We start from the raw sequence: 144,179 nt of genomic DNA, 5'->3' as shown, positions 1-144,179 counted from the left end.
GACAAAGAAGCAAAAAACATACAATGGAGAATAGACAGCCTCTTCAATAAATGGTGCTGGCAGAATGGAAAGCCATGTGCAAAAGAATGAAACTGGACTGCTATCTGTCACCATGTACCAAAATTAATTCAAAATGGATCAAACTTAAGCATAAGACCTGACACAATAAACTGCATAGAAGGAAACATAGGTACTAAACTTATGGACCTTGGGTTCAAAGAGTATTTAATGAGTTTGACTCCAAAGGCAAGGAAAGTAAAAGCTAAAATAAATGAATGGGACTATATCAAACTTAAAAGCTTCTGCACAGCAAAAGAAACCATCGACAAAATAAAGAGGCAACCAACGGAATGGGAGGAGATTTTTGCAAACAGTGCTTCCAATAAGGGGCTAATATCCAAAATATACAAGGAACTCATGCAACTCAAAAACAAAAAAAACAAACAACCCAATTGAAAAATGGGCAGACGACCTGAAGAGACATTTCTCCAAAGAGGACATACAAATGGCAAATAGACATATGATAAAATGCTCAACATCACTAATCATCAGAGAAATGCAAACAAAACCACAATGAAATATCACCTCACCCCAGTTAGCATGGCTATCATCAACAAGACAAATATTAACAAGTGTTGGAGAGGCTGTGGAGAAAAAGGAACCCTCATACACTGTTGGTGGGAATGCAGACTGGTGCAGCCGTTATGGAAGGCAGTGTGGAGGTTCCTCAAAAAATTACGAATAGAATTACCGTTTGATCCAGCATTCCCTCTCCTGGGTATCTACCAAAAAATCTGAAAACTTTTATCCATTAAGACACGTGTGCTCCAATGTTCATTGCAGCTTTAATTACTGTGGCCAGACATGGAAACAACCAAAATGTCCTTCAATAGATGAATGGATAAAGAAGTCATGGTATATATGCACAATGGAATATTATTTGGTGGTAAGAAAAGATGAAATAGGACCATTTGTGACAACATGGATGGATCTTTAGATTATAATGCTAAGCAAAATAAGTTAGACAGGAAAAGCAGAGAACCATACAATTTCACTGATATGTGGTATATAAACCAAAAACAAGACAAGACAAACAAACGAGAAACAAAAACTGATAGACACAGACAATAGTTTAGTGGTTACCAGAGGGTAAGGGGAGAGGTGGGTGGTAGATGAGGGTAAAGGGGATCAAATATATGGTGATGGAAGGAGAACTGACTCTGGGTGGTGAATACATAATGTTATTTATAGATTATGTAATACAGAATTGTACACCTGAAATCTGTGTAACTTTACTAACAGTTGTCACCTGAATAAACTTTAATTAAAATTAAAAAAAGAAATTGGATATTTAAACACCTCTGAGTTACTATAAGAATTTTTTCATCCTTGCACATTTAAATATTAAAAGTTCAATTTCCTTATTTTCTGGTAATTTGAGGAATATTCAGTTTACATAAGTGCTTGTTTTTATCTTTATAAGCCAATCAGAACAGAGGTGCTTTAATTTCAGAGACTTTATAATCCAGTTTTTCTACCAGGGTTATGAAATTCAGTTGAACTACCACCAAACAGGAGAGAATTTCCATGTTGTTACGCAAGGATTATTTTGTCTTGCTGTTGGTTATCTACAATTTATCCCATAGAGTCAGAAACTGGTCATCCAGAGCGGTGTCCCCTAGATAATGTATAGTTATCTATCAAAGCACAAATATTTCCCTGCATGACCCACATAATTCTGGTGCCAAATACAGAATATGTTCATATCATGATACAACCTCAGTGCCTGAACTTCCATATCACAAGGCCAAGGAAGTCTATACAGTGGATGGTATAGGTCCTTTTTGAAGCCATTTCTATATCAGGAAGACAGCAATAACTTAGTTATACACAGAAGTGACTTTATACCACTCATCAACTTTTATCCCACTAAACCGAAACTAAATGTAACCCAAACTCAACTTCCTCTTACTTGAATCTTCAGAATTTCAACACTACCCCAACACTGTCTAACACCACTTAACATGACAGGAAGTGTCATAAAGTAAAAGTCAGAATGAAATGAGACAGAAGTCTGTGATGGTCAAATGAATGTATGTGTCAGCTTGACTGGCCACAAGGTGCCAAACATTTGGTCAAACATTATTCTGGGTATGTCTGTGAGAGTGTTTCTGGATGAGATTAACACTTAGAATCCACAGATTGAATACAGCAGCTTGCACTCCCTAATGTGGGTGGGCTACATCCAATCCATTGAAGTCCTGAATAAAAAAGGCTGGGTAAGAGGGAACTTTGTCTGCCTGATCCTTGAGCTGGGACATCAGCCTTTTCCTGACTTCAGAGTGGAAGTTACACGATCAGTTCTCTTGTTTCTCAGGCCTTTGGACTCCTACTGAAACTATACCACCAGCTCTCCTGGGTCTCCACCTGCCAACTTCTCAGCCTCCATAATCACATGAACCAATTCCTTAAAATAAATAAATAAACAAACAAACTTTCTCCGTAGAACCCTGACTAATACAAGGTCTTAACCAATTATAGTTAAAATATCTTACACTTTCAAATTTTACAAAAATATATAACCATATGAGTATATTATTAGGGCCCATCTTAGGGCCTTGGAAATTGTCCATGCACACGAGGGCCTCTAGAACTTAAGATTCTTTTGTTGTTGTTGTTGTTAACTTTTTTATAAGTTTCAGGTGTACAAAACAATGTAATAGTTAAACATTTATCATTTATATCCCTCGCACAGTGATAAGCCCCTCACCCCATCTACTATCCCTCTGACATCGCATGCAGCCTAGAACTTAAGATTCTTTAGCTTCACAGTAAGTCTACCTCTACTTATATTCATCCTTCAAAACTCTAATCTTCAAAAAAGACTTCCCTGACTCCCTGACATCCCTTTCCTCCTTCCAGATAAAAATGATTATTCGCTTCCTGTGCTACTTCTACATCATGTACATCTTGGTTATTGCGTTAGTTATCCTAGTTTACCACACTAGATTGTACACTTCTTAAGGGAAGGTACTGGGTCTTGTTTCTCTCTATATCCTCAGTGCCTAACAAAGTAAGGCCTCAATAAACATAGAGGAAGGAAGGAAGGAAGGAAGGAAGGAAGGAAGGAAGGAAGGAAGGAAGGAAGGAAGGAAGGAAGGAAGGAAGGAAAGAAGGAAGGAAAGAAGGGAGAACGGAAGGAGGGAGGGAGACAAGGAGGGAGGATGGAAGGAAGGGAGTGAAAGAGGGAGGGAGGGAGAGAAGGAGGGAGAAAGGAAAGGAAGGAATAAATGAATAACAAACATGGTTGATTTCACTGTCCAACCAGAGCTTTCCAGCTGCAATGCCCACAGCACTACATCCCACCCAACCTCAGTACTCCTATAGTCCATTTATTTTCTTTCCCCTTCCACTGCTCCCCAAAATCATCACCTAAATACACTCTTCTGTTCTGTTCCAGTTATCTATTGCTGCGTAACAAACTATCCCAGGCGTAGTCGTGTGGAACAGCAACAATCATTTGTTTTTATCTCTCCCAATCTGGGGTTTGGCTGAGCTTAGCCTGGTGTTTTCTTGCTCAGGGCCTCTCATGTAGTCAGGTGATACCTGGAGATAAAGGCATCTCAAAGGCCTCCTCGCTCATGGGTCTGCTTCTGGGCTGCAAATAACTGGGGCCTGGAACAGCTGGGGCTCCTCAAACATATCTCTCTTTCTCCACATGGTCTCTCCAGCATGGTGGCTTCAAGGTAGCAGGGCTTCTTACATGATGGCTCAGAGATCCAAAGGTGCATGTCCTCAGAGAGAGAGAGAGAGAGAGAGAGAGAGAGAGAGAGAGAGCGCTACACAGAAGCTGTACTGAATTTTATGACTTAGACTGGGAAGCAAGTCACTACAGCCAGCCTATATTCAAGGCGAAGGCAGTTAGACTCAACCTCTTGATGGGAGGAGGGTTAATGAGTTTGTGGACATGTTTGCTAACCACCACCCTATCATCTTACCCAGTCTCATGGGGACCTTGCTCCCTGATAGATGGTAGCAGGCCAATCAAATCATTTGACTCCTAACAGCAGCATCTTAGCTGACAACCTTCTCTCCCTGTGACCATTCAGCCAAACAGATGTACAACAGTCTTCACAACGCTTTTAAGGAATGAGATGTTGGCACTTTTTGAGATTTTGCAGTTTAGCACAGCACAGGGAGACTCATACTCTCCACATCACCTCAAATCAGAGCCACTCCAGGCACACACAACTTGGGCTCAGGTATCATCCAGATAAAACTCTTACTTTTTTATTGTTTGTCATATAAATGCACATTAATTTGCTTAAGCTAAGAAGAAGTAATAAATTCTACTAGCACATATCATTAATATATATTCCAATAACAGTTGGTTTAAAGTGACAAGAAAACAGAGTAAGACTTAAATGGCCTCTAAGATTACTTCATTTGATGTCAATTCAGTTCAGTTTTTTGTTCCTTCTGAGGACATCTGCTCGGTCCTCAACCTAGTCCTAACAGGGCAGTGACCCAAGCCTGTGTCCAGCATGCTCTGTCCTTCAGCACTACAAGCACTTCAAGATATTATTTAACTTAACCCTCCTAAAAGCCTGACGAGGAAGATAATCCCCTGCAATGTAGAGATGAGGAAAATAAAGTTCAGAAAGGTTAGATAATCTCCAGGTTCCCCAGCCATTACTAATTGAGCTAAAGAGGAACTCACTTCTGTCTGACTCTGTATTAGTTTCCTGGGACTGCTGTAATGAATGACCACAAATTCGGTGACTTAAAACAACAGAAGGGTATTGTCTCACAGTTCTGGAGGCCAAAATTTGAAATGAAGTTGTCAAGTTGTCGGCAGGGCCACGCTCCCTCTGGAGGCTCTGGGTGGACTCCTTCCTTATTTTTTCCAGCATCTGGTGGCTGTAAGTGTTCCTTCACTTGTAGGCACTGCACTATAATCTCTCTCCATGTGTCTTTCTCCTCCCCTCTGTGTCTGTCTTCTTCTCTTCTGTCTCTTATAAGGACACTTGTCACTGGACTTAGGGCCTACCTGTGGAATCCGGGATAATCTCCCCATCTTGAGATCCTTAACTTAATTACATCTGCAAAGACCTTTTTTCCAAATAAGGTCAAACCACAGGTTCTGGAAGTTAGGACATGGACATGCCATTCAGCCCACTACAGACTTTATTCCACCCACTGTCCACACTGCCAACCCGTGGCCAGGCAGGGTGAAGTCAAAGGGGATGTTAAACTTTTTGCATGGTTGTTAAGATCACTGGGGCCAATGTTGGACAGACTAGGTGTCAGGCCTCACTCTACCTCCTACTAGAAGCTGAGTGACACTGGGCAATCTTATTAACCTCCCTGAGCCTTGGTTTTCTTCTTTGTAAAATGGGGATAATAAGTGCTAACCTCACCATGTTGCTGAGAGGGTTAAATGAGCAGATGCTGTGCTGGGCTCTTCCTTCCAAATTTGTCCAAAATTCAGCCACTTCTCACCACCTTCCCAACCACCACTATGGTATAAGCTAGTATTAGCTCTCATCTAGGGTTTTGCCACAGCCTCCTCATTGGCCTCCCTGCTTCCCCCATCCCTTCCCTAAGTTTACTCCCCACCCAAAAGCCAGAATGATCTTTTAAAAATGGAAGTCAGATCACAGTTTTCCTCTGCTCAGATCCCTGCAATACCTTCCATCTTTCTCAGAGTCAAAGACAAAGTCCTCTCCGTGGTCCGTATCAATCTAGCCCTCTGCTACTTTTCTAATCTTGTCTCCTACAACCTCCCGCTTGCTCACTCTACTCTAGAAACACCAGCCTTCTTTATGCTCCTGGTCTCTACCAAGCCTGCTCATGCTTCAGGGCCTTTGCACTTACTGTTCCTCTTGATTGTCACATGGCTTACTCTGGCTCACTGTTTCACTCTATCTAGATCTCTGCTCAAATGTCACCTTATCAGAAAGAATATCCACCTATGTAAAGAGAGCACCCTGTTGTGAGTTTAGTTGTGTCTTCCCAAAAGATTTATTGATGTCCTAACCCTCAAAATCTGTATGACCTTACTTGGAAATTGGGTCTTGCAGGTGTAATCAAGTTAAGATGAGGTCTTATGCCATCAGTGTGGGCTCTCATCCAATATAGCTGGTGTCCATATAAAAAGAGAAGAGCCATGGAAACACACAAGAGAGAATGTCATGAGACAATAGAGACAGAGATTGGAGGGATGTGTTTACAAGCCAAAGAACACTAAGGATTGCTGGCAACACCAGAATCTAAGAGAAAGGCCTGAAACAGATTTTCCTCTAGAGTCTTCAGAGGGAGCATGGCCCTGCCAATACTTTGATTTCAGACTTCTGGCTTCCAAAACTGTGAGAGAATAAATTATTGTTTTAAGCCACCCAGTTTATGGTAACATTATCGCAGCCCTAGGAAACTAATATGCACCCTCATCCCAGTCACTGCATTTCTTTTTTTTAACAGCTTGGTTGTCAGCTTTATTCTGTCATATGAAGTTACATATGAACTTAATGTTAGTGTAAAGAACCAAACTCTAACATAGCTGTGTCACTTTGACATTAGTTAGTTAGTGTGATATCACTTTCAAAAGAGAAGGTTCTTTCAAAAAACAAACAAACATATATATATATATATATATATATATATATATATATATATATATATATATATGTGTGTATGTATTCTTTACCTGCTCTATTTTTATTTGTATCTCTTAACATATTATAGCTACGTTTGTTTATTGTCTATCTCTCCAAAAGTAGTATATGCTCCAGGAGAGCAGGTACTTTGTTTTATTTACTGCTGTGATTACAACAGTGTCTGGTACATAGTAAGTGCTCAATAAAGACTTGTATGTAAACATATTACTGAATAATGTCAGTAGAGCACTAAGTGTGGGTTTGGCACACAGTAAGTTCTCAGTAAATGATACTGATTATTGTTGTTGCTTTCATCATTCCCACTAAGCCCCTTTACCTCAGATAAATATTCTTCTTTCCATATAACTCCCTAATCTACCAGCCTTCAGTCTTTTGATTCTCTCTACTTCCTCAAGATGGCAGGATTCACTCAGAGAATACCAAGGAAGGATTCCAATTTTCTTTACATTATATCCTCCAATTCCTAGTCCATAGAACCCTAAAATTCAATAAATACAAGTCCCAAAAGTAACCATAATATTCTTTCTGTCACTGTCCACCTTTTAACCAAAACTTTTTAAAAAGGAGCATCTTTCTCTGCTTTTGGCATCACATATAATCAATCAGCTTAGATCAGTTTCTCCTAGAAGCAGACCCTGAGATGAGGATTTGTGTGCTAATGAATAATTAAGGAAGTACTCCCCGAAGAAGCCAATAAGGGAGTGTAGGAAACCATGCAAAGGTATACACTCTCATGTGAAGTCAGACTCAGCCTGAACCCCAGAAGGAGCTCTGGAGTGTCAACTGCACCTCAGAGTTAGTTCCTCCTGGAGACAACAGAGCTGGGTTTTGTTTTCCCACACCGGTCTGTCATTGGCTGCCTGGCAGTGGACTTGGGGTGGGAATTGAAATCCCAGGCCCTTCCAATTAATGGTGTGCTGGAGCCAGTTTGTACTGGCTCCTGAGAGGTAATTATTCCAACTTAGAATTCAATACTGTCAGGTTGGTTGTTTGAAATGAGCCATAGTGGCAGCATTTACACCATGGAAAATAGTAAATGATACAAAGCAGGACTTTGGTTTGGGGTTTTTGTTTGTTTTTATGGAGCCAGTTACTAAACATTTACCAACGCTGTACAAATGAGGTGATTCTTGTGCCCAGGGACAATCCTCTGAATCTTACAGGTGGGTCGTGCGGGGCGGCCTGCAGGGTCTCTGGTCCTGCTCCCCACATAAAAACACAGGATATGGTGAGGCCAAAAAGGAATACCCACGGAGCCATAGATATGGGAGTCATGCCACTATATTCTCGCTGGCGGCATCCACAGCTCTGCAATCCGCTCTTGCTAGCTCAGCCACCTTCTTCTTGCTAGCACCCATTTTTTCTCCTAGCATAGCCACGGCAGTTATATTAGTGGCCAATGGCTCACTGGTTACAGCTGACGGCCAACTAGCCACAGCTGATGGCCATCCAATCACAGTTGATGGCCATTTACTACCTGAGCCAGCACCTTTCTATGTGAGGCCGAGAGCGTGGAAACTGCTCTTTGGGGCTGTGTCTCCACAGGTGCCAGTCATTAGCAGCAAAGCCTACAGATGCTAAGTGATGGGCACACAGCATTCATGAAAAGAATGGAGGGGATCTAGGTGGGTTTAATGTTCTATAGTATTCACTACACAAGCACAAATCTACTCTGCCTCAATATCAGCCTGTCCTGAGTTATTTCTTCCCCAAGAGAACAACCAGCCAAACACCTAAGGCTGGATATCAAGCCAGGGAGCACCTGCGTTACTGAGTCTCCAGGCTGAACTTGGAGGTTAAGGGGACTAGATCAACTCTGTCCCAAGCCCTATCTGCTCCCCTGGATGCATGTATTCCAGGGTTTGGTGACAGTGAGAAAGAAAAGGGTACGTTGCCCTCTGCTTGGCCCCATTCATAACTCAATGTCTAATGGGAGCCTTACAATGACAGTACCTTTCCCATTGACAAAAAGGACAAACAGAAATCAAGGTGTTTTTCTTCCCTGGAGAAGAGAACAAAGAACAATATATAACCATTATAGCCATTGACTTACTGGCTGGTGACTAGCTCCATTTCCATGGAAACAGAGAGCAGAACAGAAAAAAGAAAGGCGTTTTAGAATAATAGAGGGTTTTGTGTTGTGTTTTGCTTTTTAAAAATAAAGCCAGCAAGGTGCCTCCATTCTCTCAGCCTTGACCTCTGCACTGTTCTCTGGAGAAGCCAGTCGACAGTGGAACAAAATGGCAAGAGGGCATCTGCCCACCCACCAAGCCTCCCCACCAGCCAAGGCGGCCTGAGTTAGCAGGAGACCACACAGTGTCAGCCCTGAAGAGAGAAAGATGTTCTGGAAAAAAACAAAAACAGTTACCACCAAGGAGGACAAAGCCTTATGCAAAGAGCTAGATGCTTTTTATATGTCCTTTCAACTGAAAAAAAAAATTATGTATGTGCCTTAGAGAAAAATCAACATCCCTCATTGAAACATCGTATTGAAAGCTTCACATATTGAGGTGTTACAATTGCACCCATTCTATGCCAATCCCTTTCCTGGGCACTTTAGGGGAGATTCTGGCAGAGCAGACTGGCTATCTGGTGCTGGGTTCTGTTTTACATCTTGGCCTCAGTCCAGAGTCCAACTGCATCTGTGGGCACTGTGCCTCCCTGTCATCTAGTTGGGCACATGAAGCTCCCTCCTGAGCAACCCAAGAGGCAGCCAAGCAGTGGCCTCTCTAGTCACACACCTGATCCACTTCATGCAAATTTCATTGAAAGGAACCATTTTAAGAGAAGCAAAGAGCCCTACAGCCCACACACAACTGCATGGAGAGAAAAAGTAGAAATGAGAGGGGAAAAGCAAATCACCATGATACTCAATGAATGTGGCGTTCTCAGATTTTCAGAAAGTCCACTTTGCCTTGGTAACCATGACTCAGAGTTGCCATGGTGATGAGTGCAGGTGTTAAGGAAACGAAATTTCATAGGCAGAACCCCCCCCCCCAAAAAAAAAAAAGAGTTCTATAGGGCTCCTAAGTTTTATTGTGTGGCAGCGTTCTTCCAGAAACAGTCCCTGGGATGAGGACTCAGGCAGACGTGATTTATGCAGAAGGGCCTCTGGGAGAAACTAGTAAGGGAGCAGGAAAGGAGCCAAGCCAGACTGCATGAGTTTGGGTGATGCCCCAGCCTCAGATGATTTTGCAGGGGTCTCTGAGGCAAAAACTGCTCTTCAGAGTTTGATAGGTCTGGAGTCAAGCTAGCTGGGCTTTTGTACTTCTGTAGCTATCAGATATTGACTAAGGGTCACCCCAGTGAAATAAATCTTCAGGCACTTCTGGCTCCAGTAGCCCAAGGTGGGGGCCTCTGTAGAAGGTCGCAGATGCAGGTCATTAGTAGCAAAGCCCACAGAGATGGGGGAGAAGCACATCATACCAGGAAATGGAGTCTGAGGTCTTCAAGAGGACCATGAACAACATCCCACTACAGGAAGGAAGTGGGGTTTTCCAAAGAAATCCAAGCTACTTGCTAAACAACATGAAAATGGCAGGAGTAGAGGGTGTCAGAGGAGACTAAGATGAGGCAAGTGAGGCACTCACCTTGGGCAAAAATTTAAGGGAGCACCAAAAATCCCAGCAATTAAGGTAAATAATATCTTAATGCAATATTTTTATACCCCCAAACATCTGTCCAAAGTCTGTACTACCCCAAGGATAATTACTAGTTTGACTTTTTAAATTATTTTTTAATTAAAGTTTATTGGGGTGACAATGGTTAGTAAAATTATATAAGTTTCAAGTGTACAATTCTGTAATACATCATCTATATATCACATTGTGTGTTCACCACCCAGAGTCAGTTATCCTTCCATCACCATATATTTGATCCCCTTTACCCTCTTCTATTCAACTTATTAAAACTAAAAAAACAGTTCACCCATTTATCCTACCTTCACCTCCACCTGTGGTAATTACCCATCAGTTCTTTGAATCTATGAGGTTTTTTATTTTGTTGTTGTATTTATATTCCACATATAAGAGACATCATACTTTTTATTTTATTTTATTAAATTTATTGGGGTGACAATTGTTAGTAAAATTACATAGATTTCAGGTGTACAATTCTGTATTACATCATCTATAAATCCCATTGTGTGTTCATCACCCAGAGTCAGTAGAGACATCATACTTATTTCACTTAGCATAATGCCCTCAAGGTCCATCCATGTTGTCACAAATGGCAAGATTTCATTCTTTTTATGGCTGAGTAATATTCCATTGTAAATATGTACCGCAATTTCTTTATCCATTCATCCATCAATAAACACTTAGGTTGTTTGCATATCATGGCTATTGTAAATAATGTTGTTATGAGTGTGGGGGTGCATATTTCTTTCCAGTTAGTATTTTCATTTTCTTCAGATAAATACCCAGAAGTAGAATTGCTAGATCATATGGTGGTTCTATTTTTAATTTTTTGAGGAACCTCCATACTGTTTCCATAGTGGCTGCACCAATTTACAATCCCACCAACAGGGCACAAGGGTTCCTTTTTCTCCTCATACTCACTAACACTTGTTTCTTGTCTTTTTGATAATAGCCATTTTAACAGGTGTGAGGTGATATCTCACTGTAGTTTTTATTTGCATTTCCCTGATGATTAGTGATGTTGAGCATCTTTTCATGTACCCGTTGGTCATCTGTATGTCTCTTTTAGAAAAATGTCAAAAATCAAAATTAGTGCAAAAAAAAACAACCATGATGAAGAAAATAGCAATACTATCTTACATGAGGACAAGATCTGACTCTGCCTCATTTGCTTCACTCTAATCCTGGTCCTGGTTCTTTATTTACAACAACAGGTGGCTGGCCTCTGGGCTCTAGTTTGCCAATTTGATTTTTTAAAATATTGCATTTAAATACTACATATCTTGATTGCTAAGTGTTTTGACACCCCCTTAAATTTTGCACCCACATGAGTGCCAACCTGCCTCACCCTAGTCTTAGGTGAGTAACAACTTCCTGAGAAGTGAGCACATGCAAAGATTCCTGTCCCATGACAACTACCCCCCTTCAGCATACACACACAAATGCACCCTTAAATTCCTCCCCTTTCTCACTCTCCAATCCAGATTCTTAATCCCTAGGGGTTAAGAATTTTTTTTAATGTTTTCCATTCATCAAATAAGGCTCCAAATGCAGTTTCTGTGCATTTTAAAATCCTACAGGGCGGGGGAAATGAAATGCTGGTCAAAGGATACACATTTCTAGGTATAAGAGGAATAAGTTCCAGGGCTGTAATGTACAGCACAGTGATTAAAGTTAACAATACTGTACTGTATACATGAAAGTTGCTAAGAGAGTAGATCTTAAATGTTCTCACCACATACAAAATTTATAATTTTGTGAGGTGAAGGATGTGTTAACTAACCTTATTGTGGTTACTACTTAGCAATATATACATGTATCAAATCATCACATTATACACATTAAAATTACACAAATATATCAGTAAAGCTGGGAAAAAAAGTCCTCTAGCCCCTGGGAAGACCCATCTGCTGCACTGAACATTCTTTACTGGAGGGGCTTAATCCTCGATTAAGATGACCAACTCATCCTTGTTTGCCCCAGGACTTTCCAGGATTTTACACTGAAAGTCCCACATCCCAGAAAACTACTCAGTCTCAGGCGACCAGGATGGTTGGTCAACCTACTTAGCATGCTGCTTCTCTGCAAGAGGACTGTACCTTTTCTTCAGATTCTGGACTCCAGGAAAGGATCCCTGGTCCCGTCACTATTCCTGTATAATAAACCTTCCCAAACATGGTGATGTAAACAAGCATTTTATTCTGCTCATGGAGTCTATGGGTCAGGAATTTTGACAAAAGACAACAGAGATATCTTGTTTCTGCTCCCCAATTTCTGAAGCCTCCACTGGGAAGAGTCAAAGGCTGGAGGAGACTTGGTTATTGGCTGGAAGCTTAGCTGAGATGTCATCCAGAACTCTTCTCCGTGGTTCTCCATGTGGTCTCCGCATGGGCTAGTTTGAGTCTCCTCAGAGCATGATGGCTGGTTCCAAGAATGAGCATGCCAAGAGACTAAAGGAAGTGCAGAGCAGTTTTATAATCATGCCTTGGAAGTCATGCAGTATCATTTTCTTCACATTCTATTGGTTGAAGCAGTCAAAAATGTCCACCAGGTTCAAGGGGAAGGAACAGGGTATAGAAGAGGGCATGGGGTGAAAGATATTGTTTCAGCCATCTTTGGAAAATAGAGTCTGCCACAGTCACTGAATAATGAATAATGGGGTGTCTCCAGAGAAAGTGAGAAGGAATGTGGAGAGCCTTCTGTTCTCAGTGTGGCCTCCAGCCTCCCTGGGGCTCCTGGGTAGCTGTCTTATGGTATTGTGAAGGGACACATGGATAGAAGTTCTGAGCAGGAGGAAGGGCCTGAAGTCCTGAGTGTCCTTAGGCTGGTCCTCAGAATCCGAACAACGACTGGGAGGTGGGTACGGGGAGCAAAGTGTTGTTCTACAGTGATGATTCACAACCCCCAGAAGCTCTGATCCCTCCCTAACCCACCCCCAGATTAACACTTCTGTTTCAAACTGAATTGTATACCCCAAATTCCTATGTTAAAGCTCTATTATATTATTTGGAGGTGGGAACTTTGAGAGGTATTTAGGTTTAGATGAGGTGATGAGGGTAGAATTAGAGCCTTTATAAGAAGAATAAGAGACATGAAAATGTTCTCTCTCCACATGCATACACCAAAGAAAGACAATGTTAGGACAAAGTGAGAAGATGCTCTCTTTGAGCCAGGAAAAGGGCCTTCACCAGAATTCAACCATGCTGGCACCCTGATCTCAGACTTTCAGCCTCCGGAACTGTGAGAAAATAAATTTCTGTTGTTTAAGCCACCCAGACTATGGTATTTTGTTATGGCAGGCCAAGCTGATTAAAATAACTTCTTCCACAGAGCTCTTGCTCAAGGGACTAAAGTTAAAACATTTGTGAGTCTTCTCACAAAGTGCCTGCAGCAGTGTACACATGAGGAGTTGATGCCCTCCCTCTGACCTTCAATTCAGCATGACCACCAAGCCCTGGGAAGGACCCCAGAGCCACCAGCTACTGGCCACAGAAGCTGCAGGCCTGGTTTTCCAGGTTTCTGGGTGGAGAGATCCCTCCTAGGATGCTTTCTGCCTTGGAGAGGACAGAAGCTAGGGGTCCTCTCTCCCTGAGAGTGCTCTCTCTGGCCTTCTGTGCCAAGGTGTAGGCTGCTGTGCCAGAGTACTAAATGTTTCTAAGAGGTAGATCACATGTCATTGAATCCATGTAATTTACAGAAAGAAGGAAAAGCAATCAGAGGACTTATTGGAATTGGAAGACATATTTTTAAACTTCATTGACAGTAAAAGCATCAAAATCCCATTGTGTGGGTGTTTGCATGGCCAAATTAAGATCCTTGAAGGCAATTTTAGAGATGTGAAGTTCTGCTTCTTTAAAAACTTAAATACTCAGGGGACAACACTCATCCTGTGTAACTTTAATTCTTCTGTTAAAGCTTTAAAAAAATAAAGGCTGCATTTTTGCTCCATATTTCAAATCTGAGTAGTGAGAAAAACCCATAATATGGTACAATAGCCAACTAAAAGAAAAAGTACAAGACAGATAAACAGGCTTTATTAATAATTCTGGCTAGTCAGAAAAAGTTAAAAGAGTTCCAGTGTGGTTTGCCAGTACATCTACCAATTTTCAGACAAAATTTGTATTTTTATGTTTTTACCTATACTGAAAAATATATGGTTGTATGTATGTATGTATGCATTTTGTTGTTATTATCAAACTATCTGTTTAGGCACCCCAAAAATGAGCTGTTTGATCTTCTGTATATTTGATTCAGACTTCTTTAAAATGACTCAGTTTTCACAAAAAAATAAATGAACACCCAATCCTACAATTCATTGAAATCTAATTTAAAATTTATACCAGTAGCTATTGATTACTGTTTCCTATTAAGGGGGTTCAAGTGAATGAATAGTATAGTGTGTAGATTAGAAATAGGACTACGAATTTTTTCTGCTCCCAGCATCCATGCCCCTGAAAGGTACATTACAGATCCTTGCATCCAGAGATTGAGTCTATTTTTCCACCTGTTAAATCTGGGTTGGTCACATGACTTGCATTGGGCAATGGGACATTAGCATATGTGACACACGGAGAGATTTCAAAAACATTTGTGCGTTGGAGCTTGCTATATCTTCTCTTTTTTTTTGCCTTTAAGACTCTTTTATTTTCTTTTTTATTAAAGTATAGTTGACATACAATATTATATTAATTTCAGGTGCACAACAATAGTGATTTGACATTTATTTATCTATGAAGTGATCACCACGATAAGTCTAGTACCCATCTGTCATTATGTGAAGTTATTACAATATTATTGACTGTATTCTCCATGTTGTACTTTAACCCCTGATGTTCATTGCAGCATTATAGGTAGGGAAGCAAAATGGGTGTCCACCAATAGATGAATGATGAATGGGTGTGTGTGTGTGTGTGTGTGTGTGTGTGTGTGTACAATTAAGTCTGACAATTAAGACCGTGAACTCATCCTAGAAAAAGTGCTACATTCATTGCTGAATATCACTATGGTCACCTTCGAAGTATTTCCCTTGGGAAGCTATGCACCGATGCCAGCGCCTAATCCATCCTTCAAAGCAATTTTGGAACTCTTTTTCTAGGATGGCCATCAGAGTTGTCATCATATTACCATTTTTTGTTAGCAAAAAATTCAGGTCATTTTCGTCTAACTTTTTAATGCAGCCTTTTCAGCACTTCCAAATAGTAAACTTGGTTAACTGTCCAGTTAGTACAAATTCACACTGAATAATCCCTCCGATATCAAAAAAGGTTAGCAACACATTGCAAAAAATTAGCAAACTTAATTGTCAGACCGTCGTATATGCAATGGAATTAATACTCAGTCATAAGAAAAGATTAACTACTGCCATTTGTGACAACATGGATGGCTCTTGAGATTATCATGCTAAGCGAAATAGACAGAAAAAGTCAAGAACCATATGATTTTACTCATATGTAGACTACAAAAATTAAAGCAACAAACAAACAAGACAAATAAACAAACAAAAACTCATAGACACAGAGAACAGTTAGTGGTTACCAGAGGGAATGGAGGGAAGTAGGGAGGTAGAAAAGGGCAACAGGGGTCAAATATACGTCGGACGAAGGAGAATTGACTTTGGGTAGTGAACAACCAATGCAATACATATGAGTAGATGATATATTATAGAATTGTACACTTGACACCTATATGATTTTACTAACAAATGTCACCCCAATCAATTTACTCCAAATAAGAAAAACAGAAACGTCATCAAAATGGCGGTGTGAGGTGAGCCCCTGTAAATCTCCCCTGGAATTTACAACAAATGGAACTATAACTCCACAACGGACACCCTGCACAGCAGACAGGCAAGACGAAGAGGCCTTCTACTGAATTCACCTAAACATGGGTGAATCACGCAAGTGGGGGAAGAGGGAAGGGAGAAGCATGGAGACGGAGCCCCGCAAGCAAACGATGCAGACCTACCTCAGTGCTCCTAGCTCGCTGCATCCGGGAACTACCGCAGCGGGAGAGGGAAGAACTCAGACTGCTAGGGCTCCGCTTATGGCCCACAGGGCTGAGGGAACAGCATATAACCCAACGCTCATGGCAGAGACCTTGGAGAAATGACTCAGGGAAGAAGGCTGAAAACAGTGTTTTAAGCCCTCACGGCCACAGATAACGGAAGCCTTAGGCACTGAGACTAGCCACGCCCTCCCTACCCTCCCAGAGCTCGCCCCGCCCCCACATGCCCAGTGCTAGATGCAGAACAGTGGCAGTGTCAAATCAAAAGAACAGAACATTTGCTGTTTTGAGAACTGTGGATCGCAGACACAGATTCACAGCCTAACTAGTTCCGGTAAAGAGGAGGGAGCTGTGGAAGCAGGACTGGCTGTGGTGGTGGTCACTGCCATTGCTCTGGGCCACCTCTCACAACTCACCCCACCCCTGGCCCCTCCTATCTGGGCGGATCCCTGCAGGAGTAAACAGAACTGCTGAAACATACAGGCTCTAAATCTGGTGCAGGAAGAGCTTTGGAACTTCAAAAGCTCTCCTCATACCCACACAGACACAACGTCCTGTGATCTAGGTGAACTATTAACAGAGGAGAAGCCTGTCTCCCAGGGAATCCCCCCATTGTGTGAGAAGCTGGAATAGTGCAGAAAACACATAGCACTACCGTGTGAGAGAGAAAAAAAAGGCTGCAGTCAGAGAGAAAATAAAACATTCTACCAACAAGCACTGGAAAACAAAAGAAAGATATCTTCCTATCAACCTGTTGCAGAAGCCACTGCTGTAGATGTCTAGAAAGAGAAATAATAAATTGGTAATTGCCATGAATAACCAAGGCAACAAGAAAGCTCAGAAACAAAGTGAAAAGTCTCCAGAACACCTGAAATCTATGTAATTTTACTAACAATTGTCACCCCAATAAATTTAATAATAATAAAAAAAAGATATGGAAATATGTGACTTAAATGGCAGAGAATTCACGATTGAAGTTCTGAAAAAATCTCAACGAGATTCAAGAAAACACAGAAAGGCAGTTTAATGAACTCAGAAACACAATCAAAGAACAACATGAGCATTTCACGAAAGAGATTGAAACTTTAAAAAAGAACCAACACAATTTCTGAAGATTAAGAACTCAATCGAAGAAATTAAGAATGAAATAGCCAGCTTAGGTAGTAGAATTGACCAGATGGAGGAAAGAATCAGTGACATCGAAGATAGGAAACTGGAAATTACACGGATGGAAGAAGAAAGAGACTTGAGACTTAAAAGAAATGACAGATCTCTACAACAACTTTCTGACTCCATCAGAAAGAGCAATATAAGAATAATGGACATACCAGAAGTAGAAGAAAGAGAGAAGGGAACAGAGAATATATTCAAACAAATTGTCGATGAGAACTTCCCAAACTTGCGTACAGAACTGGATCCTCGAATCCAAGAAGCAAACAGAACATCTAATTACCTCAATCCAAACAGGCCTTCTCCAAGGCACATTGTATTGAAGCTGTCTAACATCAACGACAAAGAAAGAATTCTCAAGGCAGCTAGGGAAAAGAAGACGTAACCTACAAAGGAAAGCCCATTAGAATGTCATCAGATTTTTCAGCAGAAACTCTACAAGCCAGGACGAAGTGGAACCAAATATTCAAACTATTGGAAGAGAGAAATTATGAGCCAAGAATAATATATCCAACAAAGATATCCTTTAGATATGAAGGAGGAATAAAGACCTTTCGAGACTTACAGAAGATGAGGTAATTTTCTAATACACGACCTGCACAATAAGAAAAACTAAAGGAGGCTATTCGACCACCAACAAAATGGACAATTTGTGGCAACCAAAACATATAAAGGGGGAGAGTAAAGGCCTGAACCGGAATATGGGAATGGAGAAAGTAAGTGTGCTGAAGAAAATGGAATACTCTAAATATTAAAATTTCTTTTATTAAATTAAGGTTAACCACTCAAAAAAAATCCAGAACTGAAATATATAGTGTAATAAAAGAAGAAACAGAGGGAAACATCATAGAATACCACCACAAAGAAATAATAGACAACAAAAAGGCAAAGAAACAATGGAGACACAGCCTTACCAGAAAACTAAGGATAGAATGACAGGAAATCCTCACCTATCAATAATCACCCTAAATGTAAATGAACTCAACTCACAGTAAAAAGGCACAGAGTAGCAGATTGCATCAAAAAACTAAACCCAACCATATGCTGTCTCCAAGAGACATATCTCAGCTACAAGGAAAGCATAGACTCAAAGTGAAAGGGTGCAAATTGACACTCCAAGCAAATGGTACCCAGAGAAAATCAGGTGTAGCCATAATGATATCAGATGAAACAGACTTCAGGTTGAAAAAGACAACAAGAGAGAAAGATGGACATTTCATAATGGTAAAGGGGACCATAGAGCTTGAAGACATAACAGTCATCAATATTTATGCCCCCAATCAGGGAGCACCGAAATATACCAAGCAACTGCTAACAGAACTTAAGGGAGAAATTGACCAAAACACAATTATACTAAGGGACTTAAATACGTCATTGACAGCTATGGATAGATCATCCAAACAGAAAATAAATAACGAAATAGCAGCCCTAAATGACACATTAGATGAAATGGACATAATTGACATATATAGAGGAGCACTTCATCCTAAAACATCAGACTATACATTCTTTTCTAGTTTACATGGAACATTCTCAAGGATAGATCATATATTGGGGCATAAAATCAGCCTCAGCAAATTTAAGATGATTGAAATCATACACAGCATATTCTCTGATCATAAGACTTTGAAATTGGATATCAACTGCAAAAATAAAGCAGGAAAAAACGCAAATACATGGACATTAAACAACATACTTTTAAGAACGACTGGGTTAAAGAAGAAATTAGAGGAGAGATCAAAAGATACATAGAAATAAATGACAATGAAAATACATCCTACCAAAATTTTTGGGATGCAGCGAAAGCAGTTTTAAGAGGGAAATTTATATCATTACAGGCCTATCTCAAGAAACGAGAAATATCCCAAATAAATAACCTCATGTTGGACCTTAAAGAACTAGAAAAAGAAGAACAAGTGAAACCCAAACTCAGCAGAAGAAAGGAAATCAGAAAAATCAGAGCAGAACTAAATGAAATAGAGAACAAAAAGACAATAGAAAGAATTAATGTGACAAAGAGCTGGTTCCTTGAAAAGATTAACAAAATTGACAAACCCTTGGCTAGACTCAGTAAGATAAAAAGAGAGAAGACTCTAACAAAATCAGAAATGAAAAAGGGGACGTTATCACGGACACCAAAGAAATACAAAGGATCATCCAAGAATACTATGAAGGACTATATGCCTCCAAATTCAATAACCTAGAAGAAATGGAAAAGTTTATAGAAACATATAGCCTTCCAAGGCTGAACCATGAAGAACTGGAAAATCTAAACAGACCAATCACCAGTAACGAAATTGAATCAGTCATCCAAAACCTTCCCAAAAGCAAAAGTCCGGGACCAGATGGCTTCACCAGTGAAATCTACCAAATCTTCAAAGAGGATCTAATACCAATCCTGCTCAAACTCTTCCAAAAAATTGAAGAAGAGACAGTACTCCCTAACTCATTTTATGAGGCCAACATTACCCTGATACCAAAACCTCGTAAGGACAACACAAAAAAAGAAAACTACAGACCAATATCTCTGATGAATACAGATGCAAAAATCCTAAACAAAATTCTAGCAAATTGAATACAACAATGCATTAAAAAGATTATTCATCACTACCAAGTGGAGTTCATCTCCGGGGCAAAAGGATGGTTCAACATCCGCAAATCCATCAATGTGATACATCACATAAACAAAATAAAGGACAAAAATCAGATGATTATATCAATTGATGCAGAAAAAGCATTTGACAAGATACAACATCCATTTATGATTAAAACACTTAATAAAATAGGTATAGACGGAAAATACCTTAACATAATAAAGGCCATATATAACAAACCCTCAGCTAATGTCATAACTAACGGTGAAAAACTGAAGCCCTTTGCTCTACGTACAGGAACATGACGGGGCTGTCCCCTATCACCTCTACTTTTCAGCATAGTGTTGGAAGTCCTTACCAGAGTAATCAGGCAAGAGAAAGCAATAAAAGGCATCCAAATTGGGAATGAAGAAGTTAAATTATCACTATTTGCAGATGACATGATGCTATATATATAGAAAACCCTAAAGACTCCACCAAAAAGCTATTAGAAACAATCAACGAATACAGTAAAGTTCCTGGCTACAAAATCAACATACAAAAATCCATTGCTTTTTTATATAGTAACAATGAAATCTCAGAAAAAGAAATACAGAAAACAATTCCTTTGGCAATTGCAGCAAAAAGAATAAAATACCTAGGAATAAACTTAACCAAGGATGTGAAAGATCTATATGCTGAAAACTATAAGACATTTTTGAAAGAAATTGAAGAAGACACAAAGAAATGGAAAGACATTCCGTGCTCATGGATTGGAAGAATCAACATAGTTAAAATGGCCATATTACCCAAAGCAATATACAGATTTAATGCAATGCCCATCAAAATCCCAATGGCATATTTTAAAGAAAAAGAACAAAAAATCATCAGATTTGTTTGGAACCGCAAAAGACCCCGAATAGCCAAAGCAATCTTAAGAAAAAAGAACAATAATGGAGGTATCACACTCCCTGACTTTGGCTTGTACTACAGGGCTACAATAATCAAAACAGCATGGTATTGGCAGAAAAACAGACACATAGACCAATGGAATAGAATTGAGAACCCAGAAATAAAACCACATAAATATGGACAGATAATTTTTGACAAAGAAGCTAAAAACATACAATGGAGGAAAGACAGCCTCTTCAATAAATGGTGCTGGGAGAATTGGATAACCACATGCAAAAGAATGAAACTGGACTGCTGTCTGTCACCATGTACCAAAATTAATTCAAAGTGGATCAAAGACTTAAGCATAACACCTGACACAATAAACTGCATAGAAGAAAACATAGGTACTAAACTTATGGACCTTGGGTTCAAAGAGCATTTTATCAATTTGACTCCAAAGGCAATGGAAGTAAAAGCTAAAATAAACGAATGGGACTATATGAAACTTAAAAGCTTCTGCACAGCAAAACAAACCATTGACAAAATAAAGAGGCCACCAACTGAATGGGAGAAGATTTTTGCAAACAGTGCCTCCGATAAGGGGCTAGTATCCAGAATATACAAGGAACTCATGCAATTCAACAACAGAAAAAACAAACAACCCAATTGAAAAATGGGCAGAGGACCTGGAGAGACATCTCTCCAAAGAGGACATACAAATGGCAAATAGACATATGAAGAAATGCTCAACATCACTAATCATCAGAGAAATGCAAATCAAAACCACAATGAGATATCACCTCACCCCAGTCAGAATGGCTATCATCAACAAGACAAATAGTAACAAGTGTTGGAGAGGCTGTGGAGAAAAAGGAACCCTCATACATGTTGGTGGGAATACATACTGCTGCAGCCGTTATGGAAGGCAGTGTGGAGGTTCCTCAAAAAATTACGAATAGAATTACCATATGACCCAGCAATCCCTATCCTGGGTATCTACCCAAAACATCTGAAAACATTTAGAGATAAAGGCACGTGTGCTCCAATGTTCATTGCAGCTTTGTTTACGGTGGCCAAGACATGGAAACAACCAAAATGTCCTTCAATAGATGAATGGATAAAGAAATCTTGGTATATATACACAATGGAATACTATTCGACAGTAGGAAAAGATGATATAGGAACATTTGTGACAACATGGATGGATCTTGAGAGTGTAATGCTGAGGGAAATAAGTCAGACAGAAAAAGCAGAGAACCATGTGATTTCACTGATATGTGGTATATAAACCAAAAACAACAAAAGAACAAGAGAAATAAATGAGAAACAAAAAATCATAGACACAGACAATAGTTTAGTGGTTACCAGAGGGTAAGGGGGTTGGTGGGTGGGAGATGAGGATAAATGGGATCAAATGTATGGTGATGGAAGTAGAACTGACTCTGGGTGATGAACACACAATGAGATTTATAGATGATGTAATACAGAATTGTACACCTGAAATCTATGTAATTTTACTAACAATTGTCACCCCAATAAATTTTATAAAAAAGAGAGAGAGAGAAATCAAATATATGGTGATGGAAAGAGAACTGACTCTGGGTTGTGAATACACAATGTTATATATAGATGATGTATTACAGAATTGTACACCTGAAACCCGTGTAACTTTAGTAAGAATTGTCACCCCAATAAACTTTAATTGAAAAAAAAAAAGAAAAGAAAGGCAGTTAGTTACTCACAAAGGAGCTCCCATAAGACTATTTCCTGATTTCTCAACAGCAGTTTTACAGGCCAGAAGAGATTGGCACAAAATATTCAAAGTGATGAAAAGCAAGGACCAACAACCAGAATTATTCTACCCAGAAAATCTATCATTTAAGAATCAAAGGAAAGTTAAAGAGCCTCCCAGAAAAGAAAAAACTGAAGAAGTTCATCACCACTGAACAACATTACAAGAAATGTTACAGGGAATTTTTTTAGAAGGAGAAGAAAACAAGATGAAAATATGAATAATAAAATGGCAGTAACTACATATCTATGAACAATTACTTTCAATGTAAATGGATTAAATGCTCCAATCAAAAGACACAGCGTGGCTGAATGGATAAAGAAACAGAACCCTTACATATGCTGTCTACAAGAGACTTCCTTCAAATCAAAATACACACACAGACTGAGAATAAAGGGATGGAAAAAGATATTTGATGAAAATGGAAATGAAAAAAAAAAAGAAAATTTAGGGTAACAATACTTATACCAGACAAAATAGACTTTACAACAAAGGCTATAACTAGAAATAAAGAAGTACCCAGTAATCCCACTTCTAGGTGTTTATTTGAAAAAATCCAAAACACTAATTTGAAGGGACATGTACCTCCACATGTTCATTGCACCATTGTTACAATGGCCAAGTTATTGAGACAACCTGAGTGTCTGTCAGTTGATGAATGGATGAAGAAGAGATGGTACATATATACAATGGAATATTACTGAGCCATAAAAAAGAATGAAATCTTGCTATCTGCAGTGACATGGATGGACCTAGAAGGTATTGTGCTGAGTGGAATAGGTCACACAGAGAAAGATGCCATGTGATCTCACTTATATGGGGACTCTGGAAAACAAAATAAACAAACAAACAAAACAGAAACAAAGTAATAGTTACAGAGAACATTCTGATTGTTGCCAGATGAGAGGGTGGTTCAAGGGTATGGGTGAAAAAATTGAAGGGATTAAGAAGTACAAATTAGTAGTTTCAAAATAGTCATGGGGATATAAAGTATAACATGAGGAATATAGTCAATAATATTGTAATTACTATGTATGGTGTCAGATGCGTACTAGATTTTTTTTAAATTTTATTTTATTAAATTTATTGGGGTGACAATTGTTAGTAAAATTACATAGATTTCAGGTGTACAATTCTGTATTACATCATCTATAAATCCCATTGTGTGTTCATCACCCAGAGTCAGTTCTCCTTCCATCACCGTATTATTGGGGTGATCACTCCTGAAACTAATATAATATTGTATGTTAACTGTAATTGAAAAATAAAAAAATTATCAAAAAATATAAACCGACATGATAGCAAAAAAAAGAATAAAACTGTAATTATGGCATTTCAGGCACCAGAGAGGGTCAGAGATGTTTTATAGATGGTGTTTAAGTGACTTCTGGCATAGCACAAATCATAGCTTTTCTGAAAGATGAATTATGTTCTTGGATCTTAGAGTATAAAATCATAGCCCTCACAAGTATAAGCATCAGTTAAGCAAACAGCCCTTTACTGAGGGCCCTATACTGGTTCATTGGTATATAAATTTCAAAAATGATCCATTCTTGCTTTCCAAGAGCTGACAGTCCAATTAGAAGCCAAACTTATAAACAGGACAGCTGTATAAGTTGCAGGACCCAGTTCAAAATGAAAACAACAAAAGAACAAGACAAATGAGAAACAGAAACTCATAGACACAGACAATAGTTTAGTGGTTGCCAGAGGGTAAGGGGGGTGGGGGGTGGGGGGTGGGAGATGAGGGTAAGGGGGATCGAATATATGGTGATGGAAGGAGAACTGATTCTGGGTGATGAACACACAATGGGATTTATAGATGATGTCATACAGAATTGTACACCTGAAATCTATGTAACTTTGCTAACAATTGTCACCCCAATAAATTTAATAAAATAAAATTTAAAAAAAAAAAGAAAACACGAGGCCCTCATTCATGGATCATTAAAAATTTTGAAAGGGTGACACCAAAGCCTTAAACCAAACATGGGCCCTTCTAAGGACAAGGACTTGAAAAGGCACATGAGCATGTGCTTATAAGCATAATTATAATGAAATATGGTAAGTTCCTATAGAGATATGTACAGAATACTGTGCCAGCAGAGGAGGGAATAGCTTAGTCTGAGTAATGGGGGATGCTTCCTTGAGGAAGGACAGACAGTTGGGTGAGCTGGGGTGATATAGGTAAGGGAGGCTAAGGGTAAAGCAGCTCCCCTGCTGCCAGCTTCTCCACTCTGACCTGATCACAGCTTTCAACTTAGCTCTCTGTTTTTACTCCTTCTTGTGATTTCTGTACACTGTATTCACGCTCTTCTTTCTTTGTCAATTTCAGACATGGACCTCAGAAAACAAGAGATGAGGATTTGGCTCACTTGAGAATGCCCTCATCTCCATCCTCTTCCCATTATAATTAAATCTTCAGGTTTAGTGCTTCTGTCAGTTACTTGGGTGACTTTGTAAACAATATGCTTACACTTTGTTTTCTTGCTTATACATCTCCTGACTCCTCACCGAGTCAGTTAGTACCTTGAACCTCTCTGTTTACTTCCCAAATTCTCTAGTGTTCTCCAATGGAACTTTCTGCATTAGTGGAAATATTCCATATCTGTGCTGTCCAATATGGTATCCCCTGGACACAAGTGATATTGAGCACTTGAATTGTGACTAGTGTGACTGAAGAACTGATTTTTTTAATTTCATGTCATTTTAATTAACTAACATTTAAATTTCAGTAGTTAATTAATGGCTTCCATATTATACAGGCCAGCATACTTTAACTTTTGTAATGTCAAGGTTTATTTATGGTCTTTTATAATTTTACATATTTTCTCCATACCTTGATTCTCAACGTTGAAAATCAGTTGTGAGTATTGCACTGTTATGACTATATAATTATTACTTACAGCCAACTAATATAGGGTAACTGCATTTCAGCTCTTTTACTGTTTTAAATTTTTTGGTGTTTTCTAATTACTTTACAACTTTTTCATTGCCTTTATTGCCCTCTTAAGTTCCTCCATATTTTCAAGGACAGTACCACACTCTGTGGCCCCATTTCTACCACCACCCAAGAAACCTTGCTTTTGGAGCCTTCTCCTCTCATGCTCCAGTCTGATGTTTTGCTGTCTAGGCCAGCTGCCTAATGGCATCCCTTCACTATACTCTTGGGCTGGGTCTTCTCTTTCCTGAATTCTAACTTTTCTATCATTTGGTTTACTCCCTATTTTGCTAGGGTACATCATCAAGTAACTTCCTAAGAAAGGGTGTGTAGGTCATCCTTCTGAGTCAGTTCTTCTGTGTCTGAAAATAGCGTGTTCTACTTTTATACTTAATTGATAGCTTAGTTCAAGATCAGCAAGCTACTGCCCATGGGTCAAATCTGGTTGCTGTCTGTTTTTTTGTACAGCTAGTAAGTTAAAAAAAAAAAGTTTTTACATTTTTAAATGGATGAAAAAAATCAAAATAAGAATATTTTGTGACACATGAAAATTATACACAATTTGAATTCCAGTGACCATAAATAAAATTTTATTGGAAAAAAACAGAAGTGTGCTGCTGCATATTATAATGTCCTAGAGAACACATGGTAGGGGCGGGGGATGAATCCAAAGTCAAGATCAAACCCCTGGCAGGGCCTCTAAAAGGGATGGAAATTCACACAGTGCAGGTGCAGCATTGAAGAAGCTTTTCTTTCAGAAGGACAGACCTGAGAACAGAGAAAGATGGCCAGGAACTGGAATGTGTCCCTGAGAGTACAAGGCCAGGAATTGGGGTTTCTCTTTATTTGAAGGGTGTATTAGTTTGCTCGGGCTTCCCTGACAAATCACCGCAAACTAGATGGCTTAAACAACAGAAATTTATTTTTTCACTTTTCTGAAAGCTCCAAGTCCTACACCAAGGTGTGAGCTGGGCTGGGCTATTCCTTCTGAGGACTCTCTCCTTGACTTATAGATGACTGCTTTCTCCCTGTGCTGTCACGTGGTCATCCCTCTGTTCCTGTCTGTGTCCTAATCTCAGTCATATTGAATTAGAGCCACCATAATGATCTCACTTAACTTAATTCCATCTTTAAAGCCTTATCTCTAAATGCAATCACACTGTGAGGTATTGGGGTTTAGGACTTGAACATATGGATTTGGGGGAACCCAGTTTAGCCCATAACAAAGGACTTAAGATATTTTCCTTTGGATCACAGTGACAGATACATGAAATATTTCAGTTCTTATTTTTCCTCTTTATGCCTGGGCCTTCAGAAAAGTCTGATCAACATTGTTTGATAGTGTTGAGAATAAAAAAAGTGAGGTCTTCCCTATGTTTAACCCTTTGCTAACACCACGAGGCAGAGAAAGTAGCATATTATAAAACAGACTGTGTTCAGGAACTCCTGCTGAAGACCAGTGCTGGAAGAACTGAAAGCCATGGGTAGAGGTAAGACCCCCAGAGCAGCAGCACTGTGTGAAGAACTCAGCCATGTGACCCGAGACCACTCTCCATTATGTGCCAGATCAAGGAGACCAGACAAGAAGAGGGTCAAGTGATCCAGATTCATTTATTTTTTTCTCAAAAATATTTATTGAACACCTATCATGTGTAAGTACTGAGGAAAAAACACAGATAAGGTTCCTACCCCACATTGTGGTGAAAAGATGATGATGAAATCAATATAATTGTAGGTAGTGAATGAATAGTGTAGAAAAAAACAAACTTAAGTGAGGGACTAGAGAGAGAAGAATGGGTGCTATTTAAAACAGAGGGATGATGGGACACCTCTCTGAGGAGGTGACTTTGAGAAAGAGCTGAATGAAGTGGGAGAGGGAGCTACATTCGGATCACAGGAAAGCATCCTAGAACTGGGGGAGAGAGAGAGAGAGAGACAGAGTAAGATTTCCAAAAGATCTGATTTCATTTTCAGATTACATATATTGGGTTTTATGTCAGATACAGAGATATGCCCCTCATATTCCCTTTCAAGAAAGAACATACTGTCCAGTTTTGAAAAATGTCGTTAACTGACAGCCTCCACCTGTTAGCTTAATCAGGGTTCACCTTGGCTTTCAAAACTGAAGTAATACCTTTCTCAGTGTATAACAATCATTGGCTGTGGTCAATTACTGAGTAAGGATGTGGTAGCTGAGTGCTCAGTCTTGTGGGGCAGCCCCCAGCAACTTACTGAGCAAATAGGTGGTAAAAGACCTAGCCATCTTCACCAATGCAGGACTCCTGGAGTGGGCAATCTTTGCCCTGGAACTCTCCACCGTGTTGGGAGAGGTCTTATCACAATCTGATGGCTCCCCCTGCCCAGTCTTGCTTCCTCCTTTCCCTTGCACAGGTATTACTCGCCAGTGAAACTTCTGTACTCCTAACTCTGTCTCAACATCTGCTTCCCAGGGACTGCAAACTGTGACAGTTTTAAGGAAGAAAACATTTCCCTAAATTCAAAATAATCTACTGGAGCAAAATATTGAATGAAATTTGCATCCAAAATCATAGGGCAATACATACCCCCACTGAAAGTGAGTTGTGAGATTTCAAGATGGGTTCCAAAAACCAATCTGATGATTCACCTTCATTGTGGACATAAGATTTGGATTATTGGAGATTAAGAAAGGAAGGATTTTAGACAGAATTTTTCTACAGATAACTGTGTTCTTAGTATGCCACTCAAAAAATAAGTTGGGGTGTCTGTTATTCACCTCAAGCCTATGACAGGGTTTCAAAAGCACCAATTGGAGTGTTTAAAATGTGTTCCCTGGAATTTCAGGGAGAAACAATAGCCCAGTGTCCAATTCATGCCAGAAACCTCTCACAGGAGGAAGGTTTGGTAGCTGGGAAGAGTTTACAGTGTTGGAAGTAGCCCACACTTCCATAATTTGTGGATACAGAGGATGGCATCGAAGAAACAGTTGATCTGGAACCATTTAAATCTTGCCCAAGAGGACCCCCAGAAGGAGCAATCAAACCTCCATAGGGAGAATCTGAGTTGACTGAATTGATGAGTGGAGGGAAACAAAGAGACTGAAGAAAATGTGTTACCCACTTACAGAAAGTACCATTAAATGTCTTCATGGGGGCTCTAAAAATCCTCCCCCACAAAGAAGGAGTTAGCTTTTAAAAGCCACCAGCCATGTTCGGAAGATCTCAGTTAAAAGCTACAGTGATTTAGAGAGGGGTCAGCCAGGAGGGATTTTTACTTGCTTTTCTCATTTGCTGCCATCCTCACACCCCACTCTAGGTGGTATGCTTTTTATTAGGATCTCACTAACATAGGACATTTGCATTTAATTCACTTATTGATAAAACAAAACAACACATTTTCAAAGGACTATTGGAGGTTTCTTATTACTCATTCTGTCTCATAAACACCTGGAAGGCAGTTAGAGGAGTTAAAGGGACAGAAAATAGAGACCATCTCCAGATACCATTGACATCACTGCTTTCCATCCTCCCAAACTAAGGTCTCATCGGTCAAGTCGGTAAGGTTCTGGACAATTGTATCTCTGAAGAATTATTACTCCTTCCTTAATGAAACCTATCTGCATTTTCATCCCAATTGGGAGTTTAAGGAAATGTGAGAAGCATCTTATTTTTTCCTAAAGACACGTATTTCCCTCTCTTTGACCACAACTGCTTTGGGAAATACTTTAAAAGCCTATTCATTCCTGGCTCTGAAAGCAGCATCCTTTTCAAACAAGCACTTGGTTCTCCCTCTCCATCCCTCACTGATTTAATGAGCTAAGGATGTTTGAACTTGGGCTTGTTACCAATGGGATCTGATGGCTTACATCAAGAACCAGCAGCTGCCACCTTATGAAATGACACATCTCCCTTTCCTTATGTTGTAGAACCTTTTTGTCAAGTTTATGGCCCATGACTAATGGACGTGTCACGGGATGCAAAGTTATGCCCAATTATACTATTGGCCAAATCTACAGGTGATTATAAGTTATATTGGGAGCATGTATTTGGAATCATTAGCCAGGGGACTCTCACATTGTTTATCTATCGGATAGTTCAGGCCCATGAGGAGCTGATTTGGGAAGCCCAATTTACTCCAACTCTTTCTCTTCCAACAAAGAGTCAAGGCACGGAACCAAGCTTTGCTCCTCCACAGCAAAAAAAGCTGCCTCTTTTGACTGTGTCACAAGAAAGGAAAGGAAATGGCAGTTTGGAAATGCTTTGGGAATGAGAAGACTTCTAAAGAAAAGCACCAAGGGCCCATTGGAGTCTGACAGTCTGCTGCTAAGGATCATATTCCAACCATCCTTGGCAATTTTGCAGGGAATTTGCCTGTTGGCGCTCATCTCTTTGCCAAGCAAAGGGCCATACAAAGAGAAGACATTAATTGAGTGATCTAATGCAGACCACGAAGCCTTTCCAAGGGAAGACAGGAAACAAAATTAAGAAGAAGGCAGAAGATTGTTCCCAGTCCGAGGCTCTCATCAGCCATTGACTTTTGTTTCACTGGTTAGAATATAACCTCTGTGGCTCATCTGATTTCACACTTCTCCTGGTGCAGGTCATCTGGTTTTGATCACAAGACAACCAGAGTAAGCAACTATAGCTGGTTGACACAAACCTTCAACCACTCCTGGAAAACTAAGCAAAAATATACTCTATAGCAGCATCAATAATGCCATGTCCCACTGGGAAAGAAAACACAGCCCAGGTCCCAATTCCCTATCCAGAGCTTTCCCTATCACAAGATGGATCGGGCAATCCAAGATGTTCACTGGAAGACTGGTTAGGTAAAGATCATATTAGCATTTCCAGGGGTCGGGGGAGGTGTAAGAAACACCTGTCTATGAAAGTTTCTGCTAGAAAGTGTTCTTTGCTCAAAAAATTTTAGGAAACACTGCATGCTAATTCCTTCTCTTGTAATTTCGTAGAACATTTTGACATTTCAAGAGCTCTAAAAAGCCCTGCAGCCAAACACATCAGCAACAAAAACTACACTTATACAACCATAGAAGCTTTTATTCTTGTAAAATCTATGATCATTCTTGCAGATTTGTTTTTCCACAAAACTCACTTCAAGAAACACTGAAACACATTCACATGTATCTTCCCACTCATCAGCACCATTCATTCTCAATGCTGAGTCAATCCATAGGACAAAATTCTCAGAAGAGCAAGATGGTCCTGGGCCCATTCATCTGAGCAGCCACAGGGCAGAACAATGACAGTCCTCCCCTTGGGAGAAGCAGTCTGGTGTCAGGCTGTGCTCACTAAACTATGCCCAGAGCCCTGGGTTCAAGTCTAGATCAGGAACTTCAGAAGAAGCTCAAAGCGCTAAAAAGTATATCCCCTACCCCATATATACTATAATTCAAAATAAACCCAACTCAAATTGTAAAATAAATATAAGGAAGCTTAACAGAATTCTGAATGATTCCATAATGACAACTTCAAAACTTGAAATATCAAATTCTTGCCCCAAAATTGATATTCTTGCTTTGATAGTGCTTTAAACATATGTTTAGTCTGTGTTACATTACTAGTCCCACCAGCATTCCCATCCCAGATCTGCCATTCATAGACTCCAAGATCACCAATTTACCTCTTTTGGCCTCAGTTAAAATGGTATAGAAGGTGAAACTAGTCCAGATAATTGCTGATTACTCCCAGCTCTATAGTTCTGTGATTACTCTTGCTGTATTAACTAGTCTTGGTCTTCAGCCTGACATTGGGGGATGAAAACCTTTCCTGCAGCAATTCCTTAGTTGCCTACTGTAGTACATACTGTTGCCTTCTCATCTTAGTGGACACTGTGGATGCCCAGCCCACCTGCTCTTCGTACTTCCTTCATTCCCATACTTGCCACCAAATTTATGGCTTCCAACTTCAAACACTGTAGTGCTTTCCTAAGGCCTTCCTCTGACCATCAGAGATCACTCAGTCTATGTGAGGCAGGCTGGAACTACCATGGAGCTAATACAGTAGTTCCCCCTTACCCTCGGGGGATACCTTCCAAGACCCTTTGAGGATGTCTGAAACTGTGAATAGCACTGATCTTATATATACTGTGTTTCTTTTTCTTCTTATACATATATACCTTTCCACCTAAAGGAAGCACTTTACAGAAGTCTTTGGCATACCTGAATTGCCAGCATAGCTTCTCTTCAACTTTGGGGCCATTATGAAGTAAAATACAGGTTACTCAAACACAAGCTCTGTGATACCATGACAGTCGATCTGATAACTGAGATAGTTATTAAGTGACTAATGGATGGGGAGCATATACAGCACGAACACACTGGGCAAAGGGATAATCCACAACCCCAGGTGAGATGAAGTAAGACAGTGCAGGTTGCCATCACACTACTCTGAATGGCACACGATTTAAAATTTGTGAATTGTTCATTTCTAGAATTTTCCATTTAATATTTTTGGACTGCAGTTGACTGCAGGTAACTAAAACCATGGAAAGCAAAACTGTGGATAAGGAGGGACTACTGTATTCCCCCAGAGCAGCCTTCAACCAATGGCTGACAAGATTTGAGCTGTAAATACCCCAGCTTCTTACCCCTCCATTGGATTAACTCTGAGGTGTGTGCTCTCCACTCTCTCCCAGAACTCCCCAGCAGATTTGAACCCCAGTTGTCCATAGTGTTAGCTGGCTTGATAATGCACTCTTTATTGGCTCCTTTCATTTCCCTATCTCAGTTGGCCTCTCCCCTACCACTATTTCCTGGGATCACTTCCCAAACAATCTACTTGCACTCAAATTCTTGTTTCAGAGTTTGTTTTCAGGGAACCCAAACCAAGACACTAGCCAGTATTCATTTCCCCACTTTCTTCCTCCCTAACCACACTTTGTTTTGTTTTAGCTTTCCACCCTACAAGAAAATGTATTCCGATATCCAACTCTAGGGATAGAGCCAAGCCAACCACAGGAATTTCAGTCCCCTTCCCCATGATGGGGTAGGATATGATCCAATTCCAGCCAATGAGATCTGAAGGGAGAATTCTGGAAAACAGTTCCTTGCTCCCTCCCCCCCAAAAAAAAACATCCTTTATTCGGCCACTGGAAGTTGACATGTCAAAATACTATGCCCAGAATTGCATCCACCAACTTATAACCAGGGCTGCCAACCTGGAGGAAAAACCGATTCACTTAATATGCAAAGTAGAGAGATGGCAAGATCTTGACTCCTTGATGATGTATATGAACAGCTGGATCCCACTGAATCTCTGGACTTCTTATATGAGATAATAGATTTTGTAATACTTAGACCAATTTTAGTATGGATATTCTGTTACTTCCAGTTAAAGATATCCTATCTGATATACCTTCTCAAAACTTTCAGGAACCAAACCAAGGTATTTTGAAACCACAGGAGAAATTAAATCATGTGTAGTTTTTAGTACATGTCTCAATAATGACTATTCAATAAATAATGGCACATACTATACATCCATGTAAAATCCTACTTTAAGAAAAAATGTTTAGTGGCACAGGAAATTATTTCAGTGTAATTTTAAGTGAAAAAGCAAATATGGTATAAATGCACTGAAAAAAATTAAAGTTATTATCCAAAATTGTTAACATTTATTTTAATTTTTTTATCTTCCAAGTTTTCTATGAAGATGCATTGCTTTATTACTTGTTTAAAAAATGGTATTTGAAAAAATAACCTAAGCCCCTTCAAGTGTTTCTTCTCTTTCCTCCCTCTCAGGTTAAAGACCAAGTGTCTAGCATCAAAGGACACACCTAGGGGCAGAAAGTGGCCAGGATTCTGCAGCAACCTAAGTTTCAAAAGGCCAGCTTCAAGAACTATTTGGGGCAGATTGTCAAAGAAGCCATAAAAGATAACCGTTTCTCTTGCTACTCAACGGTTATGGGCAATGTGAGAAGACTACCAACAGCATGATGGGCATATCTAGGTTTGCCTTCGTGCTTAAACCACTCAGCATTGGGAGTGCTATAGGTACAAACTGGTCTCATCATTTCAAGAAAGTGGCAGAGTTTGAGGAATATCTATTTTTTTTAATTAAAGTTTTTTTTGGGGATAATTGTTAGTAAAGTTACATAGATTTCAGGTGTACAGTTCTGTATTACGTCATCTATATATCACATTTTGTATTCACCACCCAGAGTCAGTTCTCTTTCCATCACCATATATTTGATCCCTTTTACCCTCATCTACCACTCCCTACTCCTTACCCTCTGGTGACCACTAAACTATTGTCTGTGTCTATGAGTTTTTGTTTCTCATTTGTTTGTCTTGTTTGTTGTTTTCAGTTTTATATACCAAATTATAGTGAAATCATATGGTTCTCGACTTTTTCTGTCTGACTTATTTCTATCAGCATAATGATCTCAAGATGCATCCATGTTGTAGCAAATGGTACTAGTTCATCTTTTCTTACCACAGAGTAGTATTCCATTATGTATATATACCACAACTTCTTTATCCAATCATCTATCAAAGAACACTTTGGTAGTTTCCATGTCTTGGCCCCGTAAATAAAGCTGCAATGAACATTAAAGCACATATATCTTACAGATAAATGTTTCCAGAATTTTGGGGTAGCTAACCAGGAGAAGAATTGCAGTAATTCTATTCATAATTTTTTGATAAACCTTCACACTGCCTTCCATAGCGACTGCACCAATCTGCATTCCCACCAACAGTGTATGAGGGTTCCTTTTTCTCCACAGCCTCTCCAACACTTGTTACTATTTGTCTTGCTGATGATAGCTATTCTAACTGGTGTGAGGTCATACCTCATTGTGGTTTTTATTTGCATTTCTCTGATAATTAGTGATGTTGAGCATTTTTTCATATGTCTATTGGCCATTTGTATGTCCTCTTTGGAGAAATGTCTCTTCAGGTCCTCTGCCCATTTTTCAATAGGGTTGTTTGTTTTTTCTGTTGTTGAGTTGCATGAGTTCCTTGTATATTTTGGATATTAGCCCCTTATCGGAGGCACTGTTTGCAAAGATCTTCTCCCATTCAGTTGGTTGCGTCTTTATTTTGTCAATGGTTTCTTTTGCTGTGCAGAAGCATTTTAGTTTGATACAGTCCCATTCATTTATTTTAGCTTTTACTTCCCTTGCCTTTCGGATCAAATTCATAAAACTCTCTTTGAACTGAAGGTCCATAAGTTTAGCACCTATGGTTTCTTCTATGCAATTTATAGTTTTGGATCTTATATTTAGGTCTTCGATCCATTTTGAGTTAATTTTGGTACACGGTGACAGACAGTAGTCTAGTTTCATTCTTTTGTACATGGCTTTCCAATTTTCCCAGCACCATTTATTGAAGAGGCTGTCTTTCTCCATTGTATGTTTTTTGCTTCTTTGTCAAAAATTATCTGTCCATATTTATGTGGTTTTATTTCTGGGTTCTCAATTCTATTCCACTGGCCTATGTGTCTGTTTTTCTGCCAGTACCATGCTGTTTTGATTATTGTTGCCCGTAATGCAAGCTGAAGTCAAGGAGTGTGATACCTTCAGCATTGTTCTTTTTTCATAGGATTGCTTTGGCTATTTGGGGTCTTTTGTTGTTCCATACTAATCTGATGATTTTTTGTTCTATTTCTTTAAAACATGCCATTGGGATTTTGATGGGGATTGCATTAAATCTGTATATTGCTTTGGGTAATATGACCATTTTAACTATGCTGATTCTTCCAATACATGAACATGGAATGCCTTTCCATTTCTTTGTGTCTTCTTAAATTTCCTTTAAAAATGTCTTATAGTTTTCAGTGTATAGGCTTTTCATATCCTTGGCTAAGTTCATTCGTAGGTATTTTATTCGTTTTGTTGCAGTTACAAGAATTGTTTTTTTATTTCTTTTACTGAGATTTCATAGTTAGTGTATAGGAATGCAATGGACTTTTGCACATTGATTTTTGTAGCTGGCAAATTTACTGTATTTGTTTATTGTTTCTGATAACTTTTTGGTGGAGTCTTTAGGGTTTTCTATATATAGCCTCATGTCATCTCCAAAAAGTGACAATTTAACATCTTCATTCCTAATGTGGATGCTTTTTATTTCTTTCTCTTCCCTGATTGCTCTGGCTAAGACTTCCAATACTATACTAAAAACTTGAAGTGACAGGGGACGTCCCTGTCGTGTTCCTGAACATAGAGCAAAGGGCCTCAGTTTTTCACGGTTAATTATGACATAGCTGAGGGTTTGTCATATATGGCCTTTATTATGTTCAGGTATTTTCCTTCTGTACCCATTTTATTAAGTGTTTTAATCATAAATGGATGCTGTGTCTTGTCAAATGCTTTTTCTGCATCTATTGATATAATCACGTGATTTTCGTCCTTTATTTTGTTTATGTGGTGTATCACATTGATATATTTGCATATGTTGAACCATCCTTGTGCCCCTAGGATGAACCCCACTTGGTCGTGATGTATAATCTTTTTAATGCATTGTTGCATTTGATTTGCTAGAATTTTTTTAGGATTTTTTCATTTTAGCTCTTTGTTGCATTAATTTTTTTCTATTGTCTTTTTTTTTCTCTATTTCCTTTAGTTCTACTCTGATTTTTATTATGTCCTTCTTTCTGCTGACTTTGGGTTTCATTTGTTCTTCTTTTTCCAGTTCTTTAAAGTGTAACGTGAGGTTATTTATCTGCGATTTTTCTTCTTTCTTGAGATAAACCTGTAATGATATAAATTTCCCTCTTAAAACTGCTTTTGCTGGTTCCCAAACATTTTGGTAGGATGTATTTTCATTCTCATTTGTTTATATATGTCTTTGATCCCTCCTCTTACTTATTCTTTGACCCAGTTCTTCATTAAAAGTATGTCATTTATTTCCATATATTTGAGGTTTTCTCTATTTCCTTTAGTTCTACTCTGATTTTTATTATGTCCTTCTTTCTGCTGACTTTGGGTTTCATTTGTTCTTCTTTTTCCAGTTCTTTAAAGTGTAACGTGAGGTTATTTATCTGCGATTTTTCTTCTTTCTTGAGATAAACCTGTAATGATATAAATTTCCCTCTTAAAACTGCTTTTGCTGGTTCCCAAACATTTTGGTAGGATGTATTTTCATTCTCATTTGTTTATATATGTCTTTGATCCCTCCTCTTACTTATTCTTTGACCCAGTTCTTCATTAAAAGTATGTCATTTATTTCCATATATTTGAGGTTTTCCTTCTTTCTTTTTGCAGTTGATATCCAATTTTAAAGCCTTATGATCAGAGAATATGCTTGGTATGATTTCAATCTTCTTAAATTCGTTGAGGCTAGATTTATGTCCCAATATATGGTCTATCCTTGAGAATGTTCCATGTACACTAGAAAAAAATGTGTAGTCTCATATTCTAAGATGAAGTGCTCTATAAATGTCAATTATGTCCATTTCATCTAATGTGTCATTTAGGGCTGCTATTTCGTTATTTATTTTCTGTTTGGATGATCTATCCATAGCTGTCAATGACGTATTTAAGTCCCTTAGTATAATTGTGTTTTGGTCAATTTCTCCCTTAAGTTCTGTTAGCAGTTGCTTGGTATATTTCGGTGCTCCCTGATTGGGGGCATAAATATTGATGACTGTTATGTCTTTTTGTTGTACAGTCCCCTTCACCATTATGAAATGTCCATCTTTGTCTCTTGGTACCTTTTTTATCCTGAGGTTCTGTTTCATCTTATATCAGTATAGCTATACCTGCTTTTCTCTGAATACCATTTGCTTGGAGTGTCATTTTCCACCCTTTCACTTTGAGTTTATATTTGTCCTTGTAGCTGAGATGTGTCTCTTGGAGGCAGCATATGGTTGGGTTTTGTTTTTTGATCCAATCTGCTACTCTGTGCTCCTTCGCAGCCTTGAGGATTCTTTCTTTGTAATTGATTTTTGACAGCTTCAGTACAATGTGCCTTGGAGAAGGCTTGTTGGGATTGCGGTAATTAGGTGTTCTATTTGCTTCTTGGATTCGAGGACCCAGTTCTTTCCACTAGTTTGGGAAGTTCTCATCGTCTATTTGTTTGAATATATTCTCTGTTCCCTTCTCTCTTTCTTCTCCTTCTGGTATGCCCATTACTCTTATATTGCTCTTTCTGATGGAGTCAGAGAGTTCTTGTAGAGTTCTTTCATTTCTTTTATCTCTCAAGTCTCTCTCTTCTTTAATGTGTGTCATTTCCAGATTTCTATCTTTGATGTCACTGATTCTTTCCTCCATCTGGTCAGCTCTGTTACCCAAGTTGGCTATTTCATTCTTCATTTCTTTTATTGAGTTCTTAATCTCCAGAAATTCTATTTGGTTCTTTTTTTAAATTTCAATCTTTTTGGTAAAATGTTCATGTTGTTCTTTGATTGTGTTTCTGAGTTCATGAAATTGCCTGTCTGTGTTTTCTTGCATCTTGTTGTATTTTTTAAGAACTGCAATCTTGAATTTTCTGTCATTTAAGTGACATATTTCCATGTCTTTAAGTTCATTTTTTGGAGACTTTTCATTTTCTTCTGAGCTGTCTTGTTACTTTGGTTATTCATGGCAATTAATGAATTATTATTTCTCTTCCTAGACATCTATAGGAGTGGGTTCTGCAATTGGTTGATAGGAAGAGGTCTTTTTTTTGTTTTCCAGTAGGTGTTGGTAAATTGTTTTATTTTTCTCTGACTTCAGCCTTTTATTATCTCTCATACTGTAGTGTTGTATTTTCTCTGCACTGTTCTGGCTTCTCACACAATGGGGGGATGCCCTGGAAGGTGGGCTTCTCCTCTGTGAATAGGTCACCTGGGTCACAGGGCACTGCCTCCATGGGGGGATGTGGAGTGTTTCTGAAGTTCCAAAGCTCTTCTTGCACCTGTTTCACAGCCTGTGTATTTTAGCTGCTCTGTTTACTCCTGCAGGTATCCACCCAGATAGGTGGGTACAGGCTGGGGTGGGTTATGAGAGGTGGCCCAGAGCAATGGTGGTGACCAATAGTGCAGCCAGTCCTGCACCTAATGCTCTCTCTCCTTTGCTGGAACTAGTTGGGCTGTGAGTCCGTGGCTGTGAGCTACAGTTCTCAGAACTGCAAATATTCTGTTCTTTTGATCTGACACTGCTATGGTTCTACTTCTAGCACTGGGCAGTTGAGGGGATGTGAGCTCTGGGAGGGTCGGGAAGGGTCGCTTAGGCTCCACGCCTATGCCTGCCATCCTCTGCTCAGCAGTGAGGGCTTAAAGCATTGTTTTCACCCTTCTTCCCTCAGTCGTTGCTCTGAGGTCTCTGCTGCGAGCTGTTGGATTCAGCCGTGTTATATGCTGAACCCTCAGGCTGGACTGCGGGCCATAAGTGTAGCACTAGCAGTCCAAATTCTTCCCTCTCCCATTCAGGAATATCTTTTTTTTTTTAATTAAATTTATTGGGGTGACAATTGTTAGTAAAATTACATAGATTTCAGGTGTACAATTCTGTATTACATCATCTATAAATCCCAGGATGGATCTTGAGAGAGTAATGCTGAGCGAAACAAGTCAGACAGAAAAAGCAGAGGAATATCTTTTATGAGCTAATTTTCTGGAAAAGAAGTATGATTTTTGTTTTGTTTGGCTTGGTTTTGGTTTTCGTTTTGGGGTTTTTTGTTTTGCTGGATAGAAGGGGAGAAAACCGAAAAGGGAAGCCAGAATAGGAAACCAGAGAGAAATTAAAACCAGCATCATGAAGGTGATGGTGACTGGAAGAAAAATAATGCAGAGTTAAGGAGGAAGAAAAATAGTACCAAGAAGCCCGGTCACTGGCAATGTCTCCTATGGTGACTCCTAGACATCGGAAGTTATAGACATTTCATGACAGGCCTTCACAGGCACCAGCAGCTCTGTGCAGTAGTCCCTACTGGGTAGAGCAGAGAGGGCACAGATTAACCCTACATGTCTGATTCAGAAGTATATTGTCTTCCTTGGTTGTGTTGCCAAAATATGTGGAAAACCTTCTGAGAACCCAATGCCACATCTGTACATCTGGGGATTCGAGTGAGACTTGCTGAAACCACCAGTATAAACTCTAACCATATTTTGAGAGCCATTATGGTAGAGTAGACGGTGTACTGTGTTATACTTCAGAAGTGTCAAGCCTTGGGTTTAACAGGCATTAGTTTTCTGACTTTGGTACCCATTAAACATCTCTAAACCTCAGTTTCCTCATCTATAAAATTATTCTTGTTATTATATTTGCAACCTACTTCACAAGTTTGTTATAAGAATCTAGGGGAATAATAAATGTGAAAGTGCTTTAAAAAACTACAGAAGTCTCCATAGTGTGAGGTATTATTAGTGATTTTTGAAGTCCTGGTCAGAAAAATTAAGAAGTAGCAAACTAGGAATTGTAAAAGATGCGAAGGGCAATTTTTAAACCATGCTATATAAAGAAAAACCACAAAAGAATAGATCTACCCCTTGGGGCAGATGGTGTTGGCAGAGAGAAAGCCTGTGGGGTTGCCATTTTTATATTAAGGGGAATAATTTTCAAATATTAAAGAGTAAGGCTAAGATTGCTGAGAAAGAATCAAAGCCCAAGTGACCTGAGTGAATTATGAAATCTTTTCCTTGGGACTTCATGCTAAATAAATTATTTCTGAGCCCCACAAAGAACTTAGACATTTGATTCCAGGACCAATATTAAGAGAGCATAGAAGAATCATGTTTGTGTCCATCGTATCCTCCAGGAAGCAAACTCAAGATGCAGTTAGGCGTGCAAGAGGTTTATTGGTAGGAGGTGCTTGCTAAAGATAAGAGGGAGATACCAGTTTGGTGAAAGGAGAGCTTCAAACCATGATACAGATCTGACAAAGCCTCAACCAACCCAACAGGGAGTTCTGAAGCAAACACTCCTCATTAATGGAATTCCCATGGTGGGCTGAAATGACCAGACCCTACTACCTCCACTATGCTCAATTATTGGCTGGCGGGTTCCCAGGAAAAGCATGGCCTCAGCTCAAAAGCGGAAGTGGTTCCTGAAGTGCTAACAGTTGGAGGGCATCAGCTAACTGTGCTCCTCACAGTTGATCTGCATATTCTTTCACGAAAGGAGATGGAGTGGTGGACCTCCACACTTACCACAATTTTGAATAAGGAAAGTGCCAGGATATTGAAGATGTTCAGACACACTGTGGGTTTGTTCTTAAAGGTAGCCTCTAGAAAGTCTAGATTGCACAATTGAATGAACTGTTTGTGAGCACTTACAACAGGCAGTGGAGATCACTAGGAGCCTGTAAGGGTTCACCAAGAAAATGCCATAAAATATCACTTCTTGTTTTTAGCACTACTAGTCTGGCACATGAGGAGAATGTTGATGATATAGTATAACAGAATTTCAGTAAGATATTTGTCAAAAGCATTTTTATAGCTTTATCAAGATGGAAATATTAAGAGCAGGATAGTAGTTTATTTGGGCAAATTCTGATATTCTTAGGCAATTATATCCATGGAGGTCAATTAATATGACCTATGTTAGCAACTAATGTTTAGAGTTCAAAGGTTCAAAACTGGGATTATTGTCTTCTTCCAAAATTAGCTCTTCTTCTTCATTCCCAGTGTCTATCAATACTATCATATTTTCCTAGACATCCAGATGTGAAAATTCAAAATTTCCATGCGTTGTTGTTTCTCCCTTATTCCCTTCATTGACTCAGTTTCCAGGTCAGGCAGACTGTCCTTCTTATTATCTTTCATGTTCATCCCTTCACTTTCATTCCTACTGCCATGTGCCTGGCCTTGGACTCCATTTCTTCAAACAGACTCCATCTCATGGCCTGCTAAGTGTTTTTTCCACAGTAATCCATCCCACCCCACCCACATTGATTTTCCGTGACTCTCCAAACCATTGGCCTGCTAGCCAAGACTCCCACAGTGGAGCCCTTTATCAATGCCCTCCTACCATTTGCCCATGTGTTTCACCCCTGAGATCAGGCAAATCAAAGTACTGCTCTTACTGTGTTCTTCCCAGCTTTCAGGTGCCCTGCAAATTTCTTCAATGCTAAGCCACACATTGTTTTAATCTTCCAATGTTTCTGAAATCAAAAAGCACCTTACATTCAAGGTCAGAGGAAAACTGTGAACCTAAGAACCAAGAAAGAAGTTATGAAAAGGTCTTTGATGCCTATGACTAAGAATTTTGTAATGAGTAGAAGGGATCAGTTCATCTCATTGTCATTAAAGCTGTATATTAATTTGGATCCCTAATTCTTACTTAAAATGAGGTAGCATATGCTATAAATTACTCTGGATGCTTGAGGCAAAACAGATAAAAATTTCTGCTATTAGTGGAGCATACATCATGAAGAATTGTTGCCAGGTTCTGAAAAATCTATCTGTCACAGGGTCTGGTTGACTTTTAAGAGAAGCTCTTTAACTTCTCATGACAAATAATTCAATTAGGGAGAAAAATGAAACTATGGTTCCAACAAAATAGGGCATGCAGACAAATCCTGTTATACTTTGTGTGGCAGAAAATCACATAGAGACAGTAGCCTGTGCTTTGTTATCCCTGTATTTTCCTTTTATCCCCTCCACCCACCAATTCAAGCAGAGAGTTGGTCCCTTTCTCATTTCCACAGGAGAAGGACGTGACGGATTAGAAAGTAGATATCCGCTAAGAGAGAGGGGATCTAGACCCAACTTCTTGGCTATACTAGAAACACAGGAGAAAGAGAGTAGCAAAAATCCAGAAAAGAAATGGCTCTTGGGGTACATGTAAATGCATGGTAAGCAGACTTGCAGGCTGAAACAACTGTCCAAAGTGGAGCTTGTAAGTGATTGAGAAGTAACTGGAACTGAACATGACAGGCCACATGGAAGAACAGTGGCACCAAACATCCTCATTCAGTGGCTGAATGTTGAGTTAATTCCCTAGAAACAAAATGAAATTCCAGGAAAGAACTCAAGAAAGAACCATGCTAACATTTCCCACCAATCCAGAATGAAAGGACCAAAATACAAATTATGCTTAAAAATGTAAAGTTATATGTCTTACACATTGGAAATTATATACTGAAAATCTTCTCTGCTATACTTGTCATGTCATGAAATTTAAGGTGCCAAAGAGACCAAGAATCCTGAGATCATTATGAATACCAGCAAGCTACCTGGAATGCTTGAGTAGAAAAGCAATTCAGGAAAATCTTAAGACTCTGAATATGAAAAACATATCCAAATTTGGTCATAATTCTGAAAACAAAAGTAATTCATATTAAAAATTATTGGGATATTCAGGTCCTCTGCCCATTTTTCAATTGGATTCTTTGGGGTTTTTTGTTGTTGTTGTTCTTGAGTTGTATGAGTTTGTTGTATATTTTGATATTAGCCCCTTATTGGAAGCATTGTTTGTAAAAATCTCCCATTTGGTTGGTTGCCACTTTATTTTGTCAATGGTTTCCTTTGCTGTGCAGAAACTTTTTAGTTTCATATAGTCCCATTCATTTATGTTAGCTTTTACTTCCCTTGCCTTTGAGGCCAAGTTCATAAAATCCTCTTTGAACCAAAGGTCCATAAGTTCAGTACCTATGTTTTCATCTATGCAGTTTATTGTTTCAGGTCTTATGTTTAGGTCTTTAATCAATTTTGAATTAATTTTGGTACATGGTAACAGAGAGCAGTCTAGTTTCATTGTTTTGCATGTGGCTTTCCAATTTACCCAGCACCATTTATTGAAGAGGCTGTCTTTTCTCCATTGTATATTTTTGGCTTCCTTGTCAAAAATTATCTGTCCATATTTATGTGGGTTTATTTCTGGGTTTCTATTCTATTCCATTGGCCTGTGTGTCTGTTTTTCTGCTGATACCATACTGTTTTGATTATTATAGCCCTGTAGTACAAGCTAAAGTCAGGGAGTGTAATACCTCCAGCATTGTTCCTTTTTCTTAGTATTGGTTTGGCTATTTGGGGTCTTTTGTGATTCCATACAAATCTGATGTTTTTGTTCTGTTTCTTTAAAATATGCCATTGGAAGTATGATGGGGATTGCATTAAATCGGTATATTACTTTGGGTAAATTGGCCATTTTAACTACGTTGATTCTTCCAATCCATGAACACGGAATGTGTTTCTGTAGAAACTGCAGAAAGCAAGAAGTTTAGCAGTGGTAGTGACATCATAGGAATAGCGGCAGTGAGGTGGTCTTCTTGAGTTCTCCTCCGGAACTTACCACAGATTCAGCATCTATAACCCATCAAAGGACTCTCTGCTCATCACACAGAACAGCTAAGAGACTCATACGAGGATTACTTGAAGGTGGGAAAACGGGGCAAGCAGGGGAAGAGGGAAGGGAGCAGAGTGGAGACACAGCCTCCATCCATGGCTACGGAGACACAGGGGGTCCCAGGACAGAACAAAGACCACAACAGCCAGGAGGTGGGCTCTTTACCTGTGTCCCACAGCTGATCTCTCCAGCCGAGAGAGCGGCATACCCAGCCTTTGGGGCAGTAAACTCAGCTGAGACCAACAGCTGTGCCCTAGGTCAGACAAAGGAAGTAAACACCATACCTGGGCTCCTACCCCCACTCTCCCAATACTACATCTGACATTCCAGAGACTCAAGCTGGCCCCTGAACTGAGGAGTAGCGCTCAAGATCTGGGAAGACCCGGTTTGCAGCTAATGTTACCCAGGGAAGAGTTTGGGAAGAGTGTGACACTGCTGGGCCCAGAGAGAGAAGACTCGTCTATCCCCTGCTCCCACCTTTTCTGGCCTGCCTAGGGCACAGCAATTACAGTTGTGGACATACACCCAGGGGTCAGCAGCAGGTGGCAGAGGCAGCCCTGGGCTTTCAGCAGCTCAGAAATCTCGTGTCTTATACACACAGACACACACACACACACACACACACACACACACATACACACACACTGAAGAAGTGCCCTAAAAATCAGGAGACCTGGGCATAGGGCTGGCGGTGCTACTCTCAGTGAGCATATGTGCAGACAAGAGGAGAAACTGCACTTACTTTGTAAAAACTACCATCCAGACCCCATAGCCCCACCCATCCAGAACTGCAGTGTCAGGGTGACTCTGGGCACCAGGTGGGCGGCTCTGCCTGCACAAGACACAGAGGACTGTTTGGTACAGCAGAAGACAACCTGGAGGTTACTTGGTGAGCTTAAGCCAAGATTGGCCCTGCTTTTTTTCTTTCGTTCTTTCTTTCTTTTTTTTTTTTTTTTCTTTTTTTTTTTGTATTTTTGATGTTTTTGCCTGTGTTGAGTATGGGTTATTGGTTGTTTTTACATGTGAGTGTAGTTGGTTTTTGTTGTTGTTGTTGTTGTGTTGGTGATTTGTTTTGTTCTGAATTGCCCTACACCAGGGCCCAGCCCAAGAGGCACAAGATTCAACACACCCAGAAGCCAACTCCAGAACAAACCAGAGTATTACCGGACTTGACCTACAAGTGTCACACCCAGAGGGAATTCTCTACAGGCATAAGAGCCCATAGGGTCCAAGCCTCATTTGAGCAGTCAACCCTGATGCACATCCACTGTGGGCAAAGACAAGCCTCACAACTGGTCAGCCTAGGAGTCAATCCCACATAATGATGAGACAAAAGCAATTAAAGATCAACTTTAACAGGACAACATACACACCACAAGGGTCACCTTTGGAGCACACGCACAGGAGAATAGGGAAGTGGTGTGAGTCAATTATAAAGGACACATACTACATAAGATAACCCAGCAAAAACCAAGAACCCTAGGGGATCTACCTAATACATTAAAGCAAACACAGATGTCAGCCAGAATGGGGAAACAAAGAAACATGTCCCAAATAAAAGATCAGAAGAAACTTCCAGAACTGGAACAAAATGAAATAAAGGTAACCAACCTATCAGAGACAGAGTTCAGATCTCTGATGATAAGAATGTTTAAGGAGCTTAGTGATGACGTAAAGAAAGATAGAGAAATATAATGAACAACCAGTTAGAACTAAAGAATACAATAACTGAAATAAAGAGCACACTTGAAGGAATTACAAGCAGGTTAGATGAGGCAGAGGATTGAATCAGTGACTTAGAAGAAAAGTTAGCAAAGATCACCCAAACGGAACAACAAAAAGAAAAAGAATAAAAAACAATGAAAATGGTTTCAGAGACCTCTGGGATGACATCAAGAGCAACAACTTTCGCATCATAGGAATACCAGAAGGTGAAAAGAGGGAGCAAGGGATCAAAAACATATTTGAAGTAATAAACACCCAAAACTTCCCTAACCTGGTGAAGGAAATTGACATAAAAACCCAGGAAGTGCAGAGAGTTCCAACCAGGATAAACCCAAACAGGTGCACACCAAGACACGTTATAGTTAAAATGGCAAAGGTTAAAGACAAACAGAATCCTAAAAACAGCAAGAGAAAGACAGCGGATTACATACAAGGGAACTCCTGTAAGACAATCAAATGACTTTTCTACAGAAACTTTGCAGGTCAGGACGGAGTGGCAGGAGGTACTCAAGTGATGAAAAATAAAGGCCTACAACCTAGATTGCTTTATCCAGCAAGGCTATCATTTAAAATTGAAGGAGTGATAAAGAGCTTCCCAGAAAAGAATAAGCTAAAGGAATTTATTACCACCAAGCCAGCATTGCAGAAAATATTAAAAGGATTTCTGTAAGCAGAAGAAAGATGAAAACAATCTAACTACAAATTCAAAAATGGCAATAACTATGTACCTATCAATAATCACTTTAAATGTAAATGGATTAAATGCTCCAATCGAAAAAATAAGGTGACTGAGTGGATAAGAAAGCAAGACCCTTGTATATGCTGTATACAAGAGACTCACCTCAGATCAAAAGGCACACACAGGCTGAAAGCAAACAGTTGGAGTAAGATATTTCATGCAAATGGAAATGATAAAAAAAAACACCTGGGGTTGCAATACTTATATCTGACAAAATAGACTTTAAAATGAAGAGTATATTAAAAGACAAAGATAGGCACTACATAATAATAAAGGGATTGATCCAACAAGAGGATATCACCCTGATAAACATCTATGCATCCAACTATGGAGCACCTAAATATATAAAACATATTGACTGACATAAAGACAGAGACCAACAGTAACACTGTCATAGTAGGGGACTTCAACACACCTCTGACAACAAGGGACAGGTCTTGAAGACAGAAAATCAATAGGAAAACAATGGCCTTAAATGACACATTGGACCACTTGGCTTTAATCAATATTTTCAGAGCATTTCACCCTAAAGCTGCGGAATACACATTCTTCTCAAGCGCACATGGAACATTTTCCTAGATAGACCACATATTAGGCCACAAAACAAGTCTTGATAAATTAAAGAAGATTGAAATCATACCAATTGTCTTCTCTGACCACAGTGCTATGAAATTAGAAATCAACTACAGGAGAAAAATTGGAAGACACACAGATACATGGAGGCTGAATAACATGTTACTAAATAATGAATGGGTCAAGCAGGAGATCAAGGAAAAAACCAAAATATAACTTGAGACAAACGAAAATGAAAACACGACAACACAAAATCTATGGAATGCAGTGAAAGCAGTCCTAAGAGGGAAATTCATAGCAATGCAGGCCTAACTAAAGAAACAAGAAAAACCACTAATCAATAGTTAATCTTTACACTTAAGGGATTTGGGGAAAGAACAGCAAAATAAGCCCAAAGAGAGTACAAGGAGGGAGATAATAAAGATCAGAGTGGAAATAAATAAAATAGAGACCAAAAACACAATACAAAAGATCAATGAATCCAAGAGTTGGTTTTTAGAGAAGATAAACAAAATCGACAAACTCTTAGACTGACTCATCAGAGAGAGAGAGAGAGAGAGAGAGATAAAGAGAGAGAGAGAGAACCCAAATTAATAAAATCAGAAATGAAAGAGAAGTGACAAGAGACACCACAGAAATACAAAAATTTTTAAAAAATAACTATGAGCAACTATATGCCAACAAATTAGAAAATCTGGAAGAAATGGACAATTTTCTAGAAGCATACAACCTTCCATGGCTAACTCAAGAAAACGGAAAACCTGAATAGACTGACTATGACTACTACTAGGGAAATTGAATCAGTAATCAACAAGCTCCCAACAAACAAAAGCCCTAGAATAGATGGCTTTATAGGTGAATTTTACAAAATATTCAAAAAAAGAATTATCATCTATTCTCCTCAAACTACTCCAAAAAATCCAGAAGGAGGGAAGTCTCCCCAAAACTTTTTATGAGGCCACTATCACCCTGATCCCAAAATCAGACAAAGACACTACAAAAAAAAAGAGAACTACAGGCTGATATCTCTAATGAACATAGATGCAAAAGTCCTCAATAAAATTTTAATGAACAGAATTCAACAATACATTAAGAAGATCATACACCATGATCAAGTGGGATTCATTCCTGGTATGCCAGGGTGGTTCAACATCCGTAAACCAATTAATGTGATACACCACACTAACAAAATGAAAAATAAAAATCATATGATCATATCAATACATGCAGAAAAGGCATTTGACAAAATCCAGCAGACATTCATGATAAAAACTCTTAAGAAAGTGGGAATAGAGGGACCATATCTCAACATAACAAAGGCCATATATGGTCAACTCAGAGCTAACATCATATGCAATGGGGAAAAGCTAAAGCCATGCCCCCTAAGTTCAGGAACAAGACAAGGTTGCCCACTTTCTCCACTTCTATTAAACATAGCGCTGGAAGTTCTAGCCACAGCAATCAGACAAGAAAAAGAAATAAAAGGCATCCAAATTGGTAAGGAGGAAGTAAAATTGTCATTATATGCAGATGACATGATACTATATATAGAGAACACTAAAGACTTCACAAACAAAATATTAGAACTGATAAATGAATTTAGTAAAGGAGTAGGATACAAAATTCATATTCATAAATCAGTTGCATTTGTATATACCAATAATAAAATATCAGAAGGAGAAATTAAGAAAACAATCCCCTTTATTTTGTCGATGGTTTCTTTTGCTGTGCAGAAGCTTTTAAGTTTCATATAGTCCCATTCGTTTATTTTAGCTTTTACTTCCATTGTCTTTGGACTCAAATTCATAAAATGCTCTTTGAACCCAAGGTCCATAAGTTCAGTACCTATGTTTTCTTCTATGCAGTTTATTGTGTCAGGTCTTATGCTTAAGTCTTTGATCAATTTTGAATTAATTTTGGTACATGATGACAAATAGCAGTCCAGTTTCATTCTTTTGCACGTGGTTATCCAATTCTCCCAGCACCATTTATTGAAGAGGCTGTCTTTCCTCCATTGTATGTTTTTAGCTTCTTTGTCAAAAATTATCTGTCCATATTTATATGGTTTTATTTCTGGGTTCTCAATTCTATTCCATTGGTCTATGTGTCTGTTTTTCTGCCAATACCATGCTGTTTTGATTATTGTAGCCCTGTAGTACAAGCCAAAGTCAGGGAGTGTGATACCTCCAGCATTGTTCTTTTTTCTTAAGATTGCTTTGGCTATTCGGGGTCTTTTGTGGTTCCAAACAAATCTGATGATTTTTTGTTCTATTTCTTTAAAAAATGCCATTGGGATTTTGATGGGGATTGCATTAAATCTGTATATTGCTGTGGGTAATATGGCCATTTTAACTATGTTGATTCTTCCAATCCATGAGCACGGAATGTCTTTCCATTTCTTTGTGTCTTCTGCCACCAACTGAATGGGAGATTTTTACAAATAGTGCCTCCAATAAGGGGCTAATATCCAGAATATATAAGGAACTCATGCAACTCAACAACAGAAAAAACAAACAACCCAATTGAAAAATGGGAAGAGGACTTGAAGAGACATTTCTCCAAAGAGGACATACAAATGGCAAATAGACATATGAAAAAATGCTCAACGTCACTAATCATCAGAGAAATGCAAATAAAAACCACAATGAGATATCACCTCACCCCAGTCAGAATGGCTATCATCAACAAGACAAATAGTAACAAGTGTTGGAGAGGCTGTGGAGAAAAAGGAACCCTCATACACTGTTGGTGGGAATGCAGACTGGTGCAGCCACTATGGAAGGCAGTGTGGAGGTTCCTCAAAAAATTACTAATAGAATTGTCATATGACCCTGCAATCCCTCTCCTGGGTATCTACCCAAAAAATCTGAAAACATTTATACATAAAGACACGTGTGCTCCAATGTTCATTGCAGCTTTGTTTACGGTGGCCAAGACATGGAAACAGCCAAAATGTCCTTCGATAGATGAATGGATAAAGAAGTTGTGGTATATATACACAATGGAATACTATTCGGCGGTAAGTAAAGATGATATAGGAACATTTGTGACAACATGTATGGATCTTGAGAATGTAATACTGAGCGAAATAATTCAGACAGAAAAAGCAGAGAACCATGTGATTTCACTGATATGTGGTATGTAAACCAAAAACAACAAAAGAACAAGACAAAGAAATGAGAAACAGAAACTCATAGACACAGACAATAGTTTAGTGGTTACCAGAGGGTAAGGGGGGTGGGGGTGGGTGGGAGATGAGGGTAAAGGGGTATCAAATATATGGTGATGGAAGGAGAACTGACTCTGAGTGGTGAACGCACAATGGGATTTATAGATGATGTGATACAGAATGGTACACCTGAAATCTATGTAATTTTATTAACAATTGTCACCCCAATAAATTTAAAAAAAATTTAAAGCAAAAAAAAACACACAAAGAAGCATCTATCCTTGGCTTGACTTGAAACTCTTGCTAAATAGTCCCAAGCCCAGCACTAGCACCAGCCAGCCTTCGTTCCCACTTAGCCTGTCCTGGGTATCTCCAGGTACAGCATGGGTGGAAGACATATTTGGGTTGCTTTGTGACTCATGCCAGGTGGCCTCAGGTGGGGCACAGTCTGCTGGTAAAGTAGGCCTGCAACAGGGGCCCTCCCCAGGAAGCCCCAGGGCCAGCACACCCAGTGGCCTACGTTGGACTGAGCCAGAGCACCACCCGGCTGCCTTTGTGGACAACACACCCAAAAGGCAAACTGGGCAGGCACCAGAACCCTACTAAATTAAAAGCTGCTCCATAGTGTCAGCCCCTGCACAACAGCTCTTCCACTGTAGTCACTGCCAGTCTTCGCAACACATCAACCTGAGGGGCAATCCCTCCTATTGACATGCAAACAGCAACCAAGGATCAACTACAACAGAAGAGTACACACAACCCACACCAGGGACACACCTAAAGCACCCATCTCAGGTAACCAGAGAGACTATGACCCTGGGCCCCACAGGACACCTACAACATAAGGCTGTTCTACTAAGACCAGGGACATAGCAGCCCTACTCATACATAGAAACAAACACAGGAGGCAGCCAAAATGGGGAGACAAAGAAACATGTCCCAAATAAAAGAACAGAACAAAGCTCCAGAGAAACAACTAAACAAAATGGAGACAAGCAATCTACCAGATACAGAATTCAAAATTCTAGTGAAAACTTCAACAAAGCGATAGAAAACATAAAAATGGAGATAGACAACACAAAAAAGAAATGAAAAATACAATAACTAAAATAAAGAATACATTTGAGAGACTGACATCATAGAAATGCAGCATGAGGTGGGTTTCTTGAGTTCTCCCCTGGAAATTACCACAAATTAAACATCTATAACTCATCAAGTGATTCTCTGCTCATCACACAGAACAGCTAAGAGACACACATGAGGATTACCTGAAGGTGGGCAAACTGGGTGAGCAGGGAAAGAGGGAAGGAGGAAGTGTGGTGATGCAGCCCATAGTCGTGGAGACGCAGCCTGCAGCTGTGCAGCTGTGGGCCCCAGGATGCAGACCAGAGATTTCAAAAGCCAGGCTGCAGGCTCTCTCCCTGTGCCCTACAGTCCTACCGAGGGATCAGCATATAGGATGGCAGTGCCCAGCGTTTGAGGCAGAGACTTCAGCTGAGAACTGTGGCTGGGCTCTCACAGTCAGGCAGAGAGCAGAGAAAGCAGGGTGCCTGGACCCCTTCCCCACTCTCCCACAGCTCTCCTACCCATGCCATTCCAGAGTTTTAAGCTGGTCCCAGAAAGGCAAGGAGTAGTGTCAGATTACAGAGGAGCTGCAGCCCTCAAGAACTGGGAAAAGCCGGTTTGCAGCTGTGACCTAGAGAAGAAGCTGGGACAAGTATGATACTGTTGGGTTGACTAGGGAGACAAAGGCATCTTTTCTGGGTGGCTTCCGGCAGGGTAACTAGAGCTGCTGATACACATGCAGGTGTTAGCAGCAGCTTGCCGAGGCAGCCTGGGCTTTTAGAAGCTCAGAAATCTCACGCCCTCCACAGCTCCCAATGGAAGATGTGCCCTAAGACCCAGCAGACCTGCGCACAGAGAAGAAGCCCACCTCCCAGTGGCTGACTGTGGTATTCTCAGCATGCATTTGTGCAAGCGAGAGCAGAAACTGCACTGACTGTAAAAACTACCAACCACACCACATAGCCCCACCCACCTAAAACTGTATTGCCAAGGTCACTCTGGGTGCCAGACACAGAGGAGATTTTCTACAGCAGAGGACAACCTAGAGATAGCTTAGTGGACTTAATTAAGTCAAGACTGGCAGAGTTTTAGGTTTTTTTTTTAATTACTATTATCAATTTTAGTTATATATACATTTATTTTTTCTCCCCCCTTCCTCCCTCTCTTCTTTTCTTTTTTCTTTTTCTTGCTCTACTTTTCCCCCTCCTTTCTGTTTTTTCTGTATTGATCTTTTTTTTGTTGTTGCTTTTTTTTGTTTTGTTTTTTGTTTTCTTTTTTGTACTTTTGATATTTTTGTTTGGGTTGAGTGACGGTTGTTGGTTGTTTTTATGTGTGAGTGTACTTGTTTTGTTCTTGTTGTTGTGGTTATTGTGCTTATTGGTTTGTTTTGTTCTGAAATCACCCTGCACGAGAGTTCAGCCCAAGAGGCACAAGAATCAACATACCCAGAGGCCAACTCCAGACCAAACCAGAGCATTACCAGGCTTGATATACAAGTGACACACCCAAAGGGAACTCTCTACAGGCACAAGATCCCATAGGGGCCAAGCCTCATCTGAGGGGTCAACCCTCACACAGCAGGTCATACGCTGTAGGCATAGCCAATGCTCACAGCTAGTCAGCCCAGGAGTCAATCCCACCTGCTGACAAGCCAAAAGCAAGTAAAGCTCAACTTCAACAGGAGAATAAAAACAACACGAGGCACACACGCACAGAATACACACAATTCAGGTACACACACACAGAACAGGGAGACTGTGTAATTCAAATAAAAAGGACTCATACTACATAAGACCACCCAGCAAAGACTGAAAGACATAGGGGATCTACCTAATGCATTGAACAAACAGAGAGTTTAGTTTCACTAACAACTGTCACCCCAATAAATTAAAAAAAAAACTCATTCAACTCAACAACAAGAAAACAAACAACCCAATTAAAACATAGGCAGAGGACATGAAGAGACATTTTTCTAAGGGGGACATATGGATGGCCAACATACATATGAAAAAATGCTCAACCTCACTAATCATTAGAGAAATGCAAATAAAAACCACAATGAGATACCACCTCACTCTGGTTACAATGGCTATCATCAATAAATCAAAAAATAACAAGTGCTGGCAAGGATGTGGAGAAAAGGGAAACCTTGTGCACTCTTGGTGGGATTGCAGATTGGTGCAGCCACTATGGAAACCAGTATGGAGGTATCTCAAAAACATGGAAATGGAACTACCTTATGACCCAGCAATTCCACTCTTAGGTATCTATCCAGAGAAATCCAAGATGCTAATTTGAAAAAATATATGCACTCCTATGTTTATTGCAGCATTATTCACAATAACCACAACATGGAAACAACCTAAATGACCATCAATAGATGACTGGATTAAGAAACTGTGATACATTTATACAATGGAGTATTACTTGGCCATAAAGAAGAAGGAAATCTTACCATTTGCCACAATATTGGATGGACCTAGAGAACATTGGGCTAAGTACAATAAGTCAGACAGAGAAAGATAAATTCCATATTATCTTACTTATATGTAGAATCTAAAGAATAGAATAAATGAGCAAACTAATCAGAAACAGTCTTAGAAATATAGAGAAAAACCTGAGGGTTGCTAGATGGGCGGGAGGTGGGAATGAGGGAGAAGGTGAGGGGATTAGAAAGCACAAGATTCCCATGGGGATATAAAAGACAGTTTGGGAAATATAATCAATAATGTTGTAAAGATTTGGTAAGGTATCCGATGGACATTTATCTTATTAGTGAGAGCACTTCATGGATGGTGTAGATGTCTAACCACTGCAGTGTACACCTGAAGCTGAAGCTGAATAATACTGAATGTCAACTATAATTTAATATATATAGTCACCGGATGTGGAGTACAGCATACGGAGTAGAGTCAATGGAATTGTAAGAGCTATATATGATGTCAGATAGGTAGTAGATTGTGGGAGGGGGTTATCACTTTGTGAAGGGTGTAAATGTCTAACTATTACATTGTTTTGTACACCTGAAACTAATAAAAAAAAGATTTGGGGAAAAAAAAGAATACATTTGAGGGGATCAACAGTAGATTAGATGAAGCAAAGGATCGAATCAGTGATTTAGAAGATAAAGTAGCAGAAAACATCGAATCAGAACAGCAAAAAGAAAACAGAATTTAAAAGTGAAGGCAGTTTAAGGGGCCCCTGAGACGTTATTGACCATACCAACATTTACATCATAGGGATACCAGAAGGAGGAGAGAGAGACCATGGACTTGAAAACCTATTTGAAGAAATAATGATGGAAACTGTCCCGAACCTGGGAAAGAAATAAACATACAAGCCAAGGAAGTACATAAAGTCCCAAACAAGATGAACCCAAATAGGCCCACAACAAGACACAGCATAACTAAAACACTAAAGTTTAAAGACAAAGAAAGAATCTTAAAAACATCAACAGAAAGCAGTTACAAGGGAGCTCCCATGAAACTGATTTCTCAACAGAAACTGTAGGCAAGAAAGGATTGGAACAAAATATTCAAAGTGATGAAAAGCAAGGACCTAAAACTAAGATTACTCTACCCAGCAAAGCTATCATTTAAAATTAAAAGACAGATAAAGAGCTACCCAGACAAGAAAAAACTAAAGGAGTTCATCAACACCAAACCAGTATTACAAGAAATGTTATAAGGACTTCTTTAAGAAGGAGACAGAGAAGGAGAAGAAGAGGAAGAAGAAAAGATAAAAATATAAATAATTAAATGGCAATAACTACATATCTATCAACAATTACTTTAAATGTAAGTGGATTAAATATTCCAATCAAAAGATAAGGTGGCTGAATAAATAAGAAAACAAGATCTTTACATATGCTGCCTATAAGAGACTCACTTCAGACTGAAAGATACACACAAACTGAAAGTAAAGAAATGGGAAAAAAATATTTCATGAAAATGGAAATGAAAAAAGAAAATCTGGGGTAGCAATGCTTATTCCAGACAAAATAGATTTTAAAACAAAGGCTATAACAAGAGACAAAGAAAGACCCAGTAATCCCACTTCTGGGTATTTATCTGAAGAAACTCAAAACACTACTTTGAAGGGACATGTGCATCCATATGTTCATTGCAACATTATTTACAATAGCCAAGATATTGAGGCAACCTGGGTGTCCATCAATGGATGAATGGGTAAAGAAGAGGTGGTACATATTTACAATGGAATAGTGCTCAGCCATAAAAAAGAATAAAATCTTGCCATCTGCAACAACATGGATGGATCTAGAAGATTATTTTGTTGAATGGATTAAGTCAGACAGAGAAAGACAAATGCCATATGATTTCACTTATATGTGGAATCTAAAGAACAAAACAAACGAACAAAGCAGAAACACACTCATAGATACAGTGAACATTTTCAGGATTTACAGATAAGACAGAGTTGGGGGGATGGGTGAAAAAAGATGAAAGGATTAAGAAGTACAAATTAGTAGTTACAAAGTAGTCATGGGAATGTAAAATATGGCATAAGTAATATAGTCAATAATATTGTAATAATTATGTGTGGTGTCAGATGGGTGCTAGATTTATTGGGACAATCACCTCATAAGTTATATAAATGTCTAATCACTATGTTGTACACCTGAAACTAATATAATATTGTATGTCAACTGTAATTATTAAAGTTCCAAAAAATAAAATACTTCAGAATAAATTTAATCAAATTGATACCCATATTTAACTCAATTCCTATCAAAATTCCAGCAAGACATTTTGTAGATATAGACAAAATTATTGTAAACATTTTTATGGAGAGGCAAATGAACTAGGATTGCTAAAGCAATTTTGAATAAGACTACCCAATTTCAAGACTTATTCTATAGCTACAATAATCAAGACTGTGTATTATTGACAGAGGAATATACACACAAATTAATGAAACAGAATAGAGAACCCAACATAGCCATAGACAAGTTCCAACAACTGATTTTTTACAAAGGTGCAAAAACAATTCAATGGAAGGGTAGTCTTTTCAATAAATAGTGCTGGAGCAATTGGACATCCATCAGTAAAAATATGAACCTTGGCCTAACTACATCTTATACAAAAATTATTTCAAAATGAATTATAGACTAATATATAAAATATAAAACTATAAAACATTTACAGTATAAGAAACCATAGGAGAAAGTCTTAAAGTTCTTACACTTGACACTAAAAGCATGATCCATAAATGGAAAAATTAACAAATTGAACTTCATCAAAATAAAAAACTTTTACTTTGTGAAAGACCCTTTTAAGAAGATGAAAGACTAGTTATTACATGGGAGAAAATATTTGCAAGCCACATATCCAACAAAGAACTAGTATTTAAAATATACAAAGAATTCTCACATCTCAGCAATAAAAAACAAACACCACCAGACATTTGACAGAGCATACACAGTTGCCTAAGTACATGCTTAATCATCAGAGAACTGCCATTACCCTGCTCTTTCCACTAGTCTTAGCAAAACTCCCTAATTCTCCTGAGACCATCACTGGACCCTCTTACTTCCCTTCCCCCCCCCCCCAGCCCAAACTTGCCTTTCCTGATTTGGTCGTCATAGGCTCTCTCTATTCCTAAATTAGCACTCCCGTCTAGTCCATGCTGTGGACCTTGTCCTGGTGTTGGGAAGAAAGCAATCCTGGGGCAGTTAAAGTCAGGTTGGCCACTGAGAAGTGAGGCAGGATGGTAAAGGGAAGAGGGACTTTCAGGCATGGGGAGGAGGGATGGACACAGTTGGGAGCAGCCAGAGTGATCTTTCTGTTGCTCCCTTCATCACACCAGAGGCCACCAGTTTCTTTCCACTCTCTTCTTCTGAAATCAACAAGAGGAGCTGAAGCATGGACTAACTTGAGTTTTTCTATTCCCTAAGCAGCAAAAATCCTCCGCTGGTCAAATCAGTGTTAAATGTGCCACTTAACAGCCAGCAAACTGACCTCTGGTTAATTCACAGCAAAATATGGTCAAAGTGGAAGAGGTATGCCTAGTTAAGGGGCAGGCCAAATTATCCACTGCAGAGTCAGGGGAAATTGGCTGTGTGTGTGTGTGTGTGTGTGTGTGTGTGTGTGTGTGTGTGTGTGTGTGATCCATAGAGACAAACAGACTCAGAATTAAAACAGTGGAGGGCAGAGGGCTTCATTCAGCATCCTTTGAAACTCCCAGGTGGAACCCAGGTTGGACATACATCCTGTATGGACCTTTCCTGCCCAGCCAGGATATCCTGTGTTTGTCAAAAGGACTGCACAGGGAAGCCCTGACCATTGTCCTTCCCAAATTCTGCCAGTCAGCCCCTCCCAACTTGTGGCAACCACCGCAGGCAGAGGAAGAGTAACTCTGGAAACGGTGTTATCAGCATCCTCCATAGACTTCCTCACCTCCTCCCCAGCCTCATTAGCTCCAAGCTCCTTAGCATCCTCAAACAGAAACCGGGGAGCCTGGGATGGGGTCAGAGCCCTGAAGCCAGCCCCCTTTCTTTTGCCAAAACCTGACTTTGCACAGCCCTGAGTGGACAGCTGAAGGTTGCAGCTGGAGTCCTGGCTCTGATGGAGCCCCTGCTGGGGCCTGAGGCTGCTGCCTTCCATCCGGGCTGGCAGGCCCTGTTGCTGTGGGTTTCAGCCCTCAGCTGTTCTGCCTCCTCTCCAGCTCCTCCTTCTCCTTCTCTGGTGCCCCGAGTCAGAACCAGCTACAATTTTGGAAGGACTTTCCTCGGCCTTGATAAATGCAATGCCTGCATCGGGACATCAATTTGCAAGAAGTTCTTTAAAGAAGAAATAAGGTCAGAATCTCAATCAGATAATTCTGAGGGGAAAAATTATGTTCCCTTCATGTGAAGATGTCCAGGAGTTTGGTGAAAATGAATCAGGGTGTAATTTATGGGTGGGAGCTGAAGCAAAGTCATTTAATCATAGCAGTCATGGGTTGAAGTTGGGGTGTGGAGGGGGTAAGGTGTGAAGCCAAATTTCAGCCCTAACTGCTAAATTCAAAGTGTCTTTTTGAAGTGGGAGCTTGAAGTTTTCTGTAAATGGAGTAGCCTGGGAGTACTGCATTAACCAAATTTATTTCTTATAGGGGGAGGAAAATAAAATTTAATGAAAGTCTACTATGTGGCAGACATTTTGAAGCTATTTTTATTTACTCCTCACAACCATCCTGGGAGTTAGTGTTCTGCACTCATTATTCAGATAGTGAACTGACTGAGATGTAGCAAGATTAAGTGACTTGCCCAAGGTCACCACCTAATATGTGGCAGATCTGGGATTCAAGCCAGGTCGGTTTGTTCCAAAGTCTTTGAACCTGTTTTCTGATGTTGCCTTGATCAGAGGAAAACCCAAGTTTAGTAAATAGTGATGCACACAGCTCTCACCAAAGAATGGGATCACACTCTGGAATTCAAGCCTGTCAACAAACAGTCAATGAGCCTTTGGCATGGCCAAGACCCAGCAGGTGCTATAGTAACATCACTATAACTCTTGTCACTGCCCTCCAGGGGTTCAGAAGGACAAATCCATGGTACAAATAACGAGAATAAGGCCTGGTCTGATGCAGGCCAGAAGTGAAGTGCAAAAGACCTCTGGGAACAGCAGCAAGGAGGTATTGATTCCAAATGGGGACTGGGAAAGTCTTCTCCAGGAGAAGGCATTCTTAGCAAGGCCTTAAAGGATGAGCTGAAATTTAGTGGGAGGAGGATCCAGAGATGCAAAGACCTAGAGATGTGGGAAGAGGTGAAAAGTTCTTAGTGATTGGAGGATGGGGCATATGTTGAGCTGTGGCAGAAGGAGGAGGTTTGGAGGAGTCAGATGGGGCAAGAACCCTTGAATGCAGTGCCCAAGAATTGGGACTTTAATCTGTGGGCCAGTGGTTCCCAGCCTTTTCAATACCAAAGACCCTTTATAATAGGCCTTTTTGCCTCTCCCCAACTCCAAGAACCTACCTCAGATATGTAACATTTGGTGACCAAACGAAAGGCATTAATTTACAATAATTTAGTTCCAGTCTGTATTACCCACAGGCATAGTTGATTATTCAACTAAGTTACTAAACAGAACTAACAAATAGAAAATATCAATAAAAAATATTGAACTTCTTTTACAAGGTGGTAGATATAGTATGGAATTGAGGTGAACTCTCGCTATATGACCTTTACTTAAAGGCAGTTTGAATGTTGAAAAGTTGAAAGGCCCCCCCAACATACACACACACACACACACACACACACACACACACACACACACACAATCAGGGAAGCTCTATTTCTGGCAATGGTGAGGGAGTTAAATGTGGTAGGGACAAGATGACACCTGTATTTTGGAAAGCACTTACATAAAGAAGTGTGCAGGATGGGCCAGTGATGCTGGCAGGGGCTGCCACACCAGTTCTCCTAGTCCAGAGGAAAGGTCATGGTAACAAAGCAGGACAGGAAGGATGCTAGTCAGTTTCAGCTAGAGCGTCATTTTACTGACCAACTCGATATGAAAGGAAGATGGAGATGTTGAAAGTGGAGTCAAGATTTCCCACCTAAGAAATGGGATGGAGAGGGCCAAGAACACAGGTGAACTGGGGCTGATTCCTTGGAGAAAGGAGGCAGTGAGAATATGGACATATTTTAAGATCGGGAGGAAGGAAATTAAGGGATTCAACTGAGGAAGAGCTCCAGGTTCACATCCTCCTCCAGATAAGTAAACAAGAGTACATGAAATTAGACACAGACAATATTTTAAGGGTTTCCAGAGGGTAAGGGGGGAGGGGGTGGTAGAAGAGGGTAAAGGGGATCAAATATATGGTGATGTAAGGAGAACAGACGCTGGGTGGTGAACACACAATGGGATTTATAGATGATGTAATACAGAATTGTACACCTGAAATCTATGTAACTTTACTAACAATTGTCACCCAAAAAAACTTTAATTTTAAAAAAAATAGAGTACATGAATTTTACAGTTGACTCTTCACCAAGTGGAAGTAAGGTTTTGCTCAACAGGCAGGTATTGGCCAAATTCAGGAAGCATTTCCCCAAATAGGTCTCTGTGCCATTTGAGTTCAGGATATTACTTCAACTCCCCAGAATGCATTTTCCATGTGTGCCTGAAAGGGAAGTGTGCAGATGCAAGCAGGAAACCACCAGGTGGGGCAGGTTGGGGTTTAGAGCTCTCAGTATTGAGAATGCACATTCCTCGGTGCAGAGAAAGCAGACACAGTGAATGGGTTTGGGAACGTGGACTTCTTCATAGTCCTTTCCTCTGCATTGTAAATAACTTTTTCTTTATTTTGAAATAAATATCTGTTTATTTTAGATTTTTCAGGAAACATTGATTAAAGAAAGCACAAAATAAGAATCACATATAATTCCTTCACCAAGAGATCACCCATTTGTTAACATTTTGGTGTATATCCTTGCTACCTTTTTCCTAAGAATGGATTAAAAATTTTTCAACAAAATATGATCAAACTATGCATAAACTTTTGTTTAACAATATATCAGGAATACCTTTCCACATTATTGCTATTCTTCTCCACAATTTGATTTTTAATAGCTTTGTGATATTAAATTGCATCAATCAGCCAAAATTTATTTAGCTAATCTACTATTGTAAAAAAACTAGGTTTTAACTTCACTTTTCAGTATTATAAACAGTGCTATGTTAAACATTCCCGTGTCTAGACTTTCATACATATCAGTGATTAATTCCTATAACAAACTCCTAAAAGTGGAATTTCTGAGTCAAAAAATATAGCAAATTTTTAGGATTTTCAGATATATATATTCAAATGGAGACTTCTACCTATAGAGCTCACTTCTGACGCACTAACAAATATTTCATATCACTACTATTTTTACTTTGTATTTCTTCTGAGCTGAGCTCTTTTTTTAGGCTTATTGGCCATTTGTATTTCTTTGCTTAATTGTCCACAAGTTTACATCTTTTCCCTTTCTTTCTAATGGTGGGTTTGTTCATCTTATTCATCTTCAAATAGTTCATCACTTTTTTTTAATTTATTGGGGTGACAATTCTTAGTAAAATTACATAGATTTCAGGTGTACAATTCTGTATCACATCATCTATAAATCCCATTGTGTTCACCACGCAGAGTCAGTTCTCCTTCCATCACCATATATTTGATCCCCCTTAGCCTCTTCTCCCACCCCCACCCCCCTTACCCTCTAGTAACCACTAAACTAGTGTCTGTGTCTATGAGTTTCTGTTCCTCATTTGTTTGTCTTGTTCTTTTGCTGTTTTTGGTTTATATACCACATATCAGTGGAATCATATGGTTCTCTGCTTTTTCTGTCTCACTTATTTCGCTTAGCATTATACTCTCAAGATCCATCCATGTTGTCACAAATGTTCCTATATCATCTTTTCTTACCGCCGAAGAGTATTCCATTGTGTATATGTACAACTTCTTTATCCATTCATCTATCGAAGGACATTTTGGTTGTTTCCATGTCTTAGCCACCATAAATAAAGCTGCAATGAACATTGGAGCACACGTGTCTTTATGGATAAAAGTTTTCAGATTTTTTAGGTAGATACCCAGGAGAGGGATTGCTGGGTCATATGGCAATTCTATTCGTACTTTTTGAGGAACTTCCCCACTGCCTTCCACAGCGGCTGCACCAATCTGCTTTCCCACCAACAGTGTATGAGGGTTCCTTTTTCTCCACAGCTTCTCATGCACTTGTTGCTATTGGTCTTGTTGATGAGAGCCATAATAACTGGGGTGACGTGATATCTCATTGAGGTTTTTATTTGCATTTGTCTGATGATTAGTGATGTTGAGCATTGTTTCATATGTCTATTTGCCATTTGTATGTCCTCTTTGGAGAAATCTCTCGTCAGGTTCTCTGCCCATTTTTCAATTGGGTTGTTTGTTTTTTGTTGTGGAGTTGCATGAGTTCCTTGTATACCTTGGATATAAGACCTTTATCGGACGTACTGTTTGCAAATTTCTTCTCCCATTCAGTTGGTGGCCTCTTTATTTTGTCTATGGTTTCTTTTTCTATGCAGAAGATTTTAAGTTTCATATTGACCCATTCATTTATTTTAGCTTTTACTTCCCTTGCCTTTGGAGTCAAATTCATAAAATGCTGTTTGAATCCAAGGTCTATAAGTTTAGTACCTATGTTTTCTTCTATGCAGTTTATTGTTTCAGGTCTTATGCTTAAGTCTTTGATCCACTTTGAATTAATTTTGGTACATGGTGACAGATAGCAGTCCAGTTTCATTCTTTTGCATGTGGCTATCCAATTCTCCCAGCACCATTTATTGAAGAGGCTGTCTTTCCTCCATTGTATGTCTTAGCTTCTTTGTCAAAATTTGTCTGTCCATATTTATGTGGTTTTATTTCTGGGTTCTCAATTCTATTCCATTGGTCTATGTGTCTCTTTGTCTGCCAATACCATGCTGTATTGATTATTGCTGCCCTGTAGTACAAGCCAAAGTCAGGAAGTGTGATACCTCCATTATTGTTCTTTTTTCTTAAGAGTGCTTTGGCTATTCGGGGTCTTTTGTGGTTCCAAACAAATCTGATGATTTTTTGTTCTATTTCTTTAAAAAATGCCATTGGACTTTTGATGGGGATTGCATTAAATCTGTATATTGCTTTGGGTAATATGGCCATTTTAACTATGTTCATTCTTCCAATCCATGAGCACTGATTGTCTTTCCATCTCTTTGTGTCTTCTTCAATTTCTTTTGAAAATGTCTTGTAGTTTTCAGCATATAGGTCTTTCACATCATAGGTTAAGTTTATTCCTAGGTATTTTATTCTCTTCGATGCAATTGCAAAGGAAGTGTTTTTTGTATATCTTTTTCTGAGATTTCATTGTTAGTATATAAGAATGCAATGGACTTTTGTACGTTGATTTTGTAGCCAGCAAATTTACTGAATTTGTTGATTGTTTCTAATAGCTTTTTGGTGGAGTCTTTGCGTTTTCTATATATAGCATCATGTCATCTGCAAAGAGTGATAATTTAACTTCTTCAATCCCAAATTGGATGCCTTTTATTTATTTATCTTGCCTGATTGCTATGACGAGGACTTCCGACACTATGTTGAAAAGCAGAGGTGATAGGGGACAGCCCTCTGGCGTTGCTGAACGTAGAGCAAAGGGCTTCAGTTTTTCACCATTAATTATGAGATTAGCTGAGGGTTTGTCATATATAACCTTTTATTATGTTAAGGTATTTTCCTTCTGTACCTATTTTGTTAAGTGTTTTCATCATAAATGGATGTTGTATCTTGTCAAATGCTTTTTCTGCATCAATTGATGTAATCATATGATTTTTGTCCTTTATTTTGTTTATGTGATGTATCACATTGATGGTTTTGTGGATGTTGAACCATCCTTGTGCTCCAAGTATGAACCCCACTTTGTCATGGTGAATAATCTTTTTAATGCATTGTTGTATTTGATTTGCTAGAATTTTGTTTAGGATTTTTGCCCCTGTATTCATCAGAGATATTGGTCTGTAGCTTTCTTTTTTTGTGTTGTCCTTACGAGGTTTTGGTATCAGGGTAATGTTGGCCTCATAAAATGAGTTAGGGTGTACTGTCTCTTCTTCAATTTTTTGGAAGAGTTTGAGCAGGATTGGTATTAGATCCTCTTTGAAGGTTTGGTAGAATTCACTAGTGAGGCCATCTGGTCCCGGACTTTTGCTTTTGGGAAGGTTTTGGATGACTGATTCAATTCCGTTAGTGGTGATCGGTCTGTTTAGATTTTTCAATTCTTCCTGATTCAGCCTAGGAAGGCTATATGTTTCTAAGAACTTGTCCATTTCTTCCAGGTTATTAAATTTGGTGGCATATAGTCCTTCATAGTATTCTTGGATGATCCTTTGTATTTCTGTGGCATCCGTGATAAGTTCCCCTTTTTCATTTCTGATTTTGTTTATTAGTGTCTTCTTTCTTTTTACCTTATTGAGCCTATGCAAGGGTTTGTCAATTTTGTTAATCTTTTCAAAGAACCAGCTGTTTTCCACATTTGTTTTTTCTATTCATTTTATTCTCTATTTCATTTAGTTCTGCTCTAATTTTTGTTATTCCCTTTCTTCTGCTGAACTTGGGTTTCACTTGATCTTCTTTTTCTAGTTCTTTAAGGTGTAACGTGAGGTTTTTTATTTGAGATTTTTCTTGTTTCTTGAGATAGGCCTGTAATGATATAAATCTCCCTCTTAAAACTGCTTTCGCTGCATCCCCAAAATTTTGGTAGGATGTGTTTTCATTGTCATTCATTTCTATGTATCTTTTGATCTCTCCTCTAATTTCTTCTTTGACCCAGTCGTTCTTTAGAAGTATGTTGTTTAATCTCCATGTATTTGTGTTTTTTCCTGCTTTCTTTTTGCAGTTTATATCCAATTTCAAAGCCTTGTGATCAGAAAATATGCTTCGTATGATTTCAATTTTTAAATTTGCTGAGGCTGATTTTATGTCCCAATATATGGTCTATCCTTGAGAATGTTCCACGTACACTAGAAAAAAATGCATAGTCTGATGTTTTAGGATGAAGTGTTCTATATAGTCTTTTACGTCCATTTCATCTAATGTGTCATTTAGGGCTGCTATTTCGTTATTTATTTTCTGTTTGGATGATCTATCCATAGCTGTCAATGATGTATTTAAGTCCCCTAGTATAATTGTGTTTAGGTCAATTTCTCCCTTTAGTTCTGTTAGTAGTTGCTTGGTATATTTCGGTGCTCCCTGATTGGGGGCATAAATATTGATGACTGTTATGTCTTCTTGTTGTATAGTCCCCATTACCATTATGAAATGTCCATCTTTGTCTCTTGTTACCTTTTTCACCCTGAAGTCTGTTTCATCTGATATCATTATGGCTACACTTGATTTTCTCTGGGTACCATTTGCTTGGAGTGTCAATTTCCACCCTTTCACTTTGAGTCTATGCTTGTCCTTGTAGCTGAGATGTGTCTCTTGGAGACAGCATATGGTTGGATTTAGTTGTTTGATCCAATCTGTTACTCTGTGTCTTTTTATTGGTGAGTTCAGTACATTTACATTTAGGGTGATTATTGATAGGTGAGGATTTCCAGTCATCATATCTTTAATTTTCTGGTAAGTCTGTGTCTCCATTGTTTCTTTACCTTTTTGTTGTTGTCTATTATTTCTGTGTGGTGGTATTCTATGATGTTTCCCTCTGTTTCTTCTTTTATTACAGTATATATTTCAGTTCTGGATTTTTTTTTTGAGTGGTTACCCTTAAGTTTATGTAAAACAAATTTTGTTAATCAGAGTATTCCATGTTCTTCAGCATGCTTACTTTCTCCATTCCCATATTCCGATTCAAGCCTTTATTCTCCCCCGTTTTATGTTTTTGTTTCCACAGATTGTCCCTGTAGATGGTGGTTGAATAGCCTCCTTTAGTATTTCTTGTAGTGCAGGTCATGTATTAGAAAATTCCGTCAGCTTCGGTAAGTCTAGAAAGGTCTTTATTCCTCCTTCATATCTAAAGGATATCTTTGTTGGATATATTATTCTTGGCTCAAAATTTCTCTCTTTCAATAGTTTGAATATTTGGTTCCACTCCCTCCTGGCTTGTAGAGTTTCTGCTGAGAAATCTAATGATAATCTAATGGGCTTTCCTTTGTAGGTTACCGTCTTCTTTTCCCTGGCTGCCTTGAGGATTCTCACTTTGTCTTTGATTTTAGACAGCTGCAGTACAATGTGCCTTGGAGAAGGCCTGCTGGGATTGAGGTAATAAGGTGTTCTATTTGCTTCTTGGATTCCAGGATCCAGTTCTGTCCACAAATTTGGGAAGTTCTCATCCAAAATTTGTTTGAATATATTCTCTGTTCCATTCTCTCTTTCTTCTCCTTCTGGTATGGCCATTATTCTTATATTGCTCTTTCTGATGGAGTCAGAAAGTTCTTGTAGAGTTCTTTCATTTCTTTTAGTCTCAATTCCCTTTTTTCTTCCATCCATCATTTCCAGGTTTCTATCTTCAATGTCATTGATTCTTTCCTCCATCTGGTCAACTCTACTACCTAAGCTGGTTATTTCATTCTTAATTTCTTCTATTGAGTTCTTAATCTCCAGAAATTCCATTTGGTTCTTTTTTAAAATTTCAATGCTCATGTTGTTCTTTGATTGTGTTTCTGAATTCATCAAACTGCCTTTCTGTGTTTTCTTGCATCTCGTTCAGTTTTTTCAGAACTACTGTCTTGAATTCTCTGTTATTTAAGTCACATATTTCCATATCTTTAAGTTCCTTTTCTGGAGACTTTTCACTTTCTTTCTGAGCTGTCTTGCTGCCTTGGTTATTCATAGCAATTACTGATTTATTATTTCTCTTTCTAGACATCTACAGGAGTGGCTTCTGCAACAGATTGACAGTAAGCGGTCTTTCTTTTGTTTTCCAGTACTTGTTGGTAGAATGTTTTATTTTCTCTCTGACTGCAGTCTTTTTTTCTCTCTCACATGGTAATACTATGTTTTCTCTGCACTATTCCAGCTTCTCACCCAATGGAGGAAATTCCCTGGGATACGGGCTTCTCCTCTGTTAATAGTTAACCTGGGTCATAGGGTGCAGTGTCCATGTGGGTATGCAGAGAGCTTTTGAAGTTCCAAAACTCTTCCTGTACCAGATTCCGAGCCCGTATGTCTCAGCAGTTCTGTTTACTCCTGCAGGGATCCACCCAGATAGGTGGGGCCAGGGCCTGGGTGAGTTGTGAGAGGTGGCCCAGAGCTATGGTGGGGGACCAGCACCACAGCCGGTCCAGCATCCATAGCTCCCTCCCCTTTGCCGGACCTTGTAGGGCTGCAAATCTGTGTCTGTGGTCCACAGTTCTCAGAACAGCAACTATTCTATTCTTTTGATCTGACACTGCTGCTTTTCCGCTTCTGGCACCGGACAGGTGGGGGTGGAGTGAGCTCTGGGAGGGTAGGCAGGGGACGGCTAGTCTCAGTGCCTAAGGCTTCCATTCTCTGCTTGCCAATGAGGGCTTAAACCACTGTTTTCAGCCTTCTTCCCTCAGTCTTTTCTCCGAGATCTCTGCCATGAGCGTTGGGTTCAGCCATGTTATATGCTGTCCACTCAGCCCTGTGGGCCATAAACGGAGCCCTAGCAGCCCTGATTTCTTCCCTCTCCCTTAGCTTCGGTAGTTCCGGGACGCAGCGAGCTCGCAGCACTGAGCTATGTCTGCGTCCTGTGTCCAAGCGGCTCCATGTCCGCACTTTTCCCTTCCTTCCTGCCCCGCTCGCGCAATTCGCCCACCTTTAAGTGAATTAAGTAGTGTGCCTCTTCGTCTTGCCTGTCTGCTGTGCAGGGAGTCCTTTGTGGAGTTATAGTTTTCCATTTGTTGTAAATTCCAGGGGAGATTTACAGAGGCTAACCTCATGCCATCATATTTGATGGCAAGAATTTTAATAATTAATCTGATGCTTTCCATACTAAAGCAATGACCTTTGAACATTTGAATGTTTTCAGTACCAGTTTTCCCATGCATTCAATGTTGACTTTCAAATCCTGAATTAAAAAGTTAAGGGAAGCTAGAAAAATGAGTAAACCTAATTGACATATTCTTCCTACTGAAAATGTACCTATATGTGAAATTCTAAGTGATCACACCAACTGGCAAGATCTACCAGGATTTGATTGATCAGTATTTGTATATGTGCAGGCAACAGAAGGGAAGGAATAGGGGAGAGGTACTTAGTGGTAGTATTTCTGATCAGAATCCCTCCTAGGAATTCTTGGGCTCTTACTAGGATGGATTCCTTACCTCACCTTTCTTATTGTACCCAGTTGGCTTTACATCACCACCCCTCACTCCCAAAGTCTTGAAGACTGTCTAAATACTTCTGAGTGGTAGAGTACTCACACTAAAATAATCATTAGGCTTGATTTTGCCTTCCCTTCTCCCTTGCTCTTGTCTGTCTTCTTCGCCTCAGAAGATGATAATAATTATTACTCTTACTCACTTCCGCAAATCAATTCAAGGTCTTGGGAGCTGCAGAGCCCCAGAGCTTATGGCAAAAAGAACCATTTACATATTCAATCATCCATGTATGCATCCATCCATCCATCCATCCACTCATCCAGGCATCCCTTCGTGCATTCTTCCACCTGATCTTCACTCTGTACATCCCATCCATCCAGACCTCCATGTACGAGGCATGATCAAAAGATATGATGAATGTTTAAATAAAAAAAATTATTACAGTAAAAGACACATTGCCATTAATCTCCCTCAAAATACTCCCCCTGGCTTCAATCCCACTTATCCCATCATTCTTGCCACTTTCTGAAGCAGTTCTGGAACTCCTCTTTCGTGAGTGTCTTTACTTCATCATCCATCATGACAACTTTCCATGTCACACATCACTTCTGGTATGGCAAATTCTGTCAAATAAAAACATTACGGTGTGTCCTCATCCACCTTATTCACCGGATCTGACACTGTGCAACTACTGGCTCTTCCCCAATGTCAAAATGACCATGAAAGGAAAATCTTTTGAATCAATTCAGGACACCGAGGCAGCCAAGACAGTGCAACTAAAGACACTCACAAAAGAGAACTTCCAGAACTGCTTCAGGGAAGTGGCAAGAATGACGGGATGAATGTGTTCAAAGCGACGGGGACTATTTTGAGGGGAATTAATGGCAATGTGTCTTTTACTACAATAAAATTTTTAAGTTTAAACATTCACCATATTGTTTGATCACATCTCATATCCCTCTACTCACTTATTCATTTATACTTCCAAATACCCATTCATCTACCCAACTGAAGTGTATTGGGTACTAACTTGGTACACAGAACTCTATTAGGCATTGAGTTATAATGTTGAAGGCCGCCCAATCCTGGCCCTGAAGGAGTTTACTTTCTATTGGGAAGACAGAGACATAAACCAATGGTTGAAGCAGAGTGTGAGAACTATACAAAATGTCCAGTACAGGATGTCAGGAGAGCACGTGGGAGGGAACTTATCTAAACTGGGGGATGAGGGACTGAGAATCACAAGAGGTGATACCTGTCTGGGTTTTAAAGAGTTGGTTAGGAATTATCCAGTCAAGGAAAAGGTAGGAAGTGTCTCAGACAAAGGGATCAGCAAACGACAAGGTGAGTGGAGGAGGCTCAGAAGTCCAAAATGATGTGGTTTAGCTAAGGATGGTCAGTAGTTTGGTGGCATGAAAGCAAGCTTATAAGGGAAGCAGCAGGAGATTGGCCTAGAAAGAGCATTATAAACTGGTCTAAGAAGCACAAACTGTGTCCTGAGAACTTTAGGAAGATACTAGATGTTTTATTTAAGAGTTCTGTGAGGAGCTGAAAGATGGAGAAGAGGGACGAAAGGCAACAAATACTTAAGAAAGCATATCTACAGACTTATGAGAAGCACATAAGAGAAGAGGGCATTTTATTTTCATGCAATGCTGTCAGTCTTCCCCAGTACCCAAACCCTGCCCTCCATATTGAGGATCTTAGAGAGATTGGACCACACAAGTTTTATACTTCCTTCCAGCTCTGGATACTATGATTCTGCTTCTTCATATATAAACACAATAAGGACTTGGCCAGCCTCACTTCAAGCATGCCCATGATCTCAATTCAGAAGGAAGATTAGAATGCTGCCTTTGTTTTGTGGTTTTCCAAATTACAGGGTATTAACATATACTAGAATGAAATAAAAAAGAATAAAAAGTTCATAAGAATAAAAATGAACATAGTCCAGTAAATAACAAGCAGGGCCCATTTTCTCACAGAGATTCCTTTTTTCATCCTTTTTTTTAATTAGTTTTAAGTGTACAAAACAACATAGTGGTTAGACATTTATATACCTCACAAAGTGAAAACACCAGTAAGTTTGTTACCCATCTGACTCTGTAGAAAGTTATTACAATATTATTGACTATATTCCCTATGCTATACTTTATATCCCTGTGACTATTTTTTTAAATTATACTTGACATTCAATGTTATTTTAGTATTTTAAATATTTTTATTAAAATATAGCTAATATACAATATTATATTAGTTTCAGGTGTACATCATAGCTATTCAACAGTACCCAACTGGCACTATACATAGTTATTACCATATTATTGATTATATTACCTATGCTAAAGAAGTCATCACCATGATAAGTCCAGCAACCATCTGACACCATACAATGTTATCACAATATTATTGACTATATTCCTTATGCTATACCCTACATCCCCATGACTACTGTGTAACAACCAAATTGTACTTCTTAATCCTTTCCCCTTTTTCATTTACCTCCAAGCCCCCTTCCATCTGTCAACCATCAAAATATTCTCTGTATCTATGAGTTTGTTTCTGTTTCATTTGTTTGTTTATTTTGTTCTTTAGATTCCACTTATAAGTGAAATCATATATTTGTCTTTCGATGTCTGACTTACTACACTCAGCACAATAACCTCTAGGTCCATCACGTTGTCATAGATGGCAAGATTTCATTCTTTTTTACAGCTGAGTAATATTCCATTGTATACATATAAACACCTCTTCTTTATCTATTCATCCATTCAGGACACCCAGGTTGCCTTCATATCTTGGCTATTGTAAATAATGCTGCAATGAACATATAGATGAGCTCGTCTCCTCGAAGTAGCATTTGGGGTTTGGTCAGGATAAATACCCAGAAGTGGGATTACTAGGTCCTTCTTTGTCTCTTGTTATAGTCTTCATTTTAAAGTCTATTTTGTCTAGTATAAGTATTGCTACCTGAGCTTTTTGGGTTTTTTTTCCATTTCATGAAATATATTTTTTTATCCCTTTATTTTCAGTTTGTGTGTGTCTTTCGATCTGAAGTGAGTTTCTTGTAGGCAGCATGCGCAAGGTTTTGTTTTCTTATCCATTCAGTCACCGTGTCTTTTGATTGGAGCATTTAATCCATTTATATTGAAAGTAATTGTTGCTAGGTATGTAGTTATTGCCATTTATTATTCATATTTTTTTATTTTTTCCACCTTAAAGATGTCTCTCTAACATTTCTTGTAATACTAATTTGGTGGTGATGAACTCATTTATGTTTTTCTTGTCTGGGAAGTTCTTTACATGTTCTTCTATTCTAAATGATAACTATGCTGGGTAATCTTGTTGTAGGTCCTTGCTTTCCATCACTTTGAATATTTCCTGTCAATCCCTTCTGGCCTGCAAAGTTTTGGTTAAGAAATCAGCTAACAGTCTTATGTGAGCTCCCTTGCAGGTAACTAACTGCTTTTCTCTTGTTGCTTTTAAGATTCTCTTTTTGTCTTTAAACTGGCATTTTAATTATGATGTGTCTTGGTGCTGGTCTCTTTGGGTTCATCTTGTTTGGGACTGTCTGTGTTTCATGGGCTTGTATATTTATTTCCTTCTTCAGGTTAGGGAAATTTTCCATACTTATTTTTTCCAATAGGTCTTCAATTTCTTGCTCTCTCTCTTCTCTTTCTGATACTTCTATAATGCAAATGTTGGTACACTTGATGTTGTCCCAGAGGCCCCATAAACTCTCCTCATTTTATTTCTTTTTTCTTTTTGCTGTTTTGATTGGGTGTTTTATGCTACCTTATCTTCTAAATCGCTGAGTCGATCCTCTGCTTCATCTAATCCACTGTTGATTCCCTCTAATGTATTTTTCATTTCAGTTATTGTATTCTTCATTTCTAAATGGTTCCTTTTTGTGTTTTCTATCTCCATTTTTATGTTTCCTATCACTTTGTTGAAGTTCTCCCTGGGATCATTGAGCATTCTTATAACCAGTGTTTGGAACTCTGCATCTGGTAGATTGCTTGTCTCCATTTTGTTTCATTCTTCTTCTTGAGCTTTGTTTTGATCTTTTATTTGGGACATGTTTCTTTGTCTCCCCATTTTGGTTGTCTCCTATGTTTGTTTCTATGTATTAGATAGGGTATGGCTGCTATGTATCCTGGTCTTGGAAGAGCAGCCTTATGTGGTAGGCGTGCTGTGGGGCTCAGTGGCACAGTCTTCCTGGTCATCTGAGCTGCACACTCCAGGTATATCTTTTGTGTAGGTTGTGTGTGACCTCTTGTTGTAGTTGAGACTTGGTTGCTGTTTGCACATCAATAGAAGTGATTGACCCTCAGGCTCACTAGTTGTGAGGACTGGCCTTTACTACAGTGGAGGAGTTGTGGTACAGGGGCTGACCCTACAAAGCAGCATCTGCCTCAGAAGGGATCTGCTGCCTGCCCAATCCACCACTTGGGTGTGTCGCCCTTGGAGGTGGCTGGGTGATGCACCAGCTCACTTCAAAGCTGGCCACTGGGTGCACCAGCCCCATGGCCACCTGGGAGGGGAGCTCAGCAGGCCAAGTTCAGTCACAGCCCATTCCCTGCCTGGGGACACTAAGCAGGAGCCACAAAGTAATAATCAGATAGCTTCCACCCATGCTGTGCTTGGAAGTGCCTCGAGAGGCCAAGCCTCAAACCAAGGCTGGTTGCTGCTAGTGTTGGGCTTAGGGCTACTCAGCCAGAGATATGGGACATACTCAAGCCAGATGCTGCTTGTCTGGGTTTCATGAACCTTTGAGAGATCTTAGGAAAGTCTCTAGCATGAGCCAAGGCAGGCAGTTTGTACAAAAAAAGCCCCTGGGAGCAGCTTGTGTGTGCCTGACAGTTGGGTGGAGCAGGGTCTCAGAATCTTCAAGGTGGGGCCAGGTTGATGGAGACTCAAATATGGCAGCTGCCTGCATCTGCATGCCATGAAGGGAGTGGGCTCAACAAAGAAACAATGGCTTTCACCAGCTCCTCCTTCCGGGAGAAAGCTTCACCTCTTCCTCGCCCTGCAGCCAGGCAACTCAGCTCCCCTACCCCTGTATGTCCCTGTTGCCTCTCCAGCTGCTGCCCCAGTGCTGGAACTCAGAGCAGAGACAGTGATTCCGTCAGTTAGTAAGGCCATGAAAGGTCCCTTTAAGAGGAGCGCCTGGGACTCCAGCCACCCTTCATCTCACTTAGCCACAATTTCAACTGGTTTTCACAACCAGAAATTATGGAGACTTCTCTCTCTGGCATTGGACCCCTGGGCTGGAGAGACTGGCATGGCCCTGGGACCACTTGCTCCTTCGGGGAGGACCTCTGCAGCCGAGCTATCCCTTCCAATTTTTAGTGGTCATATTCCAGCCCATTCCATGTCTCTGCCCCTCCTACCAATCTTGAGTTGGCTTCTTCTGTATGATCTTAGTTATAGGGCTTCTGTTAAGCAAGATTTCAGGTGATTCTCAATGATGGTTGTTTTGTAGTTCAGTTGTAATTTTGATGTGGTCGTGACAGAAGGTAAGCACAAAGTTTACCTACTCTGCCATCTTGACTGAAATTCCAGCATTATTTTATATTAGTTTGAGGTGTATAGCATAGTGGTTAGACATATATGTAATTTATGACATGATCCTCCCAATAAGTCTAGTACCCATCTGACACTACATAGTTTTTACAATATTATTGAGTATATTCTCCATACTGTACTTTACATCCCTATGTCTATTTTGTAACTACCAATATGTACATCTTAATCCCTTCACCTTCAGCACCCAACCGCATAACACCCCAACCATCTAGTAACCACCAGTGTGTTCTCTGTATCTATGAGTCTGTGTTTGTTTTGTTTATTTTGTTCTTTAGATTCTACATGTAAGTGAGATCATATGCTATTTAACTTTCTCAGTCTGACATTTCAGTTAGCATAATATCCTCTAGGTCCATCCATGTTGTTGCAAATGGTAAGATTTCATTCTTTTTTATGGCAGAGTAATACTCCATTGTCTATATGTACCACCTCTTCTTTATACACTCCTCACTGATGCACATTTCAGTTGTTTCCATACATTGACTATTGTGAATAGCACTGCAGTAAACATAGGGGTGCACATATTTTTGCAAATTAGTGTTTTTGATTTACTGGAATAAATACCCAGGAGTTGAATTGCTGGGTTATAAGGTAGTTCTATTTTTAATTTTTTTGAGGAACCTCACTACTGTTTCTCCATAGTAGCTGCACCAAGTTGCAATCCCACCAACAGTGCACAAGGGTTCCCTTTTCTCCACATCCTCACCAAAACTTGTTTTTTGTTGATTTATTGATGATGGCCATTCTGACAAGTGTGAGGTGATCTCTCATTGTGGTTTTCATTAACATTTCTGTGATGATTAGTGATGTTGAGCATCTTTTCATATGTCTATTGGACATCTGTATGTCCTGTTTGGAGAACTGTCTATTCAGATCCTCTGCCTAATTATTTTTTAATTAAAGTTTATTGGGGTGACAATTGTTAGTAAAATTACATAGGTTTCAAGTGTACAATTTTCTAATACATCATCTATGTATCACATTGTGTGTGCACCACCCAGAGTCCGTTCTCCTTCCATCACCATATATTTGATCCCTTTTACCCTCATCTACCATCCTCCTCCCCCCTTACCCTCTGGTAACCACTAAACTACTGTCTGTGTCTATGAATTTTTGTTTCTTCATTTGTTTGTCTTGTTCCTTTTTTGTTTCCAGTTTTATATACCACATACCAGTGAAATCATATTGTTCTTGACTTTTTCTGTGTGAATTATTTCGCTTAGCATAATAATCTCAAGATCCATCCATGTGGATGGATCCACTGGATCCACTCCGTTCCCTTCCCTCTTCTCCTGCTCACCTAGTTTGCCCACCTTCAAGTAATCCTCATAAAAGTCTCTTAGCTGTTCTGTGTGATTATCAGAGAGTCCTTTGATGAGTTATAGATGTTAAATTTGTGGTAAGTTCTGGAGGAACCTTGCTGCTGCCATTCCTATGACGTCACCTCTGATTCAATTTCCTATGGTCTGTTCAGAAATTCTGTTTCTTCTTGATTCAGTCTTGGAAGATTGTATCCTTCTGGAAATTTATCCATTACTTCCAGATTGCCTGATTTGTTGGCATATAGTTGCTCATAGTATTTTTTTTCTTTTTAAATTTATTTTATTTTTAATTTTATTTTATTAAATTTTTTGGGGTGACAATTGTTAGTAAAATTACATAGATTTCAGGTGTACTATTCTGTATTACATCATCTATAAATCTCATTGTGTGTTCACCACCCAGAGTCAGTTCTCCTTCCATCACCATATATTTGATCCCCCTTACCCTCATCTCCCACCCCCCACCCCCCTTACCCTCTGGTAACCACTAAACTATTGTCTGTGTCTATGAGTTTCTGTTTCTCATTTGTTTGTCTTGTTCTTTTGTTGTTTTTGGCTTATACACCACATATCAGTGAAATCACATGGTCTCTGCTTTTTCTGTCTGACTTATTTCGCTCAGCATTACACTCTCAAGATCCATCCATGTTGTCACAAATGTTCCTATATCATCTTTTCTTACCGCTGAATAGTATTGCATTGTGTATATATACCACAACTTCTTTATCCATTCATCTATCGAAGGACATTTTTGTTTTGGCCACCGTAAACAAAGCTGCACTGAACATTGGAGCACATGTGTCTTTATGGATAAATGTTTTCAGATTTTTTGGGTAGATACCCAGGAGAGGGATTGCTGGGTCATATGGTAATTCTATTCATAATTTTTTGAGGAACCTCCACACTGCCTTCCATAATGGCTGCACCAGTCTGCATTCCCATCAATAGTGTATGAGGGTTCCTTTTACTCCACAGCCTCTCCAACACTTGTTACTATTTGTGTTGTTGATGATAGCCATTCTGGACAGATAATTTTTGACAAAGAAGCTAAAAACATGCAATGGAGGAAAGACAGCCTCTTCAATAAATGGTGCTGGGAGAATTGGATAACCACGTGCAAAAGAATGAAACTGGACTGCTATCTCTCACCATGTACCAAAATTAATTCAAAATGGATCAAAGACTTAAGCATAAGACCTGACACAATAAACTGCATAGAAGAAAACATAGGTACTAAACTTATGGACCTTGGGTTCAAAGAGCATTTTATGAATTTGACTCCAAAGGCAAGGGAAGTAAAAGCTAAAATAAACGAATGGGACTATATGAAACTTAAAAGCTTCTGCACAGCAAAAGAAACCATCAACAAAATAAAGAGGCAACCAACTGAGTGGGAGAAGATTTTTGCAAATAATGCCTCCGATAAGGGGCTAATATCCAGAATATATAAGGAACTCATGCAACTCAATGACAAAAAAACAAACAACCCAATTGAAAAATGGGCAGAGGACCTGAAGAGACATTTCTCCAAAGAGGACATACAAATGGCAAATAGACATATGAAAAAATGCTCAACATCACTAATCATCAGAGAAATGCAAATAAAAACCACAATGAGATATCACCTCACCCCAGTCAGAATGGCTGTCATCAACAAGACAAATGGTAACAAGTGTTGGAGAGGCTGTGGAGAAAAAGGAACCCTCATGCACTGTTGGTGGGAATGCAGACTGGTGCAGCCATTATGGAAGGCAGTGTGGAGGTTCCTCAAAAAATTACGAATAGAATTGCCATATGACCCAGCAATACCTCTCCTAGGTATCTACCCAAAACATCTGAAAACATTTATCCATAAAGACACATGTGCTCCAATGTTCACTGCAGCTTTGTTTACGGTGGCCAAGACATGGAAACAACCAAAATGTCCTTCGATAGATGAATGGATAAAGAAGTTGTGGTATATATACACAATGGAATACTATTCAGCGGTAAGAAAAGATGATATAGGAACATTTGTGACAACATGGATGGATCTTGAAAGTGTAATGCTAAGCGAAATAAGTCAGACAGAAAAAGCAGAGCACCATGTGATTTCACTGTTATGTGGTGTATAAACCAAAAACAACAAAAGAACAAGACAAACAAATGAGAAACAGAAACTCATAGACACAGACAATAGTTTAGTGGTTACCAGAGGGTAAGGGGGGTGGGGGGTGGGAGATGAGGGTAAGGGGGATCAAATATATGGTGATGGAAGGAGAACTGACTCTGGGTGGTGAACACACAATGGGATTTATAGATGATGTAATACAGAATTGTACACTTGAAATCTATGTAATTTTACTAACAATTGTCACCCCAATAAATTTTAAAAATAAATTTAAAAAAAGAATTTAAATATTTGTATTTAAATTAAATGTATAACATATATTATAAGCCTAATTTCATTTGCAGTATGACCCGCAATTGCTAATAATGAAGGTAAATATTACGTTAGTAATTTTTCATGCATAAATCAGAAGAAGACTTAACATTCTTCCCTAATGGAAATATCTGCACACAACTGGAGAAATGACTGGAGAAAGGTGTCAAGGTGGGGCTTAGGAAATCAGCAGATGATAACAAGCCAGTACCTCTTCCTTGGTGAGGATTAAAGATTGACCAGGCCATTGTGTGGAATTACATACCTCCTGGATCCCAATAGCTTTGAATTTGGTGACTGTTTAACAACCACTGTTCTCTGTGATTTGGTTGGTACTGATGACAAATATTTGAACTGAAAGCAAAATTGATGGAGCTGCTTGGGACTTGATATGGAGAGACAGTGGTGCAGGCCCAGAATCCTCTTCAAGAACTATGGTTCCAAGACCCGTTGTTGGTCAGAGGGTGGCCTGTTTCTTGAACCAGTGCAAGAAAGGGGAAAGATCATGGGTTTTGTTGACAGAGGGCACTGGGTTTGCACACCTGCTTGGCAACATACTGTCTGACCTTGAGGAAGGTACTTAAGCCCTATAAGCCTCAGCTTCCACATCTGTAAAGTGGATATAGGGTATTAGAAGAATCAAAGGTACCAGCATATGTAAAGCTACTGTGTTTACATGGAGTAGAAATTCAGAGAGCCATGGCTAGTCCTTCTGTACCAGTTACATGAAGAAGATAAAGTTTGTATATATCATGCACCTCCTTCACCTTTTCTGACATCATACATACACTTTCCTAAGTTTGAGGAAACAAAAATAGTCCTCTCACAGAAAGAATATGGAGCACCCAAGTCTAAAGAGGATGGATGAATGGATCAGACGAGCAGATGTTATCCCCTGTCTCAATGTCCCCCGGACTCTGCTGGTCCCTACTTGTCCCCTACTTCATCCCTCAAGCTCCCAGAAAGATCCTAAAAGGCTCTTCTTCCAGGTTTGACAACTGGCTGGCCTCTCACCTCGAACTGCCTCTGGATTACTTGCCTTCTTACCCTGCAAATTACTCAGATGATTCCAAAACTTGGCGCCCTGTGGAGATCTTGAGGCTGGTCAGCAAACACCAAAATGAGATCTCAGACAGGAGAATCTGTGCCTCTGCAGCAGCCTCAAGGACCTGCAGCATCGAGCGTGTCCTGAGGAAAACAGGAAGGTTCCAGAAATGGCTGCAGGCCAAGCGCCTCACACCAGATCTGGTGCAGGTAAGTGTGCTGGTCATGGGGCTGGAGACAAGGGGGTGAGATGTGGACAGACATCCATTCACATCTCAGTTGGGGGAAAAGGAGTTGTGGTCTGTCTAAAGTGGGACAAAACCATGTCATGAAACAGAGTGGCTTGTGACAAGAAAAGAACTAAAGAGTTCTAAGTTGCAGCACTTAGAATGCTTTGGAATAAACAAATAATTCTTCAATTTAAATAGAAGCCAATGCCCTGGTCCCTGGAACCCAGCATCATCTCAGGGCAGCCTCAGGGATCCCAAAGGCTGCCAGCCACAAGCAGCAGAGGCCTGGCCTGGGAGGGGCCGGCACTAGGTAGCAGGTGAGCCAGTGAGCACAAAATGGGTAGCTTGGGACAAGTAGGTAGTACTGAGAGAGTCAGGTCCTTGACAATATGGGGACCCTTCCCATTGTCATCCTCCATGCTCTCTGATGTGACCATCAGTGACTATTTGGGAAACAGTTTCTAGCTGCCACTTCTGGCCTGAAGATCTGACAGGATGACCCTCACTAACCGTTTCCTCTGACAGGGCTTAGCTCGCCTAAAACCTTCTCAGGGGGTCTTTGTCAACCCCCAGACAGCACCCTCTCTTGGAAGCTCCCATACACATCCTATTTCTCAATCCAGGGAGCCTACTTTGAAAATCAGCTTCCTCATTGATTTCCCACCATAAAGAAGGACCAAATCTCAGTCATTGCAGAAGTCGACTCTGATAATGCAGCTCCCTCTTCCCACCTAAGACCTCTCACCCACTCCCAGGAGTAGACTGTCCTCAAAACTTTAGCGCATTGCTGGTGCCATCATACTTGCATTGGTTCCCTCCTGTACTATCATCTTCAGTATCACCCTTCTTCAATCAGACCAGCACAGGTGTGTACCTCTACACACATCCCACTGGGACACTTTGGGCAGATGGTACCACCTCAGAGGACTGAAGAGCAACTCACTTCAATAGAGATGGTAAAGAAGAGGTTCACCCCAACCATCCTGCCATGCTGAGGCTGGAAGACTTGAACCGGCACCCTCAGAGGATGCTGCTCACAATCCTTGGGCCACTAACTCCTTCACATGGGCACCTCAGTCTTCCTGGCCTTCTGAGCCCTCTGACCTTCCCTTAGCCTCTTTGAGATGAGGGACACAGAACAAAGAGGGACCACCAATCCCTGGATATCTCATCCGTGTGACAAGACCATCTGGCTTTGCTCTTAGGTTGTGTGGAAACTGCTTTGAAATCAGCAGTAGTAGAGTTGTTTGTAACATGGCCATTATCTGATATTGAGCTTTACAATATAGTCCTTTTGCACTCTGTACTTTGTGAATCTCACTGGCATGGAGTGGAGACAGAATGAGCCAGAGGAAGCCAAGCTGTTCCTGGGGGGGGGGGGTGTCATGATCCAACACAAGGGTCTTGGAGTTGGTGTGGGAGACAGGAAGCGGAAGCTTAGGTGAGAAGAACCCCATGGAGGCTTCTTGACATTGGGCAGAAGCAAAGGACAGAGGACAAACACCCAAGTCCATACCAAGGTTCACACCCTAGGTATAATCCCCATGCACGTCTTTTTGTGCGCCTGTAGAGAGACCTTCCATGCACTGGCCTGCATACCCACTATCTGCCATCCACAGGCTGGCTACAACTAGTACTGAGGCATGGGTAGGGACCTTCTCCACTTTGCCTCAAATATGTCCCCAGGAAAAAATAGAAGTGCCCAGGAAGAGCAAACCTAGATGCACACGGAATTATTTCAGAACCCCTTGAAAATCCCATCACCTCTTCTTGCCCCCATTGTTGCTGGGTCCAATGCTGAAAGACACAATTTCTCAAGGCACTAGCTCCAGACTACCTCTACCTGGGACTTGGAAACCATAGCAAGGGACAGAATTTCCTGGTGAACAAGACACACTTGAGATACCACAGACTTTAGGTTTTGAACTAAGGAAAACTCCCTCTTTCCCTCACCTTCTAGACAATTCCATAATAACAATACAGTGGAGATTATCCCAGGGGCCCATCAAGTCGAAAGCAACCTACCGGGTACATCTAGTATTACCTACTTTGATGATGATTGACATTATGGTATAGGCAAAAGATCCCTGGGGCCTGGAAACTGTGGTTTAGTCCTGATTCTGCCACAAAAAGCTGTGGCAGAACAAGAAGGAGCAGACACCCAGGAAGAACAAAGACCTTGTTAAGACATAGCCAAAGCCATAACCATTTTCACTTTTCTTTGGGCCTCTCCTAGCCCATCTATTCATTCCCACCAGAGATTTTTTCCTTTCCTTATAAAAAGAGGAAAATATCAGCAGCCATTTTACAAATTCTGGACAAACCCCATTCTTCTTCCATCCAACGAGCTCAAGATCATCGCAATCCCATTTTGGCCTTTTCCCTTTCCTGTCCTCCTTTCCAGAGGTCCTTTGCCCTTAGGATTCTACAGCATGACCAAGGTGCTCTGCACCCTTTCCCTTCCAGGCCTCATCCAGGCAGCACCTAAACTACATGTTCTTTCCTTCTTAGAAAAACTCACCTATCAGAGAGTTTCAAATTGACCCATCATCAACAAAATTGGCGGGGGGGGGGGGGGAACTCACCTATCCACCCAAGAGTTGAAAACATGTGTGCAAACAAACACTTGTATGTGAATATTCATAACAGCACTGTTCACAATAGCCAAAAGGCAGAAGGAACCCAAATGTCCATCAACAAATGAATGGATAAACAAAGTATGTTATAGCCACACAATGGAATATTATCCAGCCATAGAAAGGAATAAAGTACTGACACATAGTACAACATGGATGAACCTTGGAAACATTATGCCAGACACAAAAGGACAAATATTGTATGATTCAATTTTTAAGAAATATCCAGAATAGGCAAATCCATACAGACAAAAATCAAATCAGTGGTTGCCAGGGGCTGATGGGAAGAGACAATCAGGAGTGACTGCTTAATGGGTACAGGGTTTCTCTTTGGGTTGATGAAAAAATTCTGGAGTTAGAGCATGGTGATAGTTGGACAACCCTGTAAGCGTACTAAAAATCACTGAATTGTACACATTATAATAGTTAAAATGGTACATTTTATGTTATGTGAATTTTACCTCAATTTTTAAAAACGAAGAATAAACGTCATAGAAATGGTGGTGGTGAGGTGAACCTCTTGAAATCTCCCCTGGAATTTACAACAAATTGAACAGCCATAATTCCACAAAGGACTCCCTGTGCATCAGACAGGCAAGCCTAAGAGATACACAATTGAAATCATCTAAAGGTGGGCAAATCGGGCGAGCAGGGGAGGAAAAATGAGGGAAGAGTGGAAACGCAGGCTGTGCCACCTGCAGGAGGGACACACACCAGAGCTCCTAGCTCCCTGCATTCTGGAGCTACAACAGTAGTGTGAGAGGGAAGAATTCTAGAGCTCTCCTTATGGCCCACATTCCCTCCAGAGGGGTCAGCATATAACACGGCTGAACCCAAAGCTCATGGAAGAGACCTTGAAGCAAAAACTGAGGGAACAAGGGTGAGAACTGTGATTTAAGCCCTTACTGCCAAGCAGAGAACAAAAGGCATAGGCAGTGCATATAGCCAAACCCTCCGTACCCTCCCAGAGATCACCCCATCCCCACCTGCCCAGTGCTAGAAGCGAAATGGCAGCAGTGTCACATCAAAAGAACAGAATATTTGCAGTTCTGAGAACTGCAACCTGTGGCGACTGACTCGCAGCCCAACTAGTTCTGGCAAAGGGGAGAGAGCCTTGGGTGGAGGATCGGTTCTGATGGTGGTCACCACCATTGCTCAGAGCCACCTCTCACAACCCATCCCACCCTTGTCCCCATCTACCTGCAGATCCCTGCAGGAGTAAACGGAGTCACTGAATCACACAGGCCCTGAATCTGGTGCAAGAAGAGCTTAGGAACTTCAGAAGCTCTCCACATCCCTCCATGGAGGTAGTACACTCAGACCCAGGAAACCTGCTCAAAGAGGAGTAGCCCACCTTCCAAGGAATCCCCCCATTGTGAGAGAAGCCAGAACAGTGCAGAGAAAATATAACACTACAGCATGAGAGAGAATAAAAGGCTACAGTCAGAGAGAAAATAAAGCATTCTATGAACACTTCCTGGTAAGCAAAAGAAAGACATCTTCCTATCAATCTGTTGCAGAATCCACTCCTGTAGATGCCTAGGAAGAGAAATAATAATTCATTAATTGCCATGAATAACCAAGGTAACAAGGCAGCTCAGAAAGAAAGTGAAAAATCTACAGAAAATGAACTTAAAGACATGGAAACATGTGACTTAAATGACAGAGAATTCAAGATTGCGGTACTGAAAAAACTTAACGAGATGCAAGAAAACACAGACAGGCAGTTTCACAAACTCAGAAACACAATCAAAGAACAAAATGAACATTTTACCAAAAAGATTGAAATTTTAAAAAGAAACCAAATAGAATTTCTGGAGATTAAGAACTCAATAAAAGAAATGAAGGATTAAATAGCCAGCTTAGGTAAAAGAGCTGACCAGATGGAGGAAAGAATCAGTGACATCGAAGATAGAAATCTGGAAATGACATACATTGAAGAAAAGAGAGACATGAGAGTTAAAAGAAATGGAAGAACTCTACAAGAAGTTACTGATTCCATCAGAAAGAGCAATATAAGAATAATGGGCATACCAGAAGGAGAAGAAGGGGAGAAGGGAACAGAGAGTATATTCAAACAAATAGTCGATGAGAACCTTCCAAACTAATGGAAAGAACTGGATCCTTGACTCCAAGAAGCAAACAGAATGCCTAATTACCTTAATCCCAACAGGCCTTCTACAAGACACATTGTATTGAAGCTGTCAAAAATCAACGACAAAGGAAGAATCCTCAAGGTAGCCAAGGAAAAGAAGAGGGTAATCTACAAAGGAAAGCCCATTAGATTATTATCAGATTTTTCAGTAGAAACTCTACAAGCCAGGAGGGAGTGGACTCAAATATTCAAACTATTGAAAGAGAGAAATTATGAGCCAAGAATAATATATCCAGCAAAGATATCCTTTAGATATGAAGGAGGAATAAAGACCTTTCCAGACATACAGAAGCTGAGGGAATTTTCTAACACACGACCTGCACTACAAGAAATACTGAAGGAGACTATTCAACCTGAAACAAAAAAGCAAATAATGCAAAATCATGAGTAGTATTATGAACAGACAGAAGCAGGAAATGGTAACCCTACACCAAATAGGACATTATACTCTTAAATATAACATACAGGATAGAGAACAAATAAAAAAAACACTTTAAAAAGAAGAAAAAGACAACTTGCTACTGCAGCACAGAAATCAACTCACAGATTCAACAGGGATAACTTGTGACAACAAAAACATGAAGTGGGAGAGAGTAAAGGTCTGCATCAGCACAAGGGAATGGAGAAAGTAAGCAGGCTGAAGAATATGGAATACTCTAAATATGAAACTTTCTTTTACATAAACTTAATGGTAACCACTCAAAAAAAATCCAGAACTGAAATACATAACATAAAAAAAGAAGAAACAGAGAGAAAAATCATAGAATACCACCACACTGAAATAATACACAGCAACAAAAGGCAAAGAAACAATAGACACACAGTCCTACCACAAAAACCAAAGATACAACAGTAGGAAATACTCATACATCAATAATCATCTTAAATGTAAATGGATGGAACTCACCAATAAAAAGGCACAGAGCAGCAGATTGGATAAAAAAACTAAATCCAACCATATGCTGCCTCCAAGAGACGCATCTCAGCTATAAGGACGAGCATAGACTCAAGGTGAAAGGGTGGAAATTGAGATTCCAAGCAAATGGTTCCCAGAGAAAATCACAGGTGTAGCCATCATGATATCAGATGAAACAGACTTCAGAGTGAAAAAGATAACAAGAGACAAAGATGGACATTTCATAATGGTAAAGGGGACTATACAACAAGAAGACATAACAGTCATCAATATTTATGCCCTCAATCAGGAAGCACAGAAATATACCAAGCAACTACTAACAGAACTAAAGGGAGAAATTGACCAAAACACAATTATAGTGGGAACCTAAATACATCATTGACAAGTATGGATAGATCATCCAAACAGAAAATAAATAAAGAACTATCAACCATAAATGACGCATCAGATTAAATGGACATAATTGACATATATAGAGCACTTCTTCTTAAAACATCAGACTATATATTCTTTTCTAGTATGCATGGAACATTCTCAAGGGTAGACCATTTATTGGGACATAAAACTAGCCTCAGCAAATTTAAGAAGATTGAAATCAAACCAAGCATATTCTCTGATCACAAGGCTTTGAAATTGGATTTCAACTGCAAAAAGAAAGAAGGAAAAACCACAAATACATGGAGATTAAACAACATACTTTTAAAGAATGACTGGGTCAAAGAACAAATTAGTGGAGAAATCAAAAGATACATAGAAACAAATGACAATGAAAATACATCCAACCAAAATTTTTGGGATGCAGTGAAAGCAGTTTTAAGAGGGAAATTTATATCATTAGAGGCCTAGCTCAAGAAACAAGAAAAATCCCAAATAAATAACCTCACGTTACATCATAAAAAACTAGGAAAAGAAGAACACATGAAACCCAAGGTCAGCAGTAGAAAGGAAATAATGAAAATCAGAGCAAAAATAAATAAAATAAAGAACAAAGAGACAATAGAAAAAATTAATGCGACAAAGATCTGGTTCTTTGAAAAGATTTACAAAATTGACAAACCCTTGGCTAGGCTCACTAAGATAAAAAGAGAAGACACTAATAAACAAAATGAGAAACGAAAAAGGGGAAGCTATCACGGACACCACAGAAATACAAAGGATCATCCAAGAATACTATGAAGGACTATATGCCACCAAATTCAATAACCTACAAGAAATGGACTAGTTCTTAGAAACATATAGCCTTCCTAGGCTGAACCATGAAGAATTGGAAAATCTGAACCAACAGATCACCAGTAACGAAATTGAATCAGTCATCCAAAACCTTCCCAAAAGCAAAAGTCCGGGACCAGATGGCTTCACTAGTGAATACTTGGAACCCTCCAAAGAGGATCTAATACCAATCCTGCTCAAACTCTTCCAAAAAATTGAAGAAGAGACAGTACTCCCTAACTCATTTTATGAGGCCAACATTACCCTGATACCAAAACTTGGTAAGGACAACTCAAAAAAAGAGAACTACAGACCAATATCTCTGATGAATACAGATGCAAAACTCCTAAACAAAATTCTAGCAAATCAAATGCAACAATGCATTAAAAAGGTTATTCATCACGACCAAGTGGGGTTCATCCCAGGGGCACAAGGATGGTTCAACATCCGCAAATCCATCAATGTGATACATCACATAAACAAAATAAAGGACAAAAATCATATGATTATATCAATTGATGCAGAAAAAGCATTTGACAAGATACAACATCCATTTATGATTAAAACACTTAATAAGTATAGAAGGAAAATACCTTAACATAGTAAAAGCCATATATGACAAGCCCTCAGCTGATCTCATAATTAATGGTGAAAAACTGAAGCCCATGGCTCTACGTTCAGGAACAGGACAGGGCTGTCCCCTGTCACCTCTGCTTTTCAACATAGTGTTGGAAGTCCTTGCCAGAGCAATCAGGCAAGAGAGAGAAATAAAAGGCATCCAAATTGAGCATGAAGAAGTTAAATTGTCACTCTTTGCAGATGGCATGATGCTACATATAGAAAACCCTAAAGACTCCACCAAAAAGCTGTTAGAAACAATCAACGAATAGAGTCAAGGTGCCGGCTACAAAATCAATGTACAAAAGTCCGTTGCATTCCTATATACTAACAACAAAATCTCAGAATAAGAAATAAAAAAAAATTCATTTTGCAATTGCAGCAAAAAGAATAAAATACCTAGAAATAAACTTAACCAAGGATGTGAGAGACCTATATGCTGAAAACTACAAGAAATTTTTAAAAGAAATTGAAGAAGACACAAAGAAATGGAAAGACATTCTGTGCTCATGGATTGGAAGAATCAACATTGTTAAAATGGCCGTATTAGGGGGATCAAATATACGGTGATGGAAGGAGAACTGACTCTGGGTGGTGAACACACAATGGGATTTATAGATGATGTAATACAGGATTGTACACCTGAAATCTGTGTAATTTTACTAACAATTGTCACTGCAATAAACAACAACAAAAATGGCCGTATTACACAAAGCAATATACAGATTTAATGCAATCTCTATCAAAATCCCAATGCATTTTTTAAAGAAAGAGGATAAAAAATCATCAGATTTGTTTGGAACCACCAAAGACCCTGAATAGCAAAAGCAATCTTAAGAAAAAAGAACAATACTGGAGGTATCACACTCCCTGACTTTAGCTTGTACTACAGGGCAGCAATAATCGAAACAGCATGGTATTGGCAGAAAAACAGACACATAGACCAATGGAATAGAATTGAGAACCCAGAAATAAAACCACATAAATACGGACAGATAAGTTTTGACAAAGAAGCAAAAAACATACAATGGAGAAAAGACAGCCTCTTCAATAAATAGTGCTGGCAGAATGGAAAGCCATGTGCAAAAGAATGAAACTGGACTGCTATCTGTCACCATGTACCAAAATTAATTCAAAATGGATCAAACTTAAGCATAAGACCTGAAACAATAAACTGAATAGAAGAAAACATAGGTACTAAACTTATGGACCTTGGGTTCAAAGAGCATTTCATGAACTTGGCTCCAAAGGCAATGGAAGTAAAAGCTAAAATAAACGAATGGGACTATATGAAACTTAAAAGCTTCTGCACAGCAAAAGAAACCATCGACAAAATAAAGAGGCCACCAACTGAATGGGAGAAGATTTTTGCAAACAGTGCCTCTGATAAGGGGCTAATATCCAAAATATACAAGGAACTCATGCAACTCAACACCAAAAATCAAACAACCCAATTGAAAAATGGGCAGACGACCTGAAGAGACATTTCTCCAAAGAGGACATATAAATGGCGAATAGACATATGAAAAAATGCTCAACATCACTAATCATCAAACAAATGCAAATAAAAACCACAATGAGATACCACCTCACCCTAGTTAGAATGGCTATCATCAACAAGACAAATAGTAACAAGTGTTGGAGAGGCTGTGGAGAAAATGGAACCCTCATACACTGTTGATGGGAATGCAGACTGGTGCAGCCGCTGTGGAAGGCAGTGTGGAGGTTCCTCAAAAAATTATGAATAGAATTACCATATGACCCAGCAATCCCTCTCCTGGGAATCTACCCAAAAAATCTAAAAACATTTATCCATAACGGCACTTGTGCTCCAATGTTCATTGCAGCTTTTTTTACGGTGGCCAAGACATGGAAACAACCAAAATGTCCTTCGATAGATGAATGGATAAAGAAGTTGTGGTATATATACACAATGGAATACTATTCAACAGTAAGAAATGATGATATAGGACCATTTGTGACAATGTGGATGGATCTTGAGAGTATAATGCTGAGCGAAATAAGTCAGACAGAAAAGGCAGAGAATCATATGATTTCACTGATATGTGGTATACAAACCAAAAACAACAAAAGAACAAGACAAACAAATGAGAAACAAAAACTCATAGACACAGACAATAGTTTAGTGGTTACCAGAGGGTAAGGGGGGTGGGGGTTGAGAGATGAGGGTAAGGGGGTTCAAATATATGGTGATGGAAGGAGAACTGACTCTGGGTGGTGCACACACAATGTGATACATAGATGATGTAATACAGAATTGTACACCTGAAATCTATGTAACTTTACTAACAATTGTCACCCCAATAAACTTTAATTAAAAAAATAAAATAACATAAACCAAACACGGGTTTTCATTGTTTTGAATACAATGCAGCTTGAAGAAATGTTCAGTAACTTTCTTCTTAATTATCCACAACAATTGATTGTTACTGAATTGTCATTGTTTTAATTATAACACATTAGGTATGATACATAACTAACCTAAACTGTTTCACAAGCATATTTAATGACTAAATCACGTAAAAGGTGGTAGAGTATGTAACCAGAAAGTCAACTCACAGGTTTATTAGCACTAGAACTTTTCTTCTCCGTTGGCGCTTGGAGAGCTTTATAACAGGAAATTCACTAAAAGTAAAAACTCATTTGTTTGAGATTTCCCTCAGGCTTCCAAATCAAGCTGGCAAGGGCAGCCTTCTTACTGGAAAAACCGACTTTTGAGAGTTGGTGTGTGTGTGTGTGTGTGTGTGTGTGTGTGTGTATTTGCGTGTGTGTGTGTTATCACTACCTCTGTGTAACCTCACACATAACAATGGTAACCTCTGAGGGTGGCAACATGAGATTTTTTTCATTTTTGCACTGTACAATTCCATATTGTTTAAATGTCTCACAATGAACATGCACAGGATGGCCAACTTTGAAAACCTCTTTCCTCTCAGTACATGGAAAAAAGTAAACTGGCTAACCACTCTATATAGATAGCACGGGCACCATTTGGGGCCTGATCATTGATGAGGAAGATGGTGGTTATCCTTGGAAAGGGTAAAAAGGGGAATAAAGTGACTGGGGTTAGCACATCTACTGTCTTTAGCATATGTGCCATAATTTGCAAACATAAAATAATTTTGATTTGCCTTATTTTCATGTTTTTTAAAGCCTTAGAACAAAAGAACAGAGTCTATCTGAGAAGTGAAAACTAAATCCCATTTCAACATGAAGCTCTCCATTGGTCAGTTGGATATGTCCTTGGAAAGAGAGGTCAAAGTCCTAACCAGACTGTGTTTTCAGCTAGCATTGTGACCTCAAATTGCTGACTTCTGATCTTAAAAACATCTTGTCTTAGATTTTCTTTCTAAATAGCAGTTAGTGTTCTTTCTTCTACATGTTTATTTCCACCAAAGCAAGTATTTAAATATGTTCAGTGGTGGTAAATCTTTGTGTTTTGAGTAATATTTGCTTTCGGAAAGCAACCAAAATCATCCAGAACCATGTGGGAAGATTAATATTGGAAATGAGCTTGAGGATAATATGGCTATACAGGGGCCTGGGACATTGAGTACTTTACACACATTGTCTTCCTCAGTCCTCCAGCCAGTCCATCTTCCCCTCCTGCAGAGGTGGAAGCTGAGCCACAGTTGGGCCAACATTCCAATCCTAACCCATTGCCCTTCCCTTGGGTTGCAATAAAACACCTTTCTCTGGGTTGGTGGGCTGCTTGGCCTTCTTGGAGGCAAGGAGCAAAGAATAAGAGAACCCACTCTGTGGAAAAGGAGTTTGTGGTAAAGTCATCCTTGACCCAGAACCGGGCCTAGAAACTTCCAGGACCTGAAGCAGCTCTGGCGTCCAGCAACCATGCATCTAGTGCTTTGGCCTTCTCTCATGGGTTCCCAATCACCCTGGCTCATGGCATCTCTGCTTCTTTCTATAGCTCTGTCCTGTCCTCTCTTTCTCAGATGTATCCCAAGTCTAAATCCCAAAAGAGAGCCAGAGTAATTGGTTTAACTCTTTACCAACACCCCATTAGGCAGAGCCTTTCACACCAGACACCTACATCCCATCAAAGATGCCCTCTTCAAGCTTCAACCAGAAGGAAATGTAGGGCATGGCTAGTTCCATGTTTGGTTAGGAGATGTGTCTATAATATGGTAGAGATGATGCTGGTGTTCATGCTGGTGACAATGATGGTGATGACAATGTGGACTATTTACTGAGTGCGAAACATGTGTCTTTCACCATGTCAAGCCTTTAGCAGGCATGTTCTGTGAGGCTTGTAAACTGGCTCTGTGCTCAATTCCCAAAGAGCTAGCAGGACAGGCAGTAGCACAGAATTTGAATAACTTCTCTAGTCCTTCCACCATGTGAAAGTGGACTATTCGGCAGCATGACTTCTGGTACCTTTTCCTGGCTAAAATAACCAAAGAGGCAATCCTAGTGCCTTCATCCATCCCTGACCCAACATAAGAAGTATAAAAATGGAGGCATCTAGGAGTTCAGCTTTCCTTTTGTTCATGTCACCCTGAGACGCAGCATGAGGTTAATAGCCAACCTGAGTCAGTATCCCTTGGACAGCCAATGCCTTTGCAGCTGCAACTTGCTGCTCCCAATTCCTCCTCCAGCTTGAGCTCTCCTGGCTCTCTGGAAGAGAACTTCAAACCTTCAAAAAGGCAAAGCAGGCTCTGTGATGGGATTGGAGGGTCAGTAAGGCATCTCTCCTCCAACCCTCCTGAGAGATTCATTTGTTTGGGTTTTGAAGGTTGTCTGGGCGTCTGGAGCACCCTTATTAGAGTAGCACAGCCCTTTTTAAAAGGTAATACTTTGGGCTTTTACCAACGAAAACTTTCTGGGAAAGAGGTTAGCTGTCTGTGAAATGACAGAGAAGTTCACCAGATGTCCACATTCTACCATCAAGAGTGCACGATCGCTTTCTCTTGTTTTAGTGAATGGGAAAGTATGTGTTACAGGCAGTCATCTTGCAACCATAGGGGAATCAGTCTTACTGTTGAAATCTTACTGTTGAAAGCCAAAAAGAGACTGAGTCCTTGATGGCATCGCTGACCCACAGGAGTCCACCCTTCCTCTGGACTATGTGAGAGAATTCTCCTTACTATTTAAGCTGCTGGGTTGTTCCAGCTGAAAGCTTCCTAACATAGCCTGTCCTTGAAACTTTCCTCCCTTGATTTTCTAAACATCACTCTTTCGTGCTTTTACCTCTACTTCTCAAAAGTTGCTTTTCAAACATCTCTGGCCTTCCTTCTTCCTCTGCCTACTCCTTACATTTTGATTTTCTCCAGGGTTTCTTGTGATCTTCTCTACTTAGAATCCCTTCAGCTCACTCTCTTTCCCCTGATACAGCAGAACGGAGTTACTGGCACTTCCTCTAATGGAGTACCAGTGCTGATGTTCCCCAGCTCATCTACCTCAGGAACTTCAACTTGTCTTTCAGAACTAAATTTAAATGTCTCCTCTTTGAAGCCTCTCCTGAAGTCCCTGGAGGTTCCTTGCCCTTTTTGTGCCATGGACCTCTTTGGCAGTCTGTTGAGCCCTATGGATCCCTTTTCAAAATAAAACTTCTAATTGCATAAAATACAAATTATATTGCAATAGTTATAAACCTTTTCATTCTGTCATCTCACACCTGGATCATTGCATCACCCTCACTACCTTCCTGCCTCCACTTTTCCTCCTGCGACATTTAGGATTGGGTTCAGTTGCATGTGACAAAAAATTCCAGTAACAGTAGCTTAAACAAGATCAAAATATTCTTCTATTGTACATAAAAGAAATTGATATATAGCTGTCCAGGGCTGACATAGTGCCTCCATTATTGTCAGGAATCCAGGCTACTTTCATTTGGCTTCTCCACAACCCTTAGCATTCCCTGGTCCAAGATGGTTGCCCAAGCACCAGCCATCACTTCCAGCTAGGAAAGAAGAAGGAGAGAAAAAGGATACATCCTCTCCCTTTAAGGACCCTTCCCAGAAATTTCTACTTATATCTCTATTGACCAGTACCTAGTCACATTACCACACCTAGCTAGCTGCAAAGCAAGCTGAGAATGGAATCTTTAATTCTGGGCAGCCATATGCCTCACTAAAATCCAAAGATCAGTAACTAGCAGTATTGGCTATGCTCCTCTGAATTTATTCTCCACACTGCACCTAGAATCATTTCCTCAAATGTATATCTGAACATATCACTCCCCTGATAAAAATTCCTTACAATGACTCCAATGTTCCTCCTATCTGGGCTTCTTCTCTGTCCACTCTGTCTAGCGATACTCTTTCAAGGAGTACTAACCTACTTGTCGTTTCCAGCATACTCACTCTCATCTCAAAGTTTTTGCATGTACTGCTCCCTCTGCATAAAATTCCCTCCCACCATCTTTGCAGGTTCACTCTACCCATGCTTCTGGCCTTAGCCTATATTTCACTATCTTCCAAGAAGCCTTTGAGACGTCCATGCAAATGTTTTGATTTCTTTTAAAAGCAGAGGAAAAAAACTAAACTTTTAGGTCCAAGAAAATGTTTGAATATAAAATAATAATAAATGTGTCTTTATACCAATGCAGTTGCAAAATATAATTTCAAATATGTTTTTATAGAGGAAAGGGCCCATGAAGGCAAAAATACTGAGACTTACAAGAGTTATAATGTGGCCCTGTGCCCATGTCTCCCATAGCTCCCTGACTTCACCCCAGTCACGTTTCTCCCTGTACCACATTGTAACTGCTGGGCACTTGATGGTTTCCCCGACCCAAGAGGCCCTGGAAGAGCAGGGCCTGTTTAGTTCCCCTTCATATGCGCAGTGACCAGAATATGGTCTGGTCCTTGGTAGATTCTCTGCAAACACTGGTAGATGAATGAATGAATGAATGAGTGCCCTAATCTCAGCTAACTTCAGGGTTCCATCCCCAGTAAAGGTAAGAATGCAGGCCCTGCCAGTCTCCAGCTACTTCTCACCTTCTGTACTGTCCTAATAGAAATGTTAGGTATATGTGACCTAAAGCAACTCACCTAATTTCTCTAACCCTCAGTTTTTCCATCTATAAATTGGGAGCAATAATAATACCTAACTCTTTAGGTTCTTGTGAGGAGTAAATGAAAGAATATACTACCTGTGAGGGGCTTAGAACAGTTCCTGTTGTATAGTAAGCAATAATTATTACTAATTATTATGGTTGTTGTTATGGCCACTTTGTGTCCTACCTCTCCGAGACATATTTTCATTTAAGAGTGGTTCTTGGAAAAGAAAAGAAGAAATTACTTACCTCCCTCACTGCCAATGATTATCTATAAGATGGAATTTCAAGCTGTGTAGGAAAGACAATCAGAAGCAAAGAGAGCTTCTCACAGCTTCAAATCATCTTCTATGGTCTCCACCTGGGTAGCTTATGGTGCTGGGGGCAGGGCAGGACCTATTACAGGGGAGAAAGCATGGATATTAGAATCCAACAGATTGGGTTCTGTCTCAGGCTGCTATAACAGAATACCACAGACTGGGTGGCTTAAACACAAATTTATTTTTCACAGTTCTGGAGGCTGGGAAGTCCAAGATCAAAATGCCAGCCAATTTGGTTCCTGGTGAAGGCTCTATTCCTGGTTTGCAGATGGCTATCTTCTCGTAGTGTCTTCATGTGGTGGAGAGCAGAGACAAAGTTATCTCTTTGGGAGATAACTAGGTGATGTCTCTTCCTATAAGGGCACTGGTCCCATCATGAGGGCTCTACGCTCATGACCTAGTTATCTCCCAAAGGTCCCATATCCAAATACTATCACATTGGGGTTTAGGGTTTAAACATATGCATTTTGGGAGAGACACAAACATGCAGACCATAACAGGTTCAAATCCCAAATCCAGCCCTTCAGCCTTTACCAACACTCTGAAAACTTCCAATTCCTCAGTTGCAAAATGAGGCTCATAACAGGACCCACCTTGTGGGGTGCCCAGGAGGATTACATGAGCACATGAAATACCTAGCCCACTGCCTGGGTCTCCTCTCATCTATAAAATTCCCAAAGGATGGAGCATACATGAATTGGACACTCACAGAGGCATAAAAATGGAATGTTCCTTAATTTTCTCTCCCTGAGCTAAGCTCTTGTGCTCCCACTCCTCTGGTAAGTGGAAAGCATCATCTACACACTGTCAGGCAACCTCAGTCACATCCCAGCATGCCCAGTCACTTCAGAATCCTGATCAGACCCCTTCCCTCCCTGGGGAGTACAGGAGCTCATCCAATGCCCAGGTCCTGGTAGTTTGACAAGTATCCATGCTGGCCCCTGCCAGTCTGTTCTGGTCCTCATCCGGAAACAGAAACATACTCTGTCCAAGGCCATGGTCCAGCTGTGACCCTGTGGTAGTGTGACCAAGCATCTCAGTTTCCCACTTTTCGCACTGAAAGGACCATGTCCCAGAAAACCCTCAGTCCCAGGCAAACCAGGATGTTTGGACATCCTATAATTTTGGCCTGTCCACACCGTCTCCAAACTCCAAGCTCTGACCTCGAGCCTCCCAGAAGTCTTTCCACCCTCCTGAGTTCCCACTGGGGAGATTGAGGACTCCAGGCTGTTTTTCCTGCTCCGTGCTGGGGTACCCAGGGCTCAGGAGACTGCCCTTAGCCACCTACTCCAACAGCTCACTCAGCCAGAGCCTCCCCTAGGCAGTCTCCTGTTCTCACTCATTAAGTCTGAGTATTGCTGTCATTGCTATTAGGTTGGTGCAAATGTAATTGCAGTTTAAAAGGCTAAAAATAATTGCAAAAACCTCAATAACTTTTGCATCAACTTAATATCATTGGCTATCACCACTATTTTCTGTGCTGGGAGTTTAAACTTTTTTTTTGGGGGGGGGCTACTTGTATTTTTATTATTGAGTTTTTTGTTTGTTTGTTTGTTTGTTTTTTAAAGATTTTTTTTTATTGGGGAAGGGGTACAGGACTTTATTGAGGAACAGTGTGTACTTCCAGGACTTTTTTCCAAGTCAAGTTGTTGTCCTTTCAATCTTACTTGTGGAAGGTGCCGTTCAGATTCAAGTCACTTCAGAATCCTGATCAGACCCCTTCCCTCCCTGGGGAGTACAGGAGCTCATCCAGTGCCTGAGCCACCCAACCGGCCCTATCTGCTCTTACGGGAGATGAGGGTAAGGGGGATCGAATATATGGTGATGGAAGGAGAACTGATTCTGGGTGATGAACACACAATGGGATTTATAGATGAGGTAATACAGAATTGTACACCTGAAATCTATGTAATTTTACTAACAGTTGTCACCCCAATAAATTTAATAAAATACAATTAAAAAAAAAAAAAGAAGTTTAAACTCTGGGCCGGCCCAGTGGCTCAGGTGGTTAGAGCTCCATGCTCTTAACTCCGAAGGCTGCCGGTTCGATTCCCACATGGCCCAGTGGGCTCTCAACCACAAGGTTGCCAGTTCAATTCCTCGACTCCCACAAGGGATGGTGGGCTCTTCCCCCTGCAACTAAGATTGAACACAGCACCTTGAGCTGAGCTGCCTCCCAGATGGCTCAGTTGGTTGGAGCGCATCCTCTCAACCACAAGGTTGCCGGTTCGACTCCCGCAAGGGATGGTGGGCTGTGCCCCCTGCAACTAGGAAACGGCAACTGGACCTGGAGCTGAGCTGCGCCCTCCACAACTAAGACTGAAAGGACAACAACTTGACTTGGAAAAAGTCCTGGAAGTACCCACTCTTCCCCAATAAAGTCCTGTTCCCCTTCCCCAATAAGAAAAAAAAAAGAGCAGATAGCATTTATTGAATGCTTACTGATCACCAGATACTGTTCTAGTATTTTACATCTATTAATTTATTTGATCCTCATGACCTCTTAGGGTGCTATTACTGGCATTCTCACTTTAGACTGGAACCTGAGGTACAGAGAGACTAAATAACTTGTCCAAGGTCACACAGCTAGCTGGTACCTGGGAGCCCGGGTTGAATTCTGGCAGACTGGGCCCCAGGGCCCTGTTCTTAACTATGTTTCTTTTCTTTTATTAGTAGGTTCATTGTTTTTGTTCAGCTTGAGGAGAAAGGTACAGGAGAGAGCTAGGTCATGGAAAGTAAACCTAGGTGTGTATCTCCCACTTTTATCCCAAGAAAAACAAAGCAACACACATAAAGATGATCACATGTAGTATCATAACTGTGGTGACATCTGAGTGAAATGGTGGAAGGAATTGGAAAGGCCCATCGCAAGGGGCCAAGCTGATTAACTCAGCCTGAAATCAGCTCTGTGTGTAAGGGCAGAGTGGGGTCGCAACGATGGGTGGGTACGCAGACAGGCACTCCAAGACTCTGACTGGGGGTGCCCAGCATGCTCAGTGCCCTCCTCCCCTGCCCCCAGGATTTCTCAGGCCCTTCTTCTTGGCTTCGGGAGCCTCCCTTCCCCACCCTTCTCCTCAGCTCCTGAGGCCTCTCCTCTCCTCTCCTGTAACTCCTACCCCCATCTCCCTTCCAGGTAGCCTGCTTGCCCCCCTTCCACCCGGCCCCCAGAAGTTTGCTGTCCTCTCCTCTACCCTGAGTGTCTTCTCCTTCCCTCCCTCGCTCACCCCTCCCCCCCCCCATAGCTATCAGTCTGCTTCCTGCACTCCCAGGACCCACTTGGCCCTCCCACCCCAAGATGACCCCATCAGCAGGGCCTTCCAGTGCCCTGTACTGCAGGTGCCCCACAAGCGTTCAGCACCCTTCGGGGTCTCTCTCACCGCCCCCCGCAGGGCCTGCCTAGCCCCCTCCTGCGCTGTCCCTCGCAGCGACTCCTGGACCGCGTAGTCCGGCGCTACGCTGAGGTGGCCGACGCTGGTAGCATCTTCATGGACCACTTCACAGACCGCGACAAGCTGCGTCTGCTCTACACACTGGCTGTCAACACGCATCCCATCCTCCTACAGGTACACAGAGACCCTAGAAAGCCCATCCAGGGAGGACATTCATGTTAGACTCCAAGGGGGGATGCCTTGGGTTGAGCTCTCTCCCCCTTTACTGCTCCCCTTGGGGCCACCGACCCATGTTAGTACCTTTGTGGCATTCAGTAAATATGCTTGGATTCTGTAGGGGCAAAGTGCTGTGGTTGCTGTAGAGAAAAGAGGTGTGAGAGCCACTAGGGGGACAACAGCCACCTTCACTGCCTGTGGCAGCACCGAAGGGCTCTGTGAAGGAGGTCAACTCTGACCTGTGCCTCAAAGATCAGTAAGATTTGAGCAAGCCTGAGTGGTAAGGAAATAGCCAAAGAATGACCTCTGGGAGATGTGTCCTGCAGCTATGGTTGGAAAGGAGGAAAAAAACAAACTGGAAGCAACCTAAATGCCCAGCAATAGGGGAATGGTCAAATAAATGAAGGTGCACTAGAGCCTAGGGATACAGTGGTCAACAAGACAGGAGAGAGGAGAGAGGAGAGAGGACAGAGACTCTGGGCCAGTACAATGGTTCCCAAAACTGGTGTCACCCAAGGGGAGCCTTCAGGATTTGTGGCCTATTGCAGAACCTGGTGCCTACACTGTTGTTTTTAAAAATATTTTTCTCTAAATCAGCCTTAAGTTGACCCTCTTTTTCTCCCCATGGCCTCTTCCTATGCAGTGATATCTGTTAAATCTCAAATACTAGTCATATTTTTTCAACTACAGACTCTTAAAATAAACATAGTCCCCTGAATTTGAATCCCATCTAAAATCCTGGCAAGTGCTTTAGCATTCTCTTACCTCGCTTGGGGACACTCTGTTGCAATGCAATCCACTGCGTGGAAAGAGCTTCCTTTTCTGAATCTCTTCATTTAAAAAAGGGTGGGTGGGGGGTAAAGTGACAGGGATGGGGGCATTGCCTTGTTCCAAGAGGTATAGAAAAGGTTGAGGGACACTTTGCTGATATGTTTTGAGATGGAGGGTACCTGTTTAAGGCTGATCTTTCTGTGTGCTTACACTGAGAGGAGAGAGAGAGAGAGAGAGAGAGAGAGAGAGAGAGAGAGAGAGCTGTCTCTGTGAGTTTTTTTCTCTCTAATCCTCTAATGCCTCCTCTTCCCGGCATGGCAGATTTTCCCTGGCGCTGAGGGATGGCCGCTGCCCAAGTACCTGGGCTCCTGTGGCCGATTCCTGGTCAGTACCAGCACCAGCCCACTGCAGGAATCCTATGGTGCACCCCCGGACCAGGCGGCAGACCTGGCCTACCAGCTCCTTGGGGTCCTGGAGTCTCTGAGGAGCAACGATTTGAACTACTTCCTCTACTTCACCCATGTGGATGCTGCTATGTTTGGCATCTTTAACAATGGGCATCTGTTCATCCGGGATGCCAGTGCCCTGGGCGTCATCGACAAGCAGGAAGGTACCCAGCATGGGCCCAGCTGAGCATCTGTCAAAGGGGAAATCAGGGTGACAGGAGCTTGGAGAGGTGACTGGGGGTAGCACCACTGGGCCTTTCCAGTCTCCGGGTGTCACAGTGAGAGCAGCTCAAGTTCATGTCAAAGTCCCTCTCCCCCTTTAGAGTCTCTGCTCCAATTTCATCTCCAAAGGGGAACTGGCACTGACCTTGTCCATGGGGGGCATTTTGCATGGTGGCATGGCTCCAAGGGCACTGTTGTTGTCCAATTCAGTCTGTGTGGTCCGAGGACTTGCCCTGCTCCTCCTCACACACACCACCCCTGGATCCATCTCCCCCTCAGTGCCTTTCTCATCAGATGCTTTCAGTCTTTATCTGAAACTTAACTATCTGGCTGATTCACTCGTACATTTTGCAATCCATTTTGGCACCTTTGCTTTTTATAAAGTTTAAATTTAAAAGCATGGCACCACATGAGATATATGAGTGAATCATATTTCTCACTGTGTGCACAGACTCATCCGGGGTTCTGGAGCCCTCTGAACATCCCAATCTTTAATGGTGACCAAATGTTCTGAGCCCAATAATAGGACAGAGGATTTTTTATATGAGAAGGCCTACAAAGATAGACCAATTAAACCAAATTACTCAGTTCCTGCTTTGCCTTTATTAGAAGAAATGGGGCTGATTCCAGAATATTCGGAATATGTACTCCACTGAATGTCAGTCCCACTACAACCCATTGAATGCATATTCTAGATTACCTGTTCTTTCTCCTGACTTTGTATTTAAAAAGGGCAAATGAATCTGGTCCTAGTAATTTCCTGAGTTCCCTAATTCAGTAATAAAAATGGGAGAATCACAATATAGAGGCGAACCCTACAATTATAAGCCCAACTTCTGCTAGGGATAAGTGTGATTTCCATGCCCATGCCTCAACTTATTGTAGCAGAGAGATTTCCTCCCATGTTGTTCTCAGCAGGGTTCATGGGGTCCCTGAGCCCTAAACCTCCTGGTGGCAGGAGATGCTAGGAGACCAAAACACTTTGCCCAGCAATTCTAATTAGTGGTGCCTCCCCCAAGAAGAACAGGTTGTCAGGTGTGTAACATTTCCTATTTCCCTTCTAGGTACCCAAACAGCCACCATGGCAGGAGAGAATAAAGACATCTTTAGCTGCTTGGTTGCTGGCTGCCAGACTGAGCTGCCTGCCTGTGACACCATCCCTGAGAAACAGAGCCTGGTGCTGGTGTGTCGGCAGGTGCTGCCTCAACTTCTCCAAGGGAAGTTCCCTTCCCCAGTGCAGGAGCAGATAGATGCCCTCCTCGTTCAGTGTGGGGAGGGTGCCCGCCCAGACCCTGAAGTCCTTGGGGCTGCCAGCCAGCTGAAGGACATCTTGAGACTCCTGAGAACCTGTGACCCCAGGTTTGCCTACCGCTACCCAGACTGCAAGTATAATGATAAGTTCTGAGGGGCTAGAGACTGGCTGGCTTCTGGGGACAACATCCTTGGCTCTCCAGTCCCCAGTTGGGTTGTTGCAAGGTTGAAAGAAGCAGCTCCATTTTAGACATTAGGAGAAACGCACATTCATTTCCCAGGGACTGAGGAACATTCCAATGATCAGAGGGCAGTTGTGCAACACGGTGTGGTTGCTCCCTCTGGCTGGGATGTCATCGAAGAGCCCAGGGGTGGACACTCACTTAACCTCTGAGTCTCAGTTTCCTCTGTTCTCCACCAGACTCTCAAGTTAGTAAAGAAGACAGAGATGTGAAGGGCCAGGGACATATGCTTCCCACCCACAGCCCAGGTGGTTATAAACTGTGTTCCAAAAGTGTGCACAGGTAGGGTGAATGAGACAGAGCCATGGAGGTTAAGGGATTGGCATGAAGGGAAAGCCATGGGAAGTTGAGGCCCCTGGCCAGTAGCACATTAGACTCAGACAAAAAGGACTCCTTCCTGCTCCCTGTGCCCCTGTACTAGCCCTTCTTCCACACTCCTCACAAAACTCCAGGGTAAGAAGTCTTCAGGCCAAGGGCACACATGGACAGGACCATGCTCTGGGTGCCTAGGGCCCCATACGTGTGCGAGTAAAGCACCTCATGGTGTGGTAAGGAGCCAGGAACAAGAAGTGGGGCGAGGCTGGGGGTTAATGTGTTCATCCAGGTCCACTGAGAAATACATGTCAAGACAGGATGAAATGGACAAGGATTGTATTAAGTAAGATGCCTGTGTGGAAGAAAAGAAGAAGGGAGCCAGAGACGGTTGAGAGACCTAGCAGGCTGGGCTGCAAGTCTGAGGCTTAGGGAGGGAGAGAAGGTCAGGTGGGAGTATCCTAAACTGCGCTCTGCACAATGGAAGAAAACTTCAGCAAAGCTGTCAGAGTGTCCTCGAGCCACAGCCAGCCATCAGATGAGTCCCAAGTCTCCCAAGAATGGGCAGCCCTTATACTCCTGCTGCAGGGAACATCTAGTGGGAAGTGCGGCCTTGGCCCAGCTGCAAAGACAGATTTCAAAGCTCAGCGAGAGACACTTAGCCAGTTCCTCATCCTGGAGCAGGAGGTCTCATTGCAGCCATTGCCAGGACCAGGCCAGCTCTCTCCACACACACAGTGGCCTCCAATGCAGGACTCTAAGGAGTCCAAGAATTTTCATTCAAATGTGGCCTTACAGGTCATTATAAAAAATTATTTTCAAGGTCAGCCAACAGAACATATTTTATCTAACAGTTTGTTAGTTTGCTTTATACCTTTAATATATTGAGCCACATCATATGAGGGCCTTCATGTATATTCTTGCCCCGGCCCCTCAAACATTAGTGGGGGCTCTTCGGACCTTTGCCTAACCTCTCTGCCAACCCTCTACCCCTAGGGACCTCTCAGTTGGTCTCTCTTTTCTACCTCTGAATCACCACCATTAGGTCACAGTGCCTAGCTTAACAGGCTTTACACAGCAAATGGGGAAACTGAGGCCCAGGGAGGAAGAGTAACTTGCTGGGATAGTTCCAGAACTCTTGCTACCAGTCTACATTCCTGTTGCCTCCTGCTTCAGCCTCTGACTCTCGCGCTGGTCTACCCAATTCTGGTACCTTCACTCATGTTTAAAGTTGGGCCGAAAATGTCTTATTTTATGGTGCATTAGGTTGCCTGTGGGATTTGCCTTTTGAATGTTTCCAGGCACTATCCATGGGGCAGCCATGACAGTGAGGATGACAGGCACAAGCTTCTGGAAGAGTCTCAGGCAGTTGCCTTCTGGCCTGATCCGGACGGTGAGGATTGACCACCCTTCCCAACACCTTCTTGTCAGCCTAGTGAAACTGATCTTAGACATCTGACCTTCAGAACTGTGAGAGGATAAATGCCTATTATTTCAAGCCACACACTTTGTAGTAATTTGTTATAGCAGCCACAGGATGCCACATGTACCCCAAACTCCATCTTAGTGTCCACTTCCAAAGAACCCAACCTGCAGTACTCCTTAACTCCAGTCTGTTGGATTCAAAAGTCAGACCCAACATGAAGGAATATGTTAGCATCTATACCCAAGGCTGTGGCTTGTATGGTTCCGTTCCTCCACTTACTAAGTCCTGTGCATCATTTAAGACCTTTCTGAGGTTCTACTTTGAACACAAGCTTTTCCTGACAGTGCAACCTCCAGCGAGCCCTTTCTGAATTCCATCTCTGTACCCTGAGCCACAGGTCTGTGTCACATTTGAAGCTAATCCCAAGGGGTATTCTAGAGAGATCTGTCCTACTTTCCCATCATGCTAGGGGATCCCAGAGAACGGTGGCAGCATAGGGCTTCTGTGTTCCCATAGCAACCAGAACAGAACTGGGCACAGAGCAGGTGCTTGGAAAATGTTCTTGCTGAGGATGACTGCATTCTTTAGCCCTTTTTCCTTGCTGTTTTTCATACACCATGTGCTGTAGACTGAATGTCTGTGTCTCCCCAAAATTAGTATATTGAAATCCTAACCCTTAAGGCGAAGGTATTAGGAGGTGGGGCTTTCAGGAGGTGATTAGGTCATGAGGGTGGAGCCCTCAAAATGGGATTAGTGCCCTCAAAAAAGAGGCCCCAGAGAGCTCCCTGGCCCTTTTTTTCCATTTGAGGACACATTGAGAAGGTATAGGCGATGAACCAGGAAGTGGGCCCTTACCAGACTGAATCTGCCAGTGCCTTGGTCTTGGACTTCCCAGTCTCCAGAACTGTTAGAAATAAATGTATGTTGCTTATAAACCACTCAGTTTGTGGTATTTTGTTCTAGTAATCCCAATGGGTTAAGACACTATGCTTGTCATATACACAACACAGCCACTTCCTTGAGAACAGCTCTTTCCCCTCAACAACCAGAAGACAGGTGAATCAACACTCAAGAGACTTCAACCAGAACAAAATCATCATGACATATTCAGTCATCTGGAATCTGATTGGACGTATTATTGTTCTAAGTTTTGACAGTCACTTCCTTCTGGCCCACAAGGACTGACTAATAATTTGTGGGGCCCAGTGCAAAATGAACATGTGGGGCCACCTGTTATTAAGAACTGCAAGACTGGGACAGCAGAGCACAAAACTAAGCACAGGCCCTCTGGGATTGCATACATTGCATGCCCACAAAGCTGGCCTTGGGTGCTTGAGAATACTAATTCTTCTTAACCTCTGCATAGAGCGTTCTTGGGGTTTACTGGGGTCTAACTTGAACACCACAATCAAGAAGAGTAGGTGATATATAAAATATTTAACCACCACCATGGCAAAGGAACTGACCTATGAGAACAGACCTCACTGACTGCAGCTACTAGGTGGGCATAACAAGAGCCCTGTGGGCAAACTCTTAACTTTTCAAATGAAGAAACTTGTTCAAGTGATTTGCTCAAAGCAACAATTTTCAGTTTTCTTGCTTTCTAGGTCCTTCCCTATAGCATCTGACTTCTACCTCTAAGTGATTCAATGAGCCTGAACATTTCTCCTAGAGTTAAGATAAATACTTTTTTGGATTTGTGGGATTTGGGGGGAAAGATCCAGAGCCCTGGAATCAGACAGACCTGGTTTCAAGTCATGACTCTGCTGGCTATTGTGTAACCTTGGGCAAGTTGCTTAACCTGTCTGAGCCTCACTTTCCTCATCCATAAAATGGGGAGAAAAATCTTCACCTTCTCAGGGGTATTGTCCTGTTTAAATAATACAATGTCTCTCAAGAGCCTGGCACATATGGACATTTGAAGGCAAACGTAGGGAAAAAGCAGAGGGTCTCCTGGCAGAAAGGGCTCCTCACACAGCCAAGGTTGAGTGCTGCAGCTTCTTGGGAGGGACCCTGATCCCTGCCCCAAACCAGCACTCCATTCCAGAGGAACCACCAGGATTCCATAGGCTGCTAGACAATCTGACTTGGGCCATTTTCTTCCCTCCCACTATCTAGACTCTGGGCTGACCATGAATGGCAGTTGGGCAGCCACTACTCTTGCCTTCCCAGCCTGGCCCTCCACCCTTGCTCAAGAAAATAGGTAAGAAAAAAAATATTACTGTCAGAGAGTTTACTGTCTGTGTTTTCTTCTAGTTTTATGGTTTTGGGTCTTGCATTTAAGTCTTTAATCCATTTTGAATTTTTTCATGTATATGGTGTAAGAAAGTGGTCTAATTTCATTTTTTTGCATGTATCTGTCCAGTTTTCCCAACATCATTTATTGAATAGACTGTCTTTGCTCCACTGTGTCTTCTTGCTTCCTTAGTCATAGATTAATTGACCAAATACATGGATTTATTTCTGGGCTCTGTATTCTGTTCCATTGAGCTATGTGTCTGTTTTTGTGCCAATACCATGCTGTTTTGATTACTATGTCTTTGTAGTATGATTTGATGTCAGGTAGCATGATACCTCTAACTTTGTTCTGCTTTCTCAAGATTGCTCTGGTTATTTGGCATCTTTTGTGGATGCATATAAATTTTAAGATTATTTGTTCTAGTTCTGTGAAAAATGCCATTGGTATTTTGATAGAGATTGTATTGAACCTATAGATTGCTTTGGGTAGTATGGACATTTTAACGATGTTAATGCTTTCTATCCATGAGCTCAGTAAACGCTTCCATTTATTAAATGTATCTATTTCAGTGTCTTTCTTCAGTGTTTTCTGACTACAGGTCTTTTACCTCCTTAGTTAAATTTATTCGTAGGTATTTTATTTTTTTTATTTTTTTATTTTATTTTTTTTAGGTATTTTATTTTTTATGCAATTGTAAATGGGGAAATTCCTGCTCTTTAAATATGTCTGCATTTTTTCATAATAAAAGCAATACACCTGGATGACTTCTATTTTCTTCTAGATCCATGTTAATATTTTAAATTTTTCTATAACAAACACATATTTAATTTTATTATTAAAATATTTTGCAAGTTCCCAAAGAATGTTTGTTCAAGTATGGAAAAGTAGAAAAGATTTTTAAAAGAACCCGAAGCCCCATTATCTAAATGTAACCACTGTTAATGTTTTGGTATCTTTATTTCTGGTCTTATTTCCATATAAAACTTTTATTAAGAAACGAAATATATTGTGGATAATAAGAGAGGTTTCTCACTGTTGGAGAAAGAAGTTACAAGTAAGGAAAGAGGGAAGACAAAGTTGAACGCTGCGTTGTTAGACTAGAATGGGATGTAACCCTCTGCACTTGGGATTTTATATAGATGATTGATAGATAGATGGTGATGATAGATAAATAGATGATGATAGGTAGATACAGAAATAGAAACAGATGTGAGTGTATAGAAACATATTTCCTAGCTCTGTCTCTGAGAGTGCCTACAAGCAGTGACACCTCAGTACCTCATGCCCAGGTTTTGGTTTCTCCAATAAAAGAAACCATAACTCTTTGGGAAAATGGCTGATTCCAAGACTAGCAAAGAGAAAGTACTAGAGAAGCCTGGAATAATCTTGCGTTGCCAGAAAAGAAGTAACTTCTCAAAAAATTTTGGGAGCCTGTCAAAAGAACATTGCAGCCAACTTGAAGGGGTTCCCAATAGCCAAATGTGGGACAATTTGAGCTACCAAATAAATAATGATAGCAATGGGTTACAACTCATAGAATAAAGTAAATTCTTATGAGACCATACTGACATAAGTAAATGACCATATACATAAATAAATGGGGGAAGCAAGCGTTCTTTTCTACAGTAGAATCCCGATTAATAAATGTAAACCAAAGGGAGTGGAAAATAACCACTTGGCAAACATGACAGTAATAATTGTTGCAGGCAAGAAACATCAATAGGGGCTAAAACTAATAGATGAAAATATGAGAAATAAGATGGTTGCATAGTCTCAAATTATCTTGCCACAACATACTTACTAATATAATTATGAAGGGAAAATAGTAGCATTACCTGTGTGACAAGATGATCCCAACTAAGAGAAACATGTGGGAACTTAGTTGGATTAAAAGGAAGACTCAGGTCTCCCATTTGAGGCTTATTCTAGGGTGATGCTTAATGAATAGAAGTACCACTGCAACATTTTCATGGTTACTGCTCTTTTTCTCCTTCTCTCGTATTCAGTCTGCCCAAGTGAATATGTCTGTTCTAGAACCAGAACAGCTCCTACCATACTGGAAGGCAGTAGAGGCCTGGGGATCACCTGCTCACTTCTGATTCCACATCTTTTCTACACACAAACCACCATGCCTAGTGTAGACAGGTCATCTAGCCTGAGTAACAATCCCCCTTCACACCTCCATAACCCCTGGCATTTAGCTGAATCCACCTCTCTGCTTCATGCCCCTACCTGGAGCTTCTCCATGAAAAATCATTCTTTAGGGGTAATTGTACCAACAGTGAGTTAATATTCCCCTTGTCAAAATAACATATTTTCATATTTTATTTTTTTAATGATCCTACCCAAGGCAGGCAAAAATTTAGGAAAAGAGGCAAGTCATGGAAACTTGGTGAGAATATAATCTTATTGAAAAGCAATTTGGCAAAGTTCATCAAGAGCCTCAAAAAAAATTGTTCACTCTACCCAATAATTTCACTTCTGGGATGCTATCCAAAGGAAGTAATCAAGAATGCAGAGAGATTTATTCACAGACTGACTGCTAAAAATTACAGATTGAACATTTGTAACCCCTACTAAAATGAGAGTCAGTGGAATTTTCAATAGGCATAAACTACCACACGGGGATATGAGAGAGGAGAAAAGTAGAAACAAAATTTTGAGCGCTGGAAAGCAAATAACAGCAGGACCAAAAGAACTGAATCCTAAGCTGGCAGCAAAGGATACTGAGAACCATCCCAATTTGTACCCCAAATCTCTCAAAAGTTTGAGGAATTTGTGGCACTAAGTCCCTAAGGAGGTGAGAGGGAAGAGGTGGCTAAAATAAGGATGAGGATTTTTTATTTATTGGGGAACAGTGTGTTTTTCCAGGACCCATAAGCTTCATGTCAAGTCGTTGTTTTTCAATCTATTGTGGGGGGTGCAGCTCAGCTCCAAGTCAAGTCATTGTTTTCAGTCTAGTTGTGGAGGGTGCAGCTCAGATCCAGGTCAAGTTGTCTTCAATCTAGTTGTGGAGGGTGCAGCTCACTGGCCCATTTTGCAATTGAACCTGCAACCTTGGTGTTATGAGCACTTCGCTCTAACCACTGAGCCAACCGGCCGCCCCAAGGATGAGTCTTAAAGGTTCATTTTAAAAAGCAATTGGATCCCAGATGCCCCCTTCGCTCTTCACAGGCATGTAATGGCCATGTGATGGCTGTCCAAGACTCAACGAAAGATCAGAGGTTCTTTCCCTGGAGAGAGTCAAAGGGTCTTCAGAAACAGCACAGAAATTAGGACAGCAGGTCACACCAAAAACTGGGGGATCAAGGGCAAGTATGCATAGTGCTTGCCACTCTCTGCCTTCCCCTGTACTGGCAGCCTGGCCTTTCCCTCACCCTCACCCCCCAGGAGGAAAACTGGCAAGTGAGCCTCCAGGAAAGAGACCAAAAGATCCCAACAGAAGACTTATGTATCAGAAATTTTAATCACACCATCATTTAAAATAGCAGAGTGTTGCATATAATTTAAATTCCCAAGAGTGGAGAAATGCCTAAGTAATTTTGTTTGCACCCACACAACCATAAATGCAACTAAATTAAAATACTACTTACAGAGAAATTATAATGCACGAGAAAATGACTATTGACCCAATGCTAAGTGTCACAAAATGTTCTACATGTGTTGAGCTTTTTCTATTTTGTTTTGTTTTTGTTTTTTGAGGGTTTTTTTTTTTTTTAAATAAAAGTTTTATATGGAAATAAGACCGGAAGTAAAGATACCAAAATATTAACAGTGGTTACATTTAGATAATGGGGCTTCGGGTTCTTTTAAATCTTTTCTACTTTTCCATACTTTGAACAAACATTCTTTGGGAACTTGTAAAAATATTTTAATAATAAAATTAAATATGTGTTTGTTATAGAAAAATTTAAAATATTAACATGGATCTAGAAGAAAATAGAAGTCATCCAGGTGTATTGCTTTTATTATGAAAAAATGCAGACATATTTAAAGAGCAGGAATTTCCCCATTTACAATTGCATAAAAAATAAAATACCTACGCATAAATTTAACTAAGGAGGTAAAAGACCTGTAGTCAGAAAACACTGAAGAAAGACACTGAAATAGATACATTTAATAAATGGAAGCGTTTACTGAGCTCATGGATAGAAAGCATTAACATCGTTAAAATGTCCATACTACCCAAAGCAATCTATAGGTTCAATACAATCTCTATCAAAATACCAATGGCATTTTTCACAGAACTAGAACAAATAATCTTAAAATTTATATGCATCCACAAAAGATGCCAAATAACCAGAGCAATCTTGAGAAAGCAGAACAAAGTTAGAGGTATCATGCTACCTGACATCAAATCATACTACAAAGACATAGTAATCAAAACAGCATGGTATTGGCACAAAAACAGACACATAGCTCAATGGAACAGAATACAGAGCCCAGAAATAAATCCATGTATTTGGTCAATTAATCTATGACTAAGGAAGCAAGAAGACACAGTGGAGCAAAGACAGTCTATTCAATAAATGATGTTGGGAAAACTGGACAGATACATGCAAAAAAATGAAATTAGACCACTTTCTTACACCATATACATGAAAAAATTCAAAATGGATTAAAGACTTAAATGCAAGACCCAAAACCATAAAACTAGAAGAAAACATAGGCAGTATACTCTCTGACAGTAATTTTTTTTTTCTGATCTATTTTCTTGAGCAAGGGAAACAAAAGAAAAAATAAACAAATGGTACTATGTCAAACTAAGAAGTTTTTGCACAGCAAACAAAACCATCAACAAAACCAAATGAGAGAAGATATTTGCCAATGATACATGTCATAAGGGGTTAATATCCAAAATTTATATATTTTTAAAAACCTCACAAAACAACACCAAAAAAACAAACAGTCCAATTAAAAAGTGGGCAGAGGACCTGAATAAACAAAACTCCAAACGGGACATACACATGGCGAATAGACATATGAAAACATACTCAACATCACTAATCAACAGAGAAATGAAAATTAAAATCATAATGAGATTTCACCTCACACCAATCAGAATGGTCATCATCAGTAATCAACAAACAAGCGTTGGTGAGTATGTGGATAAAAGGGAGCTCTCATACATTGTTGCTGGGATTGCAAATTGGTATACAGCCACTATAGAAAACATTTTGGCGGTTTCTCAAAAAATTAAAAATAGGGCAACCTCATCAAAATGGCAGTGTGAGGTGAGCCTCTGTAAATCTCCCCTGGAATTCACAACAAATGGAACAACTATAACTCAACAAAGAACTCCCTGCACAGCAGACAGGCAAGACGAAGAGGCCCACTACTGAATTCACCTAAAGGTGGGTGAATCGCACGAGTGGGGGAGGAGGGAAAGGAGAAGTGCGGAGCTAGAGCTGCTCCGGGGGCGCAGGATGCAGACCTAGCTCAGTGCCGCGAGCTCGCTGTATCCCGGAGCTACCGCAGCTGTGGGAGAGGGAAGAACTCAGACTGCTAGGGCTCCGTTTGTGGGCCACAGGGCTGAGGGGACAGCATATAACACGGCTGAACTCAACGCTCACGACAGAGACCTCGGAGCAAAGACTCAGGGAAGAAGGCTGAAAACGGTGGTTAAAGCCCTCACTGCCGAGCAGAGAACGGAAGCCTTAGGCACTGAGACTAGCCGCCCCCTCCCTACCCTCCCAGAGCTCGCCCTGCCCCCACCTGCCCGGTGCTAGAAGTGGAACAGTAGCAGTGTCAGGTCAAAAGAACAGAATATTTGCTGTTCTGAGAACTGTGGACCGGGCAAACACAGATTCGCAGCCCAACTATTTCCAGCAAAGGGGAGGGAGCTGTGGAGCAGGACCGGCTGTGGTGGTGGTCGCCGCCATTGCTCTGGGCCAATTCTCACAACTCACCCACCCCTGGCCCTACCTATCTGGGCAGATCACTGCAGGAGTAAAAAGAATTGCTGAAACATACGGGCTCTGAATCTGGTGCAGGAAGAGGTTTGGAACTTCAAAAGCTCTGCGTATACCAACACGGACACTGCGCTCTGTGACCCAGGTGAACTATTAACAGAGGAGAAGCCCGTCTCCCAGGGAATCCCCCTGTCGTGCGGGAGACCCTGCTCGCTGCGCCATTTATCGTGCGGAGTGGCCTGCGGGGTCTCTGCTCCCGCTCCCCACACAAGAACACAGGATATGGTGAGGCCAAAAAGGAACACCCACGGAGCCATAGGTAGGGGAGTCATACCGCTATGGTCTCACCGGAGGCTGGGTTCACTGGACGTGTGACCTGCTGTCCGTTTCTCTGCCAACCGACCGACGACTATCCTCCACTCTCCTCCGCTCTCCTCGGCTCTGTTCCTCTTCTCTCTTCCACTCTCCTCGGCTCCTCGGCAATCCTCGGCAGTCCTCGACTCTCATCGGCAGTCCTCGGCTCTCATTGGCAGTCCTCGGCTCTCCTCGGTAGCCGCAGCAGTTATACTAGTGGCCAATCGGCCAACCGGCCACAGCCAATGGCCAACCAGCCACAGCTGACGGCCATCCACCACCCGAGCCAGCACCCCTCCACGTGAGGCCGAGAGTCTGTAAACTACTTTCTGGGGCTCTGTCCCCACACCCCGCATTGCGTGAGAAGCTGGAATAGTGCAGAGAAAACAGCACTACCATATGAGAGACAAAAAAAGGCTGCAGTCGGAGAGAAAAATGAAACATTTTACCAACAAGTACTGGAAAACAAAAGACCTCTTCCAATCAACCTGTTGCAGAAGCCGGTCCTGTAGATGTCTAGGAAGAGAAATAATAAATCAGTAATTACCATGAATAACCAAGGCAACAAGACAGCTCAGAAAGAAATTGAAAAGTCTCCAGAGAGGAACTTACAGAAATGGAAATAGGGAGAAGCGGAGGAAAAATGGCGGTGTCAGGTGAGCCTCTGTAACGCTCCCCTGGAATTTACAACGAATCGAACAACAAAGGACTCCCTGCACAGCAGACAGGCAAGACGAAGAGGCCCACTACCGAAATCACCTACAGGTGAGCAAATCGCACGAGCGGGGGAGGAGGGAAGGGAGAAGTGCGGAGACAGAGCCCTGCGAGCGCAGGACACGACTTAGCTCAGTGCTCCGAGCTCGCTGCAACCCAGAACTACCACAGCTGTGGGAGAGGGAAGAACTCGGACTCCTAGGGCTCCGCTTATGGCCCACAGGGCTGAGGGGGCAGCATACAACACAGCTGAACCCAACACTCACGGCAGAGACCTCGGAGAAAAGACTGAGTGAAGAAGGCTGAAAACTGTGGTTTAAGCCCTCACTGCTGAGCAGAGAACGGAAGCCTTAGGCACTGAGACTAGCCGCCCCCTCCCTACCCTCCCAGAGCTCGCCCCGCCCCCACCTGCCGGGTGCTAGAAGCAGAACAGTAGCAGTGTCAGATCAAAACAACAGAAAATTTGCTGTTTTGAGAACTGTGGAACACAGACACAAATTCACAGCCCAACTAGTTCCGGCAAAGGGGAGGGAGCTGTGGAAGCAGGACAAGCTGCGGTGGTGGTCGCCACCATTGCTCTGGGCCACCTTTCACAAATCACCCCGCACCTGACCCCATCTATCTGGGCGGATCCCTGCAGGAGTAAACAGAACTGCTGAAACATACGGGCCCGGAATGTGGCACAGGAAGAGCTTTGGAACATCAAAAGCTTTCCACATACCCACCAGGACAGTGCGCCCTGTGATCTAGATGAACTATTAACAGAGGAGAAGCCCGTCTCCCAGGGAATCCCCCCATTCGGTGAGAAGCTGGAATAGTGCAGAGAAAACATAGCACTACCGTGTGGGAGAAGAAAAATAAGCTGCAGTCGGAGAAAAAATAAAACATTCTACCAACAAGGACTGGAAAACAAAAGAAAGACCGCTTCCTATCAATCTGTTGCAGAAGCCATTCCAGTAGATGTCTAGGAAGAGAAATAGTAAACCAGTAATTGCCATGAATAATCAACGCAACAAGATAGCTCAGAAAGAAAGTGAAAAATCTCCAGAAAAGGCACTTAAAGATACAGAAATATGTGACTTAAATGACAGAGAATTCAAGATTGCAGTTCTGAAAAAACTCAACGAGATGCAAGAAAACACAGATAGGCAGTTAAATGAACTCAGAAACACAATCAAAGAGCAGCATGAGCATTTCATGAAAGAGATTGAAATTTTTAAAAAGAACCAAATAGAATTTCTGGAGATTAAGAACTCAATAGAAGAAATTAAGAATGAAATAACCAGCTTAGGTAGTAGAGTTGACCAGATGGAGGAAAGAATCAGTGACATCGAAGATAGAAACCTGGAAATGACACAGATACAAGAAGAAAGAGACTTGAGACTTAAAAGAAATGAAAGAACTCTACAAGAACTTTCTGACTCCATCAGAAAGAGCAATATAAGAATAATGGGCATACCAGAAGGAGAAGAAAGAGAGCAGGGAACAGAGAATATATTCAAACAAATTGTCAATGAGAACTTCCCAAACTTGTGGACAGAACTGGACCCTCGAATCCAAGAAGCAAATAGAACACCTAGTTACCTCAATCCCAACAGGCCTTATCCAAGGCACATTGTATTGAAGCTGTCTAAAATCAATGACAAAGAAAGAATCCTCAAGGCAGCCAGGGAAAAGAAGACGGTAATTTACAAAGGAAAGCCCATTAGATTATCATCAGATTTTTTAGCAGAAACTCTACAAGCCAGGAGGGAGTGGAACCAAATATTCAAACTATTGAAAGAGAGAAATCATGAGCCAAGAATAATATATCCAGCAAAGATATCCTTTAGATATGAAGGAGGAATAAAGACCTTTCCAGACATACAGAAGTTGAGGGAATTTTCTAATACATGACCTGCACTACAAGAAATACTAAAAGAGGCTATTCGACCACCATCAACAGGGACAATTTGTGGCAACCAAAACACAAAAAGGGGGAGAAAAAGGTCTGAACCGGAATATGGAAATGGAGAAAGTAAGCGTGCTGAAGAAAATGGAATACTCTAAATATCAAACTTTCTTTTACATGAACTTAAGGGTAACCACTCAAAATAAATCCAGAACTGAAATATATACTGAAATAAAAGAAGAAACAGAGGGAAACATCATAGAATACCACCACACAAAAATAATAGACAACAACAAAAAGGCAAAGAAACAATGGAGACACAGCCTTACCAGAAAACTAAAGATAGAATGACAGGAAATCCTCACATATCAATAATCACCCTAAACGTAAATGGACTGACTCACCAATAAAAAGGCACAGAGTAGCAGATTGGATCAAAAAACTAAACCCAACCATATGCTGTCTCCAAGAGACACATCTCAGCTACAAGGACAAGCATAGACTCAAAGTGAAAGGGTGGAAATTGACACTCCAAGCAAATGGTACCCAGGGAAAATCAGGTATAGCCATAATGATATCAGATGAAACAGACTTCAGGGTGAAAAAGATAACAAGAGACAAAGATGGACATTTCATAATGGTGAAGGGGACTGTACAACAAGAAGACATAACAGTCATCAATATTTATGCCCCCAATCAGGGAGCACCGAAATATACCAAACAACTACTAACAGAACTAAAGGGAGAAATTGACCAAAACACAATTATACTAGGGGACTTAAATACATCATTGACAGCTATGGATAGATCATCCAAACAGAAAATAAATAACGAAGTAGCAGCCCTAAATGACACATTAGATGAAATGGACATAATTGACATTTATAGAGCACTTCATCCTAAAACATCAGACTATACATTCTTTCCTAGTGTACACGGAACATTCTCAAGGATAGACCATATATTGGGACATAAAATCAGTCTCAACAAATTTAAGAAGATTGAAATCATACCAAGCATATTCTCTGATCACAAGGCTTTGAAATTGGATATCAACTGTAAAAAGAAAGCAGGAAAAAACACAAATACATGGAGACTAAACAACATACTTTTAAAGAAGGACTGGGTCAAAGAAGAAATTAGAGGAGAGATCAAAAGATACATAGAAACAAATGACAATGATAATACATCCTACCAAAATTTTTGGGATGCAGCGAAAGCAGTTTTAAGAGGGAAATTTATCTCATTACAGGCCTATATCAAGAAACAAGAAAACTCCCAAATAAATAACCTCATGTTTCAGCTTAAAGAACTAGAAAAAGAAGAACAAGTAAAACCCAAGGTCAGCAGAAGAAAGGAAATAACAGAAATTAGAGCAGAACTAAATGAAATAGAGAACAAAAAGACAATAGAAAAAATTAATGTGACAGAGAGCTGGTTCTTTGAACAGATTAACAAAATTGACAAACCCTTGGCTAGACTCACTAAGATAAAAAGAGAGAAGACACTAATTAACAAAATCAGAAACGAAAGAGTGGAAGTTATCACGGACACCACAGAAATACAAAGGATCTTCCAAGAATACTATGAAGGACTATATGCCACCAAATTCAACAACCTAGAAGAAATGGACAAGTTCTTAGAAACATATAGCCTTCCAAGGCTGAACCATGAAGAACTGGAAAATCTAAACAGACCGATCACCAGTAACGAAATTGAATCAGTCATCCAAAACCTTCCCAAAAGCAAAAGTCCGGGACCAGATGGCATCACTAGTGAATTCTACCAAACCTTCAAAGAGGATCTAATACCAATCTTGCTCAAACTCTTCCAAAAAATTGAAGAAGAGACAGTACTCCCTAACTAATTTTATGAGGCCAACATTACCCTGATACCAAAACCTGGTAAGGACAGCACAAAGAAAGAAAACTACAGACCAATATCTCTGATGAATACCGATGCAAAAATCCTAAACAAAATTCTAGCAAATCGAATACAACAATGCTTTAAAAAGATTATTCATCATGACCCAGTGGGGTTCATCCCCGGGGCACAAGGATGGTTCAACATATGCAAATCCATCAGTGTGATACATCACATAAACAAAATAAAGGACAAAAATCATATGATTATATGAATTGATGCAGAAAAAGCATTTGACAAGATACAACATCCATTTATGATTAAAACACTTAATAAAATAGGTATAGAAGGAAAATTCCTTAACATAATAAAGGCCATATATTACAAGCCCTCTGCTAATCTCATAATTAATGGTGAAAAACTGAAGCCCTTTGCTCTACGTTCAGGAACACTACAGGGCTGTCCCCTATCACCTCTGCTTTTCAACATAGTTTTGGAAGTCCTTGCCAGAGCAATCAGGCAAGAGAAAGAGATAAAAAGTATCCAAATTGGGAATGGAGAAGTTAAATTGTCACTCTTTGCAGATGCTATGATGCTATATATAGAAAACCCTAAAGACTCCACCAAAAAGCTATTAGAAACAATCAACGAACACAGTAAAGTTGCCAGCTACAAAATCAACGTACAAAAGTCCATTGCATTCGTATATACTAACAATGAAATCTCAGAAAAAGAAATATAAAAAACAGCTCCTTTTGCAATGGCAGCAAAAAGAATAAAATACCTACGAATAAACTTAACCAAGGATGTGAAAGACCTATATGCTGAAAACTATAAGATGTTTTTAAAAGAAATTGAAGAAGACACAAAGAAATGGAAAGACATTCCATGCTCATGGATTGGAAAAATCAACATAGTTAAAATGGCCCTATTACCCAAAGCAATATACAGATTTAATGCAATTCCCATCAAAATCCCAATGGCATTTTTTAAAGAAATAGAACAGAAAACTATCAGATTTGTTTGGAACCACAAAAGACCCCGAATAGCCTAAGCAATCTTAAGAAAATGAACAATACTGGAGGTATCACACTCCCTGACTTTAGCTTGTACTTCAGGGCAGCAATAATCAAAACAGCATGGTATTGGCAGAAAAACAGACACATAGACCAATGGAATAGAATTGAGAACCCAGAAATAAAACCACATAAATATGGACAGATAATTTTTGACAAAGAAGCAAGAAACATACAATGGGGAAAAGACAGCCTCTTCAATAAATGGTGCTGGGAGAATTGGAAAGCCACGTGCAAAAGAGGGAAACTGGACTGCTATCTGTCACCATGTACCAAAATTAATTCAAAATGGATCAAAGGCTTAAGCATAAAACCTGAAACAATAAACTGCATAGAAGAAAACATAGGTACTAAAGTTATGGACCTTGGGTTCAAAGAGCATTTTATGAATTTGACTCCAAAGGCAAGGGAAGTAAACGCTGAAATAAATGAATGGGACTATCTGAAACTTAAAAGGTTCCGCACAGCAAAAGAAACCATCGACAAAATAAAGAGGCAACCAACTGAATGGGAGAAGATTTTTGCAAACAGTGCCTCCGATAAAGGGCTAATATCAAAAGTATACAAGGAACTCATGCAACTCAACAACAAAAAAAACAAACAACCCAATTGAAAAATGGGCAGACGACCTGAAGAGACATGTCTCCAAAGAGGACATACAAATGGCATATAGACATATGAAAAAATGCTCAACATCACTAATAATCAGAGAAATGCAAATAAAACCCACAATGAGATATCACCTCACCCCAGTCAGAATGGCTATCATCAACAAGACAAATAGTAACAAGTGTTGGAGAGGCTGTGGAGAAAAAGGAACCCTCATACACTGCGGTGGGAATGCAGACTGGTACAGCTGCTATGGAAGGCAGTGTGGAGGTCCCTGAAAAAATTACGAATAGAATTACCATATGACCCAGCAATCCCTCTCCTGGGTATCTACCCAAAAAATCTGAAAACATTTATCCATAAAGTCACGTGTGCTCCAATGTTCATTACAGCTTTTTTTACAGTGGCCAAGAAACGGAAACCACCAAAATGACCTTCAATAGATGAATGGATAAATAAGTTGTGCTATATATACACAATGGAATACTATTGGTCAGTAAGAAAAGATGAAACAGGATCATTTGTGACAACATGGATGGATCTTGAGAGTATAATGCTAAGTGAAATAAGTCAGACACAAAAAGCAGAGAACCATGTGATTTCACTGATATGTGGTATATAAAACAAAATAACAAAAGAACAAGACAAACAAATGAGAAACAGAAACCCATAGACACAGACAATAGTCTAGTGGTTATCAGAGGGTAAGCGGGATGGGGGGTGGGAGATGAGAGTAAGGGGGATCAAATATATGGTGATGGAAGGAGAACTGACTCTGGGTGGTAAACACACAATGGGATTTATAGATGATGTAATACAGAATTGTACACCTGAAATGTATGTAATTTTACTAACAATTGTCACCCCAATAAACTTAAACAAAAAGAAAAAGAAAACCACATGCATTGTTCTAGAAGCTACTGAAGTGTTAATAAATTACAGTAGAGTACAAAAAAAATAATTAGAAATCGAACTACCTTATAACCCAGCAATTTCACTTCTGGGTATTTATCTGAAGAAATCAAAAACACCGATTCAGAAAGATATATGCACTTCTGCGTTCATTGCAGAGTTATATACAATAGCCAAGATATGGAAGCAACCAAGTACCTGTCAGTAGATGATTAGATAAATGCAGTGGAATACAATACTCAGCCATAAAAAAGGATGAAATCTTACCACTTGCAACAATATGGATGGACCTAGTGGATATTATGTTAAGTGAAATAAGTCAGACTGAGAAAGACAATTACCATATGATCTCACTTATATGTGGAATCTAAAGAAAAAAATGTAGGCACAAACAGAACAGAAAAAGAGTCATAGATACAGAGAACAAACTGATGTTTGCCAGAGAGGAGAAGGATTTAAGGGGCTGGGTAAAAAAGGTGAAGAGATTAAGAAGTACAAATTGGCAGTCACAAAATAGTCATGGGGGTATAAAATACAGCATAGAGAATACAGTCAATAATATTGTAATAACTATGTTTGGTGCCAGGTGGGAATTAGACTTATCAGGAGGATCACTGTATAAATTATGTAAATGTCTAACCACTATGCTATGCACCTGAAACTAATATAAAATAATATTGAATGTCAACTCTAATTGAAAAATAAAAACATGAAAAATAAAAATAAATAAAATATAAATAAAAACAGGTTCAGTTCACCGTAAAAAAATAAATAAATAAAGAGCAGGGATTTCTCCCTTGTGCATGCCCAGTGGTTTGGGAGCAGCCAGGCCCATGACAGTCTGATCTTCCCCATTGGGACTTGACCAAGACTTCCAAGACTTGGCCTTGACTTTTAGACAGACTTCATCTGAGGCACTAAGATCGCTATATATATATTTTTTTTAACTGAGAAAAAACCCTATTGGAAAAATTCTGAACCAGTTTTGATGGTTATTTTGAAGTTAAGTACCAGGAACTAAAAACAAAACCAACACAAAGTTTCAGAAGAATTTCAGAAACTGGGTGACTAACAATGAAAGTTGGAACAAATAATTTTCACATTTATCATTGTTTTTGTTTCATTTGTTTCAGTCCAAAATCTGCAGCTTGCTGTCTCTCAGTTTCCATTTGAGTTGTGCACTGCTCCTTAGAGTCATGAGTTATACAGGAATCATAGTTTATGTTATCTTCATGTACTCATAGAAAAGGAGGATAATACTTTTACATAAATAATTTTTGTCTACCTTGCATGTGCATAATTTTTGGCTACTGCTATTTAATAATAATTGGCCACCCATGTGTTCATAATAGAGCTTTTCAAGATAGATGCATGAAAACTCTATGTTGGATGCACAAAATACGAGGGAAGGAGGAAGAGATGGAGGAATAAGGAGACATGCAACTTGCTATCACACTGTTAGGACCTACAGGAGGAAAGAAAGGGAAGCAGGGCAACTCTGGGCTGAGTGAAAGGAGACAACCGACCTCTGCTCATTGAGAATGCAGCTCAGTCAGAGTAGACTGAACGGGCATAGAGCACAACAATGTTGATGTGAGCTAGGAATGTGGAGGGACAGAGTAAGGGACAGGGAAGAAAGACTGGGAGCTGTGTTCACAATCCTTTCTTCCTCCTCTGTGGTGTAGAAAATCTCAGAGAGCCAGCTCTCTGAGAAGAAGAGGAAGCTGCATCCAGCATAGAACTCGGCTGTGGTTTGGGGAGGCACTCTGGCCCTTCAGTCAATTGTCTTGGCCTCCAGCTACTATCCTTTTGCCTTTTTAAAAGTTGTCCTTTTTCTTCCTGTTTGGCAGCAAATCTGTGGGATTAATGCCCACTCTGTCACACTCTGGAAACTGTGTCAACTGGCTCTGTGATGCTTCTAAAGAAGCTGCCAAAAGGTTAAGAGGCTGAATGGGGTTGGCAAAAGCTCATGTAAGTTTTACAAAACTATCCTCTCAGAGAAACTGAGCCATAACTATTTCTGGAGTCTGAGGAGTCCCTGGTTTAGTAGAGCTGATTCCTGCCCCAACAGCAACTCAAGCCTCCCCCTTGGGCCAACTTCACAAAGGCGCCCCAGGAATGGTCCCAGAATATGGGCTCCATTTATGGCCACTGTCAGTAGCCGCAGCTACCTGCCTCCTCACTTCAGAGGACATACATGCACGACACTGACTGCTAGACTCATTTTGTGCTTTACTTGGGTTTAATGATGATCTCATTTCCTGCTTCCTACCCCTGTTCTTTCTTTTCTTTTTCTTTTAATTGAGGTATAACTTAGGCACCAAAAATGCACACATCTTCAGTGTACAATTTGATAAATTTTCAGCTATATACACTCATATGAGCACCATTAAGGTACAGAAGGTTTCATTCCCCAAGAAACGTCCTCTGTGCAACTTCCCATTCACTACTACTCCCCTCCCACCAGCAACAAAGGTAACCATAATGCTGTATTCTCTCACCATAGATTTGTTCTGACTGTTCTTGAACTTCACATAAATGGAATCACACAGTATGTACTCTTTTGTATCTGGCTTCTTTCAGTCAACATGTTTTTGAAGTTTATCCATGTCATGTGTATCTGTACTTCCTTCCTTTTTGTTGCTTCCATCACGTGGAAATATCACGTTCTTTATCCATTCATCTGTCAATGGACATTTGGGCTATTGCTATTTTGGAGCTATTATAAATAAAGCTGCTATGAATTTTCTTGTGTATGTCTTCATGTGGCATATGTACACTCCTGTTTTACTGAAGAATCCAATTCAGGTGGGGAAAGCCAAGGCAGTTAAGTCTGGGTCCGAAGTTTTCATCACGAGCAACATGACATTGGAGGGATAGCCTCAATTCCAGAAATCCAGCTCACAGATAGATTTAGAGTATCAAAGAAGCTACCCCAATTTTGCCCAATCAAGGAAGCTGTCCAATGCTTCTAACAGTCCAAAGGCAGCTGTGTCTGATGACAATGAACTACAATAGCAATGAGAGCTGTGACTGAGCTCAAATTTTCATTTTTAATTAAAATTTTGTGTTTGGCTGAGTTTCTTCAGACTGTGGCCTGAGAAATCTAACATAAATGACTTGGAAACTATCTATGGGATTTGAACCAACCTCTTCATGGATGACCCTGTCTTATCCATTCATCCTTTAGCTGTCCTACGACACTCACTCAGGGTTATTAGTGATGGCTCTGGAATAAAGACTACTGATTGCACCACTTGGAGACTACAGAAACAAATCTGATCTCCTTTGCAGAATCTATGATGCTAAAGAGAGTTCTCTGCAGTTGCAATAATGGTTGGGTGTTTGCCCTGCTCCCATTTCTAGTCCCTAAGAGTAACTCCATTTTGCCTCCTAGAACAGATTTGTTGAGTGTTTACTGTGTGCCAGAAACCATTTTTGACTTTTGTTTGCTTGTTTGTTTTTTGCTTGCATTTACTTCTAACATAAGCCCTGAGAAGTAAATATATTATTCTTTTCATGGATGAGGAAACTATGGCTTAGAGAAGATGAGCATCTTAATCAGGTTGGTTTGCTGTAACAAAATATCATAGACTGGGTGGCTCAAACAACAGAAATTTATTTCTCACAGTTCTGGAGGCTCGAATTTCAAGATCATGTTGCCAGCATGGTTGGGTTCTGGTAAGAACTCTCTTCCTGCTTTGCAGATGGCTGCCTTTTCATCATGTCCTCACATGGCATGGAGAAGGAACAAGATCTGTGATATCTCTTCTTATAAGGGCACTAATTCCATCATGAGGGCCCCACCCTCATGACCTCATCTAACCTAATTACCTCCCAAAGGCCCCATCTCCAAACACCATCAGACTAGTGATTAGAGCTTCAACATGTGAATTTGGGGAGGACACAATTCAGTGCATACTCATAACTTGCCTGTGGACACACACTAGTAAGCAGTGGACCTGGTGTTTGAGCTTCAGTCTGATTCTAGAGTCCATGCACTTAACCACTATGTTATATTGCTTGATGACATCAGGACCTTTGCTCACACTCATGTCCAACCACCATGTCCCTCAGGATGGACTCTATGTAGGCAGATCCTGTGCACTAGGCCACAAGGTCAGATTGCAGTGGTGGTGACCACCAGCCTCCAAGCCCAGGCCCACCCCTGCATTGGCTCTTTTCCCTGCTTGGAATTCCCTACGCCTAACCACCCTTCAAAATCCAGCTGAAGCTTACCTCCTCCTGGAGGCCTTTCCTGTTGACACTTCCCCTCAGTCATCTCTCTCTTATTAAACACTTCTTATATTTATGATCCAGATTATACAATCAGCCCCATGTTCACTATCTTGTTCATTGTCTCCTTGAAACATTTGCTATGTCATATATGGCTGTCATTAACTTATTGCTTCATTTCTACAAAGACTAGATCCCGTAATTACATGAGATATGTAAATTGTAGTAGCTTTACTATGATACAGTTTACTTTACTTTAGTATGTTAGATACCAAAATAAATAGTATAGGTAATAAGTACAGAATTGTCATTCATTCAAAAAGAAGACACTGGGCTGGCCCAGTGGCTCTGGAGGTTGGAGCTCCATGCTCCTAATACCAAAGGCTGCCGGTTCTCTTCCCACATGGGCCAGTGGGCTCTCAACCACAAGGTTGCCAGTTTGATTCCTCGACTCCTGAAAGGGATGGAACTCCAACTAAGATTGAACACAGCACCTTGAGCTGAGCTGCCACTGAGCTCCCAGATGGCTCAGTCAGTTGGAACGTGGGCTCTCAACCACAAGGTTGCCGGTTCGACTCCCACAAGGGATGGTGGGCTGCGCCCCCTGCAACTAAGATTGAAAGGACAACAACTTGACTCGGAAAAAGTCCTGGAAGTACACACTGTTCCCCAATAAAGTCCTGTTCCCCTTCCCCCAATAAAATCTTTAAAAAAGAGAAGAAGAAGAAGAAGAAGAAGAAGAAGAAGAAGAAGAAGAAGAAGAAGAAGAAGAAGAAGGAAGAAGACACTTAACTAAGCACTTATGATGTGCCTGCCACTAACCAGAATATGTGCTTTGTGTGGGCTGGATTTAATTGTAGTTTAATAGATATTTTTGAGTACCTATTAATTGCTAAGCATGAGGAATTCAAAGATAAACACGACAAAAGGAAGATCAAAGTCATTGGATAAAATAGAAAGATCTGAATTTGTGAAGGGACAAAGGGGAAGATAAGGCAAGAAATGTGGAAGGAAAACACCCTGCCAAGAGCTTTGATGACACACTTGTATGCTAAAATTGTATCCTTAATGCCATGGGAAACATAAGTAGGGTTGGAAAGTGGGATAATATAATAAATTAAGAATTTTAGGAAAAGATGAGGAGTGGTATTACGTATGAGAGGTATTAGACTGGGGCAGAAAAATCTCCATTCCAAGTGAAAGAAAGGGAAACTGAACTATCTGAACTATGTTGATTTTAATGAAAATGCAGGAGAGTGGAGAAGTGCCAGAGAGTGCTCAGCTGAGGTCCTTGATTAGAAAGAGGAGAAGATAATAAAAGATCACTGCTCATTTGAGGAGATTTGGCAGCTTAAAAGAGACTAGCAATCTGGATCCCTACCTCACATCTTAGAAAAATAATTTGATGGGGGGCAGCTGGATGGCTCACTTGGTTAGAGCACGAGCTCTGAACAGCAGGGTTGACAGTTTGATTCCCACGTGGGCCAGGGAGCTGCGCCCTCCACAACTGGAATGAAGACAATGAACTGCAGCTGAGCTCCCAGAGGGGTGGCCAGATGGCTCAGTGGTTTAGAGCGCGAGCTCTCAACAACAAGGTTGCTGGCTCAATTCCCACATGGGATAATGGGCTGCGCCCCCTGCAACTAAGATTGAAAAACGGCGACTGGACGTGGAGCTGAGCTGCACCCTCCACAGCTAGATGGAAGGGCAATGACTTGGAACTGATGGGCCCTGGAGAAACACACTGTTCCCCAACATTCCCTAATAAAATTTTTAAAAAATAATAATCTGATAGATTATAAAACTAAATATTGATAAAATTTTGAACCTTTAGAATATAATATAGGAGAATATCTTCATGACATGAAACCAAGGAACATTTTCATAAACAAGACACAAAAAGTAGTAATGAGAAAACAAGATTGATACATTTGATTATATTAAAATTAACATTTCTTCATCATAAGACTCCATTAAGAGACAAGTCACAAAGTGGAAGAAGATATTTTATTACAAATTATACATTAATTGATAAAGGACTCATATTCAGAATATACAAAGAATACTTACATACAAATGAGGGGAGAAGATAACTCAATATAAAAGTGACAAAAAGACGTCATAGAAATGGCGGCATGAGGTGAGCCTCTTGAAATCTCCCCTGGAATTTACAATAAATTGAACAACTATAATTCCGCAAAGGACTCCCTGCACAGGAGACAGACAAAACTAAGAGATGCACAACAGAAATAATCTAAAGGTGGGCAAATTGGGCGAGTGGGAGAGGAGGAAAGCAGGACGAGTGGAGACATGTGCCGCGTGGGCGCAAGATATAGACCTAGCTAGAGTTCGCTGCATTCCAGAGCTACCGCAGCCATAAGAGAGGGAAGAACTCAGATTGCTACTGTGCCGCTTATAGCTCACAGTCGGGCCTAAGAGATCAGCACAGAATACAGCTGAACCCAACGCTCATAGCAGAGACCTTGGAGCAAGGACTGAGGGAAGAAGGGTGAAAAAGGTGGATTAAGCCCTCACTGCCAAGGAGAGGATGGAAGGCTTACACACAGAGCCTAGCCGATCCCTCCCAGCCTCCCAGAGCTCGGCCCACCTTCACTGCCCAGTGCTAGAAGCAGAACAGTAGCAGTGTCAGAACAAAAGAACAGAATATTTGCAGTTCTGAGGACTGTGGCCCACAGCCAGAGACTAGCAGCCCAGCGTAGTTCCTGTGAAGGGGAGGGAGCCCTAGATGGGCTGTGCTGGTGGTCACCGCCATTGCTTAGCCACCTCTCACAACCCAATCCGCCACTGACTCCACCTATCTGGGTGGATCCCTGCAGGAGTAAACAGAGCCGCTGAAATACACAGGCCCTGAATCTGGTGCAGGAAGAGCTTCGGAACTTCAGAAGCTCTCCACATCCCCCAACAGAAGTGGTGCCCTGAGACCCAGGCAACCTACTCACAGAAGAGAAGTCCGCCTTCCAGGAAACCCCCCATTGTGTGAGAAGCCGGAACAGTGCAGAGAAAATATAACACAACAGCGTGAGAGAGAACTAAAGGCTGCAGTTGGAAAGAAAATGAAGCACTCTATGAACACTTACTGGAAAGCAAAGGAAAGACCTCTTCCTACCTACCTATTGCAGAACCCACTCCTGTAGATGCTTAGGAAGAGAAATAATAATTAACTAATTGTCATGAATAACCAAGGTAACAAGGCAGCTCAAAAAGAAAATGAAAACTCGAGAAAATGACCTTAAAGACATGGAAATATGTGACTTAAATGACAGAGAATCCAAGATTGCAGTTCTGAAAAATCTCAACGAGATGCAAGGAAACATAGACAGGCAGTTTAATGGACTCAGAAACACAATCAAAGAACAACATGAATATTTTACCAAAGAGATTGAAATTTGAAAAATGAACCAAATAGAATTTCTGGAGATTAAGAACTCAATAGAAGAAATGAAGAATGAAATAACCATCTTAGGTAATAGAACTGACAAGATGGAGAAAAGAAACAGTGACAACGAAGATAGAAATCTAGAAATGACACACATCAAAGAAGAGAGAGACTTGAGAGATAAAAGAAATGAAAGAACTCTACAAGAAATTTCTGACTCCATCAGAAAGAGCAATATAAGAATAACGGGCATACCAGAAGGCAAATAAAGAGAAAAGAGAACAGAGAGTATATTCAAACAAATACTCGACGAGAACTTCCCAAACTTGTGGAAATAACTGGATCCTCGAATCCAAGAAGCAAATAGAACACCTAATTACCTCAATCCCAACAGGCCTTCTCCAAGGCACATTGTATTGAAGCTGTCTAAAATCAACGACAAAGAAGGAATCCTCAAGGCAGCCAGGGAAAAGAAGACAGTAACCTACAAAGGAAAGCCCATTAGATTGTCATCAGATTTTTCAGCAGAAACTCTATAAGCCAGGAGGGAGTGGACTCAATATTCAGACTATTGAAAGAGAGAAATTATGAGCCAAGAATAATATATCCAGCAAAGATATCCTTTAGATATGAAGAAGGAATAAAGACTTTTCCAGATGTACAGAAGATGAGGGAATTTTCTAAAACATGACCTGCACTACAAGAAATACTGAAGGAGGCTATTCGACTTGAAATAAAACAGCAAAAGAATACAAAACCATGAGCAATATTATGAACAGACAACAGAAGCAGAAAATAGCAACTCCTAGAGCAAATAAGGCACTATACACGTAAACATAACATACAGGGTAAAAACGAAAATAAAAACACTTAAAGAAAAACACAACTTGCTACTGCAGCGCAGGAATCAACTAACAGTGTAAACAGGGATGATTTTTGACAACAAAAACATAAAAGGGGGGAGAGTAAAGGTCTGAACTGGCATAAGGGAATGGAGAAAATAAGCGTGCTGAAAAATTGGAATACTGTAAATATGAAACTTTCTTTTATATAAACTTAATGGTAACCACTCAAAAAAAATCGAGATTGAAACGTATAACATAATAAAAAAAGAAACAGAGGGGAAAATCACAGAATACCACCAAACTGAAATAATAGACAGCAACAAAAAGTCAGAGAAACAATGCACACACAGTCCTACCAGAAAACCAAAGACAGAATGATCAGAAATATTCATATTTCAAAAATTACCCTAAATGTAAATGGACTGAACTCACCAATAAAAAGGCACAGAGTAGCAGATTGGATCAAAACACTAAACCCAATCATATGCTGCCTCCAACAGACACCTCTCAGCTACAAGGCCAAATATAGACTCAAAGTGAAAGAGTGGAAATTAACATTCCAAGCAAATGGTATACAGAGAAAAGCAGGTATACTGATAACAGATGAAACAGACTTCACGGTGAAAAAGATATCAAGAGACAAAGATGGACATTTCATAATGGTAAAATGGACTACACAACAAGAAGACATATCAGTCATCAATATTAATGCCCCCAATCAGGCAGCAATGAAATATACCAAGAATCTACTAACAGAACTAAAGAGAGAAGTTGACCAAAACACAATTATAGTAGAAACCTAAATACATCATTGACAGCTATGGATAGATCATCCAAACAAAAAACAAATAATGAAATAGCAGCCCTAAATGACACATTACCTGAAATGGACATAATTGACATTTACAGAACACTTCATCCTAGAACAACAGACTATACATTCTTTTCTAATGTATGTGGAACATTCTCAAGGATAGACCATATATGGATATAATACTAGCCTCAGCAAATTTAAGAAGATTGAAATCATACCAAGCATATTCTCCGATCACAAGGCTTTGAAATTGGATATCAACTGCAAAAAGAAAGCAGGAAAAACCACAAATGTGTGCAGATTAAACAACATACTTTTAAAGAACAACTGAGTCAAAGAATAGAGAATAGATAAAAAGATACATAGAAACAAGAATGAAAATACATCCTACCAAAATGTTTAGGATGCAGCGAAAGTAGTTTTAAGAGGGAAATTTATAATATTACAGGCCTATCTCAAGAAACAAGAAAAATCCCAGATAAATAACTGCACGTTACACCTAAAAGAACTAGAAAAAGAAGCGCAAGTGAAACCCAAGGTCAGCAGAAGAAAGGAAATAACAAAAATCAGAGCTGAACTAAATGAAATAGAACAAAAAGACAACAGAAAAAAATTAATGCAACAAAAATCTGGTTCTTTGAAAAGATTAATAAAATTGAGAAACCCTTGGCTAGACTCACTAAGATAAAAAGAGAAAAGACACAAACAAACAGAATCAGAAATGAAAAAGGGGAAGTTATCATGGATGCCACAGAAATACAAAGGATCATCCAAGAATACTATGAAGGATTATATGCCACCAAATTCAATAACCTAGAAGAAATGGACAAGATCTTAGAAACATAACAACTCCCTAGGGTGAATCATAAAGAACTGGAAAATCTAAATAGATCCATCACCAGGAAGGAAATCGAATCACTCATCTGAAACATTCCCAAAAGCAAAAGTCCGGGACCTGATAGCTTCAATAGTGAATTCTCCCAAACATTCAAAGAGGATCTAATACCTGTCCTACTCAAATTCTTCCAAAATATTGAAGAAGAGACAGTACTCCCTAACTCATTTTATGAGACCAACATTACCCTGATACCAAAACCTCGTAAGGACAACACAAAAAAAGAAAATTACAAACCAATATCTCTGATGAATACAGATGCAAAGATCCTAAACAAAATTCTAGCAAATCGAACACAACAATGCATTAAAAAGATTATTCATCATGACCAAGTGTGGTTCATCCCTGGGGCACAAGGATGGTTCAACATCCGCAAATGCATCAATGTGATACATCACATAAACAAATAAAGGACAAAAATCATATGATTATATCAATTGATGCAGAAAAAGCATTTGACAAGATACAACATCCATTTATGATTAAAACACTTAATAAAATGGGTATAGAAGGAAAATACCTTAACATAATAAAGGCCATATATGACAAACCCTCAGCTAATCTCATAATTAATGGTGAAAAACTGAAGCCCTTTGCTCTACTTTCAGGAACACGACACGGCTGTCCCCTATCACCTCTGCTTTTCAACATAGTGTTGAAAGTCCTCGCCAGAGCAATCAGGCAAGAGAAAGAAATAAAAGGCATCCAAACTGGGAATGAAGAAATTAAATTATCACTCTTTGCAGATGACATGATGCTATATATAGACAACCCTAAAGACTCCACTAAAAAGCTATTAGAAACAATCAACGAATACAGTAAAGTTGCTGGCTACAAAATCAACGTACAAAAGTCAATTGCATTCTTATATACTAACAATGAAATCTCAGAAAAAGGAATAAAAAAAAATTCCTTTTGCAATTGCAACAAAAAGAATAAAATGCCTAGGAATAAATTTAAACAAGGATGTGAAAGACCTATATACTGAAAACTATAAGACATTTTTAAAAGAAATTGAAGAATACAAATAAATGGAAAGACATTCCACGTTCATGGATTGGACGAATCAACACAGTTAAAATGGCCACATAACCCAAAGCCATATACAGATTTAATACAATCCCCATCAAACTCCTAATGGCATTTCTTAAAGAAATAGAACAAAAAATCATCAGATTTGTATGGAACCACAAAAGACCCCGAATAGCCAAAGCAATCCTAAGAAAGAAAAAAAAAGAACAATGCAGGAGGTACCACACTGCCTGATTTCAGCTTGTACTACAGGGCAACAATAACCAAAACAGTATTTTGTTGGCAGAAAAACAGTCACACAGACCAATGGAATAGACATGAGAACTCAGAAATAAACCCACATAAATATGGACAGACAATTTTTGACAAAGAAACTAAAAACATACAATGGAGAAAAGACATCCGTTTCAATAAATGGTATAATTTACCATTTATTGGGAGAATTGGAAAGCCACATGCAAAGAATGAAACTACATTTCTATCTGTCACCATGTACCTACATTAATTCAAAATGGATCAAAGACATAAACATAAGACCTGAAACAATAAACTGCATAGAAGAAAACATAGGTACTAAACTTATGGACCTTGGGTTCAAAGAGCATTTTATGAATTTGACTCCAAAGGCAAGGGAAGTAAAAGCTAAAATAAATTAATGGGAGTGTATCATACTAAAAAGCTTCTGCTCAGCCAGAGAAACCATCGACAAAATAAAGAGGCAACCAATTGAATGGGAAAGGATTTTTGCAAGCAATGCCTCCAATAAGGGGCTAATATTCAAAACATATAAAGAACTCATATAACTCAACAAAAAACAAAGAGTCCAATTGAAAAATGGGCAGAGGTCCTGAAGAAACATTTCTCCAAAGAGGACATACAAATGGTAAATAGACATATGAAAAAATGCTCAACATCACTAATCATCAGGGAAATGTAAATAAAAACCACAATGATATATCACCTCACCACAGTCAGAATGGCTATCATCAACAAGACAAATAGGAACAAGTGTTGGAGAGGCTGTGGAAAAAAAGGAACCCTCATACACTGTTGGTGGGAATGCAGACTGGTGCAGCCGCTATGGAAGACAGGGTGGAGGTTCCTCAACAAATTACGAATAGAATTACCATATGACCCAGGAATCCCTTTCCTGGGTATCTACCCAAAAAATCTGAAAACATTTATAGAGAATGACACGTGTGCTCCAATGTTCATTGCGGCTTTATTTACGGTGGCCAAGAAATGGAAAACACCAAAATGTCCTTCGATAGATAAATGGATAAAGAAGTTGTGCTATATATACACAATGGAATACTATTCGGCGGTAAGAAAAGACGAAATAGGACCATTTGTGACAACATGGATGGATCTTGAGATTATAATGCTAAGTGAAATAAGTCAGACAGAAAAAGCAGAGAACCATATGATTTCACTGATATGTGGTATATAAACCAAAAACAAAAGAACAAGTCAAACAAATGAGAAACAGAAACTCATAGACACAGACAATAGTTTAGTGGTTACAAGAGGGTAAGGGGGATGGGGAGTAGGAGATGAGGGTAAGGGGGATCAATATATGGTGATGGAAAGAGATATGACTCTGGGTGGTGAGCACACAATGTGATTTATAGATGATGTAATACAGAATTTTATACCTGAAATCTATGTAACTTTACTAACAATTGTCACCCCAATAAACTTTAATTAAAGAAAAAAATGAGAAAAAACACTGAACTAGTCATTTCAATAAAGAGGAAATCTAAACAGTCAACAAATATATGAGTAACCAGATATGTCTTAAGTGCTGAAACATCTCCTTTGCAAAGTAAAGCCAAAAGGATGTAAGGACCCAGGTACTTTTACATGCTGATGGTAGGAATGTACTTTGCTACAAACATTTTGGAGGACAATTTGTCAATATGCATTAAAGCCTTAAAAATATTTGAAATTGAAGATGGTGGGTTAGGTAAATGCTATGCTTACTGCATCACAGGATCACACCAAAATTACAAATAAATTCTAGAATAATCAACCTAAAGAATAACTTGAAAACTAGCTGAGAAGAACCCCTATAACTATGTATATAAAGAAGAGGCCACATAGACAGTGCTAAGAGGGGCCAAGGAACGAAACAGGCTGACTACAAAACCACACATAGAGGTTGAACACTGGGAGAGATACCTGAATGGCAGAGGTCCCTCCTGAAGAGAGAATCGTGCCCCAGCCCCATGCTGGGCTCCCCAGCCCAGGGGTTCTGTGCCAGGAAGAGGAGTTCCCACAACATCTGGCAGTAAAAATCAATGAGGAGCTGCCTTCCCGGTGGGGTAAAGGTAACTGGAAATCCAGATGCCCTCTTTTTTTTTATTTTTATTAAATTTATTGAGGTGACAATTGTTAGTAAAATTACATAGATTTCAGGTGTACAATTCTGCATTACATCATCTATAAATCCCATTGTGTGTTCATCACCCAGAGTCAGTTCTCCTTCCATCACCATATATTTGATCCCCCTTACCCTCATCTCCCACCCCCCACCCCCCACCCGCCCCCCTTACCCTCTGGCAACCACCAAACCATTGTCTGTGTCTATGAGTTTCTGTTTCTCATTTGTTTGTCTTGTTCTTTTGTTGTTTTCAGTTTTATATACCATATATCAGTGAAATCACATGGTTCTCTGCTTTTTCTGTCTGACTTATTTCGCTCAGCATTACACTCTCAAGATCCATCCATGTTGTCACAAATGTTCCTATATCATCTTTTCTTACCGCCGAATAGTATTCCATTGTGTATATATACCACAACTTCTTTATCCATTCAACTATCGAAGGACATTTTGGTTGTTTCCATGTCTTGGCCACAGTAAACAAAGCTGCAATGAACATTGGAGCACACGTGTCTTTATCTCTAAATGTTTTCAGATTTTTTGGGTAGATACCCAGGAGAGGGATTACTGGGTCATATGGTAATTCTATTCGTAATTTTTTGAGGAACCTCCACACTGCCTTCCACAGCGGCTGCACCAGTCTGCATTCCCACCAACAGTGTATGAGGGTACCTTTTTCTCCACAGCTTCTCCAACATTTGTTACTAGTGGCCTTGTTGATGATAGCCATTCTGACTGGGGTGAGGTGATATCTCATTGTGGTTTTGATTTGCATTTCTCTGATGATTAGTGATGTTGAGCATTTTTTCATATGTCTATTTGCCATTTGTATGTCCTCTTTGGAGAAATGTCTCTTCAAGTCCTCTGCCCATTTTTCAATTGGGTTGTTTGATTTTTTGTTGTTGAGTTGCATGAGTTCCTTGTATATTCTGGATACTAGCCCCTTATCGGAGGCACTGTTTGCAAAAATCTTCTCCCATTCAGTTGGTGGCCTCTTTATTTTGTCAATGGTTTCTTTTGCTGTGCAGAAGCTTTTAAGTTTCATATAGTCCCATTCGTTTATTTTAGCTTTTACTTCCATTGCCTTTGGAGTCAAATTCATAAAATGCTCTTTGAACCCAAGATCCATAAGTTTAGTACCTATGTTTTCTTCTATGCAGTTTATTGTGTGAGGTCTTATGCTTAAGTCTTTGATCCATTTTGAATTAACTTTGGTACATGGTGACAAATAGCAGTCCAGTTTCATTCTTTTGCACGTGGCTATCCAATTCTCCCAGCACCATTTATTGAAGAGGCTGTCTTTACTCCATTGTATGTTTTTAGCTTCTTTGTCAAAACTTATCTGTCCATATTTATGTGGTTTTATTTCTGGGTTCTCAATTCTATTCCATTGGTCTATGTGTCTGTTTTTCTACCAATACCATGCTGTTTTGATTATTGTGGCCCTGTAGTACAAGCCAAAGTCAGGAAGTGTGATACCTCCATTATAGTTCTTTTTTCTTAAGATTGCTTTGGCTATTCGGGGTCCTTTGTGGTTCCAAACAAATCTGATGATTTTTTGTTCTATTTCTTTAAAAAATGCCATTGGGATTTTGATGGGGATTGCATTGAATCTGTATATTGCATTGGGTAATATGGCCATTTTAACTATGTTGATTTTTCCAATCCATGAGCACGGAATGTCTTTCCATTTCTTTGTGTCTTCTTCAATTTCTTTAAAAAAAGTCTTATAGTTTTCAGCATATAGGTCTTTCACATCCTTGGTTAAGTTTATTCCTAGGTATTTTATTCTTTTTGTTGCAATTGCAAAAGGAATTGTTTTTTGTATTTCTTTTTCTTTCTTTTTTTATTCTTTTTTTAAAATTAAATTTATTGGGGTGACAATTGTTAGTAAAATTACATAGATTTCAGGTGTACAATTCTGTATTACATCATCTATAAATCACATTGTGTGTTCATCACCCAGAGTCAGTTCTCCTTCCATCACCATATATTCGATCCCCCTTACCCTCATCTCCCACCCCCAGCCCCCGCCCCCTTTACCCTCTGGCAACCACTAAACTATTGTCTGTGTCTATGAGTTTCTGTTTCTCATTTGTTTGTCTTGTTCTTTTGTTTTTTTAGTTTATATACCACATATCAGTGAAATCACATGGTTCTCTGCTTTTTCTGTCTGACTTGTTTCGCTCAGCATTATTCTCTCAAGATCCATCCATGTTGTCACAAATGTTCCTATATCATCTTTTCTTACTGCCGAATAGTATTCCATTGTGTATATATACCACAACTTCTTTATCCATTCTTCTATCGAAGGACATTTTGGTTGTTTCCATGTCTTGGCCACAGTAAACAAAGCTGCAATGAACATTGGAGCACACGTGTCTTTATCTCTAAATGTTTTCAGATTTTTTGGGTTGATACCCAGGAGAGGGATTGCTGGATCATATGGCAATTCTATTCGTAATTCTTTGAGGAACCTCCACACCGCCTTCCATAACGGCTGCACCAGTCTGCATTCCCACCAACAGTGTATGAGGGTTCCTTTTTCTCCACAGGCTCTCCAACATTTGTTACTATTTGTCTTATTGATGATAGCCATTCTGACTGGGGTGAGGTGATATCTCATTGTGGTTTTTATTTGCATTTCTCTGATGATTAGTGATGTTGAGCATTTTTTCATATGTCTATTTGCCATTTGTATGTCCTCTTTGGAGAAATGTCTCTTCAGGTCCTCTGCCCATTTTTCAATTGGGTTGTTTGTTTTTTTGTTGTTGAGTTGCATGAGTTCCTTGTATATTCTGGATACTAGCCTCTTATCAGAGGTACTGTTTGCAAAAATCTTCTCCCATTCAGTTGGTGGCCTCTTTATTTTGTCAATGGTTTCTTTTGCTGTGTAGAAGCTTTTAAGTTTCATATAGTCCCATTCACTTATTTTAGCTTTTACTTCCATTGCCTTTGGAGTCAAGTTCATAAAATGCTCTTTGAACCCAAGGTCCATAAGTTTAGTACCTATGTTTTCTTCTATGCAGTTTATTGTGTCAGGTCTTATGCTTAAGTCTTTGATCCATTTTGAATTAACTTTGGTACATGGTGACAAATAGCAGTCCAGTTTCATTCTTTTGCACGTGGCTATCCGATTCTCCCATCACCATTTATTGAACAGGCTGTCTTTGCTCCATTGTATGTTTTTAGCTTCTTTGTCAAAAATTATCTTTCCATATTTATGCGGTTTTATTTCTGGGTTCTCAATTCTATTCCATTGGTCTATGCGTCTGTTTTTCTGCCAATACCATGCTGTTTTGATTATTGTAGCCCTGTAGTACAAGCCAAAGTCAGGAAGTGTGATACCTCCATTATTGTTCTTTTTCCTTAAGATTGCTTTGGCTATTCGGGGTCTTTTGTGGTTCAAAACAAATCTGATTATTTTTGTTCTATTTCTTTAAAATATGCCATTGGGATTTTGATGGGGATTGCATTGAATCTGTATATTGCTTTGGGTAATATGGCCATTTTAACTATGTTGATTCTTCCAATCCATGAGCACGGGATGTCTTTCCATTTCTTTGTGTCTTCTTCAATTTCTTTCAAAAATGTCTTATAGTTTTCAGCATATAATTCTTTCACATCCTTGGTTAAGTTTATTCCTAGGTATTTTATTCTTTTTGCTGCAATTGCAAAAGGAATTGTTTTTTGTATTTCTTTTTCTGCGATTTCATTGTTAGTATATAGGAAGGCAATGGACTTTTGTGCATTGATTTTGTAGCCGGCAACTTTACTGTATTCGTTGGTTGTTTCTAATAGCTTTTTGGTGGAGTCTTTAGGGTTGTCTATATATAGCATCATGTCATCTGCAAAGAGTGATAATTTAACTTCTTCATTCCCAATTTGGATGCCTTTTATTTCTTCCTCTTGCCTGATTGCTCTGGCAAGGACTTCCAACACTATGTTGAAAAGCAGAGGTGATAGGGGACATCCCTGTGGTGTTTCTGAACGTAGAGCAAAGGGCTTCAGTTTTTCTCCATTAATTATGAGATTAGCAGAGGGCTTGTCATATATGGCCTTTATTATGTTAAGGAATTTTCCTTCTATACCTATTTTATTAAGTGTTTTAATCATAAATGGATGTTGTATCTTGTCAAATGCTTTTTCTGCATCATTTGATATAATCATATGATTTTTGTCCTTTATTTTGTTTATATGATGTATCACATTGATGGATTTGCGTATGTTGAACCATCCTTGTGCCCCGGGGATGAACCCCACTTGGTCGTGATGAATAATCTTTTTAAAGCATTGTTGTATTCGATTTGCTGGAATTTTATTTAGGATTTTTGCATCTGTATTCATCAGAGATATTGGTCTGTAGTTTTCTTTTTTTGTGCTGTCCTTACCAGGTTTTGGTATCAGGGTAATGTTGGCCTCATAAAATGAGTTGGGGAGTACTGTTTCTTCTTCAATTTTTTGGAAGAGTTTGTGCAGAATTGGTATTAGATCCTCTTTGAAGGTATGGTAGAATTCACTAGTGAAGCCATCTGGTCCCGGACTTTTGCTTTTGGGAAGGTTTTGGATGACTGATTCAATTTCGTTACTGGTGATCGGTCTGTTTAGATTTTCCAGTTCTTCAAGGTTCAGCCTTGGAAGGCTATATGTTTCTAAGAACTTATCCATTTCTTCTAGGTTGTTGAATTTGGTGGCATATAGTCCTTCATAGTATTCTTGGATGATCCTTTGTATTTCTGTGGTGTCCGTGATAACTTCCCCTTTTATGTTTCTGATTTTGTTAATCAGTGTCTTATCTCTTTTTATCTTAGTAAGTCTAGCCAAGGGTTTGTCAGTTTTGTTAATCTTCTCAAAGAACCAGCTCTTTGTCACATTAATTTTTTCTATTGTGTTTTTGTTCTCTATTTCATTTATTTTTGCTCTAATTTTTGTTATTTCCTTTCTTCTGCTGACCTTGGGTTTTACTTGTTCTTCTTTTTCTAGTTCTTTAAGGTGTAACATGAGGTTATTTATTTGGGAGTTTTCTTGTTTCTTGAGATAGGCCTGTAATGAGATAAATTTCCCTCTTAAAACTGCTTTCGCTGCATCCCAAAAATTTTGGTAGGATGTATTTTCATTGTCATTTGTTTTTATGTATCTTTTGATCTCTACTCTAATTTCTTCTTTGACCCAGTCCTTCTTTAAAAGTATGTTGTTTAGTCTCCATGTATTTGTGTTTTTTCCCGGTTTCTTTTTACAGTTGATATCCAATTTCAAAGCCTTGTGATCAGAGAATATGCTTGGTATGATTTCAATCTTCTTAAATTTGTTGAGACTGATTTTATGTCCCAATATATGGTCTATCCTTGAGAATGTTCCATGTACACTAGAAAAGAATGTATAGTCTGATGTTTTAGAATGAAGTGCTCTATAAATGTCAATTATGTCCATTTCATCTAATGTGTCATTTAGGGCTGCTACTTTGTTATTTATTTTCTGTTTGGATGATCTATCCATAGCTGTCAATGATGTGTTTAAGTCCCCTAGTATAATTGTGTTTTGGTCAATTTCTCCCTTTAGTTCTGTTAGTAGTTGCTTGGTGTATTTCGGTGCTCCCTGATTGAGGGCATAAATATTCATGACTGTTATGTCTTCTTGTTGTACAGTCGCCTTCACCATTACGAAATGTCCATCTTTCTCTCTTGTTATCTTTTTCACCTTGAAGTCTGTTTCATCTGATATCATTATGGCTACACCTGATTTTCTCTGGGCACCATTTGCTTGGAGTGTCAATTTCCACCCTTTCACTTTGAGTCTATGCTTGTCCTTGTAGCTGAGATGTGTCTCTTGGAGACAGCATATGGTTGGGTTTAGTTTTTTGATCCAATCTGCTACTCTGTGCCTTTTTATTGGTGAGTTCAGTCCATTTACATTTAGGGTGATTATTCATATGTGAGGATTTCCTGTCATTCTATCTTTAGTTTTCTGGTAAGGCTGTGTCTCCATTGTTTCTTTGCCTTTTTGTTGTTGTCTATTATTTCTGTGTGGTGGTATTCTATGATGTTTCCCTCTGTTTCTTCTTTTATTTCAGTATATATTTCAGTTCTGGATTTATTTTGAGTGGTTACCCTTAAGTTCATGTAAAAGAAAGTTTGATATTTAGAGTATTCCATTTTCTTCAGCACGCTTACTTTCTCCATTTCCATATTCCGGTTAAGGCGTTTACTCTCCCACTTTTTGAGTTTTGGTTGCCACAAATTGTCCCTGTTGATGGTGGTCGAATAGCATCCTTTAGTATTTCTTGTAGTGCAGGTCGTGTATTAGAAAATTCCCTCAGCTTCTGTATGTCTGGAAAGGTCTTTATTCCTCCTTCATATCTAAAGGATATCTTTGCTGGATATATTATTCTTGGCTCATGATATCTCTCTTCCAATAGTTTGAATATTTGATTCTACTCCCTCCTGGCTTGTAGAGTTTCTGCTAAAAAATCTGATGATAATCTAATGGGCTTTCCTTTGTAAGTTACCGTCTTCTTTTCCCTGGCTGCCTTGAGGATTCTTTCTTTGTCGTTGATTTTAGACAGCTTTCAAACAATGTGCCTTGGAGAAGGCCCGTTGGGATTGAGGTAACTAGGTGTTCTATTTGCTTCTTGGGTTCGAGGGTCCAGTTCTGTCCACAAATTTGGGAAGTTCTCATCGACAATTTGTTTGAATATATTCTCTGTTCCCTTCTCTCTTTCTTCTCCTTCTGGTATGCCCATTATTCTTATATTGCTCTTTCTGATGGAGTCAGAAAGTATTTGTAGAGTTCTTTCATTTCTTTCAAGTCTCAAGTCTCTTTCTTCTTCTATCTGTGTCATTTCCAGGTTTCTATCTTCGATGTCACTGATTCTTTCCTCCATCTGGTCAAGTCTACTACCTAAGCTGGTTATTTCATTCTTAATTTCTTCTATTGAGATCTTAATCTCCAGAAATTCTATTTGGTTCTTTTTTTGAAATTTCAATCTCTTTCGTAAAATGCTCATGCTGTTCTTTAATTGAGTTTCTGAGTTCATTTAACTGCCTATCTGTGTTTTCTTATATCTCGTTGAGTTTTTTCAGAACTGCAGTCTTGAATTCTTGAATACTCTGTCATTTAAGTCACATATATCTGTATCTTTAAGTGCCTTTTCTGGAGATTTTTCACTTTCTTTCTGAGCTATCTTGTTGCCTTGGTTATTCATGGCGATTACTGGTTTACTATTTCTCTTCCTAGACATCTACAGGAGTGACTTCTGCAACAAGTTGATAGGAAGAGGTCTTTCTTTTGTTTTCCAGTACTTGTTGGTAGAACGTTTTACTTTTTCTCCGACTGCAGGCTTTTTTTCCCCTCTCTCACAAGGTAGTGCTATGTTTTCTCTGCACTATTCCAGCTCTCACACAGTGGGAGTATTCCCTGGGAGACGGGCTTCTCCTCTGTTAATAGTTCGTCTAGGTCACAGGGCGCAGTGTCCCGGTGGGTATGCGGAGAGCTTTTGATGTTTCGAAGCTCTTCCAGCTCCTGATTCAGAGCCCGTATGTTTCAGCAGTTCTGTTTACTCCTGCAGGTATCCGCCCAGATAGGTGGGGCCAGGGGCGGGGTGAGCTGTGAGAGGTGGCCCAGAGCAATGGCTGCAACCACCTCCACAGCCGGTCCTGCTTCCGCAGCTCTCTCCCCTTTGCCGGAACTAGTTGGGCTGTGGATTTGTGTTTGTGGGCCACAGTTCTCAAATATAGCAAATTTTCTGTTGTTTTGATCTGACACTGCTACTGTTTCGCTTCTAGCACCGGGCAGGTGGGGGCGGGGCGAGTTCTGGGAGGGGAGGGAGGGGGCGGCTAGTCTCAGTGCCTAAGGCTCCATTCTCTGCTCGGCAGTGCGGGCTGAAACCACCGTTTTCAGCCTTTTTCCCTCAGTCTTTTCTCCGAGGTCTCCGCCGAGAGCGCTGGGCTCAGCCGTGTTATATGCTGTCCCCTCAGCCATGCAGAGCCCTGGCGGAGCCCTAGCAGTCCGAGTTCTTCCCGCAGCTGCGGTAGTTCCGGGAAGCAGCGAACTCGGTGCACTGAGCAAGGTCTGCGTCCTGCGCCTGCGCGGCTCCATCTCCGCGAACTTCTCACTTTCCTCCTCCCCCCTGCTCGCGCGAATCTCCCACCTGTAGGTGATTTCAGTGGGTAGTGGGCCTCTTCGTCTTGCCTGTTGCTGTGCAGGGAGTCCTTTGTGGAGTTTTTGTTGTTCGATTCTTTGTAAATTCCAGGGGAGCTTTACAGAGGCTCACCTCACTCCGCCATTTTTCCGGAACTCCAGATGCCCTCTTGTAGAGCCGGCACACAGACTCGCTCACTTGTGGGCACGCACCTGGTCTCTGGTGGAGGGGTGGCAGCTCGGGAAGCCCAGGGATGTGCAGAGAATGATTGAATTGAGTGGCTTTGGCATGGGAGCTGGAGGGATGGGAGCCATTGTTGTCCCTGTGTGTATCCTGCACATGTGTGGCTTACTGGAGGGCACCATTTTTTCAGGGTTAAGCCCTCCCCCAAATGGCGAAGTCTAAAATGAATTGGTCTGAGGCAACCTCATCCTCCCCACAGCTGGTGCTACGTCTCCCAGGAAACTAACCACGGGGCTGCTGGCCCCACCTCACAGGCTGAGGATTAAAGCAGGTAGAAGGCCTGTGGCAGTCCAGGAAACATTTGCTGGAGGGCAGTAACCCAAGACCTGCACCACATAATAGACTGGTGGTGGTGGTGGTAGGCCTGAGACAGGCAGTGGCTGACCATAGGGTTCTCCAGGAGTTTTTGCGGGGTGGTCGTGGGCCCAGCACTGATGAGGAAGCCAGACTGCATTGACTTTGGAGAAACCAGACCACAGCCCTTAGTTCCCTGGAGCCCCACACTGCCCACCTAGAGCTGCACTGGCAGGGGTACTCTGGGTGCCTGGGTGGCCAGTCCCACCATGCAAGCCTTGAAGGTTTTTTACAGCAGCAGTCTGCAATGGCCAGGGGAGATTTTGGTGCTGGACAGTGACCCAAAAGCTGCAATGCAGGCACTGGAGGACAGCTCTCAGAAATTTGTGAGCCTGAGATGGTGGCTCGTGCTGTGTTCTTGTGGTGCTGTGCAGGATGGTCACAGGCCGGGCACTGGCTTAAGAACTGAACCTGCAATAATGTAAAAACAACCAGTCATGTCTCGTGACTCTCTTGAACTCCATCCCACCTGCTAGTGCTGCATCGTTGAGGGCACTCTCAAGACCAGATCAACTAGACCAACATGTGCACCTAAAGAGCCTCTTTCAACAGCAGGGCCTTATGGGCAGCTGGCGGGTGGCACTAGGCCTAGGGGACTCTGGGCCTTTTGCTAAGCTTCCGCAGGCCCACTATTGGTGGCAGCCAGCCTCAGTATACAGAGAGGCCACCCCCCCCCTACATTCCTCCAAATCCAGCACAGGCAGCAGCTAACCACATGTAGCTTTGAGGCTCCTACCAGATAGCTGTGGGCCAGTAACAGGCAAGGCTGAAATTGCCCTGCAAGGGAGCCCTGCCCAAGAGTCACCAGAAACAACACACCAAGAGGCCAGCTTCAGAGCACTACTTGGTTAGCCCTACAAGCAGCACATCAAATGGGGCATCAACAGGCACAAGAGCCCACAGGGGCAAAGCCTCCTCTGAGGGGTCAGCCCCCACACAGCATCTCATACACTGTGGGCGTAGCCAGTCCTCACAGTTAGTTAGCCTGGGAGTCAATCCCGCCTACTGATGTGCAAAAAGCAATCAGGGCTCAACTACAACAGGAGAGCACACACAACACACAAGGGACACTCCTGGAACACATGCATGCACAGGAGATTAGGGAGACTGTGCCATTGGACTACACAGGACACATATCACATAAGGCCACGCAGCAAAAACTGAGAGACACAGGAGATCTACCTAATACATAGAAGCAAACACAGAGCAGCAACCAGAATGAGGAAACGAAAAAACATGTCCCAAATAAAAGAACAGGAGAAGCCTCCAAAATGGAACTAAATGAAATGGAGGCAAATAACCTACCAGAGACAGAATTTAAAACACTGGTTATAAGAATGTTTAAAAAACTTAGTGAGTATTTCAAGAGATAGCAAGCATAGTCAGAAGAGACTTTAAAACAAAGACTATAATAAAAGACAAAGAAGGACATTATATACTAATAAAGGGATCAATCCAAAAAGAGGACATAACCCTAGTAAACATCTATGCACCCAACACAGGGGCACCTAAATACATAAAACAAATATTGACCGACATAAAGGCAGAGATCCATAGTAACACAATCATAGTAGAGGAATTTAACACCCCACTGACACCAATGGACAGATCCTTCAGATAGAAAATCAATATGGAAAGAGCAGCCTTAAATGACACAGTAGACCAGATGGATTTAATTGATATTTTCAGAGCATTTCACCCCAAAGCAGCAGAATATACATTCTTCTCAAGTGCACATAGAACATTTTCCAAGATAGACCACAAGTTAGCCTACAAAACAAGTCTCAATAAATTTAAGAAGACTGAAATCATATCAAGCATCTTCTCTGAACATAGTACTATGAAACTAGAAATCAATTACAAGAAAAAAACTGAAAAACACAAACACATGGAGACTAAATAGCATGCTACTAAGTAATGAATGGGTCAACAATGAGCAAGGAAAAAATCAAGACACCTTGAGACAAAAAAAAAATGAAAACACAATGACCCAAATCTATGAGACACAGTGAAAGCAGTCTGATGAGGGAAATTCATAGCAATGCACTCCTACCTAAAGAACAAGGAAAGTCTCAAATCAACAGTCTATCTTTACACCTAAGGGTATTGGAAAAGAACAGCAAAATAAGCCCAAAGTGAGTACAAGGAAAGAAATAATAAAGATCAGAGTGGAAATAAAATAGAGACAACACACACACACACACACACACACACACACACACACACACACACAAAGATCAATGCAACCAAGAGCTGGTTTTCTGCAAATATAAACAAAATTGACAAACTTTTACCCAGGCTCATCAAGAAAAAAAGAGAGAACCCAAATAAATAAAATCAGAAATGAAACAAAAGTGACCATAGACACCATAGGAATACAAAATAAAAAAAAAAAAAAAATTAAGAACATACTCTGAGTAACTATACACCAACAAATTAGACAACCTGGAAGAAATGAATAAATTCCTAGAAGCATACAATCTTCCAAGGCTGAATCAAGAAGAAACAGAAAATCTGAACAGACCAATTACTTCCAATGAAATTGAATCAGTAATCAACAAGCTGCCAACAAACAAAAGTCCTGGACCAGATGGTTTCACAGGTGAATTTTACCAAATATTAAAAAAGAGTTAACATGTATTCTCCTCAAACTATTCCAAAAAATCTACCAGGAGGGAAGGCTCCCAAACTTATTTTACGAAACCACTATTACTCTGAACCCAAAACCAGACAAAGACATTACAAAGAAAGAAAACTATAGGCTGATATCCTTAATGAATATAGATGCAAAAATCCTCAACAAAATATTAGCAAACTGAATTCAGCAATACATTAAAAAGATCACGCACAACGATCAGGTGGGATTCCTTCCTGGTATGCAAGTTTCCTTCAACATCCACAAATCAATTAATATGATACACCACATAAACAAAAGGAAGAATAAAAATCATATGGTCATATCAATAGATGCAGAAAAAGCACTTGACAAAAATCCAGTATCCATTTATGATCAAACCTCTCAGTAACGTCAGAATAGAAGGAATTTATCTCAACATAATAAGGGCCCTATATGATAAACCCACAGCTAACATCATACTCAATGGGGAAAAGATAACAGCATTCCCCTTAAGATCAGGAACAAGACAAGGATACCCACTTTCACCACTTTTATTCCACATAGTACTGGAAGTCCTAGCCACAGCAATCAGACAGGAAAAAGAAATAAAAGGCTTCCAAATTGGAAAGGAGGAAGTTAAATTGTCATTATCTGCAGAGGACATCATACTATATATAGAGAACCCCAAAGAGTCCACCAAAAAACTATTAGAACTGATGAATGAATTTAGTAAAGCAGCAGGATACAAAAATGAATATTCAGAAATCGGCTGCATTTTTATACACCAGTAACAAACTACTGGAAAGAGACATTAACAATTTCATTTACAGTTGCATCAAAAAAAAAAAAAATACTTAGGAATAAATTTAACCAAGGAGGTAAAAGACCTGTACTCAGAAAATTATAAGACACTGAAGAGAGAAATTAAAGATACAAATAAAGGGAAGCATATACCATCCTCGTGGATAGGAAGAATTAACAAATAAAATGTCTATACTACTCAAAACAATATATAGATTCAATGCAATCCCTATCAAAATACCAATGAAATTTTTCACAGAACTAGAATAAATAATCCTAAAACTTTCATAGAACCATAAAAGACCCCAAATATCCATGGCAATCCTGAAAAATAAGAACAAAGCAGGAGACATCATGCTACTTGATATCAAATTATACTACAAAGCTACAGTAATCAAAATAGCATGCTATTGGCATAAAAGGAAACACATTGATCAATGGAATAGAATACAGAGCTCAGAAATAAATCCATGCTTATATGGTTATTTAATCTATGACAAAGGAAGCAAGAATTTACATTGGGGTAAAGACAGTCTATTCAATAAATGGTGTTGGGAAAACTGGACAGATACATAGAAAAAAAAAAAAGAAACTGGACTACCCTTCTTATGCCATATACAAGAATAAATTCAAAATGAATTAAAGACTTAAATGTAAGACCCAAAACCATAAAACTCCTAGAAGAAAATACAGGAAGTGAACTCACAGACATTACCTTTGGTAATGTTTTTACTGATACAGTCCCTCAGGCAAGGGAAGCAAAAGAAAAAATAAACAAATGGGACTACATCAAACTAAAATGTTTTTTCACAGCAAATGAAACCATCAAGAAAAAGACATCTTACTGAATGGGAGAAGATACTTGCCAATGATACATCTGATAAGGGGTTCATATCCAAAATTTATAAAGAACTCATACAACTCAACACCAAAAGTACAAACAATCCAATTAAAAAATGGGTAGAGGACATAAGAGACATATCTCTAAAGAGGACGTACAGATGGCCAATAGACATACGAAAAGATGTTCAACATCTCTAATCATCAGAGAAATGCAAATAAAACCCACAATGAGATACCACCTCATTCCTGTCAGAGTGGCTATCATCAATAAATCAACAAACAAGTGTTGACGAGGACGT

General features: G+C 40.2%; 1 protein-coding gene across 1 annotated transcript; it reads left to right on the top strand.

Annotated features, from left to right (window-relative positions):
* Window positions 1-57,628: 57,628 nt before the first annotated feature.
* Window positions 57,629-102,648, top strand: DIPK2B (divergent protein kinase domain 2B). Its single transcript, XM_019717924.3, has 5 exons — window positions 57,629-57,983; window positions 78,264-78,528; window positions 96,828-97,001; window positions 98,136-98,424; window positions 99,547-102,648. Exons 1-5 carry the CDS (start codon window positions 57,751-57,753, stop codon window positions 99,885-99,887), a joined length of 1,302 nt encoding a protein of 433 aa, XP_019573483.2. The 5' UTR covers window positions 57,629-57,750; the 3' UTR covers window positions 99,888-102,648.
* The last annotated feature ends 41,531 nt before the right edge of the window (window positions 102,649-144,179 follow it).

The sequence above is a fragment of the Rhinolophus sinicus genome, chromosome 18 (genome assembly GCF_057876585.1).
Source record: "Rhinolophus sinicus isolate RSI-liver-muscle chromosome 18, RSI-T2T, whole genome shotgun sequence".
Taxonomy (NCBI): Eukaryota; Metazoa; Chordata; class Mammalia; order Chiroptera; family Rhinolophidae; genus Rhinolophus; species Rhinolophus sinicus.
This window is presented reverse-complemented; position numbering and strand designations above follow the sequence as displayed.

What these genes read in the sequence shown, in the direction of transcription:
- DIPK2B (XM_019717924.3), top strand. Translation starts at nt 57,751, where the DNA reads ATGGAGCCCCTGCTGGGGCCTGAGGCTGCTGCCTTCCATCCGGGCTGG. An exon ending in TTCTTTAAAGAAGAAATAAG is followed by an intron (nt 57,984 to 78,263) that starts GTCAGAATCTCA and finishes CTCTTCTTCCAG; the next exon opens with GTTTGACAACTGGCTGGCCT. An exon ending in TCACACCAGATCTGGTGCAG is followed by an intron (nt 78,529 to 96,827) that starts GTAAGTGTGCTG and finishes CGCCCCCCGCAG; the next exon opens with GGCCTGCCTAGCCCCCTCCT.